The 144,179-nt window shown below is 37.9% G+C and overlaps 1 long non-coding RNA gene and 1 pseudogene across 1 annotated transcript; both read left to right on the top strand.

The window, feature by feature from the left end:
• The first annotated feature begins 89,980 nt into the window (after positions 1-89,980).
• On the top strand, positions 89,981-130,758 carry LOC149219321 (uncharacterized). Its single transcript, XR_016249229.1, has 2 exons — positions 89,981-91,413; positions 130,647-130,758. It is a non-coding gene; the product is annotated as an uncharacterized LOC149219321 (long non-coding RNA).
• A 101-nt stretch (positions 130,759-130,859) lies between these two features.
• Positions 130,860-132,500, top strand: LOC149219320 (BTB/POZ domain-containing protein At3g05675-like; annotated as a pseudogene).
• The last annotated feature ends 11,679 nt before the right edge of the window (positions 132,501-144,179 follow it).

Genomic DNA, 144,179 nt, shown 5'->3' with positions numbered 1-144,179 from the left:
GTTGGTGCTCTTCAAGCGACTTCTACACAAGCTTTGTAGGATACAATAGAGGGTTATGGGATTTTCCTTCTGTGAATTACATGCTTGACTGAATGTTGTCTTGCTCTGGAGACTCCTTCGGATAAGAGAGAGACTCAAACCTATTTCCAAATCTAGGGATCTGGCCAGGATTTGAGGTACCCTGAGGACTCAAATTTCTTCTTCTTTAGGGGACATTTCCCAAATCATCTTGCTCTTTTTGAGAAGGGTGTTCTTCAGGCAATTCCTTGGTATTCATCAGACAGTCCCTAATAAGATGCATGTATTCATGACAAGATCTACATGTCTAAAGCGGACATGTTCATAATATAGAGATTGCTTCCAAACATTATCTTGATTATAAATATTTATGGAGGTTGAAAGAGGTTGGGAGATATTCATGTAAACACAGATATGAGCATATGATGTGTACCTCCCTCTCTTAGAAGCCTTTGATACTTTGACAAAGTCATCGATGGAATTGTTGATTCTTTCAACGGTTTCCTCCTCTGAATATTCCTTGGGAAAAAAGAGTCATACCCACAACGGGGTAGCAAGGAATTCTTCCTTGTTTGGGTTATATTGCTCCTTTGAAAATTTCATGAAGCACCCAACATTGTTAAAAAAATATAACCATCCTTCAAAAACATGTGATTTGTCTTCCATGCTAGATAAAATGGTTGTGAAGAATACTTTTACCCCTACCTCGAATTCTTTTTCACCCTAAAGGTTCCATTTATTTCATATCCAACCAATCAAAGACTTTTTAGATGACCATAATCAAATGAACTTGTAGATTAGAGCTTGATCCTGCATATATTGGATATATTCTCCAATTTACTAGATTTAACCTCATATTATGGATCTTTCATCACTTTTGGCATGCAATGCACTGGATTTCTAGCTTGCCAAGGTGCACCCAATAAAGGTTTCACTGCAAAACCATAAACCCCACTTTGCCCAACCGCTTTATGAAAAGGATGTTGAAGATGAGGAGATTGAAGAGGAATACTAATAGATTCAGAATAGTTATGAACTACTAAAAAAAGATAGTTAAAGGAGGGTGAAAAATCCCCTCTCACTAAGTTGAGCATAGACACTATGTAAAAGATTAACCCTAAAATTTGCAGAGCAGAGAAAAAAACAAAGAGATTCAGGTTATGTATTCAGTATATTGTGAATAAGTATTATATATAAAGGATATTATAAATTCGTTTGTATGTGTGTTAATTGTAAAATTAATTATATTTTTTAGGCATATGGTATTGATAAGCCACAGTATTGGGAGACTCGATGAGAGTCGGTGTTGAATCTTGATGCATGTTGAAGTTTTGGAGAAAAAATAATTGGGGGACCGACTATGAGGAAGGAAAACGCGCAGTACTAGGGTTTGTAGCAGGATTTCAGTGTTGGGCACCATGGAGGGGCTTGAAGGGGGGAGTTCTACTCCCTCCTACAGTCATGTAGTCTCTAATCGTTTCAAGAAGCCCATGGAAGTGGAAACCGGATGTACAGAAAGAGGAAAACAGGAAAATAGCAGAGCACAGAAGATGGCAGAAACGCAGGAGGAAGTCAGAAGAGAGAAACATACAGAAGTAGACAGTTAGAAAGCTGACCCCAGAATTTGGACAGGACCTTGTAAACCAAGGGCTTCCATCACACCCCGAGTGGTGTTAAGTGATCCAGCGCTACAGGCGCACAGGGAGCACATGGCGAGCTATGCAGTGATATGCAAATTCATGGGGGTATGGCCAACAGAGAAGGCCCTACACACATGGATAAAGAACCATTGGAAACCCAAGGGAGATATAGATCTGCACCTTGGATCCAAGGGTTTCTTCACAGTTGTGTTTGCAAACATAGAGGATAAGGACAGGATGTTTGAAGGAGGTCCTTACTTCTATGCGGCTGCAGGTCTCTATATGCGACCTTGGGTGATGAACTTCGTCCCAGAGCGTGAGACTTTTACTTCGGTGCTGGTATGGATAAGACTTTATTCCCTACCTCTAGATTACTGGCAGCCAGAATCATTAAAGGCCATAGGTAATAAACTAGGGCATTTCATAAAAATATCAGAGGCCACACTGCGTGGAAAATATACCTCCTTTGCCAGAATATGTGTGGAAATGGACCTCTCTGGGGCTTTGCCGGATGAAATAATTCTAGAAGTTTATGATGAAGATTGGGTGCAGGCGGTGGATTATGAGCATATACCCTTCAGATGTCACAAATGCCATGAACATGGGCACCTCTTCAGAGACTGCCCGGTAAATAAAATGGAGAGCAGCATCAAAGCAACCTCAGGTAAAGAGACTGAAAGATTTACTAAAGTGGGAGGCAAAGGAAAAGGGGGGAGAAAGAACCAAAAAAAAATCTATGAGGAAAAGCAGCCTAGTCATAATAGGTTCAAGATATTAGAAGAAGAAGAGGGGGTTGAAAGAGAGAAGCAAGCAGTGAAGGACAATCCAGTAGTGAAGGAAAAGGATGACAACATAGAGGATAGATCTGACAAAAGCCAACAAAAGGAAGATCAGCCCAGCACGATGGAACTTGATAGGGACCAAGAGATGACCTCAAGTGAAGTGGGAATGGAGGAGCATGAACTACAGGACATACTGGAAAGGGAGCATCTAGATCTAGAAAAATTCCTAGAGGAAGGAACTACCAAAGGAGTGGATTCGCTACCTCAAGAGGAATTTAACAGAGTACAACAGCTCTTCCTCTTGAGAACTCAGGCAAAGGGTTCGAGGGTCAAAAGGAACCATGATAGTTAGGATAACGGAGGGGTCAAAACTATGGAGGCAACAGAGGGACATGCTCCCAAGAACCCAGGAAGGAAAAGAGGAAGAAAAAGACAAAATGAGTTGCTGATAGAATGTGGAAAACTCATGATCAACTCAAGTAAGATGAAAGACCTAACCAGTTACTCATTTACAAATCTTTCTTAATGAAACTTACAACATGGAATATTAGGGGTCTAGGAAGTAAAAGGAAACAACGAAATCTCAGCAATAGAATGAAGGAGGAAAAACCAGATTTGGTATTTATCCAGGAAACAAAATGTTCTATAGACAAAATAAGAGAAATTCATAGTAAGTGGCTTATTAAGTATGAATATCTAGAAGTTAAAGCAGACAACGCAGCAGGAGGAATTCTTACACTGTGGAACCCTCAGAAACTTGGAATCCTAGATGTTGAAGCATCCAAGAACTACCTATCAGTGGTCATCCAACCTTTGGGGGACAAGGAAGTTTATTTGATCACAAATGTCTATGGTCCACAAAAGCTTGAGGATAAATTCAAGCTTCTAACCTCTCTGGAGGAGCTAAGAGAAAGACATACGGGCATCCCATGGATTCTGGGAGGGGATTTTAATATGATCAGATCTCTCTCGGAAAAAAAAGGTGGGACTAGATCTCTAGGCAGAGATTCCATAACTTTTCAGAACTTCATTACCAACATGAGGCTAGTAGATACAGAAACCTACAATGGTATCTTCACCTGGAACAATAAGAGGGGAGGGGCTGCTCAAGTGGCCTCTAAACTAGATGACCTTATCCTCATAGGCCTTGACTTGTCAGCTATGATTCTCCCTTTTGGAGGCTCAGACCACTGGCCCATTCAATTAGAAGCGTCCTTTATAGGAACGCCAAGAAATAGACCTTTCAGATTTGAAAACATTTGGCTTACCCATTCGGACTTCAACAGCAATATTGAAAAATGGTGGACAGAAGATTTGAATGTTCAGGGTACTAAAATGTTCCTTCTGCAACGGAGGCTGAAACACATCAAACTCAAGCTGAAATATTGGAATAAGAATGAGTTTGGCAATATCTTCGAAGCCAAAAAAGTAGTTGAGGGAAAGCTACAGGAAATTAACCAGGAGCTCATCACAAAGGGATTCACCGAGGAGGGTAAGAAGCAAGCTGATTCGCTTCAATAGGACTGGGAAGGCTTATGTAAGCAAGAGGAAATCTTCTGGAAACAGAAATCGAGAGTTCAATGGTTAAAGGAAGGAGACAAGAATACAAGGTTTTTTCACAAGTCCACTATGGATCATCGGTCTCATAACAGGATTCTAAAACTGAAAGATACGCAAGGAAAACAGCTCAATACCCACAAAGAAATAGAATCTGCTCTGGTTCAACATTTCCAAGGCATAGCAGAGGAGCCTCTCATAGACAGATCACATTTCATCAATGACTTCACTAAACACATTCCTAGGCTTGTGACAAGAGAAGATAATTATAATCTTAACAGGCCAGTGAATGAACAAGAGGTCAGCGAAGTCATCAAAGAAATGCAAAATGGGAAAGCTCCTGGCCCGGATGGTTTCAATGTTGACTTCTTCAAAGCATGCTGGAACATAGTCAAGCAAGATATTTTAGAGGTGGTAGAGGACTCAAGGAAAAACAAAACTGTTTTGAAGGCGCTCAACACCTCTTTCATAGCCTTTATCCCAAAGCAGGAAAATGCTATGACACCAAATAGATTCAAACCCATAGAATTATGCAATGTGGTGTACAAAATTATTTCCAAAATAATTGCAAACAGGCTTAAGCCCCTTCTTCCAACTCTAGTGTCTGAGGAGCAAACTGGATATGTGGAAGGTAGACAAATTCTAAACAATATCATTCAAGCTCACGAAGTGATCCACTCTTTGAAAAGCAATAAGCAGAGAGGCATGATCATGCAACTTGATCTTGAAAAGGCTGATGACAAGCTTAGTTGGGCATACATCAGGGAAGTTCTAAAAGCATACGGCTTTGACCATAACTGGATAAGATGGGTAATGGCCCTCATTACCACCTCAAGATTTTCAATATTGCTGAATGGCTCACCATCCACAACCTTCAAGCCTACAAGAGGTCTTAGACAAGGAGATCTGCTCTCACCCTTCCTCTTTATTATCATGATGGAAGGGCTGGGAAATGCAATCAAAGCTTCCAAAGTAGAAGGCAAAATTCAGGGGCTCAAACTCACCATGAATGGGGATGCTTTGACCCATCAACAATTTGTGGACGACACCATGCTGCAGGGTACACCTACGGTCAAAGAAGCTCTTGCCTTCAAACAAATTCTGAAAGACTTTGCTATGGTTGCAGGTACTGAGGTAAGCCTTACCAAATCAAAGATTTTCTTTTTTAATACTAATATTGCTATACAAAGAAACCTCACCAGAATTCTAGGTTTTCAAAGAGAAATTCTACCCTCCAAATATTTGGGAGTTCCTCTAACAGACAAACCTCTAAGCAAGATAGTTTGGGAGCCTGTTATTAATAGACTTCAGGACAGAATCCGGAAATGGACAAACAGGTCTTTGAATTTGGCAGGAAGACTAGTGCTTACAAAATCCATCCTACAAATTGTTCCTATTTTCATGTTTTTAGCACTCCCAGCTCCTAAAGAAGTTATGCAACGCATTAGAAATATTCAAAGAGATTTTCTTTGGGGCAAAGGGAAAGAGAAAAAGAAATGGGCTCTGGTAACCTGGGAAAATATCTGTAAACCTAAGACACAAAGGTTTGGGACTTGATGACCCTGAAATCCTAAACAAAGTTTTTGGGGCAAAACTATGGTGGAGATGGCTAAAGGAATCAGATGCCCCTTGGGCCAAGGTTTGGAAACAGAAATATGCAAACAATTGGCAAGAAAGGGAGCACATCAGAATGTCTGGAATAATCAAAGGCTCCCACATCTGGAACAAAGCTTGGGAGAACAGAGCTATTGTTCAAAAACACAGTTTCTAGGAAATCAGAGATGGAAGCCTTGCTTGGTTTTGGGAAGATAATTGGCAACAGGAACCAAAACTGTTAAGAGAAGATTTTGACAATCTTAAGAAGGATATCGATGACAAAGGGTTACACAGGGTAAATGACTTCTGGGAGCAGGACAGAAATGAAGGAAAATGGAGAGTATGGAAGAATCTTATTTACAGTGAGGACTCTCCATTGAAGGCCCAGGCAAAAGCTCTCACGGCTATCTTGGAACAGAGAAAGATTTTGATCTCAACATATTTAGACCAACTAAGATGGGGCAAAAACAATGAAGGGAACTTTAACCTTAAAGAGGCCAAGTGAATAGCCCTTGGGCTTGACTTTCCAAACCCTGATACGGTTTGGAAGGACCTATGGAAGAATCAAATTTGGATGAAAATCAAACTATTCATGTGGTTGGTGCAACATAAAAAGATTCTAACTTGGGAAAACCTGCGGAAGAGAGGTGTAATTGGTCCATCAAGATGCCAGCTTTGCAAATTACAAGAAGAAACTATGGAACACCTTCTCAACCTATGCCCATTCACCTCCACTTTGTGGAATTGGGTAGCTTCAATCTTCAAACATTTTGATAGGGACATTGGCAGCATCAAAAGCACATTGAGGAATTGGAGGAGTAATTTCTCTACAAATGAAATAATCAACAAAGCTTGGGAACTGGTTCCTGGCTTTCTAATTTGGGATGTATGGAAAGAACGCAACAATAGAATCTTCAAGAGCAGGAGTGGTTCTACCCAGAGCATTATGGATCAGATCATAGGACAACTCAAAGAGACTGTAGGAAGCCTTATAAAACCCCCCCTGAGAACCAACCTCATGAATAGGATAGGCAGATTCTGCTACAGTTGGGCCTTCAAGGGCTCTTCCCCCAGGGAATAACCAAGAATGTAAGTCATATATCAGCTGATAAGGATCTCTGGCAACCCCCCCCTGGTTTTATGAAGTGCAATATAGACGGGGCCTCAAAAGGAAACCCTGGCATTGCTGGGTATGGAGGAGTAATAAGAGATGACAAGGGTTTAATAAAAGCCATCTTTCACAGTCATCTGGGTAAAGCCACTAATAATATGGCAGAGCTCATGGCCCTGGAGCAATGCCTAGAAATCCTAAAGGACTCAAACTTACATAATACCATAATTGAAGCTGATTCTGAACTGATAATCAACTCAGTCAAGAAAATATGCAATGGCATAGTGCCAGACAAAGTTTCGAAACACTGGAGATTATTGCAAGTCTATCAACTTATTCAATCCCACCTGCGCACCATGAGAACCCTTAGTTTCACTCATGTGCGAAGAACAGCCAACAGGTTAGCGGATATTATGGCTAATGAAGGCGTTCTATGTGCCAAAAGCAATAAAATATATGAATGGTCAGAGACTCCTCAAGGTCGATTGAGGGATGAGTGCCACAAACAAGCAACATTAGATAGGGAGATCTGCCAGAATAGAGGAAATAAGCAGGATGATGTATAAGCAGAGTGTTCTTCATGTACAAAGGACTTTTAGTCGACATGAGGAAAAGTATGAGCAGGAGGTCAAGAGCGAAACTAGGGGTTTACTCTGGTTATTGAGTGGGAATTGGACACAGAAATCTACAGTTATAAGTTTTTCGGGCGGGAATCTTATTAAAGGACAAGTCTTAAGGAAAACATTAACAGTAGCCTTCTAATGTTTGGCACCAAGAACCTCATTAAAGAGTGGGCAGGTCAGTGTAATCATGGAAATACAATGCATTTCGCGCGATAAACTGCTCATTGGTTAACCTTCCAATCGGACCCAAAATGCGATTAAGAAGTGACTCTATAAGGGCTTCGGATCCGCAACTGGGGTTAATTTCCGTGCTAATCACGAGCCTCGTTAAGATTTTCTCGCATCTCGTGGATTTCGGGCAGATAAAAATCCCGTGAGTTATCTCCCCAGGCAGACCCGATATGGCTTTAGAGACAGTTTTGAAATCTTATCGGATCTGTTTTGTTTGTTAAAGGGTGTGCTAGATGAGCTCCCGATTTTACCCCTAGACCGTTAGATCTTTGGAAACAGATCACACGGTCGACGATGGTTGGTAAAGTTTTGTGGGCCCTTGGCCCGGTTTGCGAGACTATGGCTCGGTTCTTAGGTATGGTGGGGCCTGATGTTCTTGTGGGCCACAGTTCCGTGGGTTGTAATATATTTTTGTACTTTTTTATTCAGTGAAATAGAAGGAAATACTCTTGCTTAAGCAAAAAAAAGATAAGCCACATTATTGGCATATGGTATTGTAACATAGCTTATTTACAGTTTAATAATCTCCATGGTAAAGTGGGGGTGAATTTCCATGGTTAATAATCTTATTACATATATTTTTTTAATGTATATATATTTAACTCATATATTAGCCTCGAGGGTTAACTCAATTGGTCGAGTCCTTGTCGTTAAAAGTACCTTTGCTATTGAGAAGTCACGAGTTCAATTCTCTCAACAATCTTATGGTCAGGCTTTGTGGATGAGCCGACAAAAAGTCATCCCTTCAGGTGGACCTTTAAGGGACAAATACTTCATGGACGTAGTGGTCACCGATATGCAAGGTCCGTGAACCACATAGAAAAAAGATCCCCAAGGTTTGGCTCAATTGGTTGAGTCCCCTTCAATTAAAGCACCTTTGGTATTGAGAGGTCACACATTTAATTCTCTTGAAACTCTCAGGGTTAGGCTCTGTCGTTGAGCCGACAGGAAGTAATCCCTTCAGGTGGATCTACCTGGTACAAACATTCCATGGACATAGTGGGCAGGGATCTCCGAGGTCTGTGAACAACATAATAAAAAATATTAAACTCATATATTAATTCCTTTTATAATTAATAATAATAATTTAAATATATTTATAATTTAGTTAAGCTTTATGATTTTTTTTAATCTGTGCACTGTGAAATATATTATGAGGTAAAAAAAATTGTCTATTAACATTTAACAACCATTTGATTTAAATGACTACAATGGCTTAAATAGTTGTAAAAAAAAGGTTTGTTTTATATTCAAATTTTATATTGTGATGCGTTTATTTTTAATAAGGTGATAACTATTTAGTTTGTGCTACCATCGCTCTACCTCCTGCATGCACCCTGCAACTCTAATTATGACTTATGGACAGATAAAGGGGGTGCGGGGGGGGTTCCTCCCCCTTCTTCATCCCAACCCCCATATGTGATAGAAACTTCCTTTTAGGCACTGATTCCATCATTCCCAAAAATCGAAAGTGGAAAGAGCTTGGTTTGAAATTTGCGACGAAAGCCGACAATGTTCCAACAGTTCCCCTGCCAAACACATTCTGTAGATCCATAATTTCATATGTAGATTGGGCCTTGATAGGGAATTTCACCTGTTTGTGGTCATCCCCGAAGTCTGTTGAGCAGTGGGTAGAGAAAAAATGGAGAAATAAGATGGAGGGAGGGTTGGGAATCTACTTAGTTGGTAATGGGAATTTTTCCTTGCTCTTTGAGCAAAGGGAGGATAGGGAGATAATTTTTAGAAAAAAAAAACCATACTTCTTTGGGGCTAGAGGGATGTATTTGAACATGTAGACAATAGACTTTGATCTAGTGGAGGGTATCCCCACAGTAATGTTGGTATGGGTAAAATCCCAAGACTTCCTCTCTAGTGTTAGGGAGATGATTACCTCAGGGCAATTGGAAATGGGGTAGAAAGATATATTGATAGAGCAAAACCCAAAGGAGGGAAGTTCGCATGTGCAAGAATTTTTGTTGAGGTCGACTTGGAAAAGGACCTCCAAGCGGAGATCCTACTAGTAATGGGAGAATCAAAACATACCCAGATTCTAGATTATGATCATCTCCCCTTCAAGTATCAATACTGCGATGAGTATGGAAACTTCGCGAGGGATTACAAGAAATCCAAGTAGGGGGATGATACTAAGGCTCAAAATGAAGATCAATGGAAAACGCAAAGGAAGAATGCTAATCGGCATAGGCAGGAAAAGGATCAGGCGACCCCAAAACAAGATGCTCCCACCTCCTCAAACAATCCTTTTGGGGTGTTGCAGGGAAAATATGGCCAACAAGGAGAGGAATAAAATGAAACAATGGAGACATAAGAAGAAGAAGAGGAGAGCGAGGACAATCAAGAGGAAGGATAGATCCCATATTCCATTGAGATAATGGATGCGACGAAGAAACAAGCACCTGCAATAACGGAAGAACACCTTAGTCCTAAAGATAATAAAAGACACACTCATTAAAGGATGTTCTTGGTCTGATCTTATGCCAAATCAGATTCATGGCCGCCTCATCCATAGGACATTCATGGGCCTCAGGAGATCCAAGGAAAATTCTAACTAGGAATTCATCGCGTAAAGGATCAAGTAATGAAGATGCAAGTAGTCATGAAATTGAAGGAACATCCAAAAAATGGGGTCAACACTCTAAGAAATAATTGCGAGAGAATGAAGAAGAAACCAATAAAAGATTAGGAATTCAACCCCAAATCTCGGATGTGTTAAAATTTTCTAGGTCAGGGTGAAAATGAGGAAATGGAATTGTAGATGGAGGAAGGAAAGCCCATTCTCCAAATAAAATATGATACAGCTATTATCATGGAACATGAGGGGAATGGGTGACCCTTAAAAATCTCATGCAATAAAGGATTTAATTAGGATGAATAAGCCTACATTAGTGTTTTTGCAGGAAACGAAGTTAGAAAATATTGAACTCATGGAAGCCTCTAAGATCTTCCAGAAAGGCAGTGGAGGAATCACCCAAATCTCAAAGGGACTATCTAGGGGACTAGGTATCTTTTGGGATCTCAGTGTATACACAGTCACAAAATCACAGATGATAGAAAACTGGATTGCAGTGGAGTTGGAAGAAGTAAGCACTAGGGAGAGAATTCGATTGGTGAACATATATGCCTCAGTCATATATGGGGAAAAGGAAGAAATTTGGAGCAATCTTTTATTATTAAAAAATTCATAGTGGCATCAAAATTCTATAGTGGGAGGTGATTTCAACACTACAATGTCTACACAGGAAAATAATGGAGGTTCGATAGTCCGTGACGCATTCGATGAGAGACTGGAGGACCTACTGCTAGAATGGGATCTGATTGATGTCAAGCCACAAAGAGGGAGGTATATGTGGACGAATAGAAGGTGTGGGGGAGTTCACATAGCTGCAAGGATGGATCACTTCCTAATACATAAATATTTGGTACTCTCAAGACAGGATGCAATTTACGAGATCCTTCCTTAGGGTGAATTAGATCATCACCCAATTAAACTGAAAATTGAGAAAGGAGAAGACTTGGGACCAATCCCCTTTAAGTTCAATCCAATTTGGCTGAGAGAAGATAGGGTGAAGGATATTATAAAACAAGCTTGGAGTATAAAGATAACAGGTTCTTCGGCTTATGTGTGGGAATCAAAATTGAAGGAGGTCAAAAAAGTGTTATGGCAATGGGCCAAAGATCCTTATGTTCCCCCGGGAAAAAATAAGGAAATATTATTGCAAGAATTGGAGCAACATGTATCATTGATGGAGAAATGTGAAGTTGTTGAGAGCCATCTAGAAAGGGAGAAAGAGATAAACAATCAATACTATCAAGAGTGCAGGAAAGAGGAGGAGTATTAGCACCTTGAATCAATAAACATGTGGCTTAAGTCAGGGGATAAGAACACAAATTATTTCCACAAGCAAACCAAGGCCATGGAAGTAAGGAATAGAGTAAGGGAAATAACCTCAGAAGGATGAGGAAGGGTCACTTCCTTCTCAAAAATTAAGAAGGAAGCTTATAATCACTTTCAGGCTTTATACAATGCATTGGTGAGACAGATTATGAGAAGGTAGAGAGTTTCCTCAACACATTCGTCCCATAAGTTTTAGAATAAGACAATCAAAGTTTAGTACAAAAAATTGAGGAACGGGAGGTGGTAGAGGCCATATGGAGTGTGGATATGAATAAGGCACCTGGTCTAGATGTTTTCTCCATTAGTTTCTACATGTTTTGTTGGAATGAAATAAAGAGGGATCTCCGTAGGATGCTAAATTTGTCTTTGGAAAAAAGCAAGATATGCGGGAGCACAAACTCCTCCTTTCTTGATCTCATTCCAGAGTCCACTCCAAATAATTTCTCTCGCTTCTACCTAATTTCATTATGCAATGTTTCATACAAGATTATGGCTAAGATCATCGCAAGCATGCTTACGAGGATTCTTCCGAGAATCATTTCAAAGAATCAAGGTGGTTTTATTAGGCAAAGGTATATTTTAGACAACATAATCCTTGTTTAAGAAGCAATGCACTACAATAAGGAAGAGGAAGAACCAGGCTTCGTCATCAAATTGGATATGGAAAATTTCTTTTATTGGGTGAGTAGCTCTTATCTCTTTCTTATTCTCACAAAACTGGGAGTTTGCACTCAATTTTTCTCTTGGATAAAAGCATGTATCAACTCTCCCTAGATAGCTCCCTTAGTAAATGGAAGGCCAACTCCCTTCTTCAAAGCCTCCAGGGGGCTCCACCAAGGGTGCCCCTTGTCACCCTTGTTGTAAATTCTATTGGTCGAGAGTCTTAGTAGGTTGCTCGAAAAGGAAAGAAGCTTTGGGCTCCTACCAGGGATTAGCATTGCCATAAATGTCAAAAACATCAATCATTCGTAGTTTGCGATTGATACAACTTTATTGGGAGGAGCATCCAAAATCATAGCTAAAATATTCAAAGTAGTGTTGGATATATATTTGGAGTTGTTAGGGGGACATGTTAATAAATAAAGAAGCTAACTCTATGGTTGGAATAGTTTGGATACTACATTGTAATCAATCATAAAGGAAATTGGCGACCTTTACAATGATTTCAAATATTTTTGCTGATGTAACAATTCAGGCATTTAACCCGCGTTCCTCATGAAATTCACATGATCAAGGCAACGTTGTTTGAGTATTGTAGGGTGGCAGAGGATTTAGATATGATGGATTTTGTAACCAAAGTTTGTCGTGGGTGAAAAAGGACATGAGTCAATCATGGTGCATAATGATGCTTAGGGAAGGGGGTATTTTAGGCCTAGGGATGTGTAGTTAGATTAAAATGAGGATGAGGGTTTAGGCCTAAAATAATCGATAGGAATAATGTAAACATTAGGGAATGAGGGGAAGTAATTTAATGAGGGAAAAAGGAGCTAGGTAGGGGGGCACATTAATGTTTAGCAAGGGCATGGATAAAAATATTTATGATTAGGATCCTTTTGAGATCCTTCCTTCGACTATGAACACATTGACCATATGACCATTCTATCCTTACCTAATACCCAGACTCAACAATTTATTCAAAACCTTTCCATATAATAGACATCATTTCCCAATGACTGACCTTGATGACCATATTGATGACTTAACTAACGATGACTCCATTAGGCAGTGACATGTCAAATCATGACAGTGAACAAATTTATGATTTTGACCTCCTTTAAAATAGCAAAAATTAACTCGAAGTAACTTTCAACTAACAAACTAAACTACTCTAACATGGGCTCCATTGGGGATGGAAACCTCCTTGTGAGGTGCCAAGAATGACACCATAGACTAGTAGCCTTCCCATTGGGAAATACAGTCATAATATGAAAAAATTGATATACAGACTCTAAATCAGGAAAATTTACTGACTAGACTGACTGTAAATGATAAAACAATTGATTGACTGACTCAATTATTTATGGCAGTGACCAGTTAAGATCTCATGGCCTTCACTTCGGGCTTCAAATCTTAACTATAACTACCCACACTTGCATTATTCAAAATTAAAATGGTATAGACAATGAAATGATCCTTCAAAATCCAACTTAAGTGAGGAAATGTTTGAGTATCGTGCCATTCATAGGCCCTGCTCCAATTGGCTCATCTGAAAAATCTTCAAGTAAATATGCATTCTACCCTCTAAATACAGCAACTTTAAAAGGCCCCTTCCACAAGTTCTCAAATTTCCCATGCTTGCCCTTATCTTCCTTTCGAGCATCCCATTTCAGTACCAAATCTCCAATCTGAAAACATTAGGGGAATTTTGAGGTCTAAATGGACCTCCTAAGAAAAATGTATAACCAAAATAAATTTTATAAGAACCAATAGGATTTAAGATGATGATGTCAACCATGGGGGATGATTCACCATTTTTGGAGTAAAAAAGTAAAAAGATTAAAAAATAATAAAATAATAAAACTACGTTTTCAACTCGTATTTTCAACTTATCTCCCTAAGGTTTTACTCAAATTTCGAGTGGGAGTAATCATTGGATGTAAAATTTAATTCCCCATCCAATGAGTTCCCATGTTGAATACTTTCTATGGACCTTGCTACACAAAAAGTGAGAAATACATGAAAAAACGTGATTGCAATAACATTTTTCATGTATTTCTCATTTTTCATGTAGCAAGGTACATCGAAAGTATGCAACATGGGTACTCCTTGGATGAGGAATTAAATTATGCATCCAACGAGTGTTGCCACTCGAAATTTGAGTAAACCCATTGGAAGATAAGCTGAAAATACGAGTTGAAAAAACTGTTTTTTATTTTTTCCCTCTAAAATATGATGATGTAATCTAATATTATTTTATTATTTCCACTATTATTTTATAATTTCCTTAGGAGGCCCATTTTAGACCTCAAAATTCCAATAATGTTTGTTGTCTTTGTTCTTTTATCACAGACCTTCTTTCTTATGTCTTGTAACAATTGTGTGTTTTTGAACACCTCTTCTATTGATTGTTGGATTTGAATCATTTGACTAATTCTCTGTTGCACGTCATTGGGCTCTGCTTCTGCTTCTTGCAACAATCTCATGACCGACACACTGAGAGATGAAGGAAAATATGCCTATGTTCCATACACCAACTCAAATGGAGACATGCCTATGGATCTTTTAATACTCACACGATCTGCCCGTAGTGCATGGATTAGTTTTTTGTGGCAGTTCCCTTTGTTTTCCTGCAACAATTTTTTAATAATGTTGGCCAAATTATTGTTGGATGACTTTTCCAAGCCATTTCCCTGAGGGTAATAGATTGTAGAATGACCCAAACTGATGTTATATTTGTAGCAGAATTCAATCATCCTTTTTTTTACTTAAATGCAATGACTTTGTCGACTTTGTCTGTGATAATCTTTTGTGGACAACAAAATGGTACATAATGTTGTTTTCTAGAAATTGGATGATATTTGTATCTATGGCCTGCCTAGCAACGACTGCGTCAATCCATTTTGTAAAATAATTTGTTCCTATTAAAATCCATTTATGTTGCCCGGACGAGGAAGGATGAATTTCTCCAATGAAATCAAGTCCCCATTGTTGAAATGGTGACTCTACTGCTATAAGCTTTAAAGGCAAGGGCAATAACTTCTTTCTACCCTTGAACGTCTGACATTCCTTACAGCTAACCACCTTCTTATAAACATCAACATATGAACTAGGCCAACTCTTAAATCTTATTCGCTATAATTTTCCAATATAAGTGACCACCACAATCCCCCTTATGGAATTCCTCTATTGTTGTTTGAGCCTCATCCTCTAGTAAACAATTAAGAAACATCCCACCCAAATCTTTCCAGTATAAGAACTGATCAATAATACAAAATTTCACTGCCTTTAATTTTAAAAATCAAGCTTTAGTTTTGGGCCAGTCTGGCGGTGCTTGTAAATGCTGTAAAACATATAGGATATTTGCATACCACGGTGAAGCAACAAATTTCTCCGGCACTTGTTGAACAACATTTGAGAGCTCTTCTTCTGTTAGGACAGCAAGAAAATTAATTTGAAGGGACTGCAAATTTGATTCTGCCATCATCCGAGCCAAACCCCGACCTTTAATCAACTTTGTTGGCTTAATTTATATGTCATACTCAAGAATTGTTGCAATCCACTTTCCCCTCCTTCCATCTGTGTGACTTTGAGTCAAAATGTTTTTAACCGCAACACTAGGCACATAAGCCACAATATGAGAATGAAAATTGTACACCCGAAATTCTTTAAGGGCCTTAACAAGCGCAAATGCTTGTTTTTCCATTATGTCATATTTGAGCGTAGCATCTCTGAGCACCCTGCTAAAAAATGCAATAGGTTGTTCAACTCCCTCCAGATTTTTCTACAAAAGAACTGCAACAATATTGTGCTCAGATGCAAAAGAAAACACTATGAACTCCCTTGTGTAATCTGGGTTGGCCAAGGTACAAGCACGTGACAAGGCTGGTTTAACTTCATTGAATGATTTCCTACTCTCTTCATTCCATTTCACCTCATTGTCCCGCTTCAGCATGTCTGTAATTTTTCTAGAAATCTCAGCCAAATTAGGAATGAACCTTCTCAATAAATTATTTCTGCCCAAAAATGACTAAATTTCCTTTTTACTTCTAGGAGCATCCATTTTCTAAATTGTTGCAATTCTACTAGGGTCTATTTTTATGCCATCTTTTGAAATGATATGACCCAACAGTTTGTCTTCCTCCAAACCAAACATTAGGGGAATTTTGAGGTCTAAAATGAGCCTCCTAAGGAAATTATAAAAAAAAAGTGGAAATAATAAAATAAGATTAGATTACATCATCAAATTTTAGAGGGAAAAAAGAAAAAAATACTTTTTCAACTTGTATTTTAAACTTATCTCCCTATGGGTTTACTCAAATTTCGAGCAGGAACACTCGCCGGATGAAAATTTTGATTCCTCATCTAAGGAGTACCCATGTTGCATACTTTCGATGGACCTTACTACATGAAAAATGAGAAATACATGAAAAAAGTGATTGCAATCACACTTTTTCATGTATTTATCATTTTTAATGTATTGGGGTCCATTGAAAGTATGCAACATGGGTACTCCTTGGATTAGGAATTAAATTTTGCATCCAACGAATAATCTCACTCAAAATTTGAGTAAAACGTTGAGTAGATAAGTTGAAAATACAAGTTGAAAAAAGTAGTTTTATTATTTTATTATTTTTTAATCTTTTTACTTTTTTACCCCAAAAATGGTGAATAATCCCCCATGGTTGACATCATCATCTTGAATCCTGTTGGTTCTTTTAATGTTTATTTTGGTTGTACATTTTTCTTAGGAGGCCCATTTTAGGCCTCAAAAGTTCTCTAATGCAAGGATTTTTTGGGATTTAATGAGATGCCATGTCTCCTACACTTTTCTAAAACTGCTCTTAAGTGTTGTAAACGCTCCTCATGAGACTGTGAGTAAACAATAATGTCATCAAGTTATATGTCAAGAAACTTATCCTTTTCTTCTTCAAAAGCTATGTTCATCGCCTGTTGAAATGTTTCCCCCGCATTCATCAAACTGAATGGCATCTTAACATATTTGAAAGTACCCCAGGGAGTTATGAAGACGATCTTATCTTGGTCCTCTGGGTGAACCAAAATCTGGTTATACCCAGAGAATCCATACAGTAGTGACATTCTTCTGGCACCAACTACTTTTTGGAGAACATGGTCCATTTTTGGCAGCGGATAGTTGTCCTTGAGGGACACCCTATTTAAGTTCCTGAAATCTACACACAATCTAATTTCACCCGTTTTCTTTCTTACTGGTACCAAATTAGACAACCAATCTTAAAAACAAAGAGGAACTATAATACCAGCATCAAAAAGTTTCCTTACTTATTTTTCAATTAAAGGAAACAACACTGGATTGGTCCTTCGCAGCTTCTACTTGAATGGATTTTGATCCTTTTTTACTGGTATTATATGCTGAATAATCTCTTTGTCATACACCTTCAAGTCTTCGTACCCCCAAGCAAAAACATCAAAGAACTCAGTAAACAATTCCAAATATCTTATTTTTATTTCAGGGCTCAAAGTTTTGGACAAATTTATCATCTTTGGGTGTTCTACTGTACCTATATTGCATTCTTCAATTCCCTCTCCAGCCGGTGCTAATTTTGGTCTTTTGGCCACATCATTATGGTCAAACAATTCATTCAAAGGTACCAGACCTCTTGGAAGGATATTGTCCTTTAGCTGCAATATCTTCAACTCAGAGCCTTGCTTATCTAATTCCTCCTTCATTTGATTTATGAAACTCTCCTTATCTGCATCTTCCCATTCAATGTCCCTTTCCCATCTCATTTTGGAAAGCTCTTCTTTCATCAACAAGAAATTTTCTACTTGCTTGTCATTTTCGAAAACTTTCTAATGACCATTGTTATCTGGAATAGTGGGTCTATGTCTCACCTCTACCTTGTATTTTCCTTTAACATTACTAGGCATGTCAAAATTAGAGGTTGAAGTAGCCAATGCATCTGCAACAACATTGTCTTTCCTCGGAACCACTGAAAAACTATATTCAACAAAATTCTGCAAATAATCAAGTACAAAATTCTGATAAGCTCGCATGTGGGAATACTTGGTCTAGTATTCCCCTTTGACTTGCCTAACCACCAACTCAGAATCACCAAAAACAAAAATCCTTTTAGCCCCTGGTTTTTTTAAAATTCTCAAGCCCAAAATCAAAGCTTTATATTTTGCCATATTGTTAGTACAATCAAACTCCAGTTTATATGAACACAACTTTGACTTACCAATTTCTAGATTGATAATCCACACCCCCACTCCAGATCCTTCTCTGCTTGCTACCCCATCAAAATGAATGGCCCAAACTTGATGTTTCTTCCTTCCTTTAACATTTATTTGTTAGGGTCCCACCTTAACCCCCTTATTTATGTCATGGGATCACGTCATAGTCAAGAGTCAATAAAGCCCATATTAATATTTGTAAGTGGTTAACCCGCAATTAATGACGGGACCACAGTTAGTTGCAAATGGGTCGTAGTATTAGATAGATGGTATTAATAAAACCCACAGTATTGGCCCGTGGTATTGCATGTATGAGTCATATATAAAGGATAAAGACTCCCTGCGAGGAGTATCGTGTCTTATTTTATAATCGAGCTTTGCTCTATTGGAGGTTGCCCCCTCGAAGAGGCAAGTGAACATTACTCTCTGAATAATAAAATCATTGCTATTCTGTGTTCTGGGTATCTTTTCTTCGCATATTCTGTATTGGGTATCATTTTGCAGGTTAAGAGCATAACAAGTGGTATCAGAGCACTTTCCAGGGCCGGTGGGATTGCCAATTCTTAGCAAAAAAAAAAAAAATTGGCTAGAGACGTGTTCCGGCGTCTTTAAACCACAGGATCTGTCGTTGAGCACATAAACCTGCGGATTTGGGGAGGCATGCACGCAGGAAATACAAGAGGTGGTCACGTCTGTTGGACTCCCTTGTAACCCCTGTGGGTACCCCTTCGAGTAGTAGCGCATTAGACAGAACCGCGCACGGACTGTCTTCCACGTACCCTCTGGGTATATCGGAAGCCCCTAGTCTCCCTTGAAACCTCGCCATAGATAAACCGTCGGCCGTCTTGTGGCTACAGTACACCGAGAAAAGCACTCGGAGAGATTACTCGCCCGTACGATAGGGTAGTCGGGTTGTACGGCTAAGGGTACGGTCAATCCTCCTTAGTTAGAGCCCTGAAACATTGGGCCGAGTACTACTGCCAGACCCTTATGTATATTGCGTTCTGTAGCACCTGACACTCCTCAAGACCGTAGTTCCCTTTTCTATCAGGGGATTGCACATCATCTATTCTAGATCTGCTGGTGCAAAGGGGTGCAGAAGCAGCCGACATCAGTCCCGCAGTCTCGAGTTCGCAGATCAGTCATTCCGATCTATTAGAGCCAGCCGATCTGTAGCAGCAGTCTGTTCCGCCGCCCAGAGCTATCCGATCCGCCATTCAGATCTCTCAGATCCACCAGATCGGAGTTGTTGTGAAGGGTTCCTATACCGAGGTATAATTTTCGCAGGACTTTTGGACGCATTGACATTTTGAGGATTTGGCGACTGCAGTATTGATCTTCCCGGGCGCTTATTGGTGATCTAGCCCATCAGAATCAGGACGACGAGCTGAGCACGGTGGTACCATTCAATTATTAGTGAAAATTTTTAGGCGGTCCCAATTTTTCATCAGGTTGGTGTATGGTAGAAACTAGAGCTCAAGCAATGGCCAATGAAAGACTGGACAAACTTGACGAATCCATCCAATCCATCAATAAGCAGCTTACCGGACTATCTCTCCAGGTCCAGCAATTACTCCCGAAGGGCAAGGAGCAAGCCCACGAGGAGGCGTATAATGACAACGAATACAATGAGGGTGAGTCTAGCCACTCTCCTCACGTTTGGCACACCCACCCACCACCCAGTCAGCGACCTCCCAAGTTGGATATGCATAAATTTGATGGTTCTCACCCGTCCGCATGAATAGCACAAATGGAGCAGTATTTCAAACTGAATCATATCTTAGATGATGCGACTAAGCTTATGTTGGGGAGCATGTACTTGGACAATGAATGGTGGCAATGGTGGGAATGGCATCAACGTTGCAATGGACCTTTTAAGATTTGGACCCAATTTACCAAAGCTCTTTGAGACCGCTTTGAACAGGAGGACTCTTTTTTGGGTCGTCTTACTAAGCTCCCACAGACAGGTACCGTGGATGAATATATTACAGCTTTTGAAGCCTTAGCCTTCCGCACTTGGGGTCTCTCAAATGATTTCTACACGAAATGTTTTATCAGTGGTCTTAAAGAAGCCATCAAAGCTCAAATCTTACTGCACCACCCTCCCACTTGGACAGAGGCTTGCAAGGTAGCCGGTAACGTGGAACGTGCATTAGCAGCCCAATACAGTCGCCCAAATTTCCCCGCTAAAGGTCGTCTCCCACAGGCTCACAACACGACTCAAACACTTAAGGTCCAAAAGGTGTCACCTGCGGAAATGGCCGAAAGAAAGAAGCAAGGACTATGTTACTACTGTGATGAAAAATACTCCCCAGGTCATAAATGCAAGGAGCCCAAATTTTTTCAAATAGATGCCATTGACTACAGCTCAACAGAGGAAGATCCACCACTTGAGGAACATGAGGCGCTGGAAGAAGACAACCCAAAGGAGAATGTCTCTGACGAACCAGTTATTTCGCTGCATGCGTTGGCAGGGATTTCTTCCCCTCAAACTCTCAAAATCAGGGGTTTTCTTAAACATCGCCCAGTAGTAGTCTTGATTGATAGTGGAAGTACCCATAATTTCATCCATCAAAAAATCGTAGAAGCAGTGCATTGTTTTGTACGAGCAATTTCTAACTTCCAAATCCAAATTGCGGATGGGGGCACAATGAAATGTGAAGGCCGTTGTGAAAATGTCAAACTTCAAATGGGGGATTATCAGTTGAAAACCCACATGTTTGCCATACACATGGGGGGTTGCGACATTGTCCTCGGCGCTGAATGGCTCCGCACGCTTGGGCCAATCACAATGGATTTTCAGGAGTTATATATGAGTTTTAAGCAGAACAACTACACACATACCCTCCGTGGACTCCAGGCGAGAGCCCCCTCTATCATCAGCTCGCATCGGATGGAAAAATTGTTAAAAAAGGGTAATCATGGAGTGGTAGCTCAATTTAATGCCATCCAGGTTGTCGAAACCAAGTCTCTGCCAATTCATCCTAAGATGCAACAGATTTTCAATAACCATCTGTCGGTCTTTGACAAGCCTCATGAGCTTCCACCCTTGCGAGGGGAACATGATCATAACATCACCTTGGTTCCAGGGGCCCAACCCCCAAATGTGCGGCCATACAGATATCCGTTCACCCAAAAGAATGAAATAGAAAAAATCATCAAGGAACTTTTGGAAGCAGGTGTCATTCATCCCAGCATTAGTCCTTATTCATCCCCAGTGGTCATGGTGCTCAAGAAAGATGGGGAGTGGCGGATGTGTCCCGACTTCAGGGCCCTCAATAAGTTGACAGTCAAAGATAAATTTCCCATTCCGGTGGTTGACGATTTGCTGGACGAACTCAATGGGGCTCAATTCTTCACTAAGCTGGATCTTCGCTCAGGCTACCACCAAATTCGCATGAAGGAAGTTGACATTCCCAAGACTGCTTTCCGAACTCATGAAGGCCATTATGAGTTCCTGGTCATGCCATTTGGTCTTTGTAATGCCCCCTCTACTTTTCAGAGCCTTATGAATCACATTCTCAAACCATATCTCAGGAAATTTGTCCTTGTCTTCTTCGATGACATCCTCATTTATAGTGGCACTTGGGCTGGACATCTTCAGCATGTAGATCTACTCTTACACCTGCTCCGCAAGCATAAATTATTTGTCAAGATGTCCAAGTGTTCGTTTGGCATGGAAGAAGTTGAGTATTTGGGCCACATTGTGGGGCGTGAAGGTGTCAAGGTGGACCCCAAAAAGATCCAGGCAATGCAAGAATGGCCTCAACCTAAGACTTTGAAGAGCTTGAGAGGATTTTTGGGTCTCACAGGCTATTATCGTAAATTTGTCCGCAATTATGGCCGCATAGCGAAGCCCCTCACTCAACTCCTAAAGAAAAATTCCTTCTTCTGGAATGAGGAAGCACAACAGGCATTTACCGCTCTCAAAAACGCCATGTGTTCCACTCCAGTCTTAGCACTACCTGACTTCACCAAATCCTTTGTCATTGAATGTGATGCTTCGGGGACCGGTATTGGGGCGGTCTTAATGCAGGAAGGGCGACCTTTGGCCTTCACAAGCCAACAACTAAGTGGGAGGAATCTGGGCCAATCTACCTACGAAAAAGAAATGATGGCCATCTTACATGCCGTCGAGACCTGGCGACCTTACTTATTGGGGCGACGTTTCCAAATCCACACAGATCATCACAGTCTTAAATATTTTTTGGAGCAACGTCTATCCTCCCCACAACAAAATAAATGGCTTGCCAAAATGCTGGGATATGATTATGAGATCATTTACAAGAAAGGGAAAGACAATAGTGTAGCAGATGCATTATCTCGCCAATTTGAGGTAGAAAGTACTCTGATAGCAATTTCCCTCCCCATTCCAGAATGGATTGAAGAGGCTCGCAAGGAATGGTTTTCACACCCCGGGCTATCCCAACTCATTTCTCAATTGCAGGTAGATCCAAATTCCACCAAGGGCTACTCGTGGCAGGATGATATTCTTCGCTACAGGGACAGAGTCGTAATATCCCCAACATCCACCCTCAAAGGTCGCATTTTGGCAGAATTGCACTCATCGCCCATTGCAGGACATTCGGGCTTTCAGAAGACGTATGCTCGCACCAGAAGATCATTTTTTTGGACAGGCATGAAAAAGGACATCCTTACTTTTGTAGCAGAATGCGATGTCTGTCAACGCCACAAAGGGGAAACAGTCAACACACCAGGCACATTACAACCATTGCCCATTCCAACATCCATTTGGACGGAAGTTTCTATGGATTTCATTACAGGTCTTCCAAAGTCCGGGAACAAGTCAGTCATCATGGTGGTTGTGGACCGACTATCGAAGTATGCTCATTTCTGCGCCTTACCCCACCCATTTACACCAACTTTGGTCGCTCAATATTTCATGGATCAGATTTTCAAATTGCATGGCATGCCCACTTCTATTGTGTCCGATTGCGACCCGATCTTCACCAGTAATTTTTGGCAGGAACTCTTCAGGATACAAGGCACTCAACTAAAACTCAGTACTTCCTATCATCCACAAACGGATGGTCAAACTGAAGCCGTCAACAAATGTCTATAAACCTACCTTAGGTGTTTCACTTCAGAAAAGCAACACCTTTGGGTACAGTGGTTACCTCTGGCTGAATGGTGGTATAACACCAACTATCATGCCACCACCAAAATGACTCCCTATGAAGCAGTATATGGTCAACTTCCGCCTTCCCCTACTTCTTATCTCAAGGGGTGCTCCAAAGTACAAGCAGTGGATCAACTCCTACAACACCGCGCAACCATGCTCGCCCATCTTAGAGAGAATCTTCATCAAGCTCAGAACCGCATGAAGCAACAAGTAGACCAGCATCGCTCAGAGCGCCAATTTCAAGAAGGGGATCAGGTCTTTTTAAGGCTGCAACCATATAAGCAAACATCACTCAAAGACAAGGGTTGTCAGAAGCTATCTCCAAAATTCTACGGACCATACCAAGTACTTCAGCGCATTGGAGAAGTGGCTTACAAGTTGGCTTTGCCACCTACTGCAAAAATCCATCCAGTTTTCCATGTATCGTGCCTCAAGAAAGTGATCGGGAACAATTGCCGAGTTCAAACCAGTCTACCTAAATTGGACGAAGAAGGGTCAATCTAGCTTCAACCCGAACAGGTTCTAGACACAAGAGACAAACACCTGCGCGGCCGCATGATTAAGGAATTCCTCGTCAAATGGAAAGACACCTCTCCGGAAGATGCAACTTGGGAACCAGCCATTATTCTTCAATAGTTTCCGCAGCTTCAGCCTTGAGGACAAGGCTAGTCTTAAGGGGGAGGGCATGTTAGGGTCCCACCCTAACCCCCTTATTTATGTCATGGGATCACGTCATAGTCAAGAGTCAATAAAGCCCATATTAATATTTGTAAGTGGTTAACCCGCAATTAATGACGGGACCACAGTTAGTTGCAAATGGGCCGTAGTATTAGATAGATGGTATTAATAAAACCCACAGTATTGGCCCGTGGTATTGCATGTATGAGTCATATATAAAGGATAAAGACTCCCTGCGAGGAGTATCGTGTCTTATTTTATAATCGAGCTTTGCTCTATTGGAGGTTGCCCCCTCGAAGAGGCAAGTGAACATTACTCTCTGAATAATAAAATCATTGCTATTCTGTGTTCTGGGTATCTTTTCTTCGCATATTCTGTATTGGGTATCATTTTGCAGGTTAAGAGCATAACATTATTTCTACTTTGAAATCTGCAGATTTTTTGAGGGCAGATTGATTGATCTGTCTCTCCTTTTCATTGTTGTCCTGCCCTTCTTTTCTATGATTGTCTCCTTTAGAATTTTTTTTTGCAGATGTCTCTTTATCATTACTCAAAACATCTGACTCCATTTCTCTATCTACCTTCTTTTCGACATCTAATTTGCTTTGGTTGTCCTACCCTGAATCCTCATGTAAAACTTCTCTTTCCTGATTGTTGTCCCTTTCTTCTTCAATCTCTGAAACAAGCCCTTCATCAATGGGACAACTCAAATTAAAAAGAACGAATGAATCTACATCAGAATGGACAACATACATTGGATGGTTAACAGGCTTGTCCTTACTGCTAATAATATACTGCATGAGAGGCTTCCTGTATAACCTTCTCATGTGACCTCCAAAAACTAGAATTGTAATGTAGGACATGTCGGTTTGTAATTCTCCATTCAGCTTTTCCATCCAAGATCTAGGAAACAGCATACCATACCTGGGAGGTATGTCTACCACCACAATGTCCATCACCATCCATTTATAAGGAATTTGGGTCAAGGATATTGCTAAATATTTAATTAAGCCCAGATATTTCACCTTACTGGAATCAAATGAGCAAAGGTCCTTGTATGGTCGTGTAATGTCTAAACCCAACCTCTCCATAATCACCTTTGGAATTAAATTATGTGATGCCCCAGAGCCCAACATAGCATTGTGTAGGATTTGTTCATGTACATTCAAACTAACATAAAAGGGAGGAACATCACCATCCTGTGTTTTATCCTCAATTTTTGGCCCAAAGATGATAGTTGGATGATCATCCGCTATGTTAACTGTATCAGAGGTTTTATCTACTTTAAGCACCTTTAAGATTTGAAACCTATATTGATCATTTCTTATTAATTCACCAAGAGGAATAGAAATCTTCAACTTAGCAACTTCAGCTTCAAGGTTAAATAGACTTGATACCTTTTCAGTCTCCTTGTGAACAACATCCTTCCTTTTTGCGACCTCTTTGTCTTTGGGTATGTTGTCCTTCCACTGCAAGATAATGACAGGAAGCTCCTTCATTTGGGCATTTGTGCTAGGAATATCTTTCTTCTTAGCACTTGTACTTGGGAGGTTCTTTTTTACACCATTGGCATGAAATTATTTCCTTGCTGCATTGCTGATTGGTGCATGTTTATTTGCTACATTACCTCCCAGAGTCATATTCCTCAAATTACTCTGTCGCTACACTTGCATTATAGCATTCTGAAAACCCTTTATGTATTCCTCCAATTCAATCATTAATGCATCATTATCATTTTTTGATTGGGACAGCAATAGTTCTTCATCTTCCGCTTCAAAATTTTCAAGTTGCTCATGTTCTTGATACTCTTTGGTCAAATAAACCTCCCACTGCCCATCACCAAAAAACAAAATTTGATCTTCAAGAGTTTCCTCATATTCCTCATCTTGATGTTGAGCAAAATTTCGTTGGAACAGTGAACTTATTTCTTGTTGTGATTGTTCCAAACCCTTCTACTCCCGAGATTTGTTAGGAAACTATTGCCGCCTTCAAAAACTTGGATTTCTGATTTGTGGACCAGTTTGGGTCTCTCAAACTACTATCCGGTCAGCCAAAGGCATTTTCTCCATCATCTTCTCCATAATATTAACCAATGTTTCAAATTTGGCATATGCAAAAGTGGTAGGATCCTCCTTTATGATAACTCTCTTCTCGAACTTCAACTTAGGATTTTTCACTAATAGATTAGCCTCCACACTGACTGTATTATTTTGCATGTTTTCCAATGTTGTCAGATTTATTTCTCTGACCTGATAAGACATTTCAGGGTCAAAAGCATCTAGATAATGTAGTAAGGCTAGCCCAGGAGGAGGCTTAATCTCTGCAGAAATTGAATTGTGCAATTTGTTGAACCTTGTAGAAAAGTCTAGAACAAATTCTTTGGGCTATCTTTTCAAATTATTGTACTCAGCAAAAATTTGTAAGGGGTTCTTCTTTTCACCCCACCTTGTAAGAAAAGCATCTTCTAACTCTTGATAATTTGCAAATTCTCTTGGGCGAGAAATTTTGAACCATTTCTTGACATCACAGGAAAAACTCTGAGCAAATAATCTAATTTTAACATTATCATGGTCTACTTCCTCCAAATCCATGAAATTACTAACCTTGTGAACTTTCTACTTAGCAGTAATTTCTCCTGTGCCATCATATTGTGGAAGCCTTTGCCCGTAATTGAGAGGTAGATAATGAAGTTGGGCAGGAAAAACCAGAGGAGCATATCTTACTGCCATAGCTACTACTTGAGTAGTTGGATGAATGACAAGTGGTGTAACAGAAATAATAGACGATGAAAGGACTGGATGAAGGAAAGTTGAAACTGAGGATGAAGGATTTTGAAATGAAGTCAAAACATAGCCAGTAATGAAACCAGATTGAGAAGGGATATTTCTTTGAGATAGGACTGTGTTTTCTGCAGCTTTCTGAACTTTTTCAACTAGACCTTTGATTTTACTGAACTGCTGAATGATATTCTGACTAAACTCAATCTTTGGGGACGATATACAAGAATTTAAATTGTTTGAATACGGTAGAATTTCATAGATACTAGAGCAGGATCTCATTTTAAACAATGGGATTTTAGAAGAAATTTATGGTGAGAAAACATATTTTCTGAGAGGACAATAACTAGCTTGACTTTCCACCACCACTAGCTCTTTCCTAAGAATTTTTTCAGGATCATAAACCACTACAGGGGAGATTAGGGTTAGGGTTCTTCCTGGTGAACCTCCTAGAAGCCAGATCTTCTCAAAAAAAGATGCATGCAATGAAAATTTCTAACAATCAAAACAATCTTTAAATTTCAGCCTATGATGTAATTTTTGGACATAAAACTTTGCGGGATAATTTAAACTTTCGTATCCCCGACAACGGCGCCACTATGTTATCACTTCGTAAAAACCTTTCAGGCTGAGGAAAGGGCTACAGAGGTAACCACAAACCTCTTTGGACTAGAAAACTGGTCTTTCTAGCCAGAGGGGGTTCCCTCACTCAAGGATGTAAAGACTTCTAATCACATATCTATAACAAAGACCAGTTCTGACTAAGGAATTTTGAAAATATTTGGTCGAAGTGTGAATGGTTGGATAGGTAGTAATACATGATCAATTTAGCCTTTAACTCATTTACTTATGCAAGTAAATCGATAATTATTTGAAGGGCTTGTAAGCATGACTCTGGGATACAAAGATTGGTTGTATTATAGATAAGGTAAACTTGAACAAACAAATTCTTCCTCAGAGAAAGAAAAGATGAACATAGAAGATAACATGAACAAGTATATATCATTTCATTTGAGTTTGAAATGTGAAGACAGCTGAAAAAGAGCAGATACACTGAATTCTAAATCAACTGGCAACAACCGACAGTAAAAAAAACAATCCCATGCACCATATCGTAAGAATCCTTGGATAGTAAGATAGATGACCCTCAATACATAAGAAACATGCATCATTGATTGATCACACAAGCATTAATCTCTGAAAATTAGCACTAACACCTCACTCAACCAGCAACAACCATTTCTGTATTCATTCATCAAAATATATAATCGATACATATGATCAAAACATGTTTAGGTTCATTGTATCTTCGATCCAACATAGGAAAGGTCCAAAACTGAAACAAACATAGTAAACTGATGTTTTTTAAATAATTTTTCTCCAAACAGAAAACATAAAGCATCTTTTGTCCCTTTAAAAGCAAAAACAAACTATTTTAATACAAATTAACTTAAAAAGTCTTCGGAGTGATCATCATAATTGAAATAGCAAAAACACCAAAAAGCTACTTTTCTGATTGTTCAAAAGCTTGCATAGCAACTGCGCAGCACTGGAAACTTCATCATTCTAGAAAAGACATGTGGAAATATTTTAGGGAGGTGAGATGGACACCACATGTACCCCATGCCAGCATCTTCAAACTTGATAGGTGGCCACCATCCAGCGTGCGTGAGATAATCTAGGCACGGCCTGCGTAGCGAGTGTGCAACGCCTATGCAACAAAATTGCTGCAATTGTTCTCTGAATGCTTTCCAGTCCTCCTGAACACTGTCATAATATTATATGTCGATCAACATATCAACTTCAACATATTAAAATATCAAGAATTTAAGACAAAATTTGAAAATAAGAAAGGAGGCTTGATCACGTCCTTTTCCTCTTGCTTGACATTTTACTACTAGAAGCCTTGGTGCTGGGAGTTTTGCTCTTGGAATCTGGAGTAGTGAAGTCATGTTGCTCAATAGGTGGTGATAAAGTGGGTGTGGATTCAGTCATGACCTTAGGATCAAATTTAGGCATCTTCATGAGAGGAGGTATTACTATTGTTTTGAGGCTTCTGCGATCAGTTTTTTGTGTGTATATTTCTTCCGGAGTTCTCGCATCCATGATTGTTTGAATCAACGTTTCTCTCTCATATCTCTTCAGCAATCTACGTGCCTCCTCCAAATCTTGCCTCATACTTCTCAACTAAGCATTCAAGACCAAGTTTCTAACATAAAAGAATTTGCATTGTCTCCTTACTGGCTAAGACCATTTGACAAAATTCTTACTCCTGTCAAGGGCTTTGGATGCTTCTTTGACTTCATGGTCACAATTTTCAAGAATATGTTGAATGGAATTTTTATACTCTAGATTTTGCTACTTGAATTGATTCACCTTATATTTACTTTCTTCTAACTACTCCAGGCACCTTTGATACTCTTTCCATTGACTGAATGGGGGTCTTCCAGGAGCCTGAGCTATTTTTTCATTTGTTGCACATATTTAAACTTTGATTTGAACACCCTGACTGTTGGCTCACTAGGCCCCACTACAACATTCTTGGCTTGTTCAGCAAAAGAAACATGTTTTTTCTTTCCTTTGGCAACTGCTGCAGGTGACTTTGTCTTGTCCTCTGCTGGTTTAATAGCTTGTTTTATATCTCTGTTCTTTTTCTCCATAAGTGTTATTCTCATCTGGTTTTTAAACAGTGCCTCTTTCATCTTTGTTATCTTAGGGTCCTCTTCTTTATACTGCACAACACCTGTTTCAAGTGGTGTTATGTCCTCCTCATAGTCTGATTGCACCATTTTTGGGCCCTTGACTTCATCCACTTTATCATCAACGTATACATTTGTCTGCTTGTCTTCATAAATTTCCACAATTGCTTTAGGGGTTGCCTCTTCTTGGGTCTTTTTGACTCTAGACCTCGTTCTAGGTCTCATCACAAACTCATCTTGGACTGTGTCCTCAATTTTGACTTTAAGTTTGGCTTGTTGAGATTATGTCACATGTTCTTCTGTCTCTTTGTTTGCCTTTTCATCCTTCATGCTTTCCAATTTATCTTTTTTGCTCAATTTTCCCACTATTTTCTTGCTTGGCTTGTCACCTTCCTTCTTTATGGGTTTCATCTTCATGACTGAATGGATGTTCTCCCTTTTTGGATTTTCTTGCTTGGGCTCTTCTTTATCTGTCTTCATTGATGGTGACCCAATTTGTGGCAAGAGATCAATACTTGCAAGAAAATCAGACCAAAGCATTTTCTTCCTTTCAACAGCATGCTTAACTAAGATTTTGATTAAAGAAAAATGGAACAGACTTGAAGCATGGTTATCTTTTTGAATTTGTACTTTGGTGGTCATTCTTTCTAAACTCTTGAGAAGGAAATAAGGGAGGTTCATTGGCTTGCTTTCAATGAAATGCCATAGTAACCTGAGATGGTACTGGTATATTCTACTGAACCTTCCCTCGTAGGTGAAGTATCTTTGGATAACCTTCAGAAGGTCAACATATTGTTCTTGAAGATAAATGTTGGGGAAGGTGGAAGCAAACTTGTCCAGATACTCCGATTTCACAAACTGTTTGTAAGCCAAAATATCTAATTCATCCCCCTTGAACCACTTCTCCCCTGCTGTAGGGAGGTTGGTTGCATCAACAATAAACTTCTCAGTTAATACAATCTCCAGGTCTCCTAGTTTCACTCTGTTGTCTTGGAAATTAAGAGAAAATAAACTAGCAAGTTTAGCATTGTGACCTATTTTCTGAATCTTCTAACAGAAAGGAATGCACCCTGTGTTCTCAAAAGCCACTCTAATGGCAGGGGATGAATTGAGCAAGCTCAAAGTGTTGGGTTTGGTACGTACAAGGTCTCCTCCCTTTTTGCTAGTAGCAGGGGCCATCCTATCTCAACACCTAGCAGATTGAATTTGACTTTAGGCTATGGCTACGTGTATAGACCCAAAGGAATGAATATGGCCACGAGTGACAACACAACTCTACTTAAGCAGTTGTGACAGCAAGATGGTGATAGCGCAATTTATGGGGTTGAATACAAGCATGAGACTTTGAAAATTTAAAGACACCTAATATTAATCCTTCAGGAAATATTCATCATCAAAATTTCATGTCTATAGCAATGTGACAACACATTCAGAGGCAAAACTGTGTTTGTCAAATAAAACAGAGTGTGCGCAACACAAATTTTCTAACAGGAACAGACACGATTTTGACATAGTAACCAGGATAAATAGCAATGAGAATTTCAGGAAAGGTGACTAACTTCCTACCTCTCTAATCCTTACATTCAAATTGTGTGCTAATGGCTAGCCTGAGATGAAAACCCCCTCTGTGTATAAAAACGCAGCACAATGTTCGAACTGATCTGCGACCTGTAAACTCCCTTGAGATTTCTGAGCTTCTCTGCATTTTCTGAACTTCTTTGTGATCTTTGCTTTGGAATAGGACCATTGATCTCATTCTCTGCATGGGGGATGAGTCCATCACCTACGATCAATCATAAAGGAAATTGGCAACCTTTACAATGGTTTCAAATATTTCTGTTGATGTAACAAGTCTGAAATTTAACCCGCGTTCCTCATGAAATTCACATGCTTAAGGCAACGTTGTTTGAGTATTGAAGGGGGGCGGAGGATTTAGATAAGAAGGATTTGGTAACCAAATATTTTCGTGGGTGAAATAGGACATGAGTCAGTCGTGGTGCATAATGATGCTTAGGGAAGGGGGAATTTTAGGCCTAGGGAAGTGTAGTTAGATTAAAATGAGGATGAGGGTTTAGGCCTAAAATAATCGATAGGAATAATGTAAACATTAGGGAATGAGGGAAAAAGGAGCTAGGTAGAGGGGTACATATAATGTTTAGCAAGGGCATGGATCAAAATATTTATGATTAGGATCCTTTCGAGACCCTTCCTTTGATTGTCAACACATTGACCATATGACCATTCTATCCTTACCTAATACCCAGACTCAGCTCTCCCGGATGCGGGTGTTGACATGGCGCGATAGGCAGGTGGCGGAAGAGGCTCGTCACGTGGGCAGATGTAAGCTCGGACGAGCCACGACACACCAGATCGCAGAGGCAATAAATGTGATGGGAGGCTCCGCAAACTCGGCTTCAATGCTGGTTTTATGGCTGGTTCAGAGGGCATTCATTGTGCAGCTGAGTTCGAGGCAAATGGCGCTCGTTATCTACGCTCCCCCGGTCGCCTGGATTCATTCCTGCAAGAATTCCGAGCAGACGTTGGCAGAGGAGGAACATTCCCTGGTTCAGAGCACAAATACTCAGTGGGATTCTGGTCCGAAGGTTAATTTGACAATGCAGAGGGAGAGGCTCAGGATGAGCAGTCGCAGGGGAGGTTCTAGGGGCCGCTCTGCCACCCAGCGCCCAGTCAATTCGCCCTCCTCCTCGGCGGAAATTGCTTATGAGCATATCAGAGGCTCAAACAGACCTGTTGGACGCGGCACTGTGCGTGGGTGGGGAGAAATTCCAGAATGCGGGCATTTGGAGCACCCGGCTGTTCGTTATCGAATTCCTTGCACGCTGGAGAACAATACTCTTATCGTTTCAGTCATGGTGGAACACTGCAATAATCACAGAGGGCCTCTGGACAATTTGGGCGTGCCAGTGGTTGATATGCAGGTTCCCGCGGTCGATATGCGGAGGCCTACCAAAGATTACTCACCCCCAGCAACTCAAGCTGAGGAAGCTGGCCCTAGTGAGCCGGTTCAGCGGACGCTGCGCTCGGAAATGGGGGTCTCGCAAAAGCTCAAAGGGCAGGCGAAGGATATGGAGGTCTCGCAGAAGCTCAAAGGACCGGCGAAGGAGGAGCCCCATACAACCGATGAGGACTAATTCCGCTGTCAATCTGTTTACCGCTGCCAGGAAAGCAACTCTTTGTTTGCCTCTCAAGCTCTCTGTCGATTTACTGCTCTCTTTGTCAATCTGTCTATGTGTCATCCATGTCGGATTTTGTGTCCACCGTGTCAGTCAATGTGTCCATTGTGTCGGTTTGGCAATCCACCGTGTCAGTTCACATGTCCATTGTGGTGGTTTACAAGCTTACTGTGTCGATTCAATTTTGTAATGATGCTACTCAGAAGGGTCTTTCATGGAGACAATCTCGCTGGAGATGCAGGGCCACGGCCCTGGTGTAATTTTGCTGTAATTTTTGTTTTTTGTAATATAAATTAGCCTAGTCTTACAGAGAAAAAAAAAATACCCAGACTCAACAATTTATTACAAAACCTTTCCATACAATAGACATCCTTTCCCAATGACTGACCTTGATGACCAGATTGATGACTTAACTAACGATGACTCCATTAGGCAGTGACAGGTCAAATCATGAGAGCAAACAAATTTATGATTTTGACCTCCTTTAAAACAACAAAAATTAACTCGAAGTACCCTTCGACTGACAAACTAACCTACTCTGACATGGGCTCCATTGGGGATGGCAGCCTCCCTGTGAGGTGCCAAGAATGACACCGCAGACTAGTAGCCTTCCCATTGGGCAATAATGCCATAATATGAAAAAATTGATATACAGACTCTAAATCAGGAAAATTTACTGACAAGATTGACTGTAAATGATAAAACAATTGATTGATTGACTCAATTATTTATGGCAGCGACCAATTAATATCTCATTGCCTTCACTTCGGGCTTCAAATCTTAACTATAACTACCCACACTTTCATTATTCAAAATTAAAATGGTATAGACAATGAAATGATCCTTCAAAATCCAACTTAAGTGAGGAAATGTTTGAGCACCCTGCCATTCACATGCCTTGCTTCAACTGGCTCATCTGATAAATCTTCAAGTAAATATGCATTCTTCCCTCTAAATTCAAAAACTTTAAAAGGCCCCTTCCACAAGTTCTCAAATTTTCCATGCTTGCCCTTATCTTCATTCTAAGCATCCCATTTCAATACCAAATCTCCAATCTGAAAATATGTTGCCTTTGTTCTTTTATCATAAATCTTCTTTATTCAGTCTTGTAACAACTATGTGTTTTTGAACACCTCTTCTCTTGACTGTTGGAGCCGAATCATTTGACCAATTCTCCGTTGCATGTCATTGGGCTCTACTTATTCTTCTTGCAACAATCTCATGATCAACACCGCGAGAGATTAAGGAAAAAGCGCCTATGTTCCACACTAACTCGAATGGATACATGCCTATGGATCTTTTAGTACTCACATGATCTGCCCATAGTCCATGGATTAGTTTTTTGTGCCAATCCCTTTTGTTTTCCTGCAGCGATTTTTTAATAAAGTTGACCAAACTCTTGTTGGATGACTTTGCCAAGCCATTTCCCTGAGGGTAATAGGTTGTGGAATGACCCAAACTAATGTTATATTTGTAGCAGAATTCAATCATCCTTTTTGACTTAAATGCAGCGACATTGTTTGTGATAATCTTTTGTGGACAACCAAAATGGGACATAATGTTGTTTTCCAGAAATTGGATGATAGTTATATCTGTGGCCTACCTAGTAGGTACTGCTTCAATCCATTTTGTAAAATAATTTGTTCCTGTTAAAATCCATTTATGTTTCCCAGACGAGGAAGGATGAATTTCTCCAATGAAATCAAGTCCCCATTGTTGAAATGGTGACTCGACTGCTATAGGATTTAGAGGCAGGGGAAGCAACTTCTTTCTACCCTCGAACATCTGACATTCCTTACAGTTGGCCACCTTCTTATAAACATCAACAAATAAACTAGGCCAATAAAGGCCAGCTCTTAAAATCTTATTTGTTGTAGTTTTCCAATATAAGTGACCACCACAATCCCCCTTATGGAATTCCTCTATTATTGTTTGAGCCTCATCCTCCAGTAAACAATTAAGTAACATCCCACCCAGATCTTTCCACTATAAGAACTGATCAATAATACAAAATTTCACAGCCTTTAATTTTTAAAACCGAGCTTTAGTTTTGGGCCAGTCTGACGGTGCTTGTAAATGTTGTAAAACATATAGGATATCTGCATACCATGGTGAAGCGACAAATTTCTCCAGCACTTGCTGAAAAACATTTGATGGCTCTTCTTCTGTTAGGACAGCGAGAGAATTAATTTGAAGGGACTGCAAATTTGATTATGCCATCATCCAGGCCAAACCCTGACCTTTAATCAACTTTGTTGGCTTCATTTCTATGTCATACTCAATAATTGTTGCGATCCACTTGCCCCTCCTTCCATTTGGGTCACTTTGAGTCATAATGTTTTTAACCGCGGCACTAGGCACATAAGCCACAATATGAGAATGAAAAATGTACACCCAAAAGTCTTTCAGGGCCTTAACAAGCGCAAATGCTTGTTTTTCCATTATGTCATATTTGAGCACAACATCTCTGAGCACCCTGCTGAAAAATGCAATAGGTTGTTCAACTCCCTGCTAATTTTTCTACAAAAGAACCACAACAATACTGTGCTCAGATGCAAAAGAAAACACTATGAACTCCCTTGTGTAATCTAGGTTGGCCAAGGTAGGAGCACGTGACAAGGCTGCTTTAACTTCACTGAATGATTTCCTACTGTCTTCATTCCATTTCACCTCGATGTCCTGCTTCAGCATGTTTATAATTTTTCTAGAATCTCAGCCAAATTAGGAATGAACCTTCTCAAAAAAATAATTCTGCCCAAAAATGACTGAATTTCCTTTTTACTCCTAGGAGCATCCATTTTCTGAATTGTTGCAATTCTATTAGGGTCTATTTTTATGCCATCTTTTGAAATGATATGACCCAACAGTTTGCCTTCCTCCAGACCAAACAAGGATTTTTTGGGATTTAATGAGATGCCATGTTTCCTACACTTTTCTAAAATTGCTCTTAAGTGCTACAAATGCTCCTCATTAGACTGTGAGTAAACAGTAATGTCATCAAGGTATATGACAAGAAACTTATCATTTTCTTCTGCAAAAGCTATGTCCATTGCCCGCTGAAATGTTGCCCCTGCATTCATCAAACCAAATGGCATCTTAGCATATTTGAAAGTACCCCAGGGAGTTGTGAAGGCGGTCTTATCTTGGTCCTCTGGGTGAACCAAAATCTGGTTATACCCAGAGAATCCATCCAGTAGTGACATTCTTCTGGCACCAACTACTTTCTGGATAACATGGTCCATTTTTGGTAGCAAATAGTTGTCCTTGAGGGACACCTTGTTTAAGTTCCTGAAATCTACACACAATCTAATTTCACCCATTTTCTTTCTGACTGGTACCAAATTAGACAACCAATCAGAAAAACGGAGAATAATTATAATACCAGCATAAAAAAGTTTCCTTACTTCTTTTTCAATTAAAGGCAGCAACACCGGATTGGTCCTTCACAGATTCTGCTTAAATGGCTTTTGATCCTTTTTGACTGGTATTATATGATGAATAATCTCTTTGTCATACACCTTCAAGTCTTCGTAACCCCAAGCAAAAACATCAAAGAACTCAGTAAACAATTCCAAATATCTTATTTTCATGTCAGGGCTCAAAGTTTTGGACAACTTTATCATATTTGGGTGTTCTACTGTACCTATATTGCATTCTTCAATTCCCTCTCCAACCGGTGCTAATTTTGGTCTTTTGGCCACATCATTCTGGTCAAACAATTCCTCCAAAGTTACCAAACCTCTTGGAAGGATATTGTCCTTTAGCTGCAATATCTTCAACTTAGTGCACATACAAAGTGTCATCTGCTTCATCTGGAGTCTGAATTATTAATGTTGAAGACAGGAGGCAAAATAGCCAACTAGGACACTGAGGATCAATTGGAGCATAGCCCAAGGGACACGACCTTGAATCCACAGGAAGTGGAGCAGAGAAAAGAGGAAGGCATGTTCGTCGCTCTAGTAGACAAGCAGTTACCCCAAAAAGGAAATCCCGACATGGATCCCGGCCCCTTTGGGGCAAATTGAAAATGTTATTATGATGTTTTGTAGCTATATTTTACTTCAAGGCCAATTTTGCAGAATCTATGCATTGACTCACAAGTATAGGATAAATAAGAGAGCCTGCAGTTGTAGGAAGGACAAGGAATGCTAATCTAGTTTTTGGAAATGGTTGATGGAAATAATGATTGTAACTGGTGTTGGCCAGGATTTTCCAGTTTCAATATAATATCCATTCTTAAAAAAAAAAAATGATAATTGATAATTATAAGTTGTTTTTGTTTTTGATTTGTTTTGCTTTTGTTTTTTCAAACCAGGTTGAGCCTAGATTAGGGCCCACCCCAATGTTGGATGAAAGAATGATCAACCCACTAGTGAGATGTTATCACCAAGATTGTGTGAAGCTCGATCGAGTTTGGACACCCCTTGGAATAGTTTAATTCCCCTAAAAGTAGCTCTCATCCTCAACTTCTCCCCATGAAATTTAAACCTATAACCTAATGGAAATTAAAACCCTCACAAATTAGTTAATCTACTTCTCATAGATTAATAATTATAAATTATTTATTCACACGTTATAATTAATATTATGTGAAAAATGCAAAATAAGGAGAAATACTCAAATATTTTTTCTCAAAATATATTATTAGAAGAAAAAATCATTATCTTATAAATATCTCTTATTCCACTGTAAATTTATAATCATATTTTTTAAAATTGGTATTTTAATATTTAAGATAATATGTTAAAAGTATATAGAGGAAAGTCTTACTATTTTAATATATTAAAACTTGGATTTATATAATGAAAAAGAATTAAATTACGATGATGGAAAAAATTAATATATAATTAAAACTTAATCGATTTTAAAACGTTTAAATAATTCCGTATTAATATATAATTCAAATTTCAAAATGTTTAAATAATTTCATATAAGGTAGATTAATAAGTTTTTTCCATATCTCTATATTTTTTTTTAATTTTTAAATTTTAAAAAAATAAAAATTATAATAATAAAGATTAAACGCATTATAAATATTAACGAAGATTAAATAATATTTAAAAAATTAAAGTTGATATTGTAAAACAATATTATAAATATTAATGTTTATGGGTTGTAGAATACATGGTGATGGGTGTACAATTAAGGCACTTCGTGATGTGAAGGTTATCAGTTCAAAACTTTGTGGGCAAAAATCAAGCCATGTTAAGCGTTGGTGTGGCCAAGGTCGAGTGCAATCCTTGAGTGATTTTGATAGCTTAGATACCCCTGGGTTGTGGTTTCTCAAGCCAAAGGTTAAGCATGCAGTTATCTCAGGGCTCACACCACTTAGCAAACAAACAAAAAACATTATAACTATTAACAAATATTTTTTTCTATGTGGTTCACATACCCCATAGTGGTGACGGCTTTGTCCACGGAATATATGTACCAAGCAAATCCACTTGAAGGGATCACTTCTTTCCAGCTCAACCATAGAGCCTGACCCTGAGAGTGTCAAAAGAAGTGAACCTGTGACCTCTCAATAGAAAAGGTGCTTTAATGATGGGGACTCGACCAATTAAGCAACTCTCGAGGCTAATATTAACAAATATTTTAAAAAAAATAGAGATAATATATTTAAACAACAATGTTCATTAAAAAACTAAAATGAATATATAAAATTATATGTTAGAAGAAGAATTTGATAAGAAAGGGAATGTTCATATAGAATTAAATTCAATAAGATATGGTATTATAATAGTATAATTTGTAATTATTGATATTATATAAATAACACTTCAAAGTTAATATAGATTTATAAAGTATGATATCGACATCATTGGTGATGTTAGTATTAGAATAAGGGATGATATTATCATTATATTAACCAAGGGACTTGCATTTCAAGTTAACTTCTAAGTTGATAGATATTAAATTGTAGATAAGATTATATAAATCGCCAATGTCTCACTATTATTATGTGAGTTTATACATAACAAATATGCATACTCAATTAGGAATAGGGTATTAATGTGGAATGAAATCCATATCATGGGATATATCATTACAATAATGAAGCTCACAATTATTGTCACCATAACATAGGTAACAATTACAAGCCAAAGAGGACCCACAAGACATGACAAAGAAATTGGTGTTGTTACTATTTAGAGGGATTAGGGATATTATCACATCAATTGTGGGTTGTGTCCCAAAGCCAAATTTTGGAATAACAAAGCTTTTGGTGTAGGTGATGCATTATAAACTGTCTTGATCTCAGAATTTCTAAGCAAGTTGGATTATTCACAACACACATACACAAAACTAGAAGAAAAAGGTTAATGTGGATTGAAATCTCAATCATGGGATATGTTAGGATATGTCAACATAGTCATAATACTTTCAATGGCATGGCACCAAAATGCCAATGTTTTTTCCACAAAAAAAAAAGGTATTTTTAATTAAAGAATAATAAAAATTACATTTTGTAGACACACTGTGTATGTGTGCATGTTTGTTTAGTAAATATGTTCAAAAATATGTTCAACAAGGCTGAAAAACTCAACAAGTTCAGTTTGATCATCACCCATATAGTCTCTATGAAAATCTAGGAAAATCGTGATGAGAGTCAGAAATATAAATATATACATAATATAATATGTTGAGAGGCAAAGTTAGAGCATTGAAAATAAACTCATATATCGTCAGATGCAAGAAATAAATAAATAAATAAAATTGTAAACTAAACATTAAGATGAATCCCCCGGTTGAGGAAGAACATGCTCCAACATGGAATGACGAACATATGAAGAAGAGGAGCCAGCACATACTTCACATATCTTCCAAATCCCTGGAACCAAAGCTAAAGCTAATTTGGACATACATACAAGTTTCGCTCCCAGTATATGTGGTGACATGAGAATGAGTTAAAGGAATTTTTTATATTAATAGCATGATCCAAAATAAGAGATAGGAAGATTTCTGCAAGCCTGAAATATGTTTATCCAATTCACCACAAGCAAGGAACCACCAAACAACTGAAGGTCTGCAATCTGTTGTTCCAAGTAAAGGAAAGAATATTTCTGCAAGACAATAGCTCAACAAAGTTGTTTGAACTTGGCCCAAAACCCATAGAAACATGGAAAAAGTGTGAACATGAGATATGAAGAATAAAGCCACCACCGCTACGAAAACCTAACGCATCAGATGCCCCATCAAAAAAATGCCCATGGAAGAGAATGATATGGACATTCGGTCCCAAAAATTCAAACTCTATGCATGTCCTTATCTAGGGGAAAATGACTTCGAATGGCCATTTCTTCAGCCGCAACCAATTAGGGGAAGGAATATTCATCACGAAATATAGAACGATCGTGGGAGATCCAAATCCCCCAACAAAAAATCAAAGGCAATGCTTTAAAGATATGAGATGATGGGAAAGATAACCATTGTTGCCGAGCATGTTCAACAGATAATTCGGACCATGATCTAATCTAAACCTACATGAATTTTCATTATGACCAAATGTATTAGCCAAAAGGACACTCTAGGCAAAGACGAGTGATTAATTCATTTGCCTCTTTACATAAGGGACACCAACCAAGACCATGTGAAAAATGTTTGCAAAGAACATCCCAAGTCAGGAATTTCTCATTTAAGATGCACCACATAAAGATCTTAGCTTTAGGCAGACAACAATATTTCCAAATAAAATTCAACCACCATCGAGGGACAATGGGATTGTGTTATGAGGAAATAGAGACATAACCTACCTTTGGGGTATAGAAATCGGATGGAGACAATGGCCATACCAATTCATCTTCTCTATTAGTAATTATGATATGTCCACAACGTAGAGTCTCGATGAAAGATTGCCATGTACCAGAATATTTAACGGAAATGTTTAGATCTGCACTAGATTTTCAACCCTTATTCCATATTGTGGTAGAATTTCGATCAGAGATATGATCCAAGTTGGAGACCCCCTAATCCCTCTGGAAATCCATTAAGGGAGGAGAAAGAAGATGATCTCTTCCACTCTCAGGCCATGGGTCATGTATGATACGGACACAAACACTTGATCCCACTTTCCAAGCTAGAACCCTACAAATGGTCTCAAAAGTATTGATCAAATCCCTCCAAATGATATATATGTTCCCCTTTGGTTTATCCTTTGTACGAGCCCAATATTCCACAAAAAGAGGAGAACTATACTTAGATATAACCACCAAAGACCACAAACTCAGTGAGGTCATCAAACACCATCCACATTTTGCTGCCAAAGCATGAGAAAACATGAAGATGTTCTTGAGGCCCCAACCCCCCTGGGCTTTCGGATGAGAAATTTCCCCCCAGCCCACCCATGGCAAGGAGGACTCCTCTTTTTTCCCAAACCACGGAAATTTGAAACAAATGTTTTTGACGTGTTCAAGAAGACCTTTTGGAATCCAGGCCAAGGACACCCAATATACCGGAATGGCTTCAAGAACATGTTTAGTTAGAATAAGGTGCCCAACCATAGAGAGCCACCGATGACACTAGATTTTAATACACTTCTCCACTTTAGAAATCAACCATTTCCAATCTGTAATCCAGTATGTATTAGGTTTTAAATGGAAACCCAAATATTTTATACCATCATCCAGGCAAGCAAAAGGCGTAAGAAGGAAATTTAAAATTTCTTGAAGTTCTGGAGCCCCCAAATTGGCAGCAAGAATCGAAGATTTTTGAAAGTTTATCACCGTGCTTGTGGCTTTCCCAAAAATTGAAAAAAATTTCTTCAAAACAACCACTTCTTGTGGATAACCATTGTAAAAAATAATAATATTGTCAACAAATAATAAATGAGAGATAGCCAAAGATTTGGTTATCAAGCAACCTTTGAAATCACCCCTTTCTTTTGTCTTGACCAATAATTGGCTTAAACATTCTGCCACCAACAAGAAAAGGAGGGGGGGATAGAGGACAAGCCTACTGAAGACCATAATTGGCATGAAAGAACGAGGAGGTTGCACCATTAATCATCACAACAAATGTGACAGTTTGAATACAACTCATCACCCACGAAATGAAATCAAGATAGAAACCAACATGAGTGAGGAGAAGCCTAAGGTAGATTCAACTAACACGGTCATAGACTTTAGAAAGGTCGGTTTTAATGATCGCACCTTTGAGTTTCCTTTTTTTCAGACTATGAATACCCTCCTACGCAACCCCAATGGCTTCATGAATTTATCTGCCTTCTAAGAAGCATAATTTCTCCTTCAAAACATATGCTAACAAAATAGGCTTCACCCTTAAAGCAATCCCCTTAGTTATAAATTTATATATTGCATTACACAGGGAGATAGGTCGATAATCCTCAAAGGAAGAGGGATTGTCCACTTTTGGGATCAAGGAAATGAAAGTAGAATTGAATACAGGAATCATATTACAATCCTTCCTAGATTCATCAACAACAACCAATAGGTAAGACCCATGAATATCAAATAATCCCAAAAAAAATTCCACACCCCATCCATCCATCCCAGGGATCTTATTCTATAAGAAGCTATGAAGGACTTTTTTCATCTCATCTTCAAAGACCTTTGACAGTAAAGACTTTTTTCCTTCATCATTTATGAAAAGAGGAAAAGGGAGGGCAATTCAAATGACTTCAACAATGGTGGCTTCTTCCCGAGCCTTGTAAATATTTTCAAAGTGAGAAGTCCTCGTATCAGCTAAGGAAGGGAAAGAGGAATCCTCTCGACATACTGGATCTCTGAGAGACCATATAGTGTTACTTATTTTGTGCCCTTTTGCAGAGGCCTGGAAAATTTTGGTATTGTTATCCCATTCTCAAGCTAGATTTCTCTACTTTTTAGCTACCACTTGGCTTCCCGACTTTCTAGTATTTTATGTTTCCGAGACTCCAGCTGAAAGAGCATCCTTCGAGTCGGATGATCCATATCCTTCCTCATCCTAAACAATAGAAGCCTATATTTTGTTTTCAATCTCTCTAAGTTCCACCAACTCAACTTGGTTTTTGGCCAGGGCCCATTCTTTAGTTTTCATTTTTATACACTTTTAGTTTTTTGCAAACATTTTCCTTGGTGAAACACTGAATTGTGGATCAAAAGGGGACCAACAAGACTTAACCATATCCAAAAGAGATTCATCTTTGAGCCACTAAGAATTCATTCTAAAAGGACTCGCAGGATTTTGGGAGGCACCCTTAATTTCTATGTAAATAGGGAAACGATTTGAAACCCCAGCAATACCAACCCTTTATTTTATGAAAGTGAACTGATCCAGAAAAATTTCTGGAACCAAAAAACAATCCAACCTCTTAGAGATCTAGTCCGACCCCGATCTCTTGTTTCTCCATGTGGGCTTCAGTTTTACAGGCTTAATATCAATAAGATACCACCTTGAGAAACGATCAAGAAATTAATCAAACAAAGGGTCTACTGAAGCTCGATCACTCCAGGGTTCCAAAGATCCAAATGAAAAGTTTAGGTCACCACCAATGATTAAGGAGGTGAAGTTAATCAATATTTTTTGAAAATTATTCTCAATAATCCTTCTGATTGTGATTGGGACCATAAACATTAAGCAAAGAAAAGGGCCTACCCAATTCCTCAAAGAAAACTTCAATGCATAAACCCAGAATTATGCTCCAATAAGCAATGAACTTTATGAGTTTCTTGTTCCAACCAATCGCTAGACTGCTCGAATGACTAGACACATCTAGGGAAATAAAACCCCAAACAACCAAGAGACCTTCCCAACATTGAGTGATGTATTCAATTTGACCTAGGGTTTCTTGAAGAAAGATAATCTTAGGGTGATCATATTCAACAATATGTTTGAGAGCAAGCCTCTTGGGAAGACTTGAAATACCCCAGAAATTAAATGAAAGGATTTTCATTTTAACACTTCTAGAGGGGAAATGACAGCTCTAGGGGCCCCTTGAATTGAATTTTGTCTCCTATTAGCCATGTCAATCGTCGCATGCTCCATGGATTTCATCAGGTTTGATTTTCTTCCTCGACCCCATGGCTCAGAACAAGAAATAGTAATTGACCCAAGCCAGTAGTGGGAGGATATAGGGAGATTCCTTTACATCGAGGACGAAGGTTATAGGAGGAATATCTTCCCCCAAAAGAGTGGGAGGGAGAGGAGCATGGAGAAATGACAAGAGAATAGAGGTTTGTCTATGATCCCCTAGGAGAATGTAAATTGGACAAGAGGATGGATGTCAGGAATACTCAAGGGAGAAGAGAGTGGAACAGAGGATGAACATGAAATAGATGACACAAAAGGAATAGAGGAAGAATAATCCATACTTAGATTAAACTGAAATGATAAACAAGGGGAAGTGAAATGATTAGTACCCGTCGCATGGGACTCAGAGAGGACCAATAAACTGACATCCACCATCATAGGATCCATAAGGGGCACAACAATAGTATACATGAGATCCTTTGAATTCTTGGGTTGGCCTCCAATCTCCCCACAAGATGAAGGCATTATAATGATTAGGGTGGAGTCCCCTCGTATGAAATCTTCTTCACCCACCTCTAAGACTAAAATAACTAGGAAATGTTTAACTAAATGCCCATATTTGTTACACTGGAAGCACTAAAAAGGGACCCCCTCATAGTCCAATTCCTTAATGAAACCCTCATCCCCACCAAGGTCCATATCCTCTGAGAGACAATTTCTTAGACCAACCAAAATAAGAACCTGATCAGTAACCATTTCCCCATATAAAAGGTAAGATCAATCATGGGTGATATAAGAGCCGATAAAATTTCCGATAACCTGGAAGATCTCGTCCACCCAAAAATCCAAAGGTAACCCCAGTAGACATACCCAAATGGGAACCATGTCCAAACGCTCTCACCTAACGCCAAACAGAGACGACCAAAATTTAAACAGAACTAAAGAGGAGTCTATATGCCAAACATAGTTCACAATAGCTTTAGCATATTCAAATTTGAGGTGAATATACCCCTTTGATAAAAGGTAAACATCCGAAGGAATCTTCACATTCCGAGCGATTTCCTTAGCCACCCAGTCCCTGAGGGTTTGACCTTTAAAGCGTCAGCCCTACACACAACTGACCAACAATTTTTCCACCATCACTGCAACCTTGTCCATTTTAATATCTCCTCCCAGAACTAACCAGAGCTTTGAGCGCTTGGATTTCTTTACAAATTGAGGCTTCTTGACCATACCAACGTGGATATGGTTGGAGTTTTTACTAAAATTAACCTTCAAAGACCTAGAGGAAAAACCCCGAGAGGGGATCGGTTGGGCCGAAGAATCATTGCTATGAACCGCAGTTGGAATATTTGAGCCAAATCCTAGAGGGTTTTGGTAGTGTAAAATATTGACATCTGGGAGGGGAGCCGAAACTTGATATTCGCTAGCCCGATACAACCCTTGAGTAAAACCCACCACATTTGGAATATCAGAAGAAAACAAATGACTGGAACTAACCAAATTAGGGTTACTGAGCAAAAAATTAGAAAAGGATATCAAAAGAGATGGACCTGTAGCCCAAACCTGACTAAGGGATATGAGGCTCCAACCCTCCAAAATTTGCATGTGTCTGTCTCAAGGCTGGAAGGGAACCAACTGTTAAACCCATCATTATCATCACTAGTAACAACTTTACCCGGGAAATCCTTCATACCAAAGTCACTTGTACAAGAGGCACAATAACCGCAGAAAGGAGATAATATTTTAACTCACTGACAAAATCCATGAAGATGCGCGAACACGTGTAACAACCTCGGATTGATTTTCTATGTAAATAAAATAAGACCAAGGTCATGGGACACACATTCCAAGCTAAATATTGGGAAAAACATAGTGATGGGTATCATTTGTGATTAATTAATTGCTATGGAAATTGGTAAAGGCATTGGCAAAGGCAAAGAGGCAATAATTGGCATTTTATTTATGAAAATAAAGGAAAACAAGAGAAAATGAAGGTGAAGAGACACAAATTTGTATGCTAAGGAAATTAGAGGAAAAATGAAGGAAAATGGAGAAAATAAAGGCCTCAATGATCAAAAGGATTTTGAGGATCAATTCACAACTTTTGGTCATTACAACTTTTGTCAACTCAATTTTGGAGCTCTCAATTCATTCTCTCATACTCTTGCACGCTTAAAGAAATCTTGGAGCATGCTTGGAGCACACTAGTATTCACTTATTTTGGATAAATAAGGCAAAGGAAAGTAGGAAAGCACAAGGGAACAGTTGAATCAACAACTACAACTTGATTTCTTTGCAGGTAAAAGGTTGCATGTGTGATTTCCTTGCTGATTTCCAGATGTGTGGTATATGCATGTGATTTTCTAGTTATGTGTTGTAGTTGTCATGGAAATTTGTCTGGATTAACAATGGTTTTAGCCTTGCCTTTCCATTTCCTAGATACCCATGGTGTTGTGGGTTTTTCCACTTGCTGTTTTTCTAATTAGTGCTCAGGTTCCTTATGGTTGTGGATTGGAACAAACGCTCTGGAAGCCCTAGAACAACTTGGGTTGAGGTACTAGTCATGGAGCCTAGGTTGGGACAAACACTCTAGAGCCCTTAGTGGGTTGAGTTACTAGTCCCTAGAGGTGGTTTGGACAAAATATCTAGACCCCTGGAAGGATGTGGGTTGAGTTACTCATTCTCAGAGCCTTAGACAACTTGGGTAGAGACTGATCTGTTTTGTGTCAGTGATGTCCGACCGTAGAGGTGGAATCACTATGGTTGAGGGTTGAGGTGGTTTGGCCTCTGGAAGCCCTGGTTTGGTTTTATATTGGTTTAATCCATGATATCCCACATTCATGCTTGGAATATGGTGCGGGGGTGATTGGTTAAAAGAAATAATTGGTTCAGCCCAATCTATGGTCGGGTGGTACGTGGAAGTCCCTGAATTGGTTGGTATTTTCATATATTAATAATAGTTATTCTTCTATTCTGACTCATGTATACTTGTATCGATTATGTTGGTGACATTATGGCTAAGTTAACATGGTTTCTATGCTGGTTATTTGATGGTTATATGTCGTTTATATGATGTGTATCATATATGGCTCTTGTCATGATTTGTTTATTTATCTCATGGTTGACGAATATATGGACTAATAACTGTTGTTGCAGCTATGTGGAGAGGGCATAGAGCCTTCTTGGTGATTCTCATATGAATCTTAGACTCTTATGATCATATATGCATTAATGACTTGTAGCTTACATGTTTGCTATGTGTTTGACGAAATGTCTAGTGTGTTTTAGGCAGTCCAAGTCAATTTTCTGATTCAAGTTTGAATGATTAGCATTGTCGTTATGAGAATTATGATTCTGGAAAGTTACAGGAACTTTTGGACAATGGTCTGGAGACTAGACTAGAAAAGTGGCTCAGATCCTAGGACCACAGGCACAGAACTAGAGATATGGGGTCATAATCGCATGGAGAAAAACTTGTGAGTCCAATTAGAGGCTCACAATCACTTGCAGGCAGTGTCAAGGGTGCAGTTATAGGTTTAGGTCAGTGAAATAAGGTTCCAACTCAAGGATTTACCACATGGGGTGTTTCTTTAACTCCTAGGTGTTTTGTAGTCCTTGTAAGATGTTAGTTTGTAAGCCCCACTTCCTTAACTGAAATTAGGAGGTCAGGTCAGGTCAGAGTGACACTCGTCTCATGTTTACCCTGGCCAGCTTGTGAATTGGCTAAATGTGGGAGGAGGTGTTACAGGGTGGTATCAGAGCAAGGTTGCAGCATTGGACCTCAGGGTAGATGTGATTTTTATGTATGCATGTTTGATTTTCTATGTGCTTGTCATGCTTGCATGTTGGTTATTTCTCATGATGGTCATTGTCGCAGTTGGTGTCAACATGTTGAGGTTGATGATATCGGTATGTTACGATGGTTGATATATATATATTGCTACTAGATTGATTTGTGCAGACGAGATAGCCTCTCATGAACTTCACTGGGGTGTGTAGGATTATGTTTATATTTGGTTATCTAACATGGTATGTTTGCAAGAAGAAGAATATTAGAGATGACAAGCAAAATGGTGGACTATAGTTCACGTGAATATCCTTATAGATCATATGAGAAACAAAGAGATGAGTACTCTCCTAACATTTCAGATACCTTGAGAAATTTAAAGGTAGAGATCAAAAGTTGTAAGGCGGATAATGATAAGATAATTCAATCGTATGAAAGGCTTGTCAGGGCACAGGAAAAGCAAGCATATAAGGTCAATGCAGTGATCCTTCAGATCTTATCAGATTTGCAGAGACAGGCACAACCACAAAAAAATTATGGACAGGAAGAAATGACTAATGGGGCATATGGTAGTAGGTCTCATGGAGGACACAGGTCGAACAGTTTTGACACAGTTAGAGATGGTAGATGGATGGATACACTAGATAGGAGAGGTAGTGGTTATGGGTTCTATTCTAGTTTTGGTTCAGATAGACAACATGTTCATCGTCGTTATCATCCTTACAGGAGGAGTGAGAAGCAGTTCTTGCCGAATGAGTTCAAGAAAGCCAAACCTCCTACCTTTAACGGAGAGCTGAAGAAACCAGAAGATGCAAAAGCATGGCTACTTGGGATGAAGAAGTTCTTAGATTTGCATGATTATACAGAGAATATGAAAGTTAGGATAGTTATTTTCAGTCTTAAGGGAAAAGTGAACATCTGGTAGGAAGATGTGAAGTGTGTTAGAGGCATCAGGATAAAGGAGTTGAGTTGGCATGAGTTCAAAAGACTTTTTAGAAAGAAGTATTTTTTAAAGAGATACTATGATGGTAAGGCTAAGGAGTTATACGAATTGAAGATGGGATCTATGACAGATGAAGAGTGTATGACTAAGTTTCTAGAGTTGTTGAGGTATGTGCCATATGTTAAGGATGAGAAGACGATGGTTCAAAGATTCGTTAGCAGATTTCCATTAGCATTCCAGGATCAGATTAATTCTGATGAGCCTCAGACATTGGAGGAAGTAAGTGGGAAGTTGAATCATTATTATGAGCAGTCTAAGTGTAAGTCAGAGCTTAAGCAGGGTTGGAAAGGTAACTATAGGACTAAAGAAAAGTGGGATAAGAAGCGAGGAAGACATTAGGATGCAGGTAAGAAGAGAATTCATCGTCGTACAAGAAGTTCAATGTAGTTGACAAAGGACAGAGATTTCAGTCTAAAGAATAGAAAAAGGTGATGGCAAGAAGCCTTTTCAATGTTGAACTTGTGGCAAGGATCATCGTTAAGGATATTGTCCACAACATCAGGGTGGGAAACCTTAGATTTATAGTGCTCAAGACGCACAAACAGTTGGGGATGTTGGACAGAGTATTCCTCAGATTTATGCAGCATTGGATGTTAGGTAGGTTGATCATCAGGCAGCTATTATTGAGATGGAAAGTAAGCTTTTTGATCCAGTTGTTTCTATTTTGATTGACCCTGGATCTAACTATAGTTATATCAGTCCTGACCTGGTGGATAAGTGTTGCTTGAATAAATAAGTGCATGAAAATGATTGGTTGGTGCAGTTGGCTACAGGTACCAAGAAAATAGTTCATCATTGGGTGAGATCTTGTGCATTTGAGATAAACGGTATGTCTACATCAACACATCTAAATGTGCTTCTATTGGTATCATATAATAAGTTGTTGGGTATGGATTGATTGTACAATCACAAGATTAAGGTAGATTGCTATGACAAGACTATTGAGTGCCTAAATGATGATGGAAAGAAGGTAAGCTTGCAGGGTAAGAAGAAGCCTATATAAGTGAGAATGGTTACAATTATGCAGGCAAAGCGCAGTAGCAGGAAGGGTGTGTATTGTTTGTAGTTCATATTTCCAGTTACAAAGGGAACGATGTTGAGGATGTTGAAGTCTTGAAGAGGTATCTAGATTTGCAACAATTTTACGATGTATTTCCAGCAGAGATTTCAGAGTTATCGTATCATAGGGAAGTGGACTTTTCTATTGAGTTGATGTCAGGAGCAAAACCAACATCAAAGGCACCGTACAGGATGAGCACTCCGGAGTTGGTGGAATTGAAGTTGCAACTTAAGGAAATGCTTGATAAGGGATACATTAGGCCAAGTGTGTCACCTTGGGGTGCACTAGTATTTATTGTGAAGAAGAATGCTGGTACTCTCAGGTTGTGCATTTATTATAGGTAGTTGAATAAGGTGACTATCAAGAACAAGTATCATTTGTTGTCGATTGATGACTTGTTTTATAGCTGAAGTGAGAAAAATTGTTCTCAAAGATTGACTTGAGATCAAGATATCATCAGTTACGCATCAAAGAAGAGGACATCCACAAGACACCATTTTGTACTAGGTATGGGCATTATGAGTTTGTAGTATTTCCTTTTGGTCTTACTAATGCTCAAGCTACTTTCATGTTTTTGATGAATAGTGAGTTGTGTCCTGGACAACTTTGTGATAGTATTCATTGATGGCATATTGATATATTCTAAGAATTAGGAAGAGCATGCAAAAAACCTAGCAGCAGTGTTAATATTGTTGAGAGAACATCAGTTGTATTGCAAGCTTAATAAGTGTAGTTTCTTTCAGATAGAAATTCATTACTTGGGACATGTTGTTTCCAAGGAAGGTATAGTAGTGGACCTGAAAAAAATCAGAGCTATCATGGAATGGGAAGCTCCTAGGAATGTGGATGAGGTCAAATCATTCAAGTGACTAACAAGTTACTAAAGGAGGTTCATTAAGAACTTCTCACGGATTGCCTATCCTATTACATACTTCCAATGAAAATGGAAGAAGTCTAAATGGACTGAGGAGTGTGCAACTAGTTTTGAGTAGTTGAAGCATTTGCTTACAAATGCTCTGGTTTTGAAGATTGCAGATCCTGACAAAGAGTTCGTGGTATGTACAGATGCTTGCAAGAGAGGACTTCGTGGAGTCCTCATGCAGGAGGGACAGGTGGTATGCTACAAGTTAAGAAATTTGAATGAGCAAGAGAAGAGCTATGTGACTCACGGTATTGAGTTGGAGGCTATCATTCATGCCTTGAATATGTGGAGACATTATCTTCTTGGCAAGAGGTTTATTATGATGAGTGATCACAGTGAACCAACCCAATCTAAATGCTAGGCAAGCTACATGGTTGAATACTCTAAGTGAGTTTGACTTTAAGATCGAGCATATTAAGGGCAAGGAGAACAAGGTTGCAGATGCTCTCAGTAGGAGAGTGTAGGTGAATCACATTGCAACAGTGAGTTCTTATGGAATAGATTTGCAGGAGCAGATATTGCAGGAAAGACAACATGATTACAGGTATCAACAATTGAGGCACAAGTTACAGTAGCAGGGTGAAGGTAATAGGGATGAGGAGTATCATCTCACAACAGTTGGCTTGGTTAGATTCAGGAATATGATTTATGTACCAGATGATAGTGAGTTCAAGAAGCTTATCTTGAGGGAGTTTCATGTCAAGTCGTATTCAGGTCACCCGGGATATCAAAAGACATGGACAACAATTAATATATTTTATCATTGGTCAAACTTGAAGAAAGAGGTGGTTGAGTTTGTTGCAAGATGTTTTGACTATCAGCAAGTAAAAGCAGAGTGTAGGCATCCAGTTGGTCTGTTGCAACCGATTCTGCTTCCAGAGTGGAAATGGGGGGTAATTTCCATGGACTTCATTACAGGTTTATTGAGGACATTGAAGCAACATTATTCCATTATGGTTGTGGTTGATAGGTTAAGTAAAGTAGCACACTTCATTGTAGTTAAGTCTATGAATTCAGCTAGCGAGGTAGCTCAAATTTTCATCAGGGAGATAGTGATATTACATGGTGTTCCTAAGAAGATTGTATCCGAAAAAGATTCCAAGTTCACTTCTAGGTTTTGGAAGGAGTTTTTTGTAGGTTTAGGGATAGAGTTGGACTTCAGTACAACTTATCATCCGCAGACAGATGGAGAGATAGAGAGGGTTAACATGATTCTTGAGGACATGTTGAGGATGTATGCCATGCATCAACAGAGGAAGTGGGAAGAGTATCTTCCACTCGTAGAGTTTGCATATAATAATGGGTATCATGTGTCCTTGAAAGTGAGTCCATTTGAGGCATTTTATGGGTAGAGTTGTAATGCTCCTGTCAGCTTGAGTGATCCAGTGAACAGGGTACTGATTGGACCATACATGTTGGTAGAGATGGAATAGGAAATGCAGGTTAGAAAGAGGATTTTGAAGGCAACACAGGACAGGAAGAAGAGTTTTTCGAATCGACACAGGATATTTAAGGAGTTTCAGGTTGGGGAACATATGTACTTGTGCATCAAGCCCAAGAGGATCTCCTTGAGGATTGGGTCATGTGCTAAGATGGCACATCAATATTGCAGGACTTTTGAGATCCTTGAGAGGATTGGACCAATGGCCTACATACTTGCATTGTCGCCAAAAATGAAAGTCTGTGATGTTTTCCATGTTTCATTGCTTAAGAAATATGTCCAGGGTGCTACTCATGTGATTGACAAGTCTGTATTGCAGGTGGAACTAAAGGGAGAATTCCAACCAAAACCATAATGCATATTGCAGTGGAAAAAAGTTATGCTCTAGAACAGAGCAATTGAGAAGGTTAAAGTGCAGTAGAAGCACTTTGGGCCCGATGAAGCTACATGGGAGATGGTTGAACAGGTGTGGGCTTTATATCCTTCATTATTTGTTGGTTCAAGCAAATGATTTTTTGGCACATGTATATGTATATATGGATGTCATTGTAGATATTGCAATGAGTTGTGTTATAAAGTTCCAATAACCAGTATGTTTGTCATGTTTGTCAAGGTCTACAATAGTTGTCATTATAAATATTACATTGAGCTATGTTATAAATCTCCATGGGCAATATATCTTTGTTTTTAGCAGTTTGTTGGTCATAGATGTCATTGAACACCAAGGACCGTGTTCCCCTAAGGGAGAGGGGTTTGTAACAACCCCAGGTTGATTTCCATATAAATAAAATAAGACCAAGGTCATGGAACATGTATTCCAAGATGAATGTTGGGCTAAACATGGTGATGGGTATCACTTATGATTAATTAATGGCTATGGAAATTGGCAAAGGCAAAGAAACAATAATTGGCATGTTATTTATGAAAATAAAGGAAAATAGGAGAAACGGAAGGTGAAGAGACACATATTTGCATGCAAAGTAAATTACAGGAAAATGAAGAAAATAGAGGCCTCGATGATGAAAAAGATTTTAAGGATCAGTTCACAACTTGGTCATTACAGCTTTTGTCAGTTCAGTTTTGGATCTCTCATTTCATTCTCTCGCTCTCTCATACTCTTGCACACTTAGAGAAATCTTGGAGCATGCTTGGAGCACACTAGTATTCACTTGGATTGGAGAAAGAAGGCAAAGGAAAGAAGGAAAGTGCAAGGTAACAGTTGGATCATTTTGCAGGTAACAAGTTGCATGTGTGATTTCCTTGTTGATTTCTTGATGCATGGTATATGCATGTGATTTTTTGGTTATGTGTTGTCATTGGCATGGAGATTTTCCTAGATCGACAGTGGTTTTATCCTTACCTTGCCATTTCCTTGATAACCATGGTGTTGTGGGTTTTTACACTTGTTGTTTTTTTTATTGTTACTCGGGTTCCTTATGGTTGTGGGTTGGAATAAATGCTCTGGAAGCCCTATAATATCTTGGGTTGAGTTACTAGTCCTATAGCCTAGGTTGGGAAAACACTTTGGAGCCCTTGGTGGGTTGAGTTACTAGTCCCTAGAGTCGGGTTGGACAAACGCTCTAGAACCTTGGAAGGTTGTGGGTCGAGTTACTAGTTCCTAGAGCCCTGGACAGCTTAGGTAGAGACTGATCTGGTTGGTGTTAGTGATGTCCAACCGTAGAGGTGGAATTACTATGGTTGAGGGTTGAGGTGGTTTGGCCTCTGGAAACCCTGGTTTGGTTTTGTCTTATTTAATCCATGAGATCCCACATTCATGCTTGGAATATGGCGCGGGGGTGATTGGTTGAAAGAGAGATTTGGTTTAGCCCAATCTATGGTCGAGTGGTACATGTAAGTCTTTGATTTGGTTGGTATTTTCATATATTAATAAGAGCTATTATTCTATTATGACTCATGTATACTTGTAGCGATTATGTTGGTGACATTATGGCAGATTTTCCATGGTTTCTATGTTGGTTATTTATTGGTTATATGATATGCATCATTTATAGCTCTTATCATGATTTGTTTAGTTATCTGATGGTTGATGAACATATGGACTAATAAGTGTCGTTGCAGCTATGTGGAGAGGGAATAGATCCTTCTTGGTGATTCTCAGATGAATCTTGGACTCTTATGATTAGATATGCATTCATGACATGTAGCTTACATGTTTTCCATGTGTTTGACAAAATGTATAGTGTGTTTTAGGTAGTCTAGGTCGGGTTTTTGATTCGAGTTTGAATGATTAGCATTGTCGTTGTGATAAATTTGATTTTGGAAAGTTGCAGGAAGTTTTGGGTTATATTCTGGAGACTATCCTAGAAAAGCGGCTCAAATACTAGGACCGCAGGCAAAAAACTGGAGATTTGGAGTCATAACCGCATGGAGCAAGGCTTGTGAGTGCGGATGGAGGCTCACAACCGCATGCATGTAGTGTCAAGGGTGCAATTATAGGTTTATGTCAGTGAAACTAGGTTCCAACTCAGGGATTGACCACCTAGGGTGTTTCTTCTGCTCCTGGGTGTTTTGTAGTCCATATAGGATATCAGTTTGTGGTCAGTTTGTAGGCCCCACTTCCTTAACTGGAACTAGGATGTTGAGTCAGGTCATAGTGACACTCGTCTCATGTTTACCATGGGTTGTTTATAAATTGGGCAAATGTGGAGGAGACGTTACAACACGAGTAAGATGAGGGTTCATAATCAACAAGGTCCAACTCCATACAATGCTAGTAGAAAATACGAACCAAAATACCAAAAAACTAGTATCAACTAAATCTAAAAAGGCAGGGAACCTCCAGCTGTCCAGGGAGGGAAAAACCGAACCATAAGAGAATAATAGACTAAAAGATTACCAAAAGAAAAGGAGTCTGACATCAGAAAATTACATAAATCCTAGCCATGGAGAAAATGCATTGTAGATTAACACTCCCAAATCCCTCACTACCATAGATAGGGTTTGCATAGCCTAACTTCCTCCCTCTATTAGCTCAGTTTTACTAAATATTACCACCAAAATGTCAATGTTGTTATATCAAAGTAATACAAGATGATACCAAATCAACTTGAAGATTGTCATCACAAAGCCAATTCCTCGACAAATCTTTTGGTGTGGGTAATGCTTTATAAATTGCCTTGTCCAAAATTGCTATGCACCGTCATAAATTACAAAAATATCTTTGTTTATTGCCTACCACATAAACGACATAGATTCCTAGAAGATTTTTGAAGTATTAGAAATCATATGGGGATGATTGATCTTCAAGAAGCATCTAAGAGATTCCATCCCAACTTAGCATTACACATTTGGACCCAACACACCACATTAGTATCTATGTTGCAGCTCATGTTTAAAGTTTTTCACCATGTGTCAAACTTGTGATTTTCACATGGTAATGTGTTATTGTTGTCACTAATTAGACATTCCTTGGTACACATCATTAGTGTTGGGGCTTATATAGCCTTGTCATTGGATATTCAATGTTGTCACTAAGATGGTGTTGACATAGGAGTTACACCAAGACATTTACATAGGAAGGAATTTAGCACAATTGTTACTAGATACCTTGGGAGATACTAGGGGATGGTTGTTGGCATTAAGGAAAATCTTGAGAGTTATGCCAAAGCTTACATAATTGTGGCTAATGCTTAAAGCAATTCTTTTAGAAACAATAGTTATTAAAATCATATAAATAAAATTAGGATAAGGACAAATATCATCAATTGTACCTACCGTGATGATATTTTCATGTTGCTTAATAACCACACTAACCCCTTAAATTATAGTTAATTACCACCCGACTTTTCAGTGTATATTAATGCTAATAGAGAAAACAATGAAGCATTATTCTATAATGCAAAGCCTACAACATGGAATAACCCTAGTAGAGCATGCAATGATACATGGTTGCACATGGTATGGTGTTGAAGCCATTACCTTGAAATTTGAGTCGCTTGGTTTAATGTTAACCAAATTGTAGACATTTTTCTCTAGGACAATGGTCAACGATATTGCGTTGCCATCCATAAATTTGTAATTTCCTATATCATAATTGTTGGGCCTTGAAATTTTCATTCACTTCCATTACATTTTCACTTATATTTCCATATTGTCACCTTCACTCCACCTCTATTTCATTACATTTACCTTACCATTATTATTATTGGGTCACATTTTTGTTTTTCCAAACTTTATTAATTCTTAGCATTTTTAAATGAATTTATGGTTAAAAATTAGAAAATAATGTGCATATGCTTATACCTAACAAGTGGGATGAGATTGTTGACATGGGTAGGGGAAGCTTCTAAAAGACCTTTATGTGGCCTCCCAAAACCAAATTCGAATTTGAGTGGAGAAGAGCATGGGATCATAAGGATATGTGTCTCATTTCCTATTTGTATTGAAATTCTAAGAAGACATTTGTCTTATCATTTCCTATTTTGATTTTAACTCTAAAGATATAGGGAGAGATTCATGGACTCTCATTAATGAGATAACTTCTCATCTTTTTGTATAAATAGGGGAAATTTTCTCCTATCAAAGGGGGTAAAAAGGAAGAAATTAAGAGAAAGAATTAGGGAATGTTTTGTAACAAAGCTTGAGATGGAATGGGATGTACAGTGAAGAGCTATTGATGTAATGAGATTAGGAGTGTATATTTTCATTGTGTAAAGTTGTGAGTTTATCAATAAAGAAGGTCTTTTTCTATTATTGAATTTTGGAATGTGAGTTTTGCGAGTTGGAATGCTATTGGACAATGGAAGGGCCCCCATCAACCATGTGCATCCCTTTGTAAATTTGTAAGATTAATTAGTTTGTTTTACTTTAATTCATGCAAATAGTTTTGCTTTCCATTGCAAATATTATTTTATTTTTCAAATGTAGATTTACCTCACTGTGTAATTTTATGTTTCCTTAGAGCATCTCAAGAAAGTAGTGTTTTATCTATTTTCTAAAATTGGATTGCTTGAAGCATTAGAGCATACAGTGACTTAGTTTTCTTTCACATGTCTTTACAATGCTTTCTTAGATTCAGCTTTACATTCACTGTTTAACCCTATGTTTTCCAAAGAGCTTCTCAAGAAGGTAGCATTCAGTTATTTTCCAATATTGGTTGCTTGAGGCATTAAGAATAAACAGTGATTTAGTTTCTTTTCTTATGTTTTTGTCATGCTTTTTAGATTAAGATTTCATCTATTGTGTAATCTCATGACCAGCAAGTCCAAAAAGGTAGTTCTTCCAATTTGGGTTGCCTAAGAGGCATTAGATCACATAGTAGCTGCAAGTTTTCCTTTCCATGCTTTTATGATGCTTTCTTATATCACATCTAATGTATACTCAATTGCTTAAGTCATTTCAAGAAGATGATTTCGACATCTTCCTATATTGAATGTTCACAATAGTATTTGAGCATGCAGTAGATCATAGTTGTTTTTATATTGCTTGCTTTCATTTCATAAAATAGGATTAGTTTTATTTTTGATCAAGACTTTTCAAGAATATGATAGGAAGTGATTTCATTTTCATCTTATCAATGAATACAATTGTATCTATAATAATGCTTTGCTTTTCATAGACACGGTGCCGGCCTAGATTAGACTAACCATTCAAGTTTTTTATTTGATTTTATGCAAATTAAGTTAGTTGAAGTACATTTCCTTTTCTTCCTTCTTAGAAATTAGTTTTTATATTAAACATCCATTAGACTTAGTTGATCATTGACACTTAACATCCATTAAAATCAATAGGAATAAAAGACAAAACCCTCAAAACAATACAAAAACATACTCATTGAAGTAAGAAACAAGGTTAACTAAGCACATGTTGTGCACCACTCTTCATCAATTTACTAACCTTGGTCGATAATTTATGTTAGCAATTTACAACATTAAATTGACTGAACATTTTGGCGCCATTGCTGGGAAAGTGTAATTAGAAGACCTTATTTCTTACATCTAAAAAAAAAACGATTAATAATTTCTCAAGTATGCTCTTCTCCCACGCTTTGTGTGATCTGGATGATCAAAAAAAAAAAATTATGTCAGAAAAAACAATAACAACAACAACAAAAATTAAACATAATAAAACAAAAGAGCAAAAACCTTCAAATATACAAACCTTCAAGCACCATGCAGCTATGGCAAATTGTTGAGACTTCTCACTCGTGGCAAAGCCAAAGCCAATTGGAGTTCAGTGAGCAAGGTTGAGTTTTAATTCGATTAAAAGAGCAGTTCACTCTCCAATATATATTTTAAGCGTGATTGTTAATCATTAAAAACCAAATGCCACCTCATGAATCATGTCCTTTCATTGCCCACTATTGAATCGTGTAGGTGTGATGTCTATAGTTGATCCTTGAAGCACACATACAATCATTCTCCCAAACCTTGAAGTTCCTCATTCCAGTTTCTAAGGAAGAGGCATCAACAAATCTTTCTTTCTTGAAAGGTGTAACGAATAAAATATATAAATAATATAAATATAATGTAAAAGATAATAATCATAAATAATAGTTAAGTTAAGCTAATAATTAGGTTGAAGAGGCATGTCTAATAGGACATGACTCTTCATGAAGAGACACTTGCTTGGTATATAAGCAAGCCTCTCGTTTTCATTTGTAAATCATATTCATTCTTATTCATTTTAATATATAATATTTATATCTTCATGGATATCTTGATATTCCAAGTATTCTGGAGTAATTAATCTTAAGAAGGAACTTTGTTCGCTTCATGTGGTATCAGAGCAGTTCGGTCCGCTAGGTTGCTTAACTGGTGCACAGAGCTCGTTCTCTGATCCAAGGCCTTGGCTATCAAAATTCGTCAACCTTGTTGCTGTACAATTGAAGCATTTTGCTCAGAATTTGGGAGTTTCTCCTTTTCTCCGTTTTTCTAGGCCTTTGGCCATAAAAAAAAATAAAAAAATATATATATATATATAAAATAATAATAATAATATATATATATATATATATATATATATATATATATAAGTAAATGAAATTTTTAAAAAAAAAGTAAAAGAAAAAACAAGGATACAAAATCTCTTACGTGAAAAGTAAATATTACTTTTTACAGGAGGTTTTAAAAACAACCCATGGTATTTTAAAATTTGAAGAAAAAACATGGATACAAAAGCTCTTACGTGAAAGGTAAATATTACTTTTTACAGGAGGTTTTAAAAACAACCCATGGTATTTTAAAAGTAAAATAAAAAACAAAAGAAGGGATACAAAATCTCATACCAAGTGATATTTAAAACTTTTTACATGGAGAAGCCCGTGGTTTTAGAAACAACCCATGGTATTTTAAAAGTAAAAGATATTTTGATAGCATTGGAGAAAAAAGGTGTGATCTAAATAATTTTAATCGTTGAAAACTAACCGTACGAAGAGTCACGTCCCATCCAAATTAGTCACGACTCATCCAAATCTTCGAAAAAAAATATATTATTATAATTATAAAAAAGGATACTATATAAGCCTTATATAGTTACATATAAAAGGAAAAGTGGGTCTCAAAAAAGTATACATAAATTTTATATAATATATATAAATTAAAATTATATAATTTATAATTATATATAAAAAAAAAAATTTTATTATATAAAATTTTTATTAAAAGAGTGAAAAAAATAAATAAATAAATAAATTTATTATTATAAAAAAAAGAGTGATTTAAAAAGGTATTTAATATTTAAAGAGTAAAATGGAGACTAGTAATGAAAGGTTTCCTAAAACCTTTAGTAAAAGTGTTGATACATTATTTAAAATCAAAGGATCGCTCGCAGGAAGAGATATCATAATCACTATCAGTCCTGCTGAAAAAAGTAATTATGTTAGTCCTAAATGTGCTAACCAATTGGTGATTCCTAAATCAAATATAGTTGAAAAGAATACTTTTGGCGAATATGACAAACAATATGACATAAACAATTTACACCTAAATATTGGAGATTATACTTTTACCTCAAAATTCACTGTGAAAACCTTACGTTTTTTCGATAGTGACATTGATAGTGACATTGTTTTGGGGTTACCTTGGATGGAAACTCTAGGTTCCTTTATTCTAAATACAAAGAAGAAGTTTTTAACATTTTCTTACAAGAAGAAGAAAATAACGCTCCAAGATTTTACACTAAAACCAAATTCAGTAACACCAGAAGATATCTCAGATATTTCAAAGGTAATGTCTCAAGAAGGTAAAAAGGTATTACAAAATATGCAAAAAGAAATTGACAAAATCAATGTTGACAAAAATGAAGAAGTTTCTCGATTTAAAAACCATAGCGAAAAATTGCTGACACAAATTAAGAAACTTAAGAAGGATAAGAAGTCATTAGAAAGCCAGGTCCAACAACTTATCAAGAAGGAAGCATCAAATGTAGGAATTCAAGTTGATGACAAAACAACAAATATCGATTCAATGAATATCACAATTCAGGAAGAAGACAAGAAAGTTGAAGAAAACACGGGCTTGGATGTTGCAGTTCAAACAATGAACATTCCCAGTGAATGTTTCATAACCAACTCAACAACATCTTCGCCAGAAGAAAATATAAAAATTGGCACATGCTCAGTAAGGAAAAATCAAACAAAAAAAGTTCCATATCGGCATCCAAATCATGAGAACAGACGAATCAACCATGCTACATATTTGAACCAGTCAGAACCGAAACAACAAACTAATGTTCCAAAAAAGAGTAATGTAACCTCAACCCAGTGCTACGAGGACAAGTCGTTACAAAATTTTAGTGATCAGAATGCTATACAGAAGATTAATCTGGGATGGTCTGATCCCTTCTCAGTGTGACAATTTTGTTTGTCACTAAGAAGATCATATCAACTTGTATCAACGAGGATGACTATTTCGAGAGAGAAAGACATTCAAAGCTGAAAAAAAGATCAAGCCTTTTTCATCGACAAGCTTTGAGGACAAAGCTTTTTAAGGAAGAAGGCAATGTAACGAATAAAATATATAAATAATATAAATATAATGTAAAAGATAATAAGCATAAATAATAGTTAAGTTAAGCTAATAATTAGGTTGAAGAGGCATGTCTAATAGGACATGACTCTTCATGAAGAGACACTTGCTTGGTATATAAGCACAAATTATTGTTACACAATAATTTGTCACTGTCTCCCTGTCAGTCTTCCCACTGCGTCATGAGTTCAAATTAATCATGCTCATGCTCTCTAATGTTGCCAAATGACCCACTTTGCCAAAGTTTTATTATCATCGCGACTGTTGTTAAAATAACCGCGCTGACGGGCGCTTCATAACAGACGGAATGCGCTGCCAGCGCGGAAGCACACGTGTTTTCCGCATTGGTCGAATTTCATGAGCCAGCGCGTCTTTTATTCATATCTGATCGCGCTGACATGACCTTCCCTATTGTTCAACTGCGATGTCAGCGCTCCAGTGCAGTTATGGACCCACGCTAATCCAGTTTGGGCGAGTTTGTTCTAACAGCCGGCCTTCCAGATGACTCCGGACCTGGTTGTTGGCCTTGTAAATGTCGCCCTCCCTTCTCTGGCATGTCTGTTTCGTCATTTGAGCCACCTTCTTTGGAGATAAGCTCATCCTCCCACCATTCATGGAGACTCCTTCTCCTATTTATGCCTCTACCATTGCCATGAGCAGCTAGTTTTGGATAGTTTGGAATTGATAGTGCTTGGAGTGTTGCTGCTAGTGTGTGAACTTGATAGGTAGTTGGTGTGACAAGTGTGGGATTGCTAGAGAGCTTAAGGAAGGTTGTGAAGTGTTTCTTTCTTGTGTAAACTTGTGTGAGAGAGAGTTTTTGTCTTGGGATATCTACCTCTAAAGGTGAATGCTTAAGAGACTTGCTGGCTAGACCCTCTTGAGAAGGATTCGACGTCAAAACTATGGTTGTATTCTTCTTTGTTATTTATTAATAATAGATGACTATCATTATGGTTCCACTCTCATTGTTTTATGTTTGATGTTGATTTATATCTTTTCTGACTAATATATAATTGCATCTACTAGATTTTATGCTTGTTTTCGTGTTGTTCTTTGCATGTGCAGGTGTCCAATCACGGAGATCGTGGGGATCGTGACCAGCCAAGGCAAAGGAACGAGGACGACATCTCTTCGACGAACACTAGTGTTGGAATCCAAGTAGGTTCTCACCATCTACTTTTTATTTGCAATTAGGAACTTGCGTGATAGCATTGTGTGATTGTTGCTAGACCCGATCTGGGCTAGTAGGGATCGTCTCTGTCCGCAGAGAGGATTTACCTCTACAACACTAATGTTCCAAAAAAGAGTAATGTAACCTCAACCCAGTGCTACGAGGACAAGTCGTTACAAAATTTTAGTGATCAAAATGCTATACAGAAGATTAATCTGGGATGGTCTGATCCCTTCTCAGTGTGACAATTTTGTTTGTCACTAAGAAGATCATATCAACTTGTATCAACGAGGATGACTATTTCGAGAGAGAAAGACATTCAAAGCTGAAAAAAAGATCAAGCCTTTTTCATCGACAAGCTTTGAGGACAAAGCTTTTTAAGGAAGAAGGCAATGTAACAAATAAAATATATAAATAATATAAATATAATGTAAAAGATAATAATCATAAATAATAGTTAAGTTAAGCTAATAATTAGGTTGAAGAGGCATGTCTAATAGGACATGACTCTTCATGAAGAGACACTTGCTTGGTATATAAGCAAGCCTCTCGTTTTCATTTGTAAATCATATTCATTCTTATTCATTTTAATATATAATATTTGTATCTTCATGGATATCTTGATATTCCAAGTATTCTGGAGTAATTAATCTTAAGAAGGAACTTTATTCGCTTCAAAAGGCTGGACGAGGTGGTGCTGGTGAGAGACGAAGCAGTCCAGGAGCAGAATCAATGTTTGAAGTTCAAGCAATCCAAAGGCAATTAGCTTCGAGTTGATGCATCGGAGGGACTTCCAGGCATGGATTATTACGTGAGAATTGATAGTTGAGGCAAAAGCAGTGGTTTCAAAAGCAACCGTTCGAGATGGAGATGAAGATCCACCAGTTTATGATCCAGTTCCATATCCAGAGCGAGCCAGCCCAGCCACTCAACCATGGCACCTCCACGCTAAATCGAAGTAGCCTTCCAAAACCTACAAATCAAACCACACCAATTGAATTCATAGCGATTCCCAGAAAATGCAGCAGCATAAACACATGATTTTAAAATGAAAATTCTGAGCAAACCTAGGTGAATTAGAAAAATCCAAGACATGGGTGTTTTCGAGAACAAGGTGAATTAGGTAACCCAGAAATTGTTTTCCAAATTTCACAACCGTTTGAGCGAATTTTATGGTTCTTTGGAGCCTTAGTTTCCAAACTGCGTGAGGAAAACAGATTCTTTTTATGCACGAGGTTTTGCTGGCAATAACACATTTAATTCACTAAGACTTCTAGTCAAACAATGACTCTTGCTCCTCCGCAAAATTTCAACAAATTTACCCTCCCAATATGGCAAACCTTAACACGTATTCATGTAGGTGTGATTCACACGGGAGTACCAGCTACGATTACTCAAAATGATTTCGTCAAATCGAAACAGGAAGATCCTGCAGCAATCAGTTCTGAAGGATGAGCGAATCTCCAGGATTGATCCGCCAATGGCAAATAAGAAGACGGGAGAAACACTAGATGAATTCTGAAATTGTTATTTCAAGATCTTGATCTACGCTAGTTCCAGTTACAAATCTGTAGGGATTTTTTTTCAGCTAATGAAGGCATTCCAATTTTGAAGAGGCAGCGCTAGATGGAATCACGAAACCTGGAAAAAGTTGGTCTAACAGAATGAAACGTGCAATCAATTTTTTGAAGCAATTTATAAAAATGAAAATACTTGCAAAATTTGATTGAAATAATTTTTTTGTACAAGTACTTTTTCATATTTTTGTCGCTTCAAATATTTTTGACAACATGTTATTTTTGCAGCACAGATGACGATTCAATAATGACTTGCAGAACAATTGGAAAATTATTTAGATGATTTCTGAACATTTGGCATTAATATTGTTGCTGTGTAATTTTCTATGAAGTTTTAACTTGCAGGACACAACAAATCTTTGTGATGCCAATCATTTTACCGAGCACAGTGCATGAAGTCATCCGACAACAGGGAGTTGATTTATTTTTCATGGTTATTTCTTAAAAATGGATTGTTATCGATATCATGAATTGGACCGAATATAACACTTTTGATTTTCCTTAATCTGTTTTATTTGACATTCAATTTTTGCGTAAGAATCAGAAAGAAATTAGCTATTTTTTTTTAACACACTTATGTGCTTTGTGTCAATTTTTTTTTGCAGGTTTAGGATGATTGAATGATTAACAAGGAGATTAAATTGTGACGACAATTGGTCTTCAAAAGACCAATCTCATGAGAAACATAAGAACAAGTCCATGTCCATATTCATCAAAACCATTACTCTTCCTCCCTTTTGAATTATAAATCCAACCAAGAACTTCAAATCAAGCCACAATTATTTTCCCAGCAAGAGTCAGTTGTTCATTTTCTTTCATTCACATACACTTTCCGTCTACTCCACAAATAAAAGCAAGAAGCTTACTTTCATGCTTATTGCCCATTGTCATTATTATTTTCCATTGTCATCTTCCATTTTCATTTTCTTTTTCCTATCCTTTTCATTTCGTAATTAAACCCTGCTTTAATGCAAATTATTGAGTTCATAGTCCTTTGAGTCTAAAATCCTTGCAAAAATACTTTGAGCCTTGCATGCCTTAATGGCAAGTCCTTATGCCGACAAACAATGGGAATACATCAATGTCCCTTGTTCATCGGATCTTTTAGGTACTTGACAACAACAAAATTATTCGTACTTAGCAAGATGTGTTTGAGCATCTTGACTCTCATTGTCATCAATGCTGAGAGTTCTCGTGTTGACTAATGGCATCCATTAATGGCCACTAAGTCAACAATTTCCTGCTATGTTCGACATCAGAACATCTATTCACATAACAAGAATTCCGCCAATGAGATTTGAAGACATGAAGACTACCATTTTCAACATTTTGGAGCAAATGTAGAAGACATGCAGCTGCGGAATCAGATGACAGTTGCATAATCAAATAACAGTTGCGGAATCAGATGGCAGCAGCAGAATCAGCACTATTTCGCAGCAGATTCAACAAGTTTTAATAAAAGAAATAAAAAGTCATCTTGACTCTTTTCTCCATGACTTGTCCAGCCACTTGAAGAAGATTATGATCAGAATTTTGCAGCCACCACACATGCAGCTCATCCATTTCCAAAGGGTAAGTTAAGGTATGTCATTTTCTAACTTTTTACCATAAAATTCCTTGAAAAGCTAGAATGATAATTTTTGGAAAAAAAACATTTCTCTTCCTCATCTCATAAAATTGCCAATATCATCAGTTGCGGGGGGATACATTCATATTCATATTTTTCCATATTCATATCACATTCAAAAGCCCACATACTTTCAAAAGATATTAACTATTACATTATTGTTATGAGCATACAAAGGCTTTTCAAAAGTACTGAAAAGATAATTGGATACAAACACAATCACGGTTTTCACACAAGAACCAACTATGATGCAATCCAATAAAGATATATTTTGCAACAATAATCAAATTATCATTATGCAAAGTTCAAAGATAAAAAAATGAATGCAACAACAAAATATGGTTGTAACACAAGAACCAACCATGTTGCAATTCAACTAAAAGACTTTGCAGAAGTATGAAGTTATCAAATGATATCATGCAAAGTTAAGCCAAAGCTCAAGGATAAAAAAGAATTAATGTAATAGATTGCATGAGGACATGCAATAGCTTTAGTTGGGGGGTATGTTGGGCCTTGAAATTGTCATTCACTTCCATTACATTTTCACTTATATTTCCATATTGTCACCTTCACTCCACCTCTATTTCATTACATTTACCTCCATTTCATTACATTTACCTTACCATTATCATTATTGGGTCACATTTATGTTTTTCCAAACTTTATTAATTCTTAGCATTTTTAAATGAATTTATGGTTAAAAATTAGAAAATAATGTGCATATGCTTATACTTAACAAGTGGGATGAGATTGTTGACATGTGTAGGGGAAGTTTCTAAAAGACCCTTATGTGGCTTCCCAAAACCAAATTCGAATTTGAGTGGAGAAGATCATGGAATCATAAGGATATGTGTCTCATTTCCTATTTGTATTGAAACTCTAAGAAGACATGTGTCTTATCATTTCCTATTTTGATTTTAACTCTAGAGATAAAGGGAGAGATTCATGGACTCTCATTAATGAGATAGCTCCTCATCTTTTTGTATAAATAGGGGAAGTTTTCTCCTATCAAAGGGGATAAAAAGGAAGAAAAGAAAAGAAATAATTAGAGAATGTTTTGTAACAAAGCTTGAGATGGAATGGGATGTAAAGTGAAGAGCTATTGATGTAATGAGATTAGGAGTGTATATTTCCATGGTGTAAAGTTGTGATTTTATCAATAAAAAAAGTTCTTTTCTAGTATTGAATTTTAGAATGTGAGTTTTGCGAGTTGGAATGCTATTGGACAATGGAAGGGCCCCCATCAACCATGTGCATCCCTTTGTAAATTTGTAAGATTAATTAGTTTGTTTTACTTTTATTCATGCAAATAGTTTAGCTTTCCATTGCAAATATTATTTTATTTTTCAAATGTAGATTTACCTCACTGTGTAATTTTATGTTTCTTAAGAGCATCTCAAGAAAGTAGTGTTTTATCTATTTTCTAAATTTGGATTGCTTGAAGCATTAAAGCATACAGTGATTTAGTTTTCTTTCACATGTCTTTACAATGCTTTCTTAGATTCAGCTTTACATTCACTGTTTAACCCTGTGTTTTCCAAAGAGCTTCTCAAGAAGGTAGCATTCAGTTATTTTCCAATATTGGTTGCTTGAGGCATTAAGAATAAACAGTGATTTAGTTTCTTTCCTTACGCTTTTGTCATGTTTTTTAGATTAAGCTTTCATCTATTTTGTAATCTCATGATCAACAAGTCCAAGAAGTTAGTTCTTCCAATTTGGGTTGCCTAATAGGCGTTAGATCACATAGTAGCTGCAAGTTTTCCTTTCCGTGCTTTTATGATGCTTTCTTATATCACATCTAATGTATACTCAATTGCTTAAGTCATTTCAAGAAGATGATTTCGACATCTTCCTATATTTGATGTTCACAATAGTATTTGAGCATGCAGTAGATCATAGTTGTTTTTATATTGCTTGCTTTCATTTCATAGAATAGGATTAGTTTTATTTTTGATCAAGAGTTTTCAAGGATAGGATAGGAAGTGATTTCATTTTCATCTTATCAATGAATACAATTGTATCTAGAATAATGCTCTGCTTTTCATAGACACGGTGTTGGCCTATATTAGACTAACCATTCAAGTTTTTTATTTGATTTTATGCAAATTAAGTTAGTTGAAGTACACTTAATTTTCTTCCTTCTTAGAATTAGTTTTTATATTAAACATCCATTAGACTTAGTTGATCATTGACACTTAAAATCCATTAAAATCATTAGGCATAAAAGACAAAACCCTCAAAACAATATAAAAACATACTCCACGAAGTAAGAAACAAGGTTAACTAAGCACATATTGTGCACCACACTTCATCAGTTTACTAACCCTGGTTGATAATTTATGTTAGCAATTTAAGACATTAAATTGATTGAACAATAATGATCGAAATTTCATTGGATAGTACATATGAAACATATGAAATTTCATTGTTGGAAGTTTCCCATTATAACAAATGTAGATCAATTTGAGTGTCATTGTAGTAAGTTGGAAGAGATTGTAATAAAGATTGAATCATTCTTACCTATTATTGTAGTGGAGGTTACCTATATTAATTCCTATAAAACTCACAATATACAACTATTAAGCCCATAGAACTAACAAAACATTTTCAAATCAGAATCCTTAAAGATCTCATGGAACAAAAGATCCCTAGAAGCCTTATGAAAGAGGTCCCCCACTCTAGTTTTAATCGACACATCTTGAAAGATTTCATCTCCTAGGCAATTGCCATATTTCCTAAGATTCTAGTACCTACCACATATGTTGCCAATATTGGCATGGTGTAGAGTTCTCTATGTATATTAGTATTATGAACACTACTTTTTTCTTTTCATCTAGACATAACCATGTGTGTTATTATATCCACTCTTAGGTTTAAGGGTCTTCATGGATCATAACTATCTTTAGATATCATATGAAACTGAGTGAACCCACTAGTTGGATGGACAAGGAAGATTAGCTCTTTGACTATTTTGAATACTTGTATAAGGGGAACCAAATCTTCATGCCATAAATTCCCTTGTCTTCCAACTTGCCAAGGTTACTACGAAGAAGGGTAGGGATTTTTTAAGAAAAGTGTTCTTTAGCCAAGATCTAAGTGGATCTGTTACTCACCTTTTCTTTCTTCCATTCAAAGGTTCTCCATAATTGTTTTGGTCTAAGTCTTTTAGGTAGTCGGTAACAACCTATTGATTGTCACTTTGGGGGTTGTACATTTTAAAGGAATTTTGAAGTCCAAAATGAGTCTCTAAGAGATATAACAAAAAATATGAGTTAGTCATTTCACAGAGAATGTATGTTTACAATTCAACACTTAGAGTACAATCTATATAACCAAGGTTAAATTAAAGCTGAAGAAATGTCTAGAAAAAAATTCATCTATTAATATGATTGTAAATAAAAATACTTTTAAATATGTGAATTACTTTTAATAATAAATGTAAGATTTATAAAATAATATTAATATATTAAATAATAATATCATAAAATTTTAACATAACTTATGTCATGTACCACATATTCAAATATTGAGAAAATATCTTATAACATAATTAAAAAATAAAACATAATACATAACATCACAAAGTCAAACTAATATATAAATAAGTGAAAATAATGTATAAAGCATTATTCTATATATACGAATATAATTTAACTAATATATGAAATATATTAGAATTAATATATAGAAACCCATATTCAAATATTGAGAAAATATCTTATAACATAATTAAAAAAGAAAACATAATTCATAACATCACAAAGTCAAACTAATATATAAATAAGTGAAAATAATGTATAAAGCATTATTCTATATATACGAATATAATTTAACTAATATATGAAATATCTGAATTAATATATAGAAACCCATATACTAGTTAACTAATATATCGTACTTTTATATTAGTTTAAATATTATAAGTAGCATGTGGGTATAATCATTCTTATTTTTATATATTAATTTTTTGTTTTGTTTTTTTATTTTAGAATAATTTAATAGTTTACTTGACACATAATTACTAGTAAACTTATAGGGCCTACACTCTGTTTTCATCTCCGTAAATCGAGTTACAATTGGGGGATTTGAACCCTGGATCTCAGTTTTCATAGATTTCACATTAATTCAATCACTAATTGAATTGTCCCCTTAACTCTATGTGTGTGTGTGTGTTTTCTCATATTAGTTTACATATTATAAGATGAGTATATACTTATGTATTTAGTTATAATTTTTTTTATTTAATTTAGAATATAAATTGTGAATATTATGTGACAATATTTTATTTTTGTTCATGTAATAAAGTACCTCATTTTCCAACTCGTAGATAAGGGTAAGATATTCTTAGGGCTCAAGGTCATTCAGCAACAAGGTATGAATTCATTACAAGAATATAGTCAATATGAGCTCATTATGTCACTTGTGAGATTTAAATCTAGGTGGGGATGATAACAATCATTACTTCCAACCACAAAAATATACTCATTCCAAAGAATAATATGCGAGAATCTATAAATTCATTTTCTTATTTTTTTATTTATTTTGAAACAATATTTTACTCTTAATGTATTCAAAAGTATTTTACTTTAAAAGCACTTCACTTTATGAGTTATTTATATTATATTCAAAACTAACTTATAAGTATTTTTCCATTAGAACTACTTTACTTGCAGCATTAGCAAGGTTAACTATGGATTGTCATCCACCATTTATAATGCGACAAACAAGCATATTTAATTTGAGTGATTCCAATTCAACCATGAAGGATAATGTCATCCTCCAAAGTGTGATTTCTTATTGTAAAGATAATTGTGATCATGTTTTTTCTTTAGGTATTCCAGAACTCGAACTTGGCCTAATTCAAATCTAGGGTCCTCTTGTTGCATTGGGATTTGACCACCTTGTTAAAAAACATCCAGTTAGCATGAAGATACTACTTTTTAACACTAGGAATTGAACCTTATACCTCCCAAAGCCCTAAAAGAATGTAAGAGGGTGGCTTTACCATTCCACTTATAGGCCTAAGCCCCACTCACTTTGAAGACACAAGTATGAGTCACAGTGGCTTGATTTATGGGGAGGTGGGGGAATCTATCAAGGGTAGCCTATCCACATAGGCATGAATTAAGGTGGATTAATATTCCCATCATCTAATAATTATTCTTGACAAATAAAGGGAGGAAGGCTTGGTTGACTAGATCCTTGAGAAGAAGTCATTGGAAGGTGAAACTCTTTATAGATAGCACGTTAGAGAAGGCTTTGTAGGAAGGCATATGGATCTAGAAGCCCTTAGTAGGAGAAAAAACATAAGGATAAAAGACAAAGTAGAGGATAATATATCCCACCATCAAAGGTCTAGCAGATGTGTTATAAAACACAACGAAGTGGCAAGGATGGTTGTAATGTCCTAGTTTTGATCTTTTGGAATGATTTGAGCATTAATTGTGTATATGTTTAAATTTTTTGCATAGATGTTTTTATCGATATCCCTTATTTACACTATGAGGTGGACATGCTTTGGTAATTTCAAATACTTGTAAACATTATTATTTTTTAGTTATTAAAAGAACTAAGACTAGCTAAGCATGAACGACTATAGCTTGGGATATGATACCATAAGATGAGAAAGGTAAGGGGGTTAATGAGAATGTCTATATGCCTAGCTACCTATGTCTCTTATGTCTACTTGTCTTACCAACCTTGCCATTAACCTAACCCTTCTTCTTTTACAATGTTGATATTTAACATAACATATAGTCTAAATTGAGATAGAATAAGTGGACCTAACCATCTTCTAGATTAGGAAACCACTTCCTACATCCTTAGATTCCCCCCCCACACACTCTTAGAACTAAGAGAAGTTGGCTAAGGCCCTCTTGCCCCCTCCTTGTTCATGCAAAGAGTTTTAATTCAAATTCAACAAGGGTAGAATAATATGCTAAGAGACAAAATTAAAATAAGAAAAGCAAAGGTTCTTTTTAGAAGTATTAGGGAGATAAAAATAGGGTATTTCACTAGAAAATGAGAGTTTACATACAGTGGGACTAAATATATTGTGAAAATAATAAACCATTAGGATATTGTGAATATGATAAGAAGAAAGGAAACCATAGACAAGATGAAGGAATGATAACAATATTAGAGTCCAAGATGATTAGAGATATATCCTTAGAATCCCTACATAAAGCTCATTAAAAAATGCCCTAGAACCAAGAGAAATTATGTTGGAGTTAAATTCAAATTAGATAGTACTTTTGACTTTATATGCACACATTAAAGAGCAACGAAAGGAATAATGACTGAGGGAATACTGAGTATAGAATAGAGCATCCTTCATGCGTGATCCGAATTGGATCCATAAAAGACTGTCAAAGAACCATGACTGTATCAGGTCGGGACAAATCTCTAAAGAATTCCAAAACAACAATCAAAAACACCCTGAACCAGTGGCAATGGCAGCCAGCGTGGAACGACGAGGACCTCAGTCAAAGCGCGCTGACCGAGGCCCATGGAGACTGCGCAGGAGGTCAAAGTAGCCCCTGGGAGGCCCAGATCGGGAAAATAAGGAGGTTTTTGATGCGCGATTAACACGCATCGCTGGGCGAACATGGCCGAAATGGAGGAAGCACAAGCACTTGGACGCATGGGGAGCCGGAGAATTGCGGGAGAAAAGGGCAAAAGAACTAAAAGGACAAAGGCGAGACCCGCGCTCTGGAAATCGGCGGTATTGATCGAGGTGCCCTCAAACGATAAGCGGTTTTGGATGGAAGCGGAGCGATCCCACTCAACGATCGACGTGTGGCAAGCAGAGGTGAGAGAAAATCGATGTTGATCGCGTGCTATCAGTCGAGCAAGTCAACCGTGTGAAACGTGCGTATAGCGTTGGATTTGGGGGACCTAGATCGGACGACTGAGATCACGCCCGATGGGAGAAGCAGAATCGATAAGGGATTAAACCACCTTTCAGAAGGATTTGAGGTCCGTTTGACTGCCACGGTGGAGGAAGAACTCATCCATGACGTAACTGAAGAAACGAACCGACGAAGCAGGCTGGCGCCATTTAGAGGAGGACATGTGGCCACTCCCTGTGAGCTGATGATGACGCCGAGCCAGGGAACTCCAAGCGCAGCTGCAGAAGGTGAATTGATAGAGGCGGAAGAGGAGTCGAACAGTCTTAGAACGAATGGCTTCAAAGCCATGAACAGAGACAAAATACACAAGGAGACGAAGAAGTGGAACAGTGAACCCCGAGAGGAGGAATGAACACAGAAAGACAGAAGACAATGAAGCAAAAGCAGAAAAGACAGAGGGTCGAGCATACCAAAGGCAGTGTCGAGCACCAGAGAGCTTGAGAGATTCAAGCCATCCCATAGAGGATTTGTCCGGACTGAGCATCACATTGGCTCTTTCCACTGTAGACCAGAAGGTCAAAGAGCTGGTAGGCAAGCAGAGTCTGTGCACTCCAGTGGCTTGGGAAATCCAAGAACCACCCTACCAAGCAAACCTGCTTCAGGAGAACTCACATTGAGTCCCTGCATTGTAATTCTCTGCTCAAGACACAATAAAACAAGGCCACCACTAAAAGTTGGACCGAAGATTTAGCCCTGGAGAATAGGGTAAACTCCTTATTAATTTCTTGTGTTCTTGTATTTGCTTACTGTATTTCTCTGCTGTCTTTCCATTTAATTGTCTGTGTATTGGCAATCTGATCAATCCGTTGCTTCAATAACACATAACACACACCAGCACATGAGTCTGTAATACCTTTATTCAATAAATCTTTAACTGAGGTCACTCATAGGGTGATTATCAGATCAAGTGGTATCAAAACTCTAGGTTGTAAGGTTAGGCAAGCTTGTGTTGGTTTAGTTGTTGAATGCTCACTAGATCAAAGCTCAAATTAGGAGAAGGAGAGTTGGTGGAAACTAATCCTGAAATTGGGAGAGTCTATCCTCGGAAGACAATGTCAGAGGAAGGTTCTATGGGGCCAGACCCTAAATTCATAGAAAGTTTCCTAGCTATAAAGTCTATGGTAGAAGAAATGTACAAGGACTTTAGAAAGCATAAGGTTGAAGACTCCTCAGGTTCTAAACAAGATAAAGAAGAAGACGAGTCTCACTTCCATGACCACTCCAAAGGAAAAGGGAAAGAGGAAAGCTTTCTCACACCTCCTAATAGCCCTGTGCATAATAAGAAAGCATCTTTGATCAAGCTAGATGTTAAGTTTGATTCGCCTATATATGATGTAGAGCTAAATGCTTAAAAGTTGGACAATTGGATTAGACAAATTGATGTGTATTGCAGGGTACAGAACATAGACTCAAACAAGAGTAAGATTCAACTAGCAAGCCTACGCCTAGGAGGCACTGCCTTGGTTTGGTGGGAAGGCAGAACCCAAGCCGATATGAAAAGACATGGTGAGACCATCTCTGTCTGGAGTGAATTTGTTGTTGCAATCAAAAAACAGTTCTATCCATTGGCCTACATGCAACAAGCCATGATGAGTTAGCAAACTCTTCCACAGTTGAAAGGGCAAAGTGTGCAAGGGTATACTCAAGAATTCAGAAAGAGAGCATTGAAGTTGGGTATCTCATTAGACTCACCAGAGACTCTTTTGAAGTACATTGGTGGTCTACACAACTACATGAGGCATACCATCCTCATGTTTAATCCCACTAGTATAGATGAGGTATTTGTACAAGCTACTCATATAGAAGCTAGAGGAAAGAATGGAAATCCAGAAGTTGGGGGGACCATTCCAACCCACTGTAAGCAAGAGCAAGGAGAAAAGAAAACAGAAGTGGAAAGCAAGGAAGGCTAACACTGCACAGAAAAGAAAAGCTTCATGCACTAACTATAAAAAGGAGGGGCATGATGATGAGCATTGTTGGATTCTGCATCCAGAGCTGAGACCTAAGAAGTCCGAGGGCAAGAAGAAGAAGGTTGTTGCAGATATTCAGAAAGATTTGGGATTAGACTCAGGAGATGAAACAACTATAGTAGCCACAGGTATAAAAGGTAAGAATTCTGAAGCATCTACTAGTAATTCTGCTCAATCTATTATTGATGAAGAAAATGAGAGAACGAGACATGAGCTTTTCCATATTCGAGTTATTTCCAAAAATCAAAAGATTGATACTTGTTTGATAGTGGCTCACAAGTAAATCTAATTTCTGAAGAAATTGTAAAGAAATTGGGATTAGCAACTACACCTCAAAAGAAACCATACTCATTAGGATGGTTGAATGACAAAGCACAACTACAAGTGACTAGACAGTGCAAACTCAAGTTTTCTTTTGCGTCAACATTTGTAGATGAGGTTGAGTTAGACATAATTCCTTTGGATATATGTGGAATTGTTTTAGGAAGTCCTTACTTGTATGATAGAAAGGCTATTTTCTATAGAGTTGAGAACAAGTATCTGCTTGTTAAAGAGGGAATCAAATACTTTGTAAGAGCTCATAAGCTCAAGAATAATTATACTCTCATAAACTCAGGACAGATGAAAATAATGATAAATTCATGCAAACAATTCTTATTGATGGTTGTAAAGGAAAAGAAACATGATAAAACCAATGTATTTGAGGGCTATAATGCTGAACAACAAGCTGATATAGAAAAGGTTGTTTCAAAGTATGATGTCTTGTTTCAAGAACCTAAAGGTCTGCCACCCAAAAAGGGAATAGTACATGATATTATTTTGCAGCAAGATGTTCCATTGCCTAACATTGGGATGTACGGGCTGTCTGCATTAGAGAATGCTGAAATCAAGAAGCAGGTGCAAGAGTTGCTCGAGAAAGGGTTCATCAGGGCTAGCACATCACCATGTGGGTCACTAATCGTTTTGGTGAGAAAGAAAGATGGCTCATGGAGAATGTGCATTGACTAACGAGCAATGAATAAGATAACAATCAAAAATCGTTATCCCCTTCCTCGCATAGATGATCTTTTAGATCAATTAAAGAAATCTGTTTATTTAACCAAGCTGGATTTGCACAGTGGATACCATCAGGTCAGAGTTACAGAGCAAGATGCATGGAACACTGCTTTTAAAACAAAGCAGGGATTGCATGAATGGCTGGTTATGCCTTTTGGCTTAACTAATGCTCATGCTACTTTCATGAGATTAATGAATGATGTACTCAGACCTTTTCTTGATGATTTTGTTATTGCGTATCTGGATGAAATTCTGATTTTTAGTAAAACGTGGGAAGAACATTTAAAGCATGTTAAGCAGACATTAGATGTTTTGAAAAGAGAAAAACTTTATGTTAAACTCTCAAAATGTGAATTTGGCAAAACATCTCTAAACTACTTGGGTCATATAGTAGGAGGAGGTGGACTGAAAATAGATCCCTCTAAAGTGGCAGTCATTGTGAACTGGCCTAAACCCAAGTCTGCTACAGAAGTGAGAAGCTTCTTAGGAGCAACACAATATTGGAGGAAATTCATTTCTAATTTTTCCTCAATTGCAACTCCCTTACATGATTTAACATGATTGAATAAGGTGTTTCAGTGGGGAGGCAAACATCAGAAAGCCTTCGACACCTTGAAAGAAAAGATTAGTACAACACCTGTACTAGCACTGCCAGATCTACAAAGACCATTTGAGATCCAAACTGATGCCAGTGACTATGCCATGGGAGCAGTGTTGACACAACACAGTAAACCCATATGTTATCATTCTGAGACTTTTAATCCTGCAGTAGTTAACTATCCTACATATGATAAAGAATTGTATGCATTAGTTCAGAGTGTGAAAAAGTGGAAACATTACTTAATGGGCAAAGAGATAGTAATACATACTAATCATCAACCACTTCAATATCTACACTCCCAAACTAAGTTGCAGCAATCAAGACATTACAGATGGATGGGTTTTCTACAACAGTTTCACTTAGTCATCAGATATAAAAAGGGCATACATAACAAGGTTGCAGACATGTTATCTAGACCCATTATAAATGCATATACCATACTTAAGCATAATTCTGTGCTACATGAAAGCTACATAGAACAATATGCTCAGGATATGGACTTTAAAGATGTATATGCAACTTTGAGTCAAGGCAAAAGAGTAGAAGAATTAAACTATCACGTGAAGGAACGACTCTTATACCATTGTGGGAAACTCTGCATTCCACAAACTGAGAGGATAAAGATAATTAGGGAAGCACACACTTCTCTGATATTAGGTCACTTTGGGGTAAGTAAAACAGTTGCACAACTACAAAGGTTCTGCTATTGGCCGAAAATGAATGAGACAGTTTCTAGATATGTAAGAGGGTGTGCTATGTGTGCTAAAAGCAAGCCCAGTAATAGAAAACTAGGCTTGTACACTCCATTTCCAGTTCCTTCTCACCCTTGGGAAAGTGTTTCCATGGATTTTGTTGGAGGACTGCCTAAATCTAGGAAAGGTCATGATTATCTATATGTTGTTGTGGATAGGTTCAACAAAATGTGTATTTTGATACCTTGTAATAAACAGATTACAGCTGAACAGACTGCAAAATTATTCTTTGAACATGTATGGGTTCATTTTGGATTACCCACTTCCATTGTATCTGATCGAGACACCCAATTTGTGGGGAAGTTTTGGTTGAGTCTGTGGGAACTAATGGACACCAAATTGAAGAAAAGCACAGCTTTTCATCCACAAACAGATGGCCAGACAGAAGTAGTAAACAGGACAGTGATCCAGTTACTGAGAGGATATTGCAGCAAACATCCTAAGCTTTGGGATGAACACTTTTGTTATGTGCAGCATGCTTACAACAGAGCAAAGCATTCTTCTACACAGAGATCTCCTTTTGAGACCTGTTTTGGTTTCACACCAAGGTCTCCTTTGGATTTTGTCTTTGGTAAAGATACCATGGTTGATGGACACAATGATGTGGACAGGGCAACTAGGTTCATTGAACAGATCCAGGAGATCCACCAGGCAGTACAGGAACAACTGGAAAAGATCCAAGCCAAGTACAAGGCTAGGCATGACAAGCATCAGATGGAGCATAGTTTCCAAGTCGGAGACCAATTTTGGCTGTATATCAGCAAGGACAGGATGCAAGGTGAAGGTAAAAAGCTAAAGCCTATCAGGTATGGACCCTTTAGGATACTTGAGAAGATTGGTGAAAATGATTTTCGCCTTGATCTACCAGCTTACATGCACATCTACTCAGTCGTAAATGCAGATTGCTTGAGATTGTTTGAACCTTCAATGATTAAGGACCCTGAAGAGCAGAGTCAATTGCCTTCTATTGATGACCTGCTACCTGAATATCTTAATGAATTGCAGGAAAACACAGTGCTAGATAGGAAGGTGAGGACAATGCGTAGGGGAGATGTTGAGTACCTCAGGATTGGGCTTAAAGGTTCAAAGCCGAGCAGTGCAAGGTGGATTGAAATTGGACAAGTGAGAAAGCAATACCCTCACTTAGTCGATGCTTGAAAACCAACTTTTGGTGGTCCAAAAGCTTTTTCAGTGGGATGGCCGTGATTCGAATTGGATCCATAAAAGACTGTCAAAGAACCATGACTGTATCAGGTCAGGACAAATCTCTAAAGAATTCCAAAACTGCGATCAAAAACACCCTGAACCAGTGGCAATGGCAGCCAGTGTGGAACGACGAGGACCTCGGTCAAAGTGCGCTAACCGAGGCCCATGGAGACTGCGCAGGAGGTAAAAGTTGCCCCTGGGAGGCTCGGATCGGGAAAATAAGGAGGTTTAATTGCACATCGCTGGGCGAATAGGGCCGAAATGGAGGAAGCCCGAGCACTCGGACGCATGGGGAGCTGGAGAACCGCGGGCGAAAAGGGAAAAAGCGCTAAAAGGACAAAGGCGGGACCCGCGCTCTGGAAACCGACGGTATTGATCGGGGTGCCCTCAAACGGTAAGCGGTTTTGGATGGAAGCGGAGCGATCCCACTCAACGATTGACGCGTGGCAAGCGGAGGTGAGAGAAAACCGTCGTTGATTGCGCACTATCGGTTGAGCAAGTCAACCGCGCGAAACGTGCGTATGCCGTTGGATCTGGGGGACCTAGATCAGACGGTTGAGATCGCGCCCGATGGGAGAAGCGGAATCGACAAGGGATTAAGCCACATTTCAGAAGGATTTGAGGTTCGTTTGACTGCCACGGTGGAGGAAGAACTCATCCACGACGTAACTAAAGAAACGAATCGACGAAGCAGGCTAGTGCCGTTTAGAGGAGGACATGTGGCCACTCCCTGCGAGCTGGTGATGAAGCCGAGCCAGGGAACTCCAAGCGCAGCTGCAAAAGGCTAATCGACAGAGGCGGAAGAGGAATCGAACAGTCTTGGAACAAATGGCTTCAAAGCCATGAACAAAGACAAAATACACAAGGAGACGAAGAAGTGGAACAGTGAACCCCGAGAGGAGGACTGAAAACAAAAAGACAGAAGACAGAGAACAGAAGAAGACAGTGAAGCAAAAGCAGAAAACACAGAGGGTCGAGTTGACCAAAGGCAGCATCGAGCACCAGAGAGCTTGAGAGATTCAAGCCATCACACAGAGGATCTATCCAGACTGAGCACCACATTGGCTCCTTCCACTGTAGACCATAAGGTCACAGAGCTGGTAAGCAAGCAGAGTCTGTGCACTCCAGTGGCTTGGGAAATCTAAGAACCACCCTACCAAGCAAACCTACTTCAGGAGAACTCACATTGAGTCCCTGCATTGTAATTCTCTGCTCAAGACATAATAAAACAAGGCCATCACTGAAAGCTGGACCGGAGATGTAGCCCTGGAGAATAGGGTGAAATCCTTATTAATTTCTTGTGTTCTTGTATTTGCTTACTGTATTTCTCTGTTGTCTTTCCATTTAATTGTCTATGTATTGGCAATCTGATCGATCCGTTGCTTCAATAACACAAAACACATACTAGTACATGAGTCTGTAATACCTTTATTCAATAAATCTTTAACTGAGGTCACTCATAGGGTGATTATCAGATCAATTTGCTATGTGGAAAAGGTATTATGAGTGCCAAAAGTTGGTCTAATTAACTAAGTAGTGGGCTTCTTGGTTGATATTTGTCTTTTTTTGGGATAGGGAAACTACCACGACAATCTTGCATTTGTTTTCTTCACTTTGGCAGTCTCATGGCTCAACATGGGGGTGATATTCCATGGAGGAATAACCTATGGTTGAGAGGAAAATGGTACACACTTAGTTAGTTTCTTGGGAGCTCAATTTATGCAAAATATAAAGTTTATTTTCTCCTCCTCTACTATGAAATTATCATTTTTTAATGATGATTAAAAATCCATTATTGATTATGAGATTGTGATGAAAATCATGTATAATGTATGGGTAGATGGATTGTTGTGTGTAATCAATTAGAATTCTATATGTACATAGAAATACATAAGAAAAACACAGCCCCAAGGGTTAGCTCAGTTGGTCAAAATCAGTGCCTCGCCGTTCAGGAGGTCACAAGGTCCATTCTGCCCAAAGACCTTAGGGTTAGGCCTTGCTAGTGGACCGCGGGGCTAGATTCCCTTTGGGGTTGATCAGCCCAGATTTTTCCGTGGACGTAGCGACCACCCGTTGACCAAGGTGTCTGTGAACCACAGCCCAAAAAAAAAACATAAGAAAAACACATATGTACCAACCTTTTAGCAAAATAATCGTGTTGAGTTCTGAGATTTCTTATTATAATTTGTTTAAGAACTTATATGAAGACCCCCTGTGGCTTTTGGTGATTATAATGTTTATGCGTTTTAGCAATAAATATAGAGTTCTTGATAAGACACTACATTGAGGTGTGGTATTGACTCCTTCAGAGCTCACTTCTATGTAAACGATGTATTTAAGGAGTAATTCCTTGCCTATGATTATTAAAGTAGATCATCTTACTTTGCTCAACACAAGGCGCTCCATATTTCCACTCAATTCCAATATCTCTAATTCGAACCAACTATAATTGAAACCAATTTTGCATTTTCAATGACAATGTTGAAGTGGAAAGCACACATATCTTGCAAGTGTAGTTATTAATAGTTAAGATTATTTGACAAAGTTGTGTGATTGTTAAGGATTAAAACTTTGAGCTTAATCAAGTACCTCATCCCTATTCATGTCCTCTTCTGGGATGGAAACACTTTTCCTATTAAAATTCATGGTAAATTGTATTACATGATTTTCAAGTAGTGTTATGGGATTTCTTCTTAATATCGATGCTAGTTTTTCAAATATGAGGTTCATGGTAAGTTGACAACTACATAACCCTATTAGCACTATACAAATATTCTATATTGTTCAGTCATTTATGTGAGTATCATGGATGACATATATCCTAATGAATCAATGTTTGGGTAATTGTTATTGGTGGATGGTGGATCACTACTATACATTCTAATTTGGGTTAGAAGTCCATTATCTAATATGTCATATACCCCTGCACACAATTAATGTCCAATCCAATTAGCAAGCAAAAGGAAGTTGTGTTGTGCCAAGGAAACATGCTAGTCATGATAGGAACAACATGACTAGTATTTTGACTTGCAATAATTCGATGAATTAGTACAAAGGTATATTATGATGGCAGTGGGTGAATACTTGTTCTTAGAGAAAATATTAGTGCTTCAAGAACTAGCATTGTTAAGGTATTTTCGTGGTTGCTGAATGGCAGAGGAGATGTTGGTGTCATGGATGATTGTCCAATGGTAGTTAGTGCAAGGTTATTTTTCTTGATTATGTGTAATAACTCAAGGTTGGTTGGGTTTTATAATGAATATTAAAGAATATATTATAAATGTTCAGAATAATCAATGGCATATGGGGGCTTCAATCATAGCATTGACATAATATCATCCAACTTTTGATCCTAGTGAATAGTTAACAAACGACATCAATTTATGGACTAAGCTATTAAGGTTACCCTTGGAATGTTGGAATGAGAAGTTCTTAAGACATATGGGAGAATGTATATGAAGGAGTTTGAGCACTGGCACTTCTTTCGAATCTAACTCGTGCAGATCTACAACAAGGATTTTAGTGCAGGTAGACTCATGATTGGTGTTATTAAATAGTGTGTATATAGTAATGGGTAGCCATACTCATCATCAAATTCTAGCCTATGTTAGAGTCCCACTCAAATGTGTGCGGTGACATGCCTACAATCATGTGGTAGAGGAGTGTCGTTTCAATTTCTAAAAGAAGGTTTGGAGGAAAAATCCATCAAGGTAGAATGGGATGTTAAAGTGTCCTCGAATTTTGATGGCAAAAGAGAAGGACGTCTTAGGTCATCAATTAGAGGGAAATTTTTATCAGAAAGAAATTGGGCTTGGGAGAATGGTCAAATATCAAGAGGTAGTTCTAGTTGAAGCTAAAAGATCCAAGGTGCTAAGAAGATCCTTTGGTTATAGAGGTCATCAATCCAAAAGTGCATCGAGAACTCTTTTTTTCCAAGAATCCTAGTTTTTCACTGAAGACAAGGTAATGTGACCATGGGTTCATACCCCTTAAATATATAGGACTCCTACAAGGTGAAAAGGAATAATGGGAATAAGGGTAACAAGCCAAATGCCCAAAGGACATGCTAGAGGACATGACAGGGAAAATAAAAACCCAAATCAATTTGATATTAAAAGGGGATTGTATAGTTTAGAATGTGATTTTTCATCCTAAAATTCTAGAAATCATTACTCACATTTACAATGTACAAGCCCTAGATACCAACTTAGGTCAAGAAACAAGGATAGTGAGAGAGTGGAGGAAAGTATAGAGGGTGGGATAAGGTGCAATCCAAAAAAGTAAGTTAACCAAAACAATCTAGGGAGAAAATCTCACCTAAGAGAAAGCCCTATGAGATATTTAATAAGGGATGCAAAGATTCTTGAAAGGGATACTTAAAGCAATACAAGCCTCACTAAAGGTTTCCAAATGATAATTTTCTCCCTAAATATAAGAGGGTCAAACAGTGCTTACAAAATACTATCCCTAGATATATTCATAAAACTAAAGAATCTTGATGTTTCTTTGCTCCAAAAGACCATGGAAGCGAGGAAGAAGTTGGTTGAGGATAAAGGCAAATTGTTTAAAAGAAGAGAATTTCCAGAAATTGATGCTAGTGGTTCTTTTGTGGGACTTATAACTAGTTGGAAAACTAGTAACATTCTTTTAATATACTCTTATGTTATTACAACCAGCATATGTATGAATTTTCAAGTCCAAGAAGTAGGTTACAACATTATGATGAATAAATATAATGGGCCATATGAATATAAGAAGCCTTTTTGGAATTTATTTCTTTGCCCAAAGGGCATATGCTAGATAACTTAATTATCGGGGGTGATTAAAATTTCACTCTTAGTGGTTGAGAAGTATAGAGGTCAATCATAAGACAATGATAGGTCGGAATAATATTTCCAATTCAAGATTGAGGAGATGGGGCAAGTTGATGTGGAGCCTATTGAGAAGATTCCTTTGTAGAGAAACAATAGAATAGGGACAAATGGGGTTTCAAAGAGGTTAGACAGATTACTTGCATATGAGGATATTTTATTTAAAGTGGAAAAACATTAGATTATGCATGGATATTGCAGGGTGGAGGGTTTACGATCACCTAACTATCCTCCTACATATTGATAGAAAATATAAGAAACCATTTTCCCCACTTAAGTTTAACTTGCACTATTTAAATGAGGAAGAATGTATCAATTTGGTTAAATATGAATTAGTAAGTTATGACCCATGTTCTAGGGATTTTGAAAGTTTTTAATTTACAAAATCTTTGAAAGAGTAAAAAATAATGGGTTTGGGCCTCTCAGAAATTCAAAAACTTTGACAAGGATTTGAAGGAGCTGGAACAAGATTTGTATATTATATGTATTATGAATCTTGAGGGAGCTTAAATTTAATGAGAAGAGAAACAAGTTGAAGGAGTTGGAAAAGACAAAACAAAATTTGTTTGCTAGAAGAGACCCATATTGGAGGTTAAAAAGTAGGGATATGTAGATTTTATAAGGGTGATGAAAATACTACCTTCTTCCATAATTTGTCCAATCATAAGAAGAGAATAAATACCATTTTGGAGATGAAAAATGAAGATGGTAGTAGGGTAGTAAAATTTCAAGATCTTGTTGATCTACATGTTCCATAAGTTTGCTCTATTTATTTGGAACCAAGCAAAAATAATGTAGTAGATATAATGAATCTCTCTTCTTTCTCCTCAAGGTTTTCAATGAGGAGGAGATTGGATGCAAATGGAGGAGGTCTCAAAAGAAGAGTTGCAAAAAATTCTACATTCCTAGAAATGAGACAAAATCCTAGGGAGAGATGGGTGGCTGATGGAATTCCACATCGAGTTTTATGATCTTCTTGAGGAGGATTTTTTAAGGGTGATAAAGGAGGTGAAGAGGACAAGGAGGGTGCTTGGGGCATTTAATTTCATTTTCGTGGCATTAATTCCCAAAATGGATAGCACCAAGTGTTGTTATGAATTTAGGCTAATCTTTCTTTAAAGTTGTATAGATATAATTTTGGCAAAAGTATTGGTAGTCTAATATTTAAAAAAAACAACTAAGAGTGTAGAAAAGGAGAAATTTGGGTTTCTATAAGGCAAACAAATTCACAGTTGAATAAATATTTGGTATAGTAGGTGGCTATCCAATGGAGGAAGATTGATCTTGTTAAAGTCTAACCTTAAAGCTAAACTAGTGTTTTAGCACATGCTAGCTTACATTCCAAAAGGTATTTTGGAAAAAATAAATAGAGGAATGGTGTTTAGATTTTTATGGTCAAGAAAAATCATTATAAGAGGATACCATTAGCCAAATGGAAGCTTATAACCAATCCAAAATATGAAACAGAGTGAGGGCTAAAAATATATAGGAAAGCATTGGTAGCAAAATTTTTGTAGCGAGTTATCCCTAGAGAAAGCCCATGGAAGAATATTGTAGTGTAGAATTATATGAGTCTTGGAACTATTACAAATTGGATAAGGAGATAGAGGAAGCCAATCAACATTGTACCTATAGAGTGAAAGGCATTAGTGAAATGTTTCCTTATTATTGGTAGATGGCTTGTTTGGAAAATAGGTAATGAAGAGTAAGAGATGGGGTGGATATGTGGGTTTGGCGCAAAGATAAATTTAAGTTTCCAAAATGGTTGATTAACTTGTATAGGATAATGAAATTTATACCCTCAACTAGAAAGTTGATCAATTAAATATAACTTGAGGCATCAAGACTAGAAGAACACATAACTTTTAGGGTTAGGGGGCGAAAATGAGTTTTATGGAATGCTCATGTGGAAATTTTAGTTAGAATCCATATAACAAATATTGAGGAAGAGGATGTTATTGTGTGGTCCAAAAATACATCATTAGGCTATTACTTAGCAAGGATGGAATACCAAGTCAACTTCTCTCCAAATCTACAAAACATAGCATGGTAGTAGAAAGGAGTTTTGAAGGTAGAGGCTCCAAAAAAATTGATGTGGTTAGCATTAATGAATAATGTGCTCACTTGGGATAATGTGTAGAATATTAACAAAATAGGTGGTTCGTATTTGCATTCTGTGCAAAGAAAATGAGGAAACAATGCCACATTTTTTTTTTTGAAAATGTACACATGTGAAGCGGCTCTGATATGGAGTTGAACATTTTATAAGTATAAAGGAGGTATTGGAGGGGGATTCCATGGATCATTGTTTAAGAAATTAAGGGAAAAAGAGTTAAAAGAATAGCAAGTAGTGCCATACTTGCCATGTTGATAGTCCAGTTAGCAAGGAACTATATGTTATTTGAATAAAAAATAATCCTTTCATTTTAGATGGAAACCTACACAAGGACACTAGTTGTTTTAAGATTAGTTTTATTTTAATTATATATTTTTTTATTTATTTTATTTATTTATTTTATTATTTTTATTTATTTATTTTTATTTTTATTTATTTATTTTATTTTTATTTATTTATTTATTTATTGTATTTTTTTTTTTTAAAATTATGGTTTTAGCAAAGGAAATAATTTTAGTAGTGTTGGGTATGCACTTCACCTTTCTAAAACACACATTATTAGGATGAAGGAAATAATGCGGGTTGGTCCTAACAACTATCTAGAGCTAACAAGGACTCGACCAACTAAGATAACCCTTAGGGTTTTAATTGGATTGATACGATACTTATTCTCATTTAGTGATTTAAGTATTAAACAAATTATATCCCGAGGGTTAGCTCAATTAGTCAAGGTCTCGTTGCTAAGGCACCTTGCCATTCGGAAGTCACATGTTCAATTCTCCTCGATGCCCTCAGGGTTAGGCTCATATTAGTTTGGCCAGGGGGTGTGGTCCCTTCGAGTGGACCTACCCTGATTTTCTGCAGTAAAAGATTATATATATATATATATAGAGAGAGTCAATTGTGTTTATTTTTGGTGGTTGGGGGGAATGATTGGGATCCTACCCACCTAGATTGAATTTGTGCAAATGACATGATGAGCTTTGATGTAATGACTTCGAGCCTTGTTGTTGAGAGTGAATAATCCCACAAGAACCAAAACATATATATTCCTCATAGAAAATATAAAGATATTTTCTATGTGAAAAAATGAATATAGATAACTTACAAACATATAAATAACACCATCAAACATATACTCCTTAAGTATATTGTAAGTACTCCACTTTTGTCTTTAAATTCATAAATCTACTTTAAAAAGTTGTCATTCTAATTTATAAGATAATGTTTTGGCTATCTAAGTGTAGATTAATGAATTTTTGGTATTTTTTGATAAAAGATTAAACTACAACCAAGGGTAATATTTGGTTTAATATATGCGATTAACACTGAATACTACCAAAAAACATATGACCCCATTAAAGGTAGCCTCAGCGATGACCACGAAGAACATTGCCTTTATTTGACATACTATTTGGATTAAAATTCCCTTTTGGTTCTTGATTAAGACCTAAAACTTTTTCTGATTGGTTAGAACTCATATTCCTTGGATGTAAAGAAACAAGTTTGTTTAAACGACAAGGCTTAAAGCCATTACCAAAAATACTTATTACGAGCTCAACATGTCATATGTAAGAATTTAACCCGACCGAAAAGGATAACAATATTTCTCCCAATCACTTAGACTAAACTCAATTGACAAAACAAAAGGAGTGTTGACATAGAAAAAAATCTTAATTGTGTAATATGTAACTAGTACAATTCACAATAAGTATATATACATCATATAAATAATAACTACAAGTTATGTAAATTCATATGACATGATAATGACATCATTTGTGATGTTAGCAATAGAATGAGGGAGAACATTATCACTACATCAACCAAGGGACTTGAATCTCAAAGTCAACTTATGGATTGACAAAACTTTTGGTACGACTAAGGCCTGATAAACCACCTATATAAAGTTATAACTAGTATGCAGGTGGGAATATTCACAACATACACACATATAAATTAAAATGAGAGTATAAAAGAGGAACAAAATCCAATCATGGGACATGCTATTGTAACATTAAGACTTGCAATTATTATGGGCATAACATAGATATTCATCACAAGCCAGAGAGGGCCCACAATTTATGAAAGATAAATTGTTCACTTTGTTAGCACCAAAGTAATTGAGGATGCTTTCACACCAAATGAGGTTGTTGCACCTCAAGGAAAACTTCTGGATGGATAAATTTGTGTGTGTGTATGTGATGCATTATAAACCATCTTTGTCTCACAATTGTTATGCAAGTGAGACTACTCGCAACGCTCACACACAAAATTAGGATAGTACTAATGCGAAATGAAATCCCAATCATGGGATATGCTAGGATATGCCCCTACAATTCTAATACTTGCACTTATTATGGATATCATATATATATATAAATATGTCTACAAGTGAAAGAGGGTCCATAAAATAGGACACTGAAATTGTCAACAATGTTATATCAAAGTAACATAAGTTGCTATCAATTGCTCTTGGGGAATTCATTTCGAAACCAATTTCTTTACAAAATTTTCAATGTAGATAATGTCTTATAAACAACCTTGCCTCAAATTGTTATGCATCAACCTAAATAACAAGAAATCCTCTTCCCTTTTATCTTATCACATTAGCAAAATAATTTCCTAGAATATTTTAAAAGCATAAAGACATGCGCAAGAACCTAACCAAAATCATGTAGATATATTTTTGTTATAAATCACATGGGTATGATTCATGTTATAGAAACATCTAAAAATTTCCATCCCATCATAACATTGCACATTTGGACATTATGTGCCAGGTAAGGATTCATGTGGTAGATCATGTTTAAGGTGTGTCATTATGTGTTGAAAGCATTTGAGTTATAAATGTTCATGTGTTTAGGTCATGCGCTAGTGTTGTCACTAATTGGACACTCCCTAGTATTGGTGCAATGATGTGCACTTTGTTGATATTGGGGCTTATCTAGCACAAACATTAAATCTTCAATGTTGGCACTAAAATGTCGTTGCATATGATTCATGTCAAGGCATTTGCACAAAAGGACCTTTGGGACAACTTTGTTAGAATACTTGCCATTAGGCATTGGTATGAAGGGAAATCTCGAGTGCTATGCCAAAATTTGCATAATTTTGGTTAACACCTAAGAAGTAATCCTTTGAGGAAGCATAGTTGTTAAAAGTGTTACAAGTAAAATTGGAATAAGAATAATATCATTAATTGTACCTTCCAACATGATGATCTTTACATGTTGGTTAATAACTACACTAACTCCTTAAATTGTAAATTATTACCACACCACCTTGTGATGTGGAATGATGCCAATAAAGTAGACAATGTGACGTTATTTCACATCATACCTATGACATGGATAACCCCAATATAGCAAGTAACGTAGTGTTATTCCACTATATTGGGGTTATTCCACATGGTAGGGTGGTGTGGTTGCTAACTTGTGATTCGAGCTACTAGTGTCACTGTTAACTAGCTTGTGCACATCATCTTGGTAAGGCATGTGGTTGACAATATTTCATTGTTACCCATAAAATTGTAAGTGCTTAGATCACAATGATAGAATATTTGTAATTGTCTAGTCCTAAACTATGGTGAAAATGTGGATATTGACTAATGTGATGGAAATTAAATAGAAGTAACAACTCTTTTTCAAGTAGGATAATAGTTCAACAATTTTGACATTTTTTAACCAATGTCTCTCTTCACAAGAAATTCAATTGGAAAATTTTGATGGAGTTTTGGAAAAACAAAATAAAATGAAAAACAAATAAAAATAATGTTCTTTTTTCAAGTAAGACAATGGGTTTTTTGAGCATGAGATTAAATTACAGTTGAGGTTTGTATTTGGTCTCATGTATGGGATTAAAGCTAGATGTTATCTCTAAGCATGCAACCTCTTTGTTAGAGCCTCAACCATGACTAATATGGGATACTAACTTATTTGCGAATACTATTTTGGCTAAAATCACTTTTGGCCCTAGAGTAAGACCTAAATTTGCTTCTAATCGACTACGAGCTTGTCTTCCTTGGATGTAATGAAACATGTCAACAACTTGAGACCTAGCAACATTTGGCAACTCGTCTTCCTTGAATGCAATGAATGGAGTGAAACATGTCAACAACTTGAGACCTAGAGACATTTAGTAGCTCATCTTCGTTAGATGTAATGAAACATGTCAATGACTTGAGACCTAGGCAAGGGACCACCAACAAATCATTTCAAGTGGTGTCATTCTCTTGAATAATAGTGATGAATTTGCCCACAATCATAAACAAGAAGAGTAATGATTAACAACTAAATTATAATTGATTTTACAACTCTAAAATAAAAAATAAAAGCAAAAAAAATTATAATTGATTTTAGAACTCTAAAATAAAAATAAAAGCAAAAAAATAGAAGGCTTTGTTGATTGAGTCAACAATTCCACCAAGACAACAAAATTCTCTTGGGTGAATTTTTTTCTTCAAGAAATCCAATATGGAGAATGTTTCAGTCGATTTTTTATAGGGGAAATAGATACAACTACATCAAAAATCCTTGACGCACCCAAATCTTGAAGCTTGACAACTTTAAGTGTCAAAATTTAAATTATTTTCGAGAGAAAATTATGACCTTTTTAAACCACATTAACACAAAAATAAAATAATAAATAAATAATTTTGTTTTTTAAAACCACTGTAAAATGTATATATATTTTTTTATTTTAAATTTTTTACCATAAGAATTAATTGTTGAAAATATCCTATTTTGCTTTTTTTTTTTTAATTCTATACTTTTCACCAAAAATAACTAATGGTTGAAAATATCATATCTTGCTTTTCTTTTATTCTATACGTTTTACCAAAAATAATTGAAGTATTTAAAAATAAAATAAAAGTACAGATTTTATATATTCAAGGTGACCAATCAAATTGTACCAAAAAATTTGGACGTCAAATCGATGTACAATAAAATTGCCAATTTCGATAAATTTTCAAAGAATCAAAACAAAAATAAAAAATTGCGTACACATTTTTCAGATGATATGGGCAAACATATAAAACCAAGTAATTAATACGGGAAAGGCCAAATCGTTCCCCACCGCCCGGTACCCTTTTTCCCTACCTTTTAACCAAACGCATCACAGGACGGGCCCTCCAACAAACACGCAACTTACAAAAAATCAAATTACGAACAGATTTTCCGATGATTTCAGCAAAATCAAATCACCAAATAATCTTGAAAAGGCCAAGTCGTTCCCGGGTTACCCTACTGCCCTCTTTTTTAACCAAACGCATCATACGACGAACCTGCTCAACTTACAGAACCTAACCTTTGAAACCTCTCCATCAAGGAATTGAGGGTCGGCCAACACCTGGCAAGTTCACGAAAACATATGGTTCTAGCACGTGGTCTACTGGCAACGACGAAACAGCAAACCCACCATGGATTTTTTTCATGATTACCCATGATCAGCGAATCAGATCTACTCCTAACAGCTGGAACAAAAGAAAATATTTAATTGGAACATTACTGGTTATGGTTAAATGCTTAAAATAATCATCCCCTGTCTGGTCTGGATCGCCTCATCCCGGCACTTGGGCTTCGAGTATTAGTCCGTGTCAGTGTACCCACAAATACATATTTTTGTACGAAGATTCCTGCAGATAGAGGAGGGCAAGTGTCGCTCTGAGAAGAAGCAGACATTAGGCCCGTGGGCCGGTGAGGGGGCCACTGATGCCTTTATTGCCCAATTCCAAGCCTATCTTCAGAATCCCTTGCCATTGGCCCCCTGCCCACTGACTCTCCTCTTCTTCCTCCTCGGCTTGCAAGTTGTTCCTCTCCATTAACCACTGTCTGTTGTTGGCTTCCGATGAGCACTCTAGGATTCTAAGACAGTGTCTGTTTCTTGCAGTCTGTTTCGGGTTCTTCGATTTTGATATTTTAGTACGTGGGTCTCTTGTAGCTTGATTTGGATTCTCCGATTTTGATAAAATATGATTGTGGGTTTCTTGTAGTTTGATTTGGGTTCTCTGATTTTCATAACATATGACGTGGGTTTCTTCTTGTCTGATTTGGGTCTCTGATTTTGATAATATATGATGTGGGTCTCTTGAAGATTGATTTGGGTTCTCTGGTTTTGATAGTTTATGAGGTGGGTAGCTTGTAGCTTGATTTGGGATCTCTGAGTTTAATAATTCTAATCTGTATTTTGATTGGTGCTAAGTGGTTTTCTGTTTGAGGATTCATTTGGGCTTTGTTTTTGAAGCAAATGATGCCGTTGAGGGCCATGAGTACAAAACATACTGATGTTGGATAGAGTTGCTACACAGTTGAATTCCCTTGAGATCTTTGGATGGTTTTAGAAGATCCGTTCAGTCGATGGCCAGGGTCTTTTTTTGTCAGTCATTGGCCTCATGTATCCTATGGTTGGGCTAAACAGGTAGCGGGTCTGTAGATTTACAGTATTTAAGACGAGTGCTATATTTTCTCTGTAATAGAAAGGATATCAGGGAGATTTTGAGGATAAAAGACAGCTTACTTCTTCTCAACATGGTATTTATAATCAAAGGTAAGCTCTGTCGTGTTGCTTTCTAGGTAGCTAGCATATATTGCAAATCTGTATGGGAATTTGATGATTAATGAAAAGAGTTGTTTGTTGTGGTTGTGCTTCTAAATATGGTTTAATTTTTAGTAGGTTTAGAGCGGCATGTTGGCATCAAAATCTTTGGGACGGTTAGCGTCAAAATGCGAGTTGATTTTTTTCTTTTTTGGAAAAGAAAGGAAAATCCGGCGCACGGATCAGAGTCTAATGTTATCTTTTGGAATCAATAATGCAGCACTAGTATAAAACCTACAATATCCTCTGTTTGATGTGGATTCTCCCGGTTGGTTAAATGTAAAGTCAGTCTTTCTAAATGTTGATAAGATGAGTTATTATTATACATACGTCCATTTTGTTACCTATCTCATCGTTGAGGGATTTGCCCTACCACCAACTCCTAGATATGTTACTAACTTGCTAGCAATTGGAGAGCTTTTAGAAGAAGAAAGGCTAGGCTAGAGCATTCTGGAATCGTTTCTAATGACTGGCTTTAATCATATCGAGATGGGTTACATGTAACGGATGGATGAACTTAAATTAGTTTTTGCAATGATCTACTTCATGGTTATTATACTTGGTGTACTTTATTATTCGACAGTTTGGAGATTAGTTATAGGAAGTCCCTGGTAACATCGCCATTGAACTACAGCTTTGAAGCTTAAGCTAGAATTTCAGAGCGTCTATTATTTTTATTTTTCAATGTGCATGAGCCAAAATTTTGCCATTATACTTTTTCCATAAATATCTTCTTGTTTGTTTGTTCTAAATTTTTTGCACAAATTTTATGGGTAAAATTTGTCAATTATTGGATTCCCAAAGCTGAGTAGAGTAGATGACTTACTTACGCATGTTGTCTGTGCTCTCCCCATGTGTTTTTTCCTGGACCAACAATTTCCTTTTCAAGCATGTCCTTTGTTTTGATTGTTCTCAAAATTTTGTACAATTTTTACCCCATAAAAATTGTCAATTACTGGATTGACTAAAGTTGAGTAGATGGCTGGTACATATTGTTTAGTCTATGTTCTCCCCATCTGTTTTCCTGAAACAACTAATCTCTTTCCAAGCTTAGCCTTTGTTTTAGACAACAATGTACATGCTTCCATTAGCTGTAGAGAAATGAAAAAGATAAGCTATTCAGTTTCTTCATTTACATCATAAGTTTCATAGGTTCGATTCTTATTTACCCTCAAGTATGGTTCAGGAAGCTATATGGCTTACTCAAGCAACTTGGAATCTTGGAAAGACTTGTGGAATTTTTTTTCCACGTGTGATCCTATTTCTTGAACTGATTTATGATGGTATCTAATGACTTTGCAAGCCAAATTTCATTTTCGTAGTCAGTCTCAAATAATTAGTCTATTTTATGCACAAACTAAACTAATGTTCAATTGTGACTTGGGTCTAGGATGATAAAGGGCATGTATTTCGTATTATGTATATGAGAAGAAATCCACACACGCAATATATGCAGAGTCTCTTGAGGAGTTATTTTGGCTTCCTCACATTAGAGTTTAAATTAAAGAGAAGAATTACAATTAGCTCAAAGGGGGATGGGCACTGCAAGTGGCCCTCAAGGATTGGGTCATTGAACAAATCTCTTCCATTCAGCTAAATTGTTGTGACTAAAAGTACTCTTTTATCAAAATTATTGAAGACCTACACTTGCACTAGGGAATTGAGCCGTTGTGGCTGGCTTGATGTGCCGCTGTTTTTATCAGTGAAGCACAATCACATTGACCATCAATTCACATAATAAATGTTACTTACTTGTGCATATGTTATGAACTAAATACAATAATAATATGACCATCATTAATATTTTGTTATCCTCCCTTAATGTCATGTGAAACTTGCCAACCTCATCCCTAAACTTTAGAAGCTGATTGCAGCTTGATCTCTCCATGATCTACAAGCTATTGGATGTAGTAACAATGAACCTGCCCCCTTTTTTGTTCATTTGTGAAACACTGGATTCTTGGCCAATTTTAATGCATCTTGATCATGACAGTAAAGTGTAGTTGTATTGGATTGCTTTATTTGAAAATTAGCAAGTATTTTTCCAACTACAGTACTTGCAAGTTGTACCTTATTGTTTCTCTATACTCATTTTTAGAGGATCAAAGTGCCATAGTTTGTTGCCTTTTACTTTGCTAAGAAATTGCATATGGACTTTGTTACCCATTTTGTTATACTTATTTTGTATGTGGATTATAGCGTAATATGGAGTACCTAATTTTTGTTAATAGCACTATGTCTTATAATAAGGGCACCTTATAATGTATGTGTTGTACATATGGAGCTAAGTTGTGTGTCCTTGTAAAATTACTAGTGTGGTTAAAGCCCGAGGCCCACCAATGAACTTAATTACCTAACCTTGCTTAGGGATATTTTTGCTTTTCCAAAGTTTATTACAAGGCCATGATGTAATCTCAAAAAATGGGAGGTTATATAAGAGTAATATAACTAGTGTGTGTCTCGGATGTGGGTGTACGTCACAATTAATACGTTGGCAGCAGATTGGGACGGCAAGTGGCCTGGCCACATGGCCCTCTGTAATCCCGCACATCAAACCATAAAACGACTTAATAGCGACCATAAATGGCAATTAAGTTGGCATGGTAATCAATCCGACTGCGTCTACCCGTCTTGGCTCCGTTTAATGGCAACCTCTGGTTATTTGAACTCCACCACCCCTGTCTCTAATCCCTCACCTCGGTAATGCCACTGCCCACTGGCCGTAGCAGAACCGAGCTCATGCACTGCTATGGGCAGGCGCTGCAGCGTTCTATGCTGCATTGAAATTGGCCCAGGCAATCATTTTACACAGAGCTTAATCTGCAATTTTATTCTCCACCCTGCGTCTGCTCCTATTCCTTCCTCTGAGCCAACCTCTGAACTTGTTGCGCCCTCTCATCACTCTAAGCCGTCTCCCAGCAGTGATTCTCCTCCCCCCGACGTCAACATGTCCAAAACTCGCCATAGAATGAGAAGCAGAAGAGGGAGTAGCAGAGGCAGACTGCCTCGCTCTCCACCGTCTCTTGCCTCAAACGCCTCCTCCCCCTCGGCTCAATTGCCCATAGGCTGACATCCAAATACTCGCTCACAAGCTATCCACCTCCAACCGACGCATTTCGACTCTCCGTCCATTGAAATCCCATCCAGTCCACAGCAGCTCCTCCGCTCGGCTTGGTTCACCTACCACTGCTCCCTGAACCAACCTATCATAACCGCCACCATCTCCATAACCTTCCACGAGGAGCCAGCTACCGGAGGTGGATGTCCTACTAGCGAGGAGCCAGCCATGGTCGAGGGAAGAACACACCGCACTAAGGCGAAGCAGGACACTCCTCCAGACAAGAAAACTATGGAGGAGAAGGACTGTGACTTTCAGGCAGAAGAAGAAATAGGAGCAAAGCAACAGGCAGAAGACGAGATGGATGCCATGCAGCTGGCAGAAGATTACAGGTGTTTCATCATTGAGGAACACTCGTCGCTGCAACAGGACACTCGATTGGCCACACAACATGCCATGTGTCTTCGAGTCTTGGGTTCCGGGCATTATGTTGTTTGGTTTTTTCGGAAAACTTGTTGCCATTTGGTTTTTTTGATGATTTTTCGAAAAACTGGTTAGATACTGTACTTAAATGTTGGTTTCCCCTGCGTGGGCAGCAAGATAATATTTGCAATTTCATGTTTGAACTGGATTGGTTTACCGTTATGGGCAGTCACAATCTTGTTTTGTTGTTATATGCCTTAAACTATGGCACAGACAGGCAAAGGCCAAAGCCTCAGTGTACCATTATTTTACAGTAATAGAATTTAGCTTAATTTAGAAAAAAAAATATAACTAGTGTGTGGAAATTTCTATGTTCAAGAGTGTCAATGCAAAACAGAAATTTCATCTCTATCCTGGAGGTTTTTTGGATCTTAACCCTGGGAACTTTCAGCGTTAGGGTTGTTATGAAATACAAACAAAATAGTCACAATAGTGGACAAGATTTCAATAGTTGACAATCATCAAGGCAATATAAGAGAAAGGATACCAAAGTGTTCCAATAAGTTTCATCCTATAGGGCAACCTTATCATCCATAAACCGGATCTGAAAACACTTATTTATAGTGGTAAATATAGCAGCAAAACAACCCTTATCTTTGTCAATTACAATGTTAAATCACTTGACATAATTTTCCTAACCTATCAACTGAACAAGACATATATGGCTAGAAAATATAATCCATGAAGAACATAGATGACTGAAAATCAAATCTGCTATTTTTGTAAGTATTGGACAGCTGAAAACATCATTACTACACATCACAAAGCTAGCACGATCCACTAGCTCTCCAAAATCCTTGCTAGGGAAAACAATAGAAAACCCTAGATCAACCAAGGAGATTTAATAAGCAAGAATCACTCAAGTACTCCAAAGAAAAATTTCTCCTCCTCCTCTTCTTCACCAAATACAACTTGGGGGTTCACCTTAAAACTCTAATCATCTAATCTCCAAGCGATGAAACCCTAAGCTTAGGCTTCAAGATGCTCCAAAAAGATGAAAAAACCCTAGTGGCTTCAAGAGAACAAAGATCAACTACAATTGGAGATATAAGAGGAGGAGGATGACTAATGCACTCCTTCTAGTCACATTTATACACAAGAATGAATAAGAATGAGGAGTGATCATCATTGATGTCTTCTTCATGAGAGTAAACCCTAGTAACTCTTTATTTCATGTATTTTCATTTGATATGACTGGCGGCTTTGCCTCCTATTTTTAATAAACCTTTCCTCTCACAACAACGACAATAAACCCTTTCAAGATGTTTGACCCAAATTATAAAAAATAAAAAATTATCCATTGCCTTTCAAATCCTTAATTTGTCTTTTCTTCTCCAATAGAGGCATGAACTTTCTCTTTAGTCACGTGCTTCAAGATTTACAAGCCTTGGAGGTTTTGGTACTACTCTAATACAATGTTGTGAAATTGGTCATGCATCATCATCATCACACACACACACACACATATATATAGATGTTTACATGATTGTCTTCAATTTAGCTAGTAGATAGTTTTGTGATTTAATTATCTTTTCTAAATGACATATAAAAAACTTAATGCCTATCATTAGTAGATAATAAAGCCACTTATATAATGTGGATTTATTCCATTTCATTCCATTAGGTCACATTGGGGCATTATGCTCCACCAACATGCTTTCATTCTCCAGTGGCTTTAATATCTATTAATGATGGGCATTAAGTATAATATATGTCATTTAGAAAAGACAATTAGGTCATGTGACCTAATGGAGTAAAGACACATTATATAAGTGGCTTTAATATCTAGTAATGATAGACATTAAGTTTAATATATGTCATTTAGAAAAGATAATTAGGTCATGAAACTATCTACTAGCCAAATTAGAGACATTGATGTCAATTTATTCAATGACTTCATCATTTAATGAAATATTTGTTTCATATATATATATATATTTTATCTTTTTTATGCTAAGGCAAGAGCGGATCCTTCTATTCAATTAAAAAAGTGAAATAGTGTACAAAAGGCGATCGCGGCAGTGAGGCCCACCAATATGACAGGCCTACACCCATTCATGGTCTTAAGACGACAAAGCGAACCCCAGGACTTGGGCCCGCCAAATCAAACACGCAGTCCAAAACTGATGTTGGATCTTGTGTTGAAGATCCAGCGGATGAGAAACATATCGAGTGGCCAACAAGCACACCTGTTAACAAATAAATCGGACTCGATGAACCCAATAGACCATAATCTATAATCCGATCGGGTCCGTTTTTGACTTATTCTTCGATCACTTTAACCACTCGAAATCCACCATTTGCGCGCGATCTCGGAGAAGTCATGCGAACAACTCGAAACATAACCACTGCTGCGGACCCACCAACATGCACGCAAAATCCTGGCCGTAGATTAACCTCGCTAGATCCAACGATTAAGGATCATATTGCGCGGACTAAAAGCGTCGATAGTTAGTGCGCGATGAGGGCGGTAATTCTTTCCCGCCCTTAGCCACGTGTCGCGTGTTGAGTGGAATCGCTCCCGAATGAGAAAATATATATATATTTTATCTCTTTTGTGATGCATGACCAATTTCACAACATCGATATTAGTGTAGTAAATCTTGGAGTGCATGATTAGTGAGTGGCTTGTAATTCTTGGAGTGTGCATAATTAGTGAGGGGCTTGTGAATCTTGGAGTACATGATTAATGAAAAAGTCCATGCCTCTATTGGAGAGGGAAGCATAGATGAATTAAGGATTTGAAAGTCTAGTAATAAATTTCTAGTTTTTATAATTTGGCGCAAACATTTTTAAAGGTTTTATTGTCATTGTTATAAGAGGAGAAGTTTATTAAAAAAAGAAACAAAGCCACCTCTAGTCATATCAAATTAAAAAACATAAAATAAAGAGAGTTTCCATGTAGAAGAGCCATTGCATCTAGAAGGAATCCTCCATATTAAGGAGGGAAGGTACCATCTTAAAATTGTGTAATCTCAACCTATTAGTCATAGCTGCTAGATGAACATAATTGAGTCACCACATAAGACGAATAGAAATTCCAATTTCAAATTGAAGGTATTCGCAATGGTATTTATAAGTGATATCAATTTCAAGGTATTCACGATCGCCTTATCAAACATTGGTTGACTATTATTCACAACTACTAGTTGAAGAAAGTTGTTGATCCATATCAAGGGAGGCACCACTCAAAGAGAGTTTCCATTCAGAGGGAGCCATCACTCAAAGAGAGTTGCCACAATGCAACTTGTATGTGTCCATGCAACCTAGCCCGAGTTTACAAGTGACAATTACATACCTAAAGATAGACAAAGCATTCAAAGGTGTTTTACAATTGTGAAAATTTTCTAGCAGAATATAAATGCTAAACAACATTGATGTTTCATTACCACAATTTTTATATTTGAAACATTTGAAAATTTTCATTTACATATTAATCAGTCAGGGATTTCAGAATGGAAATCCCCCCTAGAAAAAATTCAATGAATATGATTTTCACTCATGGAAAGTAAAGATTGAACCAAAATTGACACAGCCTAATAAATTGATTATTGCTAAATTAGAGGAGATGATAATGCCATGTCAATCATTGGTGGCCTTTCTATTTTAGATTATTAATTACATCATATTGATCTAGACATTGTTCTAAAGAAATTTGAGAGGAATTACAAAAGTTTGGTGCAAAAGTGGTAAATGGAAAATTATCTTTAAAGTTACGACCACTATGCCAACCATATAAATGTTTGGAAGTGGTTTATAAGACAATTTGCTAATGTTGCTTCAAAATCGGAAGACTGGGATCCAAAATCCTTATTGTTAAATAGTTTACATTCAACTTACAACAATGCCATTTTTATATTGAATCACAGGTTTTCACAGTGTTTAGATGATATGACATATCTCTTTTGGTTGACCGTTGAAGATAAAAGACTAAATGAAGGAGATTCAAAATGTTCTTGCAATCTCAAAAATGCATTACGCGAAGTCAAATGAGCAAAAAACAAGGAAACAAAATAGTTGAAGATCTTGAATGTTATTATTGTAGAAAATAGGACTCACAAACATGGAATTGTAAAGTTCAAGTCAAAGATCTTCTAAAGGGGAAGGTTAAAGGGGAATATATTTTAGCCCTGACATGGAAAATATAACAATTCAAGAATCGTTGAAGATTGACCATGAAGTTGAGAAGTGTGATAATGATACAAAGTAATTTTGAGTTGTTGAATCTTTGATACAAGAGGGAACCAAAGAATGTCTAATTCAACATGGATTGTTGTCCAAGTGTCTATGGAATTCAAGAATTGCTATAATGTAGACTTTGGGAATTTGAAGAATTTAGAAAATTTGGGAAGTAGGGGGATTTTATCTTTATGAGGGTGTCAGGACAGGGATGTGGAGTTGATCTGAAAGTCACCCTTGAGTGACCTCAGTTAATTAATTAATGAATGAAGGTATTATAGACTCATGTGCTGGTGTGTGTCTATGTCATTTTAGGCAACGGATCGATCAGATTGCAAAATACACAAGCACTGGAAATATGGAAAACAACAAGAGAAACACAATAAACAAGTACAAGAACACAACAAATTAACAAGGAGTTAACCCTATCCTCCAAGGCTACGTCTTCGGTCCAGCTTTCAGTGGTGGCCTTCTTTTATTGCGTCTTTAAAGCAGAGATTTACAATGAGGAGCTCGATCTGAGTCTCCTGAAACAGAATTGCTTGGCAAGGTGGTCCTTGGATTCCCCAAGCCACTAGAGTGCACAGACTCTTTTCCTTACCAGCTCTTGACCTCTCTGGTCTTTAATGGGAGGAGCCCAATGTGGTGCTCAATTCCCGACAGATCCTCTCAGGGATTGCTCGATGCTGCCTTATGCTGCAGGTTAGCTCGACTCTCTGTCTTTCTCCTTCTTGCTTCACTGTCTCTTCTTTGCTTTCGCTTTTCTCTCTGTCTTCATTCTCCTCTCTTTTTTTTGTGTCCTCTTTGTCTTGTCTGTTCATGGCTAAAAGCCACTCTGTCTCATGATTGCTTGCTTCCTCTTCCGACCCCGTCGGATCACCTGCTGCTGCTCGCTTGGAGTTCCCTGTCTCTGCGTCTTCCTCAACGGCTCACAGGGAGTGGCCACTTGTCCTCTTACGAACTGCGCCAGCTCTTCCTCGTCGGTTCGGTTTTTCGGTTACACTGTGGAATGACTCATCCGCCACCTCAGCGGTCAAATCGAACGTCAAACTTCTCTCTGTCGCGGCTTAATCCCTTGTCAAATCTGGTTTCTCCATCGAGTGTGATCTCAGCTGTTAGATCTGGAGTCGCCCCCAGATCCTATGACATTCGCTCATTTCGTGCGGTTGACTTGCTTGACTGTTAGCGTGCGATGAGCGGTGGTTTTCTCTCTCCTTCACTTGCCACGTGTCAGGCGTTGAGTGGAATCGCTTGTTTTTCTCCAAATCTGCTTACCGCCCAAGGGTGCCCCCGATATACCACCGGTTTTGGAGTGCGGGTCTCGCCTTTAGCCTTCAGTGCTTTCCCCACGGTTTTCCTGGCTTCCATGCGACCGAGTGCTCGAGGGTTTTCCTTCTCGAGGGGTTTTGCCCAAGTGATGTGTGAGCTAATCGCGCATCAGAAATGCCCTCTGTTTCCCGATCCGGGCTTCCCAATGGTCAGTTTTGCATCTTGCGCGGTCTCCATGGGCCTCGGTCAGCGCGCTTTGACCGAGGTCCTTGTCGTTCCTTGCTGGCTGCAAACTGCCACTGTTAGAGGTCTTCCTGATCGCTCTGTGTTCATAAGTTTTGAAGTCTGTCTTATTTTGATAAAATCATGGCTCTGTAATAATCTTCATGGATCCCATTTGGATCATGGCCTTCCCACTGAAAAAGCTTTTGGACCACCAAAAGTTGGGTTTCAAGCATTGACTAAGTGAGAGTACAACTGTCTCACTTGTCCAATCTCTATCCACTTTGCACTGCTCGGCTTTGAACCCTTGAGCCCAATTCTGAGGTACTCAACATCTCCTCTGCGCGTCGTCCTCACCTTCTTGTCCAGAACTGTGTCTTCCTGCAATTCATTAAGATATTCAGGTAGCAGGTCATCAATAGAAGGCAATTGACTCTGCTCTTCGGGATCCTCAATCAGTGAGGGTTCAAACAATCTCAAGCAATCTGCATTTACGACTGAGTAGATGTGCATGTAAGCTGGTAGATCAAGGCGAAAAGCATTCTCACCAATCTTCTCAAGTATCTTGAAGGGTCCATACCTGATAGGCTTTAGCTTTTTACCTTCACCTTGCATCCTGTCCTTGCTGATATACAGCCAGACTTGGTCACCAACTTGGAAACTATGCTCCATCCGATGCTTGTCATGCCTTGCCTTGTATTTGGCTTGGCTCTTTTCCAGCTGTTCCTGTACTGCTTGGTGGATCTCTTGGATTTGTTCAATGAACCTAGTTGCCCTGTCCACATCACTGTGTCCCTCAACTGTGGTATCTTTACCAAAGACAAAATCCAAAGGAGACCTTGGTGTGAAACCAAAACAGGTCTCAAAAGGAGATCTCTGTGTAGAAGAATGTTTTGCTCTGTTGTAAGCATGCTGCACATAACACAAATGTTCATCCCAAAGCTTAGGATGTTTGTTGCAATACCCTCTGAGTAACTGGATCACTGTGCTGTTAACTACTTCAGTTTGGCCATTAGTTTGTGGATGAAAAGTTGTGCTTTTCTTCAGTTTGGTGTCCATCAGTTCCAACTTCCCACAGACTTGACCAGAACTTTCCCACAAATCGTGTGTCTCGATTAGATACAATGGAAGCGGGTAATCCAAAATGAACACATATATGTTCAAAGAACAATTTTGCAGTTTGTTCAGCTGTAATCTGTTTATTACAAGGTATCAAAATACACATTTTGCTGAACCTATCCACAACAACATATAGATAATCATGACCTTTCCTAGATTTAGGCAGTCCTCCAACAAAATCCATGGAAACACTTTCCCAAGGGTGAGAAGGAACTGGTAATGGAGTGTACAAGCCTAGTTTTCTATTGTTGGGCTTGCTTTTAGCACACATAGTACATCCTCTTACATATCTAGAAACTGTCTCATTCATTTTTGGCCAATAACAAAATCTTTGCAGCTGTGCAACTGTTTTACTTACCCCAAAGTGACCTGATATTAGAGAAGTGTGTGCTTCTCGAATTATCTTTACTCTTTCAGTTTGTGGAATGCATAACTTCCCACAATGGTATAAGAGTCGGTCCTTTACATGTAGTCCAATTCTTCTACTCGTTTGCCTTGACTTAAAGTTGCATATACATCTTTAAAGTCTATATCTTGAGCATATTGTTCAATGTAACTCTCATGTATCATAGAATTATGCTTAAGTATAGTAGATGCATTTATAATGGGTCTAGATAACATGTCTGCAACTTTATTATGTGTGCCCTTTTTATACCTGATGACTAAATGAAACTGTTGTAGAAAACCCATCCATCTATAGTATCTTGATTGCTGCAACTTAGTTTGGGAGTGTAGATATTGAAGTGGTTGATGATCAGTATGTATTACTGTCTCATTACCCATTAAGTAATGTTTCCACTTTTTCACACTCTGAACTAATGCATACAATTCTTTATCATATGTAGGATAGTTAACTACTGTAGGATTAAAAGTCTCAGAATGATAACATATGGGTTTATCGTGCTGTGTCAACACTGCTCCCATGGCATAGTCATTGGCATCTGTTTGGATCTCAAATGGTCTTTGAAGATCAGGTAGTGCTAGTACATGTGCTGTACTAATCTTTTCTTTCAAGGTGTCGAAGGCTTTCTGCTGTTTGCCTCGCCACTGAAACACCTTGTTCAATCCTGTTAAAGCATGTAAGGGAGCTGCAATTAAGGAAAAGTTAGAAATGAACTTCCTCCAACACTGTGCTGCTCCTAAGAAGCTTCTAACTTCTGTAGCAGATTTGGGTTTAGGCCAGTTCACAATGACTGCCACTTTAGAGGGATCTATCTTCAATTCATCACCCCCTACTATATGACCCAAATGGTTCAGAGATATTTTGCCAAATTCACATTTTGAGAGTTTAACATAAAGTTTTTCTCTTTTCAAAACATCTAGTGTCTGTTTAACATGCTCTAAGTGTTCTTCCCATGTTTTGCTAAAAATCAGAATGTCATCCAGATACACAATAACAAAATCATCAAGAAAAGGTCTGAGTACATCATTCATTAATCTCATGAAAGTAGCAGGAGCATTAGTTAAGCCAAAAGGCATAACTAGCCACTCATACAATCCCTGCTTTGTTTTGAAAGCAGTCTTCCATGCATCTTGTTCTGCAACTCTGACCTGATGGTATCCACTGTGCAAGTCTAGCTTGGAAAAATAAACAGCTTCCTTCAATTGATCTAAAAGATCATCTATGCGAGGAAGGGGATAACGATTTTTGATTGTTATCTTATTCAATGCTCGGTAATCAATGCACATTCTCCACGAGCCATCTTTCTTTCTCACCAAAACGATTGGTGACCCACATGGTGATGTGCTAGGTCTGATGAACCCTTTCTCGAGCAACTCCTGCACCTGCTTCTTGATTTCAGCATTCTCTAAAGCAGACAACCTGTACATTCCAATGTTAGGCAATGGAGCATCTTGCTACAAAATAATATCATGTACTATTTCCTTTTTGGGTGGCAGACCTTTAGGTTCTTGAAACAAGATATCATACTCTGAAACAACCTTTTCTAAATCAACTTGCTGTTTAGCATTACAACCCTCAAATACATTGGTTTTATCAGGTTTCTTTTCCTTTACAACCATCAGTAAGAATTGTTTGCATGAATTTATCATTTTTTTCATTTGCCCTGAGTTTATGAGAGTATAATTATTCTTGAGCTTATGAGCTCTTACAAAGTATTCGATTCCATCTTTAACAAGTAGATACTTGTTCTCAGCTCTATAGAAAATAACTTTTTTGTCATACAAGTAAGGACTTCCTAAAACAATTCCACATATATCCAAAGGAATTATGTCTAACTCAACCTCATCTACAAATGCTGACCCAAAAGAAAACTTGCGTTTGCACTGTCTAGTCACTTGTAGTTGTGCTTTATCATTTAACCATCCTAATGGGTATGGTTTCTTGTGAGGTGTAGTTACTAATCCCAACTTCTTTACAATTGCTTCAGAAATTAAATTTACTTGTGAACCACTATCAAACAAAGTATCAATCTTTTGATGTTTGGAAATAACTCGAATATGGAAAAGCTTATGTCTTTTTCTCTCATTTTCTTCATCAATAATAGATTGTGCAGAATTACTAGTAGATGCTCTAGAATTCTTACCTTTTATACATGTGGTTGCAATAGTTGTCTTATCTCCTGAGTTTGACGCCAAATCCTTCTAAATAGTTGCAACAGTCTTCTTCTTCTTGCCCTCGAACTTCTTAGGTCTCAGCTCTTGCTGTAGAATCCAACAGTGCTCATCATCATGCCCATCCTTTTTACAGTGAGTGCATGAAGCCTTGCTTTTCTGTGCAGTGTTAGCCTTCCTCGCTTTCCATTTCTGCTTTCTTTTCTCCTTATTCTTGCTTGCAGTGGGTTGGGATGGTCCCCTAACTTCTGGACTTCCATTCTTTCCTCTAGCTTCTAGATGAGTAGCTTGTACAAATACCTCATCTATACTAGTGGGATTAAACATGAGGATGGTATGCCTCATGTAGCTGTGGAGACCACCAATGTACTTCAACAGTCTCTGGTGAGTCTAATGAAATTCCTAGAATCAATGCTCTCTTTCTAAATTCTTGAGTGTACCCTTGCACACTTTGCCCTTTCAACTATCGAAGAGTTTGCCAACTCATCATGGCTTGCTGCATGTAGGCCAATGGATAGAATTGCTTTTTGATTGCAGAAACAAATTCACTCCAGACAAAGATAGTCCTACCATGTCTCTTCATGTCAGCTTGGGTCCTGCCTTCCCACCAAACCAAGGCAGTGCCTCCAAGGTGTAGGCTTGCCAGCTGAATCTTGCTCTTGTTTGAATCAATACTCTGCACTCTGCAATAAACATTAATTTGTCTAATCCAATTGTCCAACTTTTCTGCATTCAACTCTCCATCATATATAGGTAAATCAAATTTAACATCTAGCTTGATCAAAGATGCTTTCTTTTTGTGTTCAGGGCTATTAAGAGGTGTGAGAAAGCTTTCCTCTTTCCCTTTTCCTTTTGAGTGGTCATGGAAGTGAGACTCATCTTCTCCTTTGTCTTGCTTGAAGCCTGATGAATCTTCCTCCTTATGTTTTCTAAAGCCCCTATACATTTCTTCAACCATGGACTTTATGGCTAGGAAACTATCTATGAATTGAGGGTTTGGCCCCATAGAACCTTCTTCTGACATTGTCTTCTAAGGATAGACTGTCCCAATTTCAGGATTAGTTTTAACCAACTCTCCTTCTCCTAACTTGAGCTTTGATCTAGTTAGCATTCAACAGCTAAACCAACACAAGCTTGTCTAACCTTAATAGCGTAGAGCTCTGATACCACTTGATCTGAAAATCACCCTTGAGTGACCTTAGTTAATTAATTAATGAATGAAGGTATTACAGACTCATGTGCTGGTGTGTGTCTATGTCATTTTAGGCAATGGATCGATCAGATTACAAAATACACAGACACTGGAAATATGGAAAACAGCAAGAGAAACACAGTAAGCAAATACAAGAACACAACAAATTAACAACGAGTTCACCTTATCTTCCAGGTCTACGTCTCTGGTCTAGCTTTCAGTGGTGGCCTTTTTTTATTGTGTCTTTAAAGCAAAGATTTACAATGAGGAGCTCGATCTGAGTCTCCCAAAACAGAATTGCTTGGCAAGGTGGTTCTTGGATTCCCCAAGCCACTAGAGTGCGCAGACTCTTTTCCTTACCAGCTCTTGACCTCTCTGGTCTTCAATGGGAGGAGCCCAATGTGGTGCTCAATTCTCGACAGATCCTTTCAGGGATTGCTCGATGCTGCCTTATGCTGCAGGTCAACTCGGCTCTCTGTCTTTTTGCTTCTTTTCTCTCGCTTTTCTCTCTGTCTTCATTCTCCTCTTTTTTTTTTCGTGTCCTCTCTGTCTTGTCTGTTCATGGCTAAAAGCCACTCTATTTCATGATTGCTCGCTTCCTCTTCCGCCCCCGTCGGGTCGCCTGCTGCTGCTCGCTTGGAGTTCCCTGTCTCTGTGTCTTCCTCAACGGCTCACAAGGAGTGGCCACTTGTCCTCTTATGAACTGCGCCAGCTCTTCCTCGTTGGTTCGGTTTTTCGGTTATACCGTGGAATGACTCATACGCCACCTTAGCGGTCAAATCGGATGTCAAACTTCTCTCTGTCGCAGCTTAATCCCTTGTCAAATTTGGTTTCTCCATCGGGCGTGATCTCAGCCGTTAGATCTGGAGCCCCCAGATCCTACGACATTTGCTCATTTCGCGTGGTTGACTTGCTTGACCGTTAGCGCGCGATGAGCGGCGGTTTTCTCTCTCCTTTGCCTGCCATGTGTCGGGCGCTGAGTGGAATCGCTCTTTTTTCTCCAAATCTGCTTACCGCCCAAGGGTGCCCCCGATATACCACTGGTTTTGGAGCGTGGGTCTCGCCTTTAGCCTTCAGCACTTTCCCCACGGTTTTCTCGACTCCATGTGACCGAGCGCTTGGGGCCTTTCCTTCTCGAGGGGTTTTGCCCAGCGATGCGTGAGCTAATCGTGCATCAGGAATGCCCTCTGTTTCCCAGTCCGGGCTTCCCAATGGCCAGTTTTGCCTCCCGCGCGATCTCCATTGGCCTCGATTAGCGCGCTTTGACCGAGGTCCTCGTCGTTCCTCGCTGGCTGCAAACTGACACTGTTAGAGGTCTTCCTGATCGTTCTGTGTCCATAAATTTTGAAGTCTGTCCTATTTTGATACAGTCATGGCTATGTAATAATCTTCACGGATCCCATTTGGATCAGGGGTACGATGGGATAATGGATATGTAGAGAAAAGGCATTTTCTCAAGAAAATGTTTTTCTTTTATGATTTTTCTTGTTGTCAGTCAAGCTTTAATAGTTAGAATTGTAGTGTTAATAGGGAGTGTTGGAGTATAACACTCAAATATGACCAAATGTAAGGAAATGCAATAAAGACACATTATTTAAGTGGCTTTAATATTCAATAATGATAGGCTTTATGTTTAATAGATGTCATTAAGAAAAGAAAGTTACATCATTCAATTGCTTTCTAGCCAAATGAGAGAGAATCGATGTCAATGTATTCAACAATTCCATCACTAATGAAATATGTGTTTCATATCTTTTGTTCATCTCTTATGAGATGCATGATTAATTTCACAAAATAGAATTGTTTTCTAAGAAGAAATTATTCACTATTAGATAAACATCGTTGCCTAGAAAAGGTTATTGTGGTTGTCGTTGGACAAAATTTATTAGTTGAAAAAATGTAAAATTCTTGTTATTGGAAAGAATCTCCTGGTGGAAAGAGAATAGTGGTTGTTTGATGGCAATTGAAGGTTTTGTTGTGGAGGAAACTTCGTTGGACATAAAATATTGCATATCAAGTCTTACGAACAATTGTGAAAAATGGTTAAAAGTAAGTTTGCTAGCTAGTTGAAGTAAGAAACATTTTGTTGGATGGAATCCGCCAATTGAAAAAAAAAGGGCAGTGAATGAGAGTAAAATACTCCTAACAACTATCGGTAAAGGGGTCTATTAAGTGGCACTAATGAAATATTGGTTGTGGGAATGAATCCATTAGCTAAGAAAAACAAATAGTTGGGCGTTGGACATGCTTGTCATTTAAAGAAGAGGTAACTTTCATGGCCACTTAAATGCTTGGTCAAACTTCGTATACCCATTGATGCTACTAGGAAGCTTTCCATTTAAGTATATGAGTAGTACAAAATCATTGGGAGAAAGTTTAGATAAACACACTTTAGCATTGATTGTGCAGTAGAATTGGTACAATCATTATTGTGTAAAAGGGAGTTCATTGGTTTGAGTCTCCCTACCCAACCTTTTGAAATTTGTGATTGAGGATGCAACCTAAAGTGAAAAGCTTCACCAGGTTTGAGAGGTTTAGGAGATTGAAGTTTAGAAAATACAACCCAAAATCTCGAACAAGGCAAGAACCCCAAACGTATGCTTGAGAAATAAGGCTCCTCGAAGGAACCTAAAGCTCTGATCAAGTGAAAGAAAATTGGTTGTTTTAGTTGCTTAGAAATCAGATGCTTAGAGAATACGACTTCCAAAAGGTCTTAAAGTTCCTAGCAAGGGAACGGAAGTTGCCAAGTTTCAAATGCTAAAAACTCAAATGATCATGAAAATAACTCTCAAAAAGGACCCAAAGTTCTATGCAAAGCAAGTTTTGAACCAGTGAAGGAATTTATTATGTTTGGTCGTTTGGAAATTAGATTCTTAGAAGTGATCCAAAATTTTGTGCAAGGTGAGCTCCTAGCAAGTGAAGAAACCCAATGTTGGTGCTTAAGAATTCAATGCATAGAAATCAAAGTTCTATGAGGAAACTCAAGAACCTAAATACGCAAGTTTCTTGAACTAGAAATTGACCAAGTGTTGGTGTACAAAAATCTAATGCTCAGAAACTAAATTTTCGAAAAGGGTATGGTATGAGCATCGGAAATTGACCAAGTGTTGATGCTAGAAATTAGACTTCAAGGGAACACAAAAGAATAAAATGAGAAATGTTCAAAGCAGTTTGGATAATTTTTTAAAATGTTCTTTATTTGCTTTGGAGATATCTCTTTCAATTTGGCTTGGATATTCTAAAATTAAGCCTTTTTATAGAGTCGGGGAAGGGAAAATCTCTCAAAAACTCTAATCGAGCCATAATTTTATTTGTAGAGTTGGGCATGAAAGAGACTTTAGCCCACAAATCGTTTTGCAAGTTTCCTTAGAAAATTCAGGGAATTGGCCAATGATAGGAAAAAATCACTATTCTCTCGTGGAGGTGAAAAGTAGTATTTGGGCAAATTTGCCTCAAAACAGTGGATTGAGGAAGAGGAGCTCTTTATTGAGCTAGAGTAAAAAGGGCTCTCGGCCAAAATAAAGTTCAAAATTTCTATTACAAAAATAATTAATTTGTTGCCAAGGAAAAATTAAGAAAGATTATAACAATAACGTAAAGAAATAATCTGTCAATTTCACATAGGAAATGAGAAGCACCAAGAAAAGATAATACTAATAACATTGAAGTTTCTCACACAGAAGGAAGTTCAAAAATTGTAATAGGGACCGTAGGAAAATCATCAAACCTCAGGAAACGTTCACGACAATATAATAAAGAAAGCTCCGAGTTAGAAGTTTTCCAACATATCACAATTTAAAAAAAATCATGGAATGATAATTGCCAAAATCGTATGGACTGTTCCATCGATTTAGTATGTCAATAATTGGGTTAGGGTTACACATCAACTCATAAAGATCAATGCGAGGATAAACAAATGCAAGCCAGGGTCAATACAATTGTGAATCCGTCTATACCAGCGACCAACACACTTGGCAATTGAGTCACCATTTGGTTCAGAAGTATAGTACTCGAAAGATAACAATTAAGCAAGTTCTAAATCATTGTTGTCAATTTGTGAGCATTCATTAGTTGTCTTGTTAATCGACGAAAGGGTTAGAAGTCGTGAGTGATGACTATTGGTAACATAAAGGGGCGATGCAAACAACACCCAACATTATAATCGTGTCCCGATCTAGATACGACCAACCCCCATCGTTGGAAAAACTACAACTAGATAGGTCCTACATCACTGAATCCTACTTTCTTTGTTAGCAATGGTTCCTTCCCACCATAATTCAACTTTTCATCTCATTGTCTTTTAGTAATTTTTTTTGGGTAACGTGGAAAATATCTTTATATTCCTCATTCGAGTCCTCGAGAGAATCATTTTCAACAAGAAGGTTCGAAGTCATTACATCCAAACAAATCATGTCACTTGCGGAAATTGAACTTAGTGAGGAGGATCCCAATCATTCCTCCCCACCAGCCAAAATAAGCCCAATTAACCATCCAAGTAATTTTTTTATTCAAAAAACAAAAATTCTAGAAACTCTACTCCAAATCATATGACTTGCGGACATTGAACTTGGTGGGGAGGATCCCAATCATTCTTCCCAACCCCCCAAGATAAACCCAATTAGTAGTCCACATAATTTTTTTATTGAAAAAACAAAAAGATTAGAAGCTCTATTATGAAATAAACATGCCCATCAACATAAAAATATTGAAATTACCCAATAATACCTACATAGGTCCTTTGTTGAGATTGAATTGCCCTTGTCATCTGGTCGCTGCAGCAATCAAGGCCAAACCTCATGTTGGCCACCATTGTTTCGTGGCCATATTGCTAAATCGACTCAAAAATTGCTTTCCCAGAAAATTTGTTACGTTGGCATGAATAGTAGTGAAAACATATTAATCACTATTGAAGTTCGACTTAGTTATAAGGTATTATATATTCCATTAAGGATCCAATGGTGTCAGAGTTTTGTTTAACAAGGTGACCCTCATATATTTTATACTAGTTCTCAATGGTATATTTATCCAAAGTTCATAAGTTTAAAAAGACACTTATAGAAGTATTATTTTGTGAGTTGTTCGTCCTCATAAGGTCAATGCATGTCTTAAGTCCTCTGCTAACCTCCCCAACCTCATTAAATTTGCTCTTATCATAAAAATGTTGTGGGTTTAAGAAGTACCCAACAACATGTAAGGGGGAATGCAATTGCCTATCCCAAGGTGCATTAGTAATGTCCCAAAGAGGCATATACTTGGCCTCCTCATCCGATATCTTCTTTTGATGGCCTCCTTTGCGAGATCCATCACCTCATAAATGTCACCCATAACGGGTTTGTCACCATGAACCATCTTGAAAGCTCAAGCTTTCAAATTCAATGAATATGAAACTTTAAAAATGAAACAACGCTTGAAATGGAATTTTAAAAATGAAAAAGTTAAAAGATGAGAAGTACCTGAGAACTTTGACAAGGGACTTCGTCACAACAAGTGCTTGAGATTGAAAAAAGGCCGAACAATCTCAATAGAGAGGATGGCTGGAGGATCAGTAGTTGCTGGGTCCCAGCCCTCTCCTTCTAGTCATGGTCTTCCTGCCTTCCCTTTCCTTTGTTTTGTTTTTTCCGGTTGTCTTTTAAGATTTTTTCCCCTAGTTTCCTGTTCCTTGGGGCCTTTGTTCCTTGGAGTTCTTGGAGTAGCTCTTATTCTTGCTAATTTCTTAAAGAAAATAAGCTTGAAATTAATCTTTGATTATTTTAACCCTTAAATAAACCTTTAATTTTAAATTTTAGCATTTCCTTTTAACCCTTAAATTATTCTAATATTTATATATTTAACTAACTTTCATAGGTAACTATTGAATTAAAATTAATTTTTTTAACAATTTTATCTTAACATATTTTTAGAATCTTAAGAGTATAAGTTGTCCCTTTACCTTTTTAATAAAATTATATAACCCACTATTTATATATTTCCCTAATTTTTATAACCTTTAACTTCTCTAATATTTGGATTTAATAACTTGGATTACTTTCTATTAATTTGGATTAATTTACTTTATATATATATATATATATATATTTTTACAAAAATGGATAGAGGTTCTATTAAATACTTGGCCTTAATGCCAAAAAACGGATTACAAAAGGTGAGACTGATTCCACAAGAACCGCACAGCCATGCAAGGCCATGCCTTTTATGATTAGCTCACATCTCTTTTTGCCTGCTACTATGTAATCTATTTCTGAGATTTTCCCAACTTTATGGGTACAAACAAACTGCTTTAACAAAATGCAGTAAAACATGACAGCTATCTAAATTAAGGAATTGGTTCCCATGATTCTTGTCCTCCTCTGAGTAAGGCTCCAGCCGTAAGGAGGGCAGCTTTGTTGGCTTTGGTGTCCGCCTCTTTATTGTTTGCTCTCAAAACATGATAAAAGTTCAACTTCTGGAAAGAGTCTCTAAGATCTGATACTCGGAAAATCAGCCTTGCGAGCTTTAGATCCGTTGGCTTAGAATGAGTCACCATGATATTAATTATAACCTGGGAGTCCCCTATTACATTTGCCTCCCTGATGTTCAACATTTTCATAATCTTGAGACCTTGTAAAAGAGCCAAAGCCTCAGCTTGTATGCTAGAAGCTATGCCCAGACCCCAGGCGAAACTGTGTATCTTTGTGCCGTCGGGATTCAAAATGACGCCTCCAGCTCCAGCTCTTCCAGGATTGGCCTTTGCAGCCCCGTCAAAGAAGAGGAAGAATCTCTGCTGATTTGTGGCCCAGTCTTTGAATTCATTTTCTGAAAGTCTTATTTGCCAATCTTTGAGGAGGGAGGTACTGTTTGCATTATTTTGGAACTGGAGTCCAAGAGAGGAGCCCCAATTTATATCTTGCTGACTGAGATTTAAGTCATCTTTAATATCTCTCAGATTCTCTTTAAGCTGGCTTTTAATCTTGACTGCCACCAGCTTGGCCTCCTGTCCATAGCTTCTAAAAATCCTTTTGTTTCTCTCTAGCCAAACCTGCCAACAGATTATTTTAGGGAGAGCAGTCCAAGCAGCTCTGATGATTTTGTTTTTTGGAGGAGTCTCGGGATACCTTTGCAGCCATTTAGAAAAAATATCAGGGATGGAGGAAGGCAACACTATGTTGAAACTCAGAGGTCCTAGCAAATCTGTCCATTGCTTCACGCACTTTTCCAAGTGTCGTAATCTGCTCACGGTATCGTCGCATTGAACTCGTGCAAACGTCGCATTTTCTCCGCAGCATCGTAGCACGCCCGTTCAGCACGCGCCCGTCGCGCGCCCGCCCGCGCCCTCGTGCACGGCGACTTCGCTTTATACGCCGAGTTGAAGGAGGCTTGCACTAAGGCATGGCCGACGGTAGAAGGAGTGTTCTAAGGGTGCGTTGGAGGTGTTTTGGGGTTCGGCCAGCGGGCTACCACCCACATATGAAACTAAGTTAAGAAGCATATAAATATGGCATGCGTTGAGATCATTTGGACACTCAACTTCGCACTTGGAGATACGCACAAGGTAGAGAGGAAAAGTGTAAGGCCTCCAGGCGATTGTGCGACGGGCGCCGGGCGAAGTCGCCGTGCACGAGGGCGCTCGCGGGCGCACGACGGGCGCGTGCTGAACGGGCGTGCAACGGTGCTGCGGAGAAAATGCGATGTTTGCACGAGTTCAATGCGACGATACCGTGAGCAGATTACGACACTTGGAAAAGTGCGTGGAGCAATGGACCTTTATACGCCGAGTTGAAGGAGGCTTGCACTAAGGCATGGAGGACGGTAGAAGGAGCGTTTTAAGGGTGCGTTGGAGGTGTTTTGGGGGTCGGCCAAGGGGCTACCACCCACATATGAAACTAAGGGTGCGTTGGAGGTGTTTTGGGGGTCGGCCAAGGGGCTACCACCCACATATGAAACTAAGTTAAGAAGCATATAAATATGGCATGCGTTGAGATCATTTGGACACTCAACTTCGCACTTGGAGATACGCACAAGGTAGAGAGGAAAAGAGTGTGCAGATTTAAGGGGTAATGCGCATACCTCATGCGCAGGTCTTAAAGGAGCACTTGAAAGGTCTCTTGGAACCGGTTGTGGGTTGGGCAAGGTGTGCCCAGGTTAGTGCGGATGTGCAGGTTTTGGTGTAGGACTTGGCATGGGATTTTAGGTGGCTCGGGTGAGCACCGTCCTTTGTGCAAGAGGTGCACAAGACTGTTGTAAAAGGCAAGGTTGCCTCTCTTTGTAAATTCGGTTAAGTGTGAGACTTGGTTTAGCCAAGACACACTTATGTATTGTAATCTAATATTCTTAATATATTATCGGGCAGACTCACATTACGGGGAGTTGCCCCTCCCCTTTATACTTGTTGCAATTGTTGTTGTTCTTGTTATAATTGCTATGGATAATGAATGAGTATGGGCTTCATTAAGTATAAAGGATAATTACATGTTTACTTGGTTGCGAAACACAAGCTAAGTAATGTTAATGTGAAAGTAGGCATAGTCCACGAATGTTAGTATTGGTGAAAAGAAAGCGTTCGGTGGTGCCGCACCTTGCTACAAGCGGTTGGAAGACTACCACAGGTGTAGGGGCGTGACAGTTGGTATCAGAGCTCGGTTGGAGCTGGTGAGCAGGTCTGAAGACTTGGAGAAGTCTTGCAGGAAGCTGGGTGAAGCAAGTGTGCATACACTTGGAAGTTGATGACAGGCGATATTGAGACTTGAACAAGGTTCAGGTGTTGAAGCATTTGAAGGTAGTTTCAAGACTCAGTTTGAGCAGGGTTGCTCGTGACAGTGGAAGCAGGTTTAGCAAAGGTGAAGCTTAGTGCTTGGGCCAAGCTGAACGACAAGGCATGGCAAGTTTGGGAGAAGGTGAAGGGAAGCTCTTGCTTACCTTATACAGGTTGAAGCGGTTGAAAGAAGAGAATCCCCGAATTCGAGACAAGCTTGAAGTCTTGGAAAAGAATGTTGAAGACGAACTTCTTCAACTTGGTTGGACAATGGAGCAAGATGAAGTTGCAGATTGTGCTAACAAGGAAGAGGAAGCCGTGACAGTTGAAGATGTTGCAGACATGACCATGATGGAGGATGAACTTGAGGATGATCAAGTTGGACCAGGATCGTGCGGTTTGCAGACATGGATGAATGAGGAAGAGCCTCATGATGATGATGAAGGACAAGGATTGTTGATTGTTGCAGGACTTGTTGGGGTTGTTTGTGACCTTATGGTAGAAGGTACAAAGGCCCTTGACAAGGGAGGAACATGATGATCGTTGTGGATGATTGGGTCATGCTTTAGCCACATGAAGAATTGGCTAAGTGCCTGGCATGACTCATGGACAGATTGGAGGGCACACTCTTGGGTGGACTTCTCATGGCCGAGACCAAGAGATAGTCTTGGTGGACACTTTGGTGGAGGAGCTATGATGGAGGGACTCATGACATGATGATATGGTTGGTTGACCGAGTTCACTAGACCGAAGATAGCAGACTTGGATGAGGATGACCGATTGTTGTGAAGAGTCTACTTGGTTGGACTACATGGGCAACTTAGTCATGGACATCAGGTTGGAGACATGGAGCATGGCAGTCTTATGCAGGGACATGATGCAGGAGCACTTGTAGAGGTGTCACTTATGGGCATCCAATGAAGAGTGCCAAGGCAGGGATGTTGTGCAGATGGATTTGCTGGTGTGACATGGAGACTTATTACTTATGAGTTGATGGAGAGGTTGTGCACTCTTGTACAACAAGGCCATGGACTTGGTTGGGTTTGTGAGCTAATTATGGAGCTCATGATGACATGAAATTGTTGTGACTTTTAGGGACTTCATACACGGTGGACTTGGAGGATCTGATGCATTGAGGAGCTGAGGTCAGAGACTTTGATGCAGTATGGGATGCATACTTTCAAAGTACATGTATGGGCATGGCTTGGAAGAGTGACTTGATGTGGAGGTTCGATATGAGACACTTTGGAGTGATGGAGTTATGATGATGATGATGCCTTGGCTTGGGCATGGGTTGAGCGGAGACTCAACTACTTTTGGCACATGGATAGATGAGACAAGTGCATACTTGTTTCTATGGATGACTTGAGGGATGGCACATTGTGGATATGATGGAGGTTGCTTCATGGACCTGGATGTGGCACATCGAGAGTCGATGTTTGAGGAGAGGGTCTCTTCATATGGAGGAGACACACACATGGATGATGATGTTGGGATAGATGTGGCTGATTTCTTGTAGCACATTGACACCAAACATCATGGACAGCATGTTGCAGAGGAGATGGATGGAGTTCCATGGACCTGAGCATGGATTATGGAGATAGATTCTTGATGAGTCGAGGATGTGGCAGATGTTTGAGGAACAACTGATGATGGCATGAGGATGTTCACTCTCATGGTTTGAGCGTGATAGTTGGATTGATCACCCGACTAGTTCAGACATGGGGTCCGGAAGTGTACAGAGATGTGTTAGCATTATGTTGGAGTATCATGGCAGCAGTTCACATGAGGACACATGATGAAGACGGGAGGTTAGTAATCATGGATCGAGATGATATCTGATGGAGAGCATACCGTTGAGGTGCATACCTTGGTATGGTGAGCTTGGTGGTAGTTGGTCACTAAGACGAGACATGATGGAGATGAGGTTCTACATATGTTGCAAGGATGTTTGCTTTGTGTGGAGGAGTCAACATCATGGTTGATGATGATCTTGGTGGATGGCTACCGGGATGGTATGTTGTCGAGGACGACAACGATTTCAGGTGGAGGAGGATGTAAGGCCTCCGGGCGATTGTGCGACGGGCGCCGGGCGGAGTCGCCGTGCATGAGGGCGCAGGCGGGCGCGCGGGCGCACGATGGGCGCGTGCTGAACGGGCGTGCGACGGTGCTGTGGAGAAAATGCGACGTTTGCACGAGTTCAATGCGACGATACTATGAGCAGATTACGACACTTGGAAAAGTGCGTGGAGCAATGGACCTTTATATGCCGAGTTGAAGGAGGCTTGCACTAAGGCATGGCTGACGGTAGAAGGAGCGTTTTAAGGGTGCGTTGGAGGTGTTTTGGGGGTCGGCCAAGGGGCTACCACCCACATATGAAACTAAGTTAAGAAGCATATAAATATGGCATGCGTTGAGATCATTTGGACACTCAACTTCGCACTTGGAGATACGCACAAGGTAGAGAGGAAAAGAGTGCACAGATTTAAGGGGTAATGCGCATACCTCATGCGCAGGTCTTAAAGGAGCACTTGAAAGGTCTCTTGGAACCGGTTGTGGGTTGGGCAAGGTGTGCCCAGGTTAGTGCGGATGTGCAGGTTTTGGTGTAGGACATGGCATGGGATTTTAGGTGGCTCGGGTGAGCACCGTCCTTTGTGCAAGAGGTGCACAAGACTGTTGTAAAAGGCAAGGTTGCCTCTCTTTGTAAATTCAGTTAAGTGTGAGACTTGGTTTGGCTAAGACGCACTTGTGTATTGTAATCTGATATTCTTAATATATTATCGGGTAGACTCACATTACAGGGAGTTGCCCCTCCCCTTTATACTTGTTGCAATTGTTGTTGTTTTTGTTATAATTGCTATGGATAATGAATGAGTATGGGCTTCATTAAGTATAAAGGATAATTACATGTTTACTTGGTTGCGAAACACAAGCTAAGTAATGTTAATGTGAAAGTAGGCGTAGTCCACGAGTGTTAGTATTGGTGAAAAGAAAGCGTTCGGTGGTGCCGCACCTTGCTACAAGCGGTTGGAAGACTACTGCAGGTGTAAGGGCGTGGCAGTTATCATCAGTCGGAATTTTGGAGTGACAAAGCAGCCAGCTGAAGAAATCGATTTTAGGCAAGGTGGGATAATACCATATCCCTTTCCAAGGCTCAGGATTAGTGGCCACATGGGGACGCTCACATAGCTTGGCGTAACCTTGAGCAACAGAGTATCCGCCAGACTTCGTACCCCATCCTCTTGTGTCCCTTTTTCGAGCCAGCAAAGGAGACAGGCCGTGAAGCATGGAAATCAGGGTCTCGCGCTCCATAAAAAGTTCTGGGGGTGTTTGAAGATTCCAGCCATCCCAACGTGAGTTCTGCCAAGCTGAAATGTCCTAGAGCCTCATTCATCCAACTGTGCAACGATTGGAGTGAACGACAGTCTCCCAGAGGCTCGTTATTCAAAATTTTGTCAGTCCAGAGGTTGATCCTTTTCCCATTACCAGGAACCCAGAAGGCATGATCGTTGATGAGAGAGCAAGCGTTGCTGCAAGACTTCAGGAAGGATGAATTTGTATGCTTCTTAGGGTGATCTAGGCAGCGAGAACGCTGGCCTTTGAAGTATTTTTTCCAGAGAGCTAATTGCGCCCAACCAGGTTTAGGGGCAATAATTCTCCAGATTAATTTAGCTCCCATTGCTACATTATGATAGCCAAGATTCTTGAAATTCAAGCCTCCTTCAAATAGCGGTTTGGAGATACATTCCCAGTTGACTAGCGGAATCTTTTTCTCGTTTTGTTTGCCCCCCTTCCAAAAGAATTTTCGGATGATCTCCTCCATTTTTCTGAGAATGCCAGTTGGAGCGAGAAGGACAGAAAACTGAAACAGGGGAAGACTGGAAAGAACAGATTTAATGAGGACCGACTTACCAGCTATGTTAAGCCAAGAATAACCCCAGGCATGCAGCGTATTCTTGAATTTCTCCAATTGGGGGAGCCAATCTCTGTTGTAAGCTTTTTTGAGGAAAACCGGGAGGCCCAAATACTTGAAGGAAGTCCAATTTGAGGATGCTGCAAAACCAAAGGTTCTGGATATAGAGTTGAGCAAGCTGGAAGTGGTGTTCCAGCAATAGATATGGCATTTTCCTTTGTTTAGACAGCTTCCTGAAACCAAACAAAACTCATCCAAAGCTTTTTTAAATCTGGAGGCAATAATCCCAGAAGCTGCTCCCAATAGCAACGTGTCATCCGCGAAAAGAGTGTGATTAATGGAATTCACACCCCTCGCTATACAGAGTCCAGCAATATCCTGATCTGCTCTTTTTTTGTCTAGGTAAAAACTGAGAACAGAGGCTTGAAGAACAAATAAAAGAGGTGAGAGAGGGCACCCCTGCCTGAGCCCTCTCGTGGCTTTGAAAAAGTCAGCAGCTCTGCCATTAATTAATGGGGCAATCCAGGGCTTTGAGATGCAAGCTCGAATCCAATTTATAAAATTCTCCCCAAATCCAAGTTTATGTAAAACTTTCAGCAGAAAACTATGTCTAACTCTGTCAAAAGCATTAGCTAGATCAAGTTTGACAACCATACCTTTTTCATTGCGGCTCAAGCTTGAATGGATTGCCTCCTGGACCAGAATGAAGTTGTCCACAATCTGTCTACCTTGAATGAAACCTCCTTGACTTTCTGGCATGATTTTGGGGAGGATGGGCTTCAGTCTGTTAGCGATGACTTTAGTGATCAATTTGTAACCTATATTACAAAGCGAAATCGGACGAAACCTGTTGAAGGAGTTGGCTCCCTTCTCTTTGGGGATGAGAGCGAGGAAAGCAGAGTTCGTGCTTCCTCCAATTTTCTTGCAAACTTGAGATTTAAGGACCATTTTGAAAAGATCCTTTTCCACAATGGACCAACAAATTTGGAGGAATCTGGCTGAGAATCCATCTGGCCCAGGGGCTTTGTCTGGATTCATGGCAAATAAGGCAGCCTTGACTTCATTCTTGGTGACTTTAGCTTCTAGGAGTTGGTTCATATCAGCAGAGATCAGGGAAGGGATCCCGTCCAACATCTCTGAGTTTTGATCCAGAATTATCTCTTCACTATACAGACTTTCAAAATGAAGAGAGGCTGCTTTTTTGATGTTTGCACTATCCTTGTGAATGATGTTGCCATCTTTGATTTCAGAAATAGAATTGGTACATTTCCTGGCCTGAGCTTGTTTGTGAAAAAAGGAAGAGTTCTTGTCCCCTGCTTTGAGCCAAAGACTGCGAGACTTAAGTCTCCAGTATTCTTCCTCAGCCAGACATGCCTTATGATAGTCTTGCTGAAACAGAGCTTCTTTGTCTAGGATCTCTTTTGTTATGACCGCTGTTTTAGCTTGAAGCTGATGGACTTCCAGCGTATGCTGGATTTTTTTCCTTTCGTTGGCTGGGTTTGGCAGGGATTTGGCCCAAATTTTCAAAGCCCTTTTCACTCTTCTGAGCTTTTCTTCCCAGACGAAAAAGGGAGAACCTTTGACCGGTTGCACCCAAGTGTCCTTGACTACTTGCATGAAGTCCGCTTCCTTAGCCCAGAGCGGGCTGAATTTGAAAGGGATAGGACCAAGGTTATGCTGAAACACGAGTTCCAGCTTGATGGGTTTATGATCCGAAGTGCTGCAAGGGAGAATATGCACTCTAGCCTCTAATCCAAGCAGAAGAAAAGAGCTTTGAATTAAGAATCTATCCAATCTAGCAGCAATGTGGCCAGGACCAATTCTTTTATTAGTCCAAGTGTACTTACCAGAAATTGGCTTGATGTCCAGCAGATCCCAGTCCTGTATAAGATCCTCTGCCCATTCCCTTGCCGGATCTCGAACAATGCTGCCTCCTCTCTTGTCTGCTGAAGAGAAGGTGAGATTGAGGTCTCCTGCTATGATGATATTCTCAAGGTTAACTAAATCTGCTTGGGTTCTTATGGAGTCCCAACAGTCCTTTTTTTCCACAGCGTTCACAGGGGCGTACACATTGAAAAGGCTGATTATCTCTTTTGAATCTATGTGCTGCAATTTTAAGAGCAGCCAATGAGTATTGAGGGTCTCAGAGATGAATGTGAATTTGCTAGCGTTCCAAAGAGAGCCCAACCCTCCGAAAGCCCCTCGGGTTGAGATTGCTTTCGCCTCACATTTGTTCCAGAGTTTCTTACTTGCCTGAAGGAAGATAGAGTCTTCCAGTTTGGTCTCCTGGATGAGTAGTATGTCAGGAGTTTCTGTTCTTATTAAACTTCTGATGGCTTCTTCTTTGATTCTACTCCCCATACCTCTACAGTTCCAGGAGACTATCTTCATCATTTGTATTTCTGATTGGCTCCTTTGGAGCCTTGGGGCTGGTTTCTCGTCATCTTTGCTTTTGATGCTAGTAACTTCTCAAGGGTTGGCTGGCTGCCTTGAAGCTTATCTTTGAAAGTTTCCTGCTCTCTTTTTTCCCGATCTGATTTGCGGCCTCTTGTGGATCTCCTTATCATTGCTGGAGATTCTCCTATTTCCCCCTCTTCCTCCGAGCACTCTGATTCATGCTCGTCTTCCTCTTCTTCAACAATGTTTCCTTTGGAGCTCCCAGCCATTGCTATTGCTGGAACACCACTTTCAGCCATTACCTCTATTGCTGGGACACCATTTCCAGCTTGCTCAACTCCATTTCCAGGACCTTTGGGGGTGCCTTTAGAGGGCGAGATTGATTTTTGATTTTCTGGGTCCTGAGTTTCCTCTACTTGCGAGCTTAGAGGGGCGAATTTGTTTTCTTGGGCCATTCTAGACGGGGGTTGCTGAGGGGGGGCCTGAGTTCCTTTTCCGATTGTACCAGCCTGCTTTTGAATTTTCCTGGTGCGCTTGACCTGATTCCAACCTTCTTCTTTTCCCTTATCTGGTTCTACATTGGTTGGGCATCCTCTGGCGAAGTGGCCATAAACATGACATTTTCGGCATTTGAAAGGCAGCTGCTCGTAATCCAGCTTTTGCAAATGGGTCCAGTTACCTACCTTGATTTTGATGGCTTCCGGGAGGCCCACCTCTAGGTCTACTTCTACGTAGATACGAGCACAATCATATTGATCTTTGCTGTTTGCCCTATCTATGAATTTCCCAAGGGCGTTTCTGATGTGTTTCAGCGAATCCCAGTTCCAGCAATGGACTGGGAGATTAGGGAGCCTGACCCAGACAGGAACAGCCGAGGGGACATCCACCGCAGGGTCGAAATCTGGCGTCCATCTGTTGAGATACAAACCCTGGGGGCCCATGAAATAGGGGCCATTTTGAAAAATCAGGTCCTTATCTTCCTTTGAGGAGAATTCGAAGAGGAAAAACCCTCGACCTAAGAAGTAAGAAGTGACGCTTCCCTTGATCAGAGGAGCCCAATTCCTGTTAACCCAGGACTCCGTGGTCTTAGGAGAAGGCCAAAGACCTGTAAACTGGCCCACGAGAGCCCGCTCAGCTAAGGAGAGGGCAACTTGAATCGGGGTCTCTGGCGGCAGGGAGATTTCAGGAATATCATCCAGCCTCTTGACAAACTTCGGTGCTTCGCTCTTCTTCTTATGCGGCAAGTCAGCCAAGAGCCGAGAGAAAGCTTCGGCAGCTGAAGGCGGGTCTGCCTGGGGCGAGCACAGGGCCTCCATAAGGACGGGCCCGGCTTTAATGCCTACCCAGCAGAGGCTGAGCGATCTGAATCCGTAGAGAGGCTAAGGAGAACGCAGGGGGAGGGCAGAGGGCCCAAAGCCGGGCCGCAGAGCAGCCTGGCGCTGAAACGCGACATCTCGCAGCTAGGGTTCCTAAAAAAAAAAAAAAAAAAACTTTATATATATATTTATAATATCATTAGATTACTCTATTATCATAACCTTAAATTACCCCATTATTTATATATATTTGTTGAACTTCTATAAATAACTATTATTTAATATTAATTTAGTTCTTAATTGATTTAATATTTATTTATATATTAGTATATGGAACAACCCTTTTGACTTATGTTTGAATCTAGATATTTAGGTATATTTATATATTTAATAATTTTTTAACTAACTGACTATTAATGTATATTAGTTTTGGTTATAATTTATTTTCTAATATATATTTATTATTAAAAATGGACCATTTACCTTTGTTCTAATAAGAATCTAACGAACCAAGGTTACTTTTTAATGAAATAATGGTTATAACCCTAATCCGGTCCTAACTAATCCAATCAAATCGAGCTGTTGTCAATATAGCCATTTTATAGTCGTTGGAGTTTCTGCTCTATCTATTTAACATGCAAAGCTTGATATGCTCATTCAACTTGTCCTGACGATGAACCACACTAGTTGGTTCGAAATGCGTCGACACATGAAATATCTTGTGATGTACGCCGAAAAATCTCTCATAAAACAATAATCTCTTTGACATCTTTCCAGAAACCGCCATTAAATACAAGTGCAACAATTTCAACGCCTTCAGGGGCCTTGGAATGTTTAGATGCTATCCACTCAGGTCCCAAGAACATCCTATTCATTTTTATCTTTTGCTCAACAATAGATTGCAAAGATATGGAATTTGTTGCAAATTTGGTCACTGTAGGTCGAACAATTTCTTTATCTTCAGTGTATTTTCTCATGGTGTTTAGGACAATAGTGTGATTGTACAGATATTTGGTTATGGATTTTGCCTTCTCCACAACCTCATGTATCCAAGGGAGTTTACCAATGTCCTCAAGCATTAAATCTATGCAATGGGCAGCATAAGAGGTCCAAAAAATAATGGAGTGCCTAATCTCAAAGTATACCAGCAACAAATAAGTTGGGTGGTCTTAACCTCGTATAAGGCATCCACTCATTTGAGAAACATTGTGCCTGCTAGACAAGATACAAGGAAATTTATTAAAGTTTTATTCCTCTAATTTGTCCATCCATCACTCATGATGGTGCACCCTATTTCTACCCACATGATAAATGAAACTTAGATGGCACAAGCATGACATCTTCAAAACTCTCTAACAACAAATTTTTCCTAAGGCTCTTTGATGAAGGGGCTTTGAACCCTAGACCTGCAATAGCAACTGCATGAATCATAGCTTGCCAACAAGGACTTTTGGCACAACAGAAAGGTATGTCAGAATAGTCCCAAAAGTTAGCAATGGCCTTCCTTGCTTGACTATGGACATTTTTTTCTCCAACTGGTGGCATCCAAGGTAGGTTGGGAACTGTGTTTCGTGCGGGGAGCAAAAAAAGTGTTTATGTTTCCACTTCCAGTGTTGAATGCAGAAGGATTCATTTGGCCTTGAGTTTGACTTGGACTTTGAGGCATGTGAGGCATGTGTGGGAAACATGGGCCTAACATTAAGGATTCAATAGAGGGAGATGACAAGGAGGTATTGGAAGAAGAATGGGCAACTCCAAGAGTTCCTATTTCTACATTTTGTTTTTCTTTTTTGGCATTATGCTGACTCAACTTATCAAAGACCAAGTTTGCTTGGTGTTTGACATCTTGGTCAACGTTGTTGTAGAGACCTATATCATGGTCGGGTATCTATGCAAGGTGGTACTTGAATCTATAAATGCCTCCACTACATGTCCCTTTGCAAAACTTACAGAGTAGCCTGAGGTCTCCGGGAATCTTGTTGCAAATAAGCCCAAGCAAAGTCCCTCTCCCTCGACATTGTTGTTGTTTTGGACTTGTGTTTTAATTTGTGGCTTTTGTTAAGATTTGGAGTCGTGTCTTTTGTTTAATTTGTGGCTCCTATAAAAGACAAAAATAAAAAATTAAAATGTAGATATAAGTTAAAATTTAAAGCATCCTAACATAAAAGAATGCAAATTAGATTGCACCTGTAATTAGATTGCAAATTATGTAGTCTAAATTAGTTGTTGAAGAGGTTCAAATTGTTTTATGCAATAAGTTATCTTTTTCATACATCATGCAAAATACAAGCTAGCATGAATGAAGTGACACTATAGCCAACTGATTGGAATTCATGGCTAAGCAATTCGAAGATTGATATATGTTAGCTCAAAAAGGGGCAGTTAGCAGAAAGTACATGGCTAGTAACATGTTATGGTTGCCAAGAGGATAACAAAGTCAAATTTTACCAATATGTTTGCTGATTTTCCTTGATAGCAATTATCGTAAGAACATTTATAAAAAGAAACATGTTGGGTGAAAATCTTTCCAATGGATGAAAAGGATTCTGTAAACCACAAAAGACCTCTCCATTAGTTCATCTCTGTTGGGTTTCCTTGAGCATAAGTCTATTTTTGAGGGAAAGAATGAGTGGGTCCTGCGTGAGATGGCCTCAAAGTAAGAAAAACTATAACACGTATTTCATTTACGTTTCTAACATTTGAGCACACTACACAATGTGAGAGAGCACTTAGTGAGTTAGCACAATTAATCTTCGACAGAGGAAGATGAAAGAGATCTCTAAGTAGGGATTTGTTGATAGCCATGGCCCACAACCTATAGGTGTTAATACAAATTCAAAAATGACTGAACAATCTCTAGGATGCAGAATGAGCCGACCCATAAAAAACCCACATGCTTAAGCCTTAACCCTCTCAGCTAAAATCATTGGAAAAAATTATATAATATGACAGTGGCACTGGGAAAATACAAAAGCAACCTAATATGCCATAATGGTCGCACTGGTAAAATTTGGCCAAAAAAACCAATACACCATGACAATTGGCTAACCTGTGATTAAATTGAGGATTGCTTCTTTGTTATAACGAAGAAATTTAGAGTCCAGACTCTAGGCGACAGGTGACAAACTCCAGGCGGCAACAGACTCTAGGGTATCTATGTGAAATGGCACAAAGTGGAGTAAATGCACATTGAAATAAACCATGCGGAAATAAGCCATGTGGCGAAATAAACCTAAAATTCGTGGTCGTCGAGTCGAATTGTGAAAATCACTAAAGTTGCGAGTCAAACTTGGTCAATGCGAGTTTGACTCACCCATATATAACTCTGCTCTTTTGCCAACTGATCTAAGTCGGAGTCGCGGTTGATCGCGATCACTCGGAGAGTCTTGTTTCACTGGTGCATGGGTCATAAGCCATTAATATAATCTCTTTGGGTGCAACCACATGTTTGACCACCACCTTATCCGATGGCTTCCAACATAAGTGGCCCTCGCAATAATTGAACTTTGCCTGATGATGGAAAACTCCTTGCTTTTCACCATTAGATTTAACCCCTTTGGGCTATAATAAAAGGAAGGACATGTGGGTGGGCTTTGATCCACTTATGTGTGCATGGCTCACAAGACCATTCAATATAATCTTTCTGGGTGCAACCACACATTCATCCACTACCTCAAGGTGTGTCCCCATGGCTTCAAGCTACACCCTCATGGGAATTTCGTAGTTAATACATCTATTTATTATTGAAAAAATAATTAGAAAATAAGTAACTATGAATGATGAATTCCACAAAGAAGTCTCCCTACTATGATAAATATCCTTTCTGTGAGAGAAAGTTAAACCAAGATAACTCACAAATAAAAATATTACAAGACAAACTAGCATATTATAGAATGACATAGAGGAATTTTAAGGGCTTAGCAGAAGGAAGATAATTATGGCTTAAAAAATCACATGTAGGAGTTTATCACACAAATCAAGGAATCTAAAACTAAGAATTAGTTTAAGCAAAAGTTACAAATAAGAAAATCAAGATCTTGAGAAGAATTTTCACAAGAATTTGCTAGAAAAAGATAAAGAAATTTCTCACCTAATAGATCATAGTGAAAAAACTACTTGCACCATGGAAAACTATCAAGATCTCAAGAAGAATCTCAACAAGAGTTTATTTGAAAAATGAAGAAAATTCTCATCCAAGGAATTTTAATTAGAGGTTGCTTGCACAAATTAAAATGTTAAAAGATGAGAAATCAGAAAATCAAGCCCTTCAAAATAAAGTTGACAAGTTTGAGAATTTTGCAGAACTTTCATGTCTAAGGGATAATAATCAAAGCTTAGTTACACAACTTAAGAAGATAAATAATAATAAGACATTATATTGGAATGAGTAAAGAACAATGACCAATCCTTTTGAACTAGAGAAACCTTTAGATGTAAAATTCCAAATCATTATCACAATTGATGTCGCAATTCAACAATATGCAAATCTAATGGAAGTAGGGGTATCTTTAGATGCCAAAGTACAAATGATGGAAAATCCAAATTTCCTTACTAATAAAAATTTAGTGAGCAACGAAGTGACATAGGTGTATGAAGAAAACACTATACCAAAAGTGAATAAGGAAAACACTACCAGTATGACAAGGAAAAATCATGCTTTAATGACCCCTTGTCATCATCCAAATCACAAGAGTCAATAATTTAACCAACTCATATATCAACCTCGCCCAGAACAAGGTCAATGTTCAAACTGCATTTCAAAAAATATTAAACTCAGCTTCAAAATAGAAGTCATCTTGGGATTCACAATACAACAAGATCATATTGGGAACATTATAAAGTTTAAACACAGTTACACCCAGGTCAAACTAGGATGGACAAACCCTCTCACAACGTGACAATTTTGCTCACCTTTTCGAATATTATGTCATGTCATGTCATGTTTTCAACCTCAAGATTGAAGGATTATCACAAGGCATTGTAGGCTAGAACAAAGATGTAACCTTTTCCATAAAATTCTTTGAGGATGAAGCATCCTCGAAGAGAGAGGCAATGTGATAAACATAAAATATATTTTCTTGAGAGACAAACACATCCTTGTCATTTCACCCAAATTCCATACCAAGGCAATATTGTAAGAAACCATGATCAATCATGTCAAAAACAAGATGCAACATATCATTTACCTTTTGAGTTGCATTGACGCTGCTCCCTCTAAATGATCAAATGCTTACATATACCACGAAAATAACCACGTCATCAGTCATGCTTTTGGCATAATATTTGGATCAGAGGGACTCCGTTTTGAACCTAGATCTTGTGAGAACCTTGTCAATTTCAATATACCGGGCCTTTGGGATCTGTGTTAACCTGTTTAGAGCCTTAACGAACATGCACACCGATGTTGTCTACTTGTGACCTGAAATCTTGGTGTTGGAGCAAAGGTCTCTTCATAGCCCATCCCTTTTTTCTTGTGAAAAACTTTTTGCAACCAGGCTTGCCTTATTTATGCAGAGAACTGTTCTCTATTTATTTTAACCATTAAACTTATGTGCAGTGAATGGGTTTCTTTCCTGGATGCAACTTCTTCAGCTCTCAAGTGACGTTCTTCAAGAGTGACTCATACTTGGACTTCATCACCATCTCTCACTTATCCTTGCCTCTGGTTTCATCTTAAGTTTAGGGTTGAAATAAATTTACGACAACAAACAGTAAAGCATAATTGGCACAACAACATTCTTGCCTTTCCTCGTTGGTCTCCCCCTTGGACATTCTTCTGTAGGTTATGAAAACTCATCTCTGTCACGTCCTCCAAAGCAGTGTAATAGTAAATACGATTTAGGTACACCTTTTGTTGTTCTATTGGAAGTATCAGCCATCTCTCCCACTCTTTGGAACAATTTCAGCCTGTCCCTTCATGTGCTTCATGCACATTATTGATGGATGCGCATCCTCTTGTGACTGTTCATCTTGTAACTGGGTTGATTTTTCATCCTCAAGCCATGAAATATCATCTATTTTCAGAGCTGAAGCAAACCTGATTTTTTTTCATCTATGATTACATCTGTGCTAATAATATTTTTATTGGAGACAATGTCTATCAATCTATGGGCCTTTGATTGATCACTATAGCCAACAAATTGGTGTCTTCCATTTTGTCTCTAACCTCTCTCTGTTTGGAGTTAAAACACAAGCATCAAAACCAAATAACCTTAGGTTATTAAATTGTGGTTTTGTGAACATGCCACTTCAGAATATTTTGCACCGTCTTTGTTAAACTACCATTTAGTATATAAAGAACAATAATCCTGCTTCAACCCAATACCTATTTGGAATTGTCTTTCCCTTGCAACGTACACCTTGCCATCTCCTTTACCATCCTGTCCAACCTTCACATTTCGCTGAGGTGTATAAGGTGCCATGAATTGCTTTTGAATCCTTTCTTTCATACGAAGGACAGCAAACCATCTGATGTTAATTCCCCTATATTATTTCACCAAAGGACCTTAATTTTTCGACTAGATTCATTTTAGTTATTGAACTTTACAAATGCATCATACTTCTTCTGTAAGAAGAATACCTGCATCTTTATAGAAGATGCATCGCCAAAGAGAAGAAAGTTCCTTGCAACCGAGATTGATGCTGTCTTCATGGGCCTCCAAAGATCACAGTGGACCAAATCTATCTCTCCTTGCCTTTCTTTCATCAAATGCTTGCTGCATTGTTTGTCTATCAAGTGTGCTGTACATACACCATTATTGGTGCCAACACTGGCAACGGAAGCTTAAGATTTCACCTCATTAATTTTCACAATTCTGTACAACCCGTGCTTCTTTATTTCTATTGCAATCACCTTATCACTCGTTTTGCAATTTTTAAAACCTTTATTGCTTCTAAATATGACCTCCGAATATGGGTTCTATACTGTTATTTCACCAATTGAAAGATGATTTTATTCAAGCTTGGGATGTAGAGTAAGTTATGAAAAGTGCAATTCTTACCATACAACAACTGAATTTTAAATGACTAAGACCCTCAAGAAGATGATTGCTGCCGTTATCTACAGTTACAACATCTGTTTTGGATTTGTTTTCAACGAAGGAAAACAAACCAATCCTTCCTATTAGTCATATGTTTTGAAGCTTCAAACTTCAAATCATTGAAGACTTGCCTCCTACTTGAGCACCAACCAAAGCATTCTCCTCTTCTTCCTGCTCTGCGACATTGACCTTCTATTTTCCAGGCAACTTTCTTGTGCTTCATATTCCATGATCGCTTCTTACAATTTCTTATCATGTGTTCCAACTTGCCACAATAGTAATCTTCTTTGTCATGATTTCCATTAACTCCCGATATTCAAAAATAGATCCTTGTGCACCCAGGAACTCTATAAACCAGGTTCTAATACTATGAGGGAAAACATACACATGACAACATATGCAGAAATAGTTTGAAAGCCAAAGCCACGGTATTTTATTTGAATGGGTTCAATGCTCAGTTAAATGAATTGGGGCATGGAGTCCTGGATTATAAGCGGGTTGAGTTTGACAGGAATCATATGCAGCATTCATCAATAAAATTTAGGAATTACATTGATTTTCCTACATGGTTCTAAAGTTTAAAGATCAAACCAGAAATTGGCAATTTGGCAACTGATAGGTTCCAAATTGTTTACAAATATCATGGAATTAAAACTATGTTGGAGTATCCATTTCCAGTCAGTCAGGTATCATTCACCTGAATTAGTCTGCTATGGCCTTCAAATATTGAATAACTGCTCTATTGAAATTCCAATTTGGGTATTTAATATTTTTGTTCAATTTCTTCTACCCAACAACTACTCTTTTTAATGCTAGAGTAGCATTTTATCTATGGAAAATGACATTGTCTAACTATTCCAGGTTTTGGGTTTTTTTGCCCGGAATCCGGAGATACAATTGTGGGTGAGATTGTGATATTTGGTTATTTAAAATTCGTTTTTGATGACATAAATAGATTCAGCATTCTGAAAAAACCCTGGGCACCTGGATTGTGCAGATTACACAACTCAAGCTCATAATTTTAACAAATATCTGCCAGATTTTAGGCAAAATTGGTTGAAAAATATGCCCAAAAAAGCTTTAAAATGTAGAATAGTTAAACGGCATGGAAAATTAGCCTTGGCATTTGCAACGGGCTGATCTGTTTCTCTAAGCTCAGTTAGATATTACCTAGCATGCCCACCATATCTCATGCAAGACAGATTCATAAGGAAATGATGCATGCACACAAATAACTGGACTTAGCCTTCACTTAAAAGTATATCTAGTTGGATGCATCCATATATTGAAATATGGATCAGAGTCTCTCATGTGAAGAGTCATAAGCCGAAAGGCAGTGTTAGAAAAGTTGGTTATTGTTGAATTAAACTCTATAGTATATTTCAATAAAATTGGTGTCTGTCATGTAAAGGATTGCAAAGAATGGAGTTCTTTTCATATGTTTAGTTGTAGATTACTAACATTTATTGGTCACTTGGAATTTTCTTATGAGGCTTGCCATTATGGCTCACATTCACTTTTAATGTACTGAAAACTACGGAGGTTTCTCTCATCTCACATGCAGTTTCATGCTTTGCACCAGTGCTGCCATACCATTCACACACTTTGAATGATACACTTGTACAGAAGGTCATAGATCACAAACAACATTTTAATTTTCTTTCAAGTTACTTATGTATTTTTTTCCTTGGGCAGATTCTTACTGGACCTCTTGTGAACAAAGGACTGAAGAATTTATTGAGAAAAATCTTAGAGGCAAGAGCGCTGGTGTGATAATGATTATACTTGTTTACTTTGGGACAAGATATTTAAAGAGATACCTTTCCATTGGATGAGGATGGAGTGTGTCAACTTCCTCTCAAGTTACTGTTTTTGTTTAGTATGAATCTTGAATGGCTTTCATTTTCCCATGGCAAAAGAGAATACTGCATTGAAAAAAATTGGGGATCATCCCACCAGTGATGTAATTGTGAGATTAAGGACAAGTGATGGCAGAGAAGACTGGTTTTACTGCCATTCAGAAAATTTAGTAAAACAAAGCAAATATTTTGCGGAGCATCTTTCAGATGACTAGCCCATATGCCAATTTCTGGAATTGTATAGAAGTTTACTGCTGTGAATCTGACTATGATCATCATTTGAACATTTTGAGGCTTTTTTATGTGGAGAGCAATCTGGTTACAGATTTGTGGCAGAATGTAAAAATGGCTCTTGGCATTTTGAAAGCAGCCACCAAACTTGGTACTGATTGAATAATTTCAAAGTGTGTTCAATATTTAGAGACAGTTCCCTGGGAAGAACATGAAGAGGAAGAAATTATAACAACCCTTCCATAGCTAGGTTCAGAAGTCATTCCCATCCTTGCTAGACTTCAATTAGTTGACTCAGAAGCGGTAAGAAATGTGTTTCTCTCTGCCACACATGCTGCAATTCAAGTTGACAGTAAACGTTCTGATTTGCCAGCATCACCAGACGAACTCAAAGCTTCTGCACAAGAGCAGGTAGAGTATATGCTTGTTGAATATGATGATGCACCTCTACTTACAATAGATGACAATGTAAAGTATGAAGTAAAAAAACATCTATGAGAGTTGTTTTCCATTTTTGAAAATAAAATGGCATCTCTGTTATCTCATACAGAAGATGTCCTAGAAGACCACGAAAATCACATTTTAAGATTTTTGGCTAACTTCTTATGGTTGTGTCATATTTTACCTAAGATGGATCTTTTAACTGAATTTGTCAGCAAGTGGGCAGAAGCTTCAGACAACATTCTTTACATAGTCAAGGATATAAGATTTAGGTCATGTCTATGGGAGACAAAATTGAAATTGATTGAAATTACAAGAAAGGTTTTGGAGGCAGTTGGGTATGGCAATGTAATCCTTTCTGCTCCAAGGCGAACACATCTGGTGAAACTTTGGTTACCATTTATAAGGGAGACAAAGCCACAACTTGACCTACAAAATTTTTATGATAAAATGCCTTACCAAATGGATAATGATCTCTGTCAAAGCATAGAATCTGTGCTCATTTCCCTGGTTCTGGCATTGCCTTCTAGTGATCAGGCTGAAATTTTGGCTGACTGGCTTAAAACAGAGCAAGCAAGATACCCAGATTTAAGTGAAGCTTTTGAAGTGTGGTGTTACAGATCCAAAGCAGCAAAGAGGAGACTGTCTTTGGGTCTGATTGGTGTTAGTACCAGCAATACCTCTACTGTTACCGATGTTGGCCATTAATATAATTGGCTTCAAACAGAGCAAGCAAGAGATCCAGATTTAAGTGAAGCTTTTGAAGTGTGGTGTTAGAGGGGGAGGGCAGCAAAGAGGAGACTGTCTTTGTATCTAAATGGCGTTAGTAGTACCTCCACAGAGTGCAATATTGGTCATTAATGTAATTGTAAGTCCTTTGCACATGTATCTCATGTTGTAATGTATATTTAACAGTCTTGCTGTTACTCTGTTACTTTTAGCTCAGACAGGTTGTATTTGATGCTATTAACCACCCCGGGATGGTTAACAAATCCAATGTTGGAAGCCATTTTCATTATATCTTCTCTCTTGTTTTCTCTATAAAAAGCTGCTTGAAATGAGATATCGATAATGGCTGTTGGCACATACAAATCATGGCTAAATATTTTTTATCAAAGAAACGCAGCACTTGTATTTATTCAGTGTAATATTTCAATCGGAAACAAATTACAGAGAATAACCAGGCCTTTCCTAAATATTCGAATATTAATAATGTTATATAAATGTTAATAATATTATATTTGCATTAAGCGGACTAATGTAAATATTTATCTCCTATTAATAATCTTATATAGGAATATTAATCATATTATATTTTTACTAACCTATACTCTAATATAAATATTTGGCTAATATTAATAATCTTATTTTAATAGTTTTGTATATTATAATTTTATATGAATATTAATAATATTATATTTTTACTAAATTTATGGTTTAATTTTCATATTGGTTTAAACCATATTTATTAATATTAATAATATTATGAATTTGGAAAAAGATATTTACATTGAACCATAATTTAATGATTAACCAAGACAATGACCCAAGTTCCAACTTAAGTGCAAATAAAGTGCAAATAAAGTGTAATGTTGTGAAATAATAATAAAATATTAAAAAATATGTATTCAAAAATAATAAAATATTAAAAAATATGTATTCCATAATATAAATATATGAATAAAGTTATTTAAAAAAAATATAAATATATAAAAAAAAATTAAAAATAGTAATTAAAAAAAATAATAATAAAATAATAATATTTTTTTAAACTATAAATATATATTACTTTAAATATAAATCTACATTTTAATTTCAAATATTACAACAAATTCAAATACTTCAATACTTAATACGTAATTGTAAGGTTTTATGTATTTATATTATTGGGTAGTTAATTGTAAGATTTTTTTTATTTATGTTATAGTTATTTAGGTTTGTTATATTTATATTATTGGGTACTTAATTGTAAGATTTTTTTTATTTATATTAATAGTTATTTAATTGTAAGGGATTTTTTTATTTATATTAATAGTTGAGAGTATGTGTTTTTTCATAAGAGGTTACATGTTCAGAACTAGAGGAGTAAAGTATGTATGTCTCCGTAGACTTTAGCAGATATTTCGTTGTGTGAAGGTGGGTCCTTTGCCCCTTATGGTGTTGGGTTTTAACTTCATTTTATTTTGGATTAATGTTATTTGAAAGAGTATTTTATTGTTGCAATTGCTTTTACTTGTTTTTTAGCACATAGGGTGGAGAGGCTTAATCTCTCTTTATCTTATTTTTTACTTTGCGTGCATTGAGCACGACCTCAATTTATTTCAGTAGGGAAGAGAGAAGAGGTAAATCTCTCATTTGTGATTCTCAATTCCCCTACCTCATGTTAATTTGTGGGCTTATGTTGATTTATGTTGGTTGACTTCCTTTGAGGTGTAGGAAAGGAAGAGTTAACTATCCCTCCACAAGACTTTGAGGTTGTGTTGTACAAATCTAGCTTGGGCCGACATCTTAAGAATTTAAGTAGGGCAAAATGGTGGAGGTTATAAATACGATCAATCTTAGTCAATGCTTTTGCCCACCTTTGCTAGGCAAAACTTGAAGACTATTTTCCATGACCTATCAATGTGCTTGAAATAGTTATGCAAAACTTATGGAGGCATGTATTTGAACATTTTTATTGTTGGTCGAGTATATGCCTATGTAATCTCGTTGATATCGTTAATGTTTTCTAATGTAGATTGGATTATTCCCTAGAGGTAGGAGTGGGCGATTCAACCAACCTTGCCGAGAGAAAAAATGGAGCCATTTAAGTGTTAGACAAGAAGGAAACAACCGCTATCTACAACAGAGAAGTCGATGAAGCAAGACAAGGATGATAGAACATCCATGCAACAGGGGGATGGTAAGAAGAATTGTGAGACCTCCATCATAATTGAGAGCGAGAGCAAGCAAAGTAACAATCAAGAGTGGACTGGAGCAAGAAGATGGTGTCGAATACTCATGAGTGGGTCATCCATTGAATTAAGGAGCGAAATGAACTATGGTTATCGAAGAGTCCCATATGCAACATGTGGATGGGGGATGGAATTACATGTATCCTCTATTCATTACATGGAGTGACAATAGCCTCACCACTCCCTCCCTTAACTCTTCCATTCTCACTCCAACTGAGGATAAGCATCACATATGTTTGTGTGTATCGTCTTGTCGCAAACTTTTTAATAGGGAAACCGGTTAAAAAATAATCCAATCTATATTACAAAAACATTAAAAATACCATTAAGATAAAATATTGCATCTTTATTTCCCATGACTTATTAAGAAAAATATCTGCATTAGACCCTATTTCAAGTATTGCATCTTTCAAATCGTAACCACCTACAAATTCATGTAGTGTAAACACTTCTACAATTTATTTCTTTTACATGCTTAGGTTTCTCTCATAGAAAGGTGCATTGGTCATAGATCCATCAACCAATGTAGTTGTCCATTTCATTGGGTTTCTTGCAAATTTCTTAAAAATTTCTCTCGACCAATATACTTTAAAAATTCACTTACCTCATTTGTTGAACTTGTGCATTGCTTCCTTCTCATCCCACTACTTCAATATCAAGCTCATCGAACCATGATTCATCATGCATTATATGATTTCTTCATGAAGTAGTATTTATGGTTAGTAGGATCAAATCCTAGTACTCTTGTGTGTGCTTTCTTTATCTTAATTGCTAAAATAATTTAAGTATCACATATGATATCTAAAAATTTGACAAAATTTTGAACACAATGAATACAAAAGTCTCCACCAATAAACTACACATTGTGAGAGCCAAAAAAAATAGATAATTATTCTTCTAAAGTCCTCCATGGTTCTATTAGCACCTATGTTTCTTCCCCAACCTCATTTTTTCCATCTCTATTGGGATGTTTATGCATCAAGCAAGCATTCATTATTATAATGTTGCCTCATGCCAACCATCAATTGAATCATTCCATCTTCCTGTGGGTCAAAATGAGATATTTCACATTTGTTTTTTAAGTTGAACCATTGACTTCAAACTTTGCCAAGGTTTAACTCGTTTATATTTAAGATCCGTTTCATATCATAGTTAGATTCTTGAAGACCCCTCCTCAACCTTGGGATGCCCTATTAAAAATTGAATTTTACCCATTTTCTTCCCAAAGAATTTGTAGTTATTAAGATTTGTATCCAATTCTTATTAATTATTATTATAGGAAATACCTTTCTCTTTCGAGGGAGAAGCCAAAAATATTGAGGCACAACCCACATGATGCAATGAAAACTAAAAATAATAGTATGGAGTTGTAGGGCCTTGCTTTGGAGGAGGGGTCTTGGTTTGGATCCACTAGCAAAAGGATAAAACATCATAATACTAAAAGAAACTCATGAAAACATCGGTTGCAAAATTTAGAAAATCCAAGGACACAAAATATCACCAACTCAAAACTAGGCATCAAGAATCATAAATGATAGGGATGATTACATGCATAATAAAGGAGGTATTGCAAGACGACATAAAGTTGAAGAAAAATGATAAAGATAAACAATATGTTTAACTAAAAATACAAGAGGAAATCAGTGTTACTTTTTTGGTAGCATGCTAATATGATCCCCATAATCAAATTTTATAGGAAACATTGATTAAATAGTGAGGAGTCATACCATCACCTACCAAGGGGCATAATTAACTTAAAAGAAAAATATTTCATAATGCTAGTGGTGAAATTTAATAGGAGAACAAGGAACCCCCAATTGATTTTTTTCAATATAAAACATACACCTTGTATGGTTGATTGAAGATAAGGGAGGTTGAAAAAGGGAATAAATAGATATCATCAAGGAATTCAAATGCCTTGACAAAGAGATTTCAAACATATGCAACACACATACCGTCATTATATGTAATGGCCTTTGATGTAGACTGACCCTCTTACCCACTTTTTGTTGGTCGGCCTCCCAATTACACCCACGATAACAACCATGGCCTAGGTTGATTCTTGTTCAAATCAAGACTATGGGTCAATTTTTTTTCCACTCCATAGCACAACGTTGTTACTTTCCGTTGACTCCTCATAGGGGTCACAACTCCACTACAATGCACAACCCCAACTCTTTACGAGAGTCTTTGCAACATCCCTAATATTTTTTACAACACCCCAACTCTTCGCAGGCCCCAAATGTTTTGTACCCTCACACCTAGGCTTAACCTCTTAACCATATGACCACAACCTGATGCCATCTTCACTTAAAAGGTGTTCAGGCCTCTTTGCTCCTCGCCTACCTGCAACTTTTCATTATAGCCACTCAACCTTACACTCTCAATCCATAAACCTTAACAGTACTTAACGCTAGCTTTCCCGTTAGACACTTAACAAATCCTGATAGTGGGATCTAGGGTTTCGACCTCACCATTGAGTCTCGGCCTTTGCTACCAAAAAAATTCCCACGGTCCTAATACTAGGATGAACCTCTATTGATGGGGATTTTCCCAAGTCTTCTAGACCCCCCACCACTTGTCCCTTGATGCTCACCCTAATTTACAATGCCTTCTAGTTGGCCGATGGTCGATAAGCGTATATGGTGACGAGGATTTCTCCGTTATCTTGGGCTTGTCAATTGACAAGTCACTTCTGGTTATCTCCTAATAGTTTTGGACAACGTTGATTCATGACACACATACATTGTCATTTCAATGGGTCATTGTTGATCCTTACAGTGATTCTTAGCAAGGATCCTTACGACATTGGTGATTTCATAGTCTTAATAGCTACTAAAGGGCTCTTCTGCTCCTCTCGCTTGTTTCTCGACATCACGTTTCCTCGAGCTGCTCCTCTCGCTCGTTTCTCGACATCACATTTCCTCGAGCTACTCCTCTCACTCGTTTCCCCGCATCACATTACAACCAGGGGAGCCAACCTGGTTATGCCCAATTGTACCATTAACATGCAAAAACCATAGGTTAACACACATGCTTTTGCATGTCTGTGGGGGTTTGACTATCTTTGCACACAGTCTTGAAATCACGACTCACATAAGCACCACACTCACAGGGAATTTACCAATTTCAATGCATTAATATCAAACCAAATTGGAGGATAACATCAAAAAAGGTTCATATTATCATAGGATTTGTACAACATGGCTTGATTACAACATAATTGGTCTTGACCTCTCTCTTTCAAACCTCTCTTGGTTCCTCAACCTCATTCGGTTATCTCTATTCTCTCTTATCTTCTCTATTTCCTACTCTACTAGCTTGTACACTATACTCATTAACTAATCGAAATATCTATTACATTATGGAGGTTGTTCGACATTTGTCCTCCTTCTAGAAGTTACAAAATATCACAACCCAATTCCATGTCTCTTTTATAATGCACCACATGACCAATAATGCTAACTCATCAAAACTTCTCTAACCATCTAGATTCCTTCTAGAACTAGGACACTTGTATCTACATGAAAATTCTTAATTTATACAAAAATTTTAACTGAGGGATTTCACTCCCATTTGGAAATTCCAAGGCCTCTTAGTTCTAGGCAATAATGATATACTTTGGGTTTATGCTGCTGCATCAACTTTGAGCGAAGGAAAGGGTTGATGGAGGACATGTGTCGCATACACAACGATTAAAGTAACTTACATGATGATTTTAGCAAACATAATAAAAATATATCATCTTTCACGATATGCAATTGTTGGTAGTAGATATCCTCAAACTATGACCCAATTGTTCGAAGACATTAATTCGACACAAAAGAGGTTGGAGAGACAATGCTCCGACCCCAAGTACCATCAAAAGCAATAATTGTTACTACAAAGGATGCAGAAATATCCATAACATAAATTGCAAGAATTACCTATTAATCCTCGATTCACTGAATGCAACCAATGAAATGATGCATATATGCAAGGAGCTAATGGAGGATATCTAATTAATTTTGTAAAGTTACAAAGCTAAGACACTAGGGACAATGAGTAGTGTAAGGCAACGAGGGTAGTGTATAAGAGAAACAAGAGTAAAGTGAAACTCATTTTATATAATTTGGTTGTGAATAAGTAAAAAGGTAAATTCATGTGGTTAACATTAGAAGACGTGATGAAGATGGCAAAGGGAAACTCAAAAGTCCTTTGGAGGGAATTGTAGACCTCTAAAAATTGGTAGCCAATGATGTCACATTAATCTAATGGTTACCTTATATGAGAAAACTGTATGAAAATATATAGAGAGAAAGCAACTACTAGAAATTAATATAAGGGATGGACCTTCACAAAAGAGGATATGCTTGAGGGCATAAAAAGATGGCATTAAGAAAAATAATATACATAGTCACTACAAATAGAATCATTGAAATTGGGAACAAATTCCCTTGATTGACACATGACAACCCTACTCAATAAGTTGGGAAAAGAGGGGTTCTCAATTATATAGGTAGTGCATCTCATTTTCCCATATCTAAAAGTGAGACAAAAACAATTAGGGGAGCTACAAGGTTGTGCCAAGCCCAAAGAGGGGATTATGGAGAAAACATGAGCAAGCAAGTAGTAGAAAAGGATAAAAGAACCAAGTGACGGGGTCTTATGATGAAAACACTCCACCAACGACAATTGCATCACATTTAGGTGCATAGTGGAAAAGACTCAAGGCAACAAAGGTGAAGAACTATGTTGTTGTGCTATCAACTTGGAAAAAGCCTTTGGCACCATCACAAGGGAGAAAAATGGGATAGGTTGATAGAAATGGGTGTCCTAAGTGGTCAGAGGAAAACAACTCACATATTATATGAGAAAGTAAAGGCTAAAATCAAAACTATAGAGAGTCTTTTAGAGCTTCAACTATGACATTGAGGTGAAACAGGCTTGCTCCCCCTCCCCTACACTATTCGATAATTATATACATGGTAAAGGGGTGGACAAAATGGAAGGCAGGGAGAGATAACACAATGACGATTACTGTAAAAATCTCATTGTATGCAAATGAGGAGATATTAACAAATAGGATTTGATGCAACTTATATGATCTCATGGAGGATTTTGAGTCCATTTTTTGGAGGTTGGGATAAATGTGAACACAAGTAAAACTAAGATAATAATGTTCTTGCTAAAAAAAGAACAAAATAACCATAAATCATCTTTGAAGGTGAGCAATTAAAGATAACCCAACACTTAAATATTTGGGACTAGATTTCAATGAGAAGCTAAGGTGGGACACGTGCACGAGCAAAACACTACAATGAGGGTGGAAAACCTTCTTCATTCTACAAAATAGTTGCAAAACAACTAAGATTTGTCACAAACAATTTTGCACTCCATTCAAATGCTTATAATCTTGTTACTCCTTTATTGATGTGGCATATAAGTAGAACAAGCAGGTACACAAACACTTTATAATGTGTTATGTGAGAGTAAAGATAACATTTCTTTTTGAGATACTCCTAGTTGAAACAATATAATACCCAATATAGTTGAGAACACCAATACAATTGATTTTATATAGACATAAAATGACAACCATGGACATTGATGCAATTCGAGTAAAATAAAATAAAAATTAACTAAAAGGGAGGAAGAAACCATGACATCAACAATGAAGAAATTGGTTTGAAGAGTGGAACATGGAAGAAGAAAAGTGCACAATAGATACAAACACATTTAAAAGTCATGTAGAAGAATGTTGCTTAAATGAAAAATGAAGAAAATATGCCCCCAAAACAATAATGGTACATAGACAACTTTAACGAAGATGAGGAGATCAAAGTGCAAGATCACTTAAAGCATAAAATCCCATGGTGTAAAAACATGTAATGGCACAACTAAGGCCCAACTCATATCGGTCAGGATATGAATAAAAAAGACAGGAACAACCCAAAAATCCATGGGAGTTTACGTTGAGTGTGTGGAAATCGAAAGGGGTAGACATCGAACAACTCTTTCTCTTACTTTGTGGAGCTTAATAACAAGTAAGGGAGAGGCCAAATTTACATATCAAACACTAGGAATCAACATTTTAGGAAGATTTAATGAGAAGTACAAGAAGGTTGGTTGAAAAAATGTTATAGGCAAGAAGTAGACTTTCCATAGTAGAGTCAGTAGTTAGTAGACGAAGTTAATATTTTGGATCTTACCTTCTTTTCACTATTTGTCATAATTTCTTTAAAAAATGCACTTAAAATGTAAAAAATGTTGAGTATGTAAATTATTATAATTAATTATAATTGCAATAAAATTTATAGATATAAATTTCTTTAAAGTAAATTATATATATATATTTTAAATATTAATGGCCATGCATATATTCACGTGACATGGGGTTGATTTTGATCACTGTCATTATAACTTTTAGCTGTAATCATCCCGTCGAGATGGTATTAGTGAAGAAATTTGAACAAAAAACATAATCACTCACATAACTTTACATAACATAACATAGACTTCGACCAAATACTCATACCCAACATTTTTATTATAATAATAAACTTAATTATTATTTCATATAACCTTAAATATTAAGAGGTGCCATATAATTGATCAACTATATATCAATGAACAATATAACCATAAAATGACCATATCAACAATGAGCAATATAACTAGAAAGTGATATATATATAAAGTGGAAGAGAATAATTGTCGGCTATCAGATGCTAAACATGTGCACCGCACCGTTGTGCGGTAGGATGTGAATCCCCACATATATACGATTATTTCTCTTACTACCGTGTACCCTTGGTTCGTCATTATATAACAATATAGCACAACCTATTCGTCGGATACTTTTCGAGCCTGTGTTTTCTGGGTGAATTTTCAAATTTTAAATCAGAGGAGCTGCTCTGCATCGTATAGGTATTCTAGCCTCATTTTTTTTTTGTTAAAACTTCAAATCGATTAGAATTAGGTTTTACACATTTTCTAACTACAGTAATTGAGGATGTGCTTGCTCATAGATGGTTTGTGTATTCTCGTTACTCTAATAGATTGTTTTCTGGTCAACATCAACATTAACATGCTTACTCTTTAGTTTTTATCTTTTTAAAGAACGATTATATTAGTAATGAAGGAGTTATGCATTCAAATGGAAGCATGGGTAGTGAGTAACCATGGTTTCAAAATATAAGTCGAAGCATTTTCAGTATTCAGACCCAGGTACAAAACCCCTTGAACATATGCTGTCGTGTTAAGGTGAACAACATAATTAACTGTAGACCGGGTGGAAGCCTTAACGACCCATGGATGCCTCTTATTTCAACAGGTGAGGTTACCTGTCTTGGGTGAATTTGGCAGAATAAATAACGGATGAGGTTAGGTCAGTCTGGGATGGATTTGGCAGAATGGATACCACTTTGTCACAAGGCTTACCAATTACATAGGATGATTATGCTTCCACTGAACACTGTCTCGCTGCAATTGAATCTTCAATTCTGAGCTAGCAAGAGTGGTGGACTGTCCTTGATTACACACATCGTTAACAATCACATAGAATGATTGGGCTTCCACTAAACTCGTTGGCTGCACTTGGATCTTCAATGTATTCTAGGCAGAGTGGTGTTCTATCCTTGATTATACACTGTGAGGATTTTTCTCACAATGAAAATTTATATTCCTGAAATATAGTTTCCAAATCATAGGAAATGTTTACATGCTATACAATCTGTATGTGGAATGAAATCCTATACACTTGGAAAAGTAAAATGCCAACCAGATATGTAGATCTGCAAAAGAAAGGGATTAGCATAGACCCATTTCTTGATCCTGGAAAAGTAAAAGGCCAGCTAGATCTGTAGATCTGCAAAAGGAAGGGATTAGTATAGACCCATTTCTTGATGTTTGATCCAATAGTTTATGTAAGTTGACACGGGAAACTAATCTCTGTTTAGGCACATTATAGGTTTGGTGGGAAGATGTTGTTGTATGGTTTAACTTTGCAAAACAACCTCTTGGGCTCCATAGAAGTAGCCTATAATGTTCCTATCTTCCATTCCACTTGGTGCTATTTTATTTATAATTTATAAGAAGTAAACCCTTCAAACAACATCCTTCCATAATTTACAGTTGTTCAATGATACACATGGTGGTGGACTATCCTAGATTATACACACCGTGAGGAGCTTTCTTTTAATGAAAATATATATTCCTTAATTTCAGTTTCCAAATCATAGGAAATGTTTACATGTTATACAATTGGTTTGCGGAATGAAATCCTATAGGCCTGGAAAAGTAAAAGGCCAACCAGATATGTAGATTTGCAAGAGGAAGGGATTAGTATAGACCCTTTTTTTTTTGACCCCACAGTTTCTGTAAGTTGACATGGGCAACGAATGTTTGTTTAGGCACATTATAGGTTTGGTGGGAAATGTTGACAACTGTAGTGGCACCTGATGATTAAATGAAGACTCCATGCCCAAGGATGTACCAATGGACACTTGTACCATCAGATATCATCAGCCAACTGAGTTTTTAAACTCTACTTCTATTTTCTCATCATTTTTCTTGTACCCAGATTCCACACCCATGTGGGGAATTGTAATAAGTGATAATAGTAATGATAAATTTTAAGTCTGTAATAGGTTTAGGATGTTGGGACTTGATCAGCAAACGAATACATCTTGGAGTGTTTTTTTATCTAGTTAATTATCCCTTCTATTTTAGAGGCGAATAATTTTTTGGGTTTTCTTCACATACTTTTTACTCCAAAGTTGGGGTGACGGTTTGAAGCTTGAGCCCCTAACACGTCTTAGTGCCTAGAGTCGATGTATATTACCATATTAGATCACACACAAAATTTCGTGGAATTTGGTTAGGTCTAGGTAGTCATTTTTTAATGCTTTTAGATCTTCCGCACTACGAAAATTGCAATAAAAATTGTACTTGTAATGTAATAAGTGATGTATGTAGAAGTTTTAGGGTATGAGTAATGGAATTTTCACCTCTCACCCTCAACTTTCTACTATGACACGCTTTAAGGGGTTAAAAATGTGTTTTGAACCCTTAAAACCCACTTTTCCTAAGTTTAGTGGGAAATCTCGTAATTAATTAAGCCAAAAATTAAATAAATGGAAAAAATAAATATCCACACATGCTAAATATTGTGGAAATGAAGTGGAAAATAATGGGGGAGTTAAAGTGAAGTCCTAAGGTAATGTGGACTCTTAAAATCAAGGAAAGAACATGTGCTCAAATAAAATTGAATTTCTTGCATTAAATGAGAACACTGCTTATTTGGAAATTTGAATTTATAAAGTTAATGCACGTTTGAGAGGATTTAAGAGAATATTTGGTGGGATTTTTGTGGGAAATTGTCCCCACATGGGTTACCACTCATATACACTTGTCATTCTATTATAAAATTCAATTTTGGCACAAAAGGGAAGAAGAAATCATGTCCACTTGCCAGAATTCAATTTTTACACTTGGCATTGGAGCTCCATTCAGCAAATTTGAATTTCTCTTTGGGGTTGTCACCTCATGTCACTTTTTTAATCACTTTTACATTGAGATTTTCTCTCATAGTTCTATATAATAGAACCTTGAGCTCTCATTTGTATTATTGTTACTAGCTATTGTGCTTGAAAAAGCCTTGGCGCCTTGTACACTTTCAAAAATATCAATAAAGACTATGGGGTTTCATTCATGAGGTGTTCCCCCTTTGGGAGTGTGATAAATTGTTGATCACTGATATA

This window comes from Pinus tabuliformis, chromosome Q, assembly GCF_031772625.1.
Source record: "Pinus tabuliformis cultivar Carrire ecotype Pingquan chromosome Q, CPIR1, whole genome shotgun sequence".
NCBI classification, from domain to species: Eukaryota; Viridiplantae; Streptophyta; class Pinopsida; order Pinales; family Pinaceae; genus Pinus; species Pinus tabuliformis.
Note: the sequence above shows the minus strand (reverse complement) of the source record. Positions and strands in the feature narration are given on the sequence as shown.